The sequence below is a fragment of the Coregonus clupeaformis genome, chromosome 1 (genome assembly GCF_020615455.1).
Source record: "Coregonus clupeaformis isolate EN_2021a chromosome 1, ASM2061545v1, whole genome shotgun sequence".
Lineage (NCBI taxonomy): Eukaryota > Metazoa > Chordata > Actinopteri > Salmoniformes > Salmonidae > Coregonus > Coregonus clupeaformis.
Genome location: NC_059192.1, coordinates 79,341,960 through 79,486,138, shown reverse-complemented (window position 1 = coordinate 79,486,138; position 144,179 = coordinate 79,341,960). Strand labels below are relative to the sequence as shown.

Below are 144,179 nucleotides of genomic sequence, written 5' to 3'. Positions count from 1 at the left end.
ACATTACCATGTAGTTTACCAATAAAATGGTCTGATGGTGATGTGGATATACTCGGAATACATATCTCAAATGAGATAAAGGATCTCACTCCAATAAATGTTAATAGAAAGTTAGCATAAATAGATAAGATGTTGCAACGATGGAAACCGTAAATACCTGTCAATTTGTGGTAAAATCACCCTGATTAACTCTTTAGTATTATCCCAGTTTTGTCACGGTTCTCTAAGACCGAACCCAGAAGCAGACCAGGACAAGGTGAGTTGAACGAATGAGAGTGTTTATTTACAGATAAAAGATGCAGAATAGTCCAGGAGACGGAGCGGGTGGCGGAGATGAGTAGGTGGTGGTGAAGTGGCAGATGAACTGATGGCACGGCAGGGGTTGGGTGAAGGTTCCGGGAGAATGACTGTAGACAGAACAAACGGAGGTAAGTACAAGGCAGGTCAACAAGGTGTAAAAAAACAACAAAACTAACGCTAGTACTCTGAGGCTGATACGCTGGCAAAGCATACTGTTTATGGCTAACGATCCGGCAGGGAATGGATGTCAGGTCAGAGCTTATGAAGGGGTGATGATCAGGACCAGGTGTGCCGAAGCTGATGAGAAGCAGGTGCGGGTAATCGAGAGATCACCCGCCTAGCAACGTCGCCCGGCAACCGGACAGGGTGCGTTCAGGCACCTTCGGGAAACAGGAGATACAGAGCAGAAAAACGGCAACACAGGCAGGAACAGACTCAGGACGCAGGGTTCATGACAAGTTTACCTATTTGCTTATGGTCTTGCCTACGCCTAGCGAACAGTTTTTTTAATTATATGAGGCAAGCCAGACATAATTAAACGGGCCTATTTATATAATTATTATGAATTTGGAGGACAGAAATGATTAAATATTAAAGCATTAGACCTATCACTAAAAGCTTCAGTCATACAAAAGTTATACTTAAATCCGAACTGGTTCTCTAGCAAATTAGTAAGATTGTCTCACCCAATGTTCAAGAATGGCCTTTTTCCCTTTATTCAGATTACAACCTCTCACTTGCAGTTATTTGAAAAGGAAATCACCTCCCAAATATCACTATTTCTAAAACAAGCCATAGAAAGTTGGTTGCAATTTCAATGAAATCCTCCAGAAATGACAGAACAAATAATGCAACAAATATTGTGGTTAAACTCAAATAAGCTAATTGATAAAAAACCTTCTTTTTTTTGACAAAATGTTTTAAAAAAGGTATAATCTTCGTAAATGATCTCATCGGTAGGACTGGTGCAGTCATGTCGCACATGCAGCTAACAAAAACAAATGGAAATGTCTGCTCTACCCAAAATTACAACCAAATCATTGCAGCATTACCACAAAAATGGAAGAGGAAAGTGGAAGGGGAAAAAGTAAGGAACATGTCTGTCGGCCTTGCATTAAAGAACTTTAATTGGTTAAAGAAAACTGTGATAAATAAAAAAGTATACCAGTTTCATTTAAGGACCAAAAGATTGACAGCCGTCCCATATACAGTGGGGAAAAAAATTATTTAGTCAGCCACCAATTGTGCATGTTCTCCCACTTAAAAAGATGAGAGAGGCCTGTAATTTTCATCATAGGTACACGTCAACTATGACAGACAAATTGAGAGAAAAAAATCCAGAAAATCACATTGTAGGATTTTTAATGAATTTATTTGCAAATTATGGTGGAAAATAAGTATTTGGTCACCTACAAACAAGCAAGATTTCTGGCTCTCACAGACCTGTAACTTCTTCTTTAAGAGGCTCCTCTGTCCTCCACTCGTTACCTGTATTAATGGCACCTGTTTGAACTTGTTATCAGTATAAAAGACACCTGTCCACAACCTCAAACAGTCACACTCCAAACTCCACTATGGCCAAGACCAAAGAGCTGTCAAAGGACACCAGAAACAAAATTGTAGACCTGCAACAGGCTGGGAAGACTGAATCTGCAATAGGTAAGCAGCTTGGTTTGAAGAAATCAACTGTGGGAGCAATTATTAGGAAATGGAAGACATACAAGACCACTGATAATCTCCCTCGATCTGGGGCTCCACGCAAGATCTCACCCCGTGGGGTCAAAATGATCACAAGAACGGTGAGCAAAAATCCCAGAACCACACGGGGGGACCTAGTGAATGACCTGCAGAGAGCTGGGACCAAAGTAACAAAGCCTACCATCAGTAACACACTACGCCGCCAGGGACTCAAATCCTGCAGTGCAAGACGTGTCCCCCTGCTTAAGCCAGTACATGTCCAGGCCCGTCTGAAGTTTGCTAGAGTGCATTTGGATGATCCAGAAGAGGATTGGGAGAATGTCATATGGTCAGATGAAACCAAAATATAACTTTTTTGGTAAAAACTCAACTCGTCGTGTTTGGAAGACAAAGAATGCTGAGTTGCATCCAAAGAACACCATACCTACTGTGAAGCATGGGGGTGGAAACATCATGCTTTGGGGCTGTTTTTCAGCAAAGGGACCAGGACGACTGATCCGTGTAAAGGAAAGAATGAATGGGGCCATGTATCGTGAGATTTTGAGTGAAAACCTCCTTCCATCAGCAAGGGCATTGAAGATGAAACGTGGCTGGGTCTTTCAGCATGACAATGATCCCAAACACACCGCCCGGGCAACGAAGGAGTGGCTTCGTAAGAAGCATTTCAAGGTCCTGGAGTGGCCTAGCCAGTCTCCAGATCTCAACCCCATAGAAAATCTTTGGAGGAAGTTGAAAGTCTGTGTTGCCCAGCGACAGCCCCAAAACATCACTGCTCTAGAGGAGATCTGCATGGAGGAATGGGCCAAAATACCAGCAACAGTGTGTGAAAACCTTGTGAAGACTTACAGAAAACATTTGACCTGTGTCATTGCCAACAAAGGGTATATAACAAAGTATTGAGAAACTTTTGTTATTGACCAAATACTTATTTTCCACCATAATTTGCAAATAAATTCATTAAAAATCCTACAATGTGATTTTCTGGGTTTTTTTTCTCAATTTGTCTGTCATAGTTGATGTGTACCTATGATGAAAATTACAGGCCTCTCTCATCTTTTTAAGTGGGAGAACTTGCACAATTGGTGGCTGACTAAATACTTTTTCCCCCCACTGTAGGTTGAGAGCTTTTGTGAAAGAGCACAGTTAGAAAGATATGGTATGGCATATAGAAGCAAACCAGATGGACATCATGAAAATGATCAGAGAGGTTGAGGGTAGAGGAAGTTCAGGAGTAAAAACAAACAAAATATAATTATTGTAAAATTGACTGTGTCCATAAAATATATATTTTATGTATAAGCTGGAAGTAGAGGCCTAAGCATTGTTGTTCACTAGTTTACTCCAATTAGGGAAGGGGTGGTGGGGTTGGAAGATAATAGGGAAATATATTTCTAAAAAGGATGTGTATGTGTATGTATGTATGTGTATATGTATATATATGTGTATTTATGTATATATGTGTATATGTGTATATATATATATATATATTGTGTGATGTCACGAGAGGCTGTGTCCTGGAGGGACGTTACATCCCCCTGAGGTGGCTGCAAACCCAGACAGCTATGGCTCCATCTGCTGGTATGGTCGGGAACTCCACCCCTCTATGGCCAATCTTCCCACGCAGCTGAAACAAATGAGGAGCTGATGAGCTGAAGGTTTGGGAAGGGAAGAGACACAGTCTCCAACCTGGGCTCTCTGGAGGACAAGAGTGCTGCACGTCCACTTCCAGGAGGAATATAAGGATTTGGAGATACTTACCTTTGGGGAAATACTCACCTTTGGATATATGCACCGGTGGAAATACGTGTGGGACATTTGGAAGGACGTTTTGCTGGGTTGGCCACTAGCTGCAACGTGGAATACAGTAAGACTGGGGAAAAGTTATTTGAGCGAGTGAGAGTTATGATTTTGGATGTGGAAGAGACATCCCTGAACTGTTAACCCTTAAAGAGCCACAAGAGAACAGAATTGTGTTATACTTTCGTTAGTTTCCCAAGACCTTTAATAAAATCCTTGTTTTGATTGAACCTGGTCTCCTTGCACTACTTGAGCAATCCCGCTGAAAGCTGTGTAGCCTCTCGTGACATCACAGATGGTGGAGAATACAGGCACGCTCAAGCGTTAATAGTGCATGTCAGAGGAGGATACCGAAGGTTTGATCACCCAGTTTTCCAAGTTGGCCGTAGGCTCCCGCCCGACTGAAATGGAGGACATATTGAAAGCCCTTGTTGCTGGCCAGCAAGCCCAGATGCAAGCAAACGTGGCTCTCTTGGAGGAGCAAAAGAAAGCCAACCTTCTGAAGGCAGAGGAATTGCAGTTGCAGAGACAGAGGGTGGTCCAAAATACCCGCCCAATAAAGGCAAGTGACTTTATATCTAAGATGGGAGCTACCGATGACATTGAGGCATACCTGCATGCATTTGAGGCCACGGCCACTAGGGAAGCCTGGCCCAAGCAACAGTGGGTTGGTCTGTTAGCCCCCCTTTCTAACCGGGGAATCACTGAATGCTGTCCGGGACCTGGGCCCTGACCAGGTTACTGACTATGATGCCCTGAAGTCTGAGATCCTCAGCAGATATGGACTCACAAAGTTTGGTATGGCCCAGCGCTTTCACAGCTGGACCTTCCAACCAGACCAACCTCCTCGGGCGCAGATGCATGAACTTGTCCGAATCGCAAGGAAATGGCTGGATCCGCAGAGGAATACAGCAGCGGCGGTGGTGGAGGCCGTTGTGGTGGATCGTTACCTACGCGCCCTGCCTTATGAGGCAAAACGGTTCATCAGTCAACAGGCCTTGACCACGGCTGATCTGACCGTGGAAGCTGTGGAAAAGTACCAGGCCACAGCGGAGATGCTGAATGCTTCCCGAAAAGACCCCAGGAGTGCGGCCCCACCACAAATGGGAAGAACCCGTCCAAAGGACCCCAAGGTCTCGAACCCAGCCACGTCAGGACTTATCCCGGCTCCAGGGGGAGCCAGAAACCAGGCGGGTCCAAGAAGAGTACACCAGGAGGGGGAAACTCGACAGTGTTACCGGTGTGGGGAGATGGGACATATCTCCTGGCAGTGTGGGAAACCAGCCGATGAACCTATGCCCACTGCGGAGTCCTCCAGCTCAGCACCCACACACCGTGTTGCCTCGCTCTTGGGAGTCGTAGATGGCGGCCCAGATCGACCCCCCACCTGCCCGGTAACTGTGAATCACCAGGATGTGGAGGCCTTACTGGATTCTGGTAGCCGGGCCACCCTGGTGCGTAAGGATTTGGTGGGCCCAACGTGTCTGACCCCGGGGAAAGTCCTCCCAGTTTCCTGTGTCCATGGGGACACCAGAGAATACCCCATTACTGAACTTACAATGACCAGCACACGGGGAACCATACACACGACGGCGGGGGTGGTTGATTCCCCTCCCCGTCCCTGTCCTAATTGGACGAGACTGCCCAGCCTTTTACCCACTCTGGAGAGAGTCTCAGGAGAGGATAACCCGAGTACCTCGGAAACGGAGAGGCAAGACTCATCCTGGGAAGGCTCCGGTGCAATCCTCCGAGTTACTCACTCCCGCCCGGGCTCTGATAGGGATGGCAGGTGCCCAGACCGACACCGAGACTGGTCCGGATACGGGAGAAGAGAACGCAGCCCAGGAAAGTGCTCCGTTCTCCAGTGAAGAAGACGTCCCAGGCACCCAAGAGCTTCCCCCTCTCACAGGCCAGTATGGTACGGCTCAATTACAAGATCCTACTCTTGCAAATGCCTTAAGAAATGTGCAGGTATTAGAAGGTGTAGTGGTAGGTGATAAGACAAACCCTACTTACCCCCATTTCGCAGTAAACCGGGGGTTAGTATATCAGATAGTCAAGAAAAATGATGAAGTGCATGAACAGCTCCTCGTGCCACAGCCCTATCGGGCCACAGTACTCAACCTAGCACACACACACCCGCTAGGGGCCCACTTGGGGGTAGAGAAGACTAAGGAAAGAATCATGCAACGTTTCTTTTGGCCAGGAGTACACAAAGAGATAGAGAACTACTGCCGTAGTTGCCCTGAGTGTCAGCAGGTTGCGCCAAAGCCCACATATAGAAACCCGCTCATTCCCTTGCCCATTATCGAAACTCCTTTTGAGAGGATTGGATTAGACATAGTCGGGCCCTTACCGAAAAGTTCCAGGGGACATCAATACATTCTGGTCATTCTGGACTATGCATCCCGGTACCCGGAGGCCATTCCGCTGAGGAAGGCTACATCCAGACAAATCGCCAAGGAGCTGTTCCGTCTCTCAACTAGTCTGGGAATCCCAAAAGAGATATTGACGGACCAAGGGACTCCATTCATGTCCAGGGTGATGAAAGAACTCTGTGCTTTACTGAAAATCAAACAGCTGAGAACCTCGGTCTACCACCCCCAGACAGATGGCCTAGTCGAACGTTTTAACAAAACACTAAAATCCATGCTGCGGAAAGCGGTAGGGGGAAGATGGGCGCAACTGGGATCAGCTGTTACCCTACATATTATTTGCGGTGAGAGAGGTACCTCAGTCTTCTACTGGTTTTTCACCCTTTGAGCTCTTGCTTTCCTACAGACCCAGAGGACTGCTCGACATCGCCAAGGAGGCCTGGGAGGAGCAGCCATGCCAACAGCGGACACTGATCGACCATGTCGGGGCTATGAGGGAGAGAATGAAGGCCATCTATCCCATGATGCGGGAACACCTGGAGGCCAGTCAGCGGCAACAGCAAGCCTCCTACAACAGATCTGCTCAACCCAGGGAGTTTAAGCCGGGGGACAGAGTGCTGGTCCTGGTGCCAACCGTTGAGTGTAAATTCCTGGCAACCTGGCAAGGACCATATGAGGTCATTGAACGCATGGGAGAAGTAAACTACAAGGTGAGGCAACCAGATAAAGAAAAACTGAGCAGATTTATCATGTTAACCTTTTAAAGAAGTGGCACGCCAGAGAGGCGCTGTTCAGCTGTCTACCCCCACAGAGACCAAGGAACCGGGCGCGAGAAGAGGTTCAGCTGGGTCCAAATCTGTCCCCACATCAACGACAGATGGCCCTGGAACTCGTGGAGCAGAACCAGGATGTCTTCTCCTCCCTTCCCGGTCACACAGAGGTGGTCCAACATGAGATCCGCACCATGCCTGGCCGAACGGTAAACCAGCGCCCGTACCGCGTGCCAGAGGCTCGTAAAGTGGTTATACAGAAGGAGGTAAGGAAGATGCGGGAGTTGGGAGTAATCGAAGAGTCCCACAGTGCCTGGGCAAGTCCCATCGTACTAGTTCCCAAGCCAGACGGTTCAGTACGATTTTGTAATGACTATCGAAAGTTGAATGAAGTGTCTGAATTTGATGCATACCCAATGCCTCGTGTCGATGATTTAATAGACTCCTTGGGGCATGCTCGTTTCCTAACCACTCTTGATCTCACAAAAGGCTACTGGCAGGTGCCCCTGACCCCGGCGTCTAAGGAGAAGACAGCCTTTGCCACCCCCGGAGGGGCTCTACCAGTATACCCGACTTCCGTTTGGTCTCCACGGGGCACCTGCCACGTTCCAACGCCTGATGGATCGAGTCCTTGCGCCCCACAAGAGGTACGCAGCGGCTTATTTGGATGATGTGGTTATACAAAGTCCGGATTGGGCCAGCCACATACCCCGGGTACAAGCGGTGCTGGATTCGCTCAGGGAAGCAGGGCTCACGGCAAACCCGAAGAAGTGCAAGCTGGCCTTCAGTGAGACAAACTACCTGGGGTACACCATTGGGCGGGGGTTGGTCAAACCACAGGAAGCCAAACTGCGGGCCATACAGGACTGGCCGCAGCCCATCACCAAGAAGCAAGTAAGGTCATTTTTGGGCCTCGCTGGCTACTATAGACGCTTTATTGCAGATTTTGCTACCATAGCTGCACCGTTGACGGAGCTGACGACCAAACGCCACTCACGAATGGTGAAGTGGAACCCCGCGGCGGAGGCGGCTTTCCTCAACCTGAAGCGAGCACTCTGCTCCAGTCCGATCCTGGTGGCACCAGACTTCAAGAAGGAATTCATTGTCCAAGCGGATGCTTCGGAGGTGGGTCTGGGTGCTGTCCTCACCCAGGCACATGACGGTGAAGAACATCCCATTCTCTACCTAAGCAGAAAGTTACTTCCAAGAGAGAAGAACTATTCAACGGTGGAGAAAGAATGTCTGGCTGTAGTCTGGGCCCTGGAGTCCCTTCGGTTCTATCTCCTGGGCCGACGTTTCATGGTGGTATCTGATCACGCCCCTCTGCAGTGGATGGCCAAGAACAAGGAATCAAACAGTAGAGTAACCAGATGGTTTTTGAGCTTGCAACCGTTTAACTTTTCTGTTGTCCACAGGGCTGGCAAGCACCACGGCAATGCGGACGCCCTCTCCCGGCGTGATGCCTTCTTCGCTGCCTTTACCCGACGAGGACGTCGGTCCCGAGAGGGGGATGTGTGATGTCACGAGAGGCTGTGTCCTGGAGGGACGTTACATCCCCCTGAGGTGGCTGCAAACCCAGACAGCTATGGCTCCATCTGCTGGTATGGTCGGGGAACTCCACCCCTCTATGGCCAATCTTCCCACGCAGCTGAAACAAATGAGGAGCTGATGAGCTGAAGGTTTGGGAAGGGAAGAGACACAGTCTCCAACCTGGGCTCTCTGGAGGACAAGAGTGCTGCACGTCCACTTCCAGGAGGAATATAAGGATTTGGAGATACTTACCTTTGGGGAAATACTCACCTTTGGATATATGCACCGGTGGAAATACGTGTGGGACATTTGGAAGGACGTTTTGCTGGGTTGGCCACTAGCTGCAACGTGGAATACAGTAAGACTGGGGAAAAGTTATTTGAGCGAGTGAGAGTTATGATTTTGGATGTGGAAGAGACATCCCTGAACTGTTAACCCTTAAAGAGCCACAAGAGAACAGAATTGTGTTATACTTTCGTTAGTTTCCCAAGACCTTTAATAAAATCCTTGTTTTGATTGAACCTGGTCTCCTTGCACTACTTGAGCAATCCCGCTGAAAGCTGTGTAGCCTCTCGTGACATCACAATATATATATATATATATATATATATATATATATATATATATATACAGCTCTGGAAAAAATTAAGAGACCACTGCAAAAATATAAGTTCCTCTGGTTTTACTATTTATAGGTATGTGTTTGGGTGAAATTAACATTTTTGTTTTATTCTATAAACTACTGACAACATTCCCAAATTCCAAATAAAAATATTGTCATTTAGAGCATTTATTTGCAGAAAATGACAACTGGTCAAAATAACAAAAAAGATGCAGTGTTGTCAGACCTCGAATAATGCAAAGAAAATAAGTTAATGTTCATTTTTAAACCGTCCTCGCCGTGCACTTCACCCCAGCTGCCGTTTGCCATTCTTTTTGTAGGTCACTTGATGTCATCCTACGGTTGTTGAGTGACATTCGAATGAGTTTTTCGAATGTTCATTCATCCCGGTCAGTAGAGAGTCGTTTTCGCCCTCTGCCGGTCTGCAGCTTTGTTGACCCCAATGTCTGCTGCTTGACCTTGTTCTTATGAACCGCCGTCTTTGACATTTTAAGGAATGGATTCAACCTGACACTCACTGTATCTCTCTGCCAGTAAAGCCAGAATTGAACCCTTTTTTTCCTCACTCAAAACTTAACTTTTCAACTCTTTTGGCATGGTCAATAGTTCTTTTTTTATTAATATTACTTTTGAGGGACTATTAGCACTGTTTTTGCCATCCAGCTGGTCCTATTGCAAGAGGATAGTGATGACCACAGCAGTGGTTTTTATACTTTTCATCGTTAAATAAGATTTGGTTCAGGTGATCACCAAATCAGTACCTAATTCAGTAGAATGAGGTGTGCCTGTGTTGGAATTCAACAGACACTGGAATGGAATGGCTGGCATACATGTAGAGATGCTGATTTAAGAAAAATGTGCAGTGGTATACTTAATTTTTTCCAGAGCTGTATATATATGTATATGTACAGTGGGGGGAAAAAGTATTTAGTCAGCCACCAATTGTGCAAGTTCTCCCACTTAAAAAGATGAGAGAGGCCTGTAATTTTCATCATAGGTACACGTCAACTATGACAGACAAAATGAGATTTTTTTTCTCCAGAAAATCACATTGTAAGATTTTTAATGAATTTATTTGCAAATTATGGTGGAAAATAAGTATTTGGTCAATAACAAAAGTTTCTCAATACTTTGTTATATACCCTTTGTTGGCAATGACACAGGTCAAATGTTTTCTGTAAGTCTTCACAAGGTTTTCACACACTGTTGCTGGTATTTTGGCCCATTCCTCCATGCAGATCTCCTCTAGAGCAGTGATGTTTTGGGGGCTGTCGCTGGGCAACACGGACTTTCAACTCCCTCCAAATATTTTCTATGGGGTTGAGATCTGGAGACTGGCTAGGCCACTCCAGGACCTTGAAATGCTTCTTACGAAGCCACTCCTTCGTTGCCCGGGTGGTGTGTTTGGGATCATTGTCATGCTGAAAGACCCAGCCACGTTTCATCTTCAATGCCCTTGCTGATGGAAGGAGGTTTTCACTCAAAATCTCACGATACATGGCCCCATTCATTCTTTCCTTTACACGGATCAGTCGTCCTGGTACCTTTGCAGAAAAACAGCCCCAAAGCATGATGTTTCCACCCCCATGCTTCACAGTAGGTATGGTGTTCTTTGGATGCAACTCAGCATTCTTTGTCCTCCAAACACGACGAGTTGAGTTTTTACCAAAAAGTTATATTTTGGTTTCATCTGACCATATGACATTCTCCCAATCCTCTTCTGGATCATCCAAATGCACTCTAGCAAACTTCAGACGGGCCTGGACATGTACTGGCTTAAGCAGGGGGACACGTCTGGCACTGCAGGATTTGAGTCCCTGGCGGCGTAGTGTGTTACTGATGGTAGGCTTTGTTACTTTGGTCCCAGCTCTCTGCAGGTCATTCACTAGGTCCCCCGTGTGGTTCTGGGATTTATGCTCACCGTTCTTGTGATCAATTTGACCCCACGGGTTGAGATCTTGCGTGGAGCCCCAGATCGAGGGAGATTATCAGTGGTCTTGTATGTCTTCCATTTCCTAATAATTGCTCCCACAGTTGATTTCTTCAAACCAAGCTGCTTACCTATTGCAGATTCAGTCTTCCCAGCCTGGTGCAGGTCTACAATTTTGTTTCTGGTGTCCTTTGACAGCTCTTTGGTCTTGGCCATAGTGGAGTTTGGAGTGTGACTGTTTGAGGTTGTGGACAGGTGTCTTTTATACTGATAACAAGTTCAAACAGGTGCCATTAATACAGGTAACGAGTGGAGGACAGAGGAGCCTCTTAAAGAAGAAGTTACAGGTCTGTGAGAGCCAGAAATCTTGCTTGTTTGTAGGTGACCAAATACTTATTTTCCACCATAATTTGCAAATAAATTCATTAAAAATCCTACAATGTGATTTTCTGGATTTTTTTTTCTCAATTTGTCTGTCATAGTTGACGTGTACCTATGATGAAAATTACAGGCCTCTCTCATCTTTTTAAGTGGGAGAACTTGCACAATTGGTGGCTGACTAAATACTTTTTTCCCCCACTGTATATATACACTGCTCAAAAAAATAAAGGGAACACTTAAACAACACAATGTAACTCAAAGTCAATCACACTTCTGTGAAATCAAACTGTCCACTTAGGAAGCAACACTGATTGACAATAAATTTGACATGCTGTTGTGCAAATGGAATAGACAACAGGTGGAAATTATAGGCAATTAGCAAGACACCCCGAATAAAGGACTGGTTTTGCAGGTGGTGACCACAGACCACTTCTCAGTTCCTATGCTTCCTGGCTGATGTTTTGGTCACTTTTGAATGCTGGCGGTGCTTTCACTCTAGTGTTAGCATGAGACAGAGTCTACAACCCACATAAGTGGCTCAGGTAGTGCAGCTCATCCAGGATGGCACATCAATGCGAGCTGTGGCAAGAAGGTTTGCTGTGTCTGTCAGCGTAGTGTCCAGAGCATGGAGGCGCTACCAGGAGACAGGCCAGTGCATCAGGAGACGTGGAGGAGGCCCTAGGAGGGCAACAACCCAGCAGCAGGACTGCTACCTCCGCCTTTGTGCAAGGAGGAGCAGGAGGAGCACTGCCAGAGCCCTGCAAAATGACCTCCAGCAGGCCACAAATGTGCATGTGTCTGCTCAAACGGTCAGAAACAGACTCCATGAGGGTGGTATGAGTGCCCGACGTCCACAGGTGGGGGTTGTGCTTACAGCCCAACACCGTGCAGGACGTTTGGCATTTGCCAGAGAACACCAAGATTGGCAAATTCACCACTGGCGCCCTGTGCTCTTCACAGATGAAAGCAGGTTCACACTGAGCACATGTGACAGACGTGACAGAGTCTGGAGACGCCGTGGAGAACGTTCTGCTGCCTGCAACATCCTCCAGCATGACCGGTTTGGCGGTGGATCAGTCATGGTGTGGGGTGGCATTTCTTTGGGGGGCCGCACAGCCCTCCATGTGCTCGCCAGAGGTAGCCTGACTGCCATTAGGTACCGAGATGAAATCCTCAGACCCCTTGTGAGACCATATGCTGGTGCGGTTGGCCCTGGGTTCCTCCTAATGCAAGACAATGCTAGACCTCTTGTGGCTGGAGTGTGTCAGCAGTTCCTGCAAGAGGAAGGCATTGATGCTATGGACTGGCCCGTCCGTTCCCCAGACCTGAATCCAATTGAGCACATCTGGGACATCATGTCTCGCTCCATCCACCAACGCCACGTTGCACCACAGACTGTCCAGGAGTTGGCGGATGCTTTAGTCCAGGTCTGGGAGGAGATCCCTCAGGGAGACCATCCGCCACCTCATCAGGAGCATGCCCAGGCATTGTAGGGAGGTCATACAGGCACGTGGAGGCCACACACACTACTGAGCCTAATTTTGACTTGTTTTAAGGACATTACATCAAAGTTGGATCAGCCTGTAGTGTGGTTTTCCACTTTAATTTTGAGGGTGACTCCAAATCCAGACCTCCATGGGTTGATAAATTTGATTTCCATTGATAATTTTTGTGTGATTTTGTTGTCAGCACATTCAACTATGTAAAGAAAAAAGTATTTAATAAGATTATTTCATTCATTCAGATCTAGGATGTGTTATTTTAGTGTTCCCTTTTTTTGAGCAGTGTATATGCATATATATATTTGCGAGGGAAAAAAACATATGGTGGATTGGAAGTGATGCAGACAATTACATTGATGGTGTCACACCCTGGCTCTGGGACTCTATATGTTGAGCCAGGGTGTGTTCATTCTATGTGATGTATTTCTTTGTTGGGAGTTCTAGTTTGTTTATTTCTTTGTTGGCCTGAGTGACTCCCAATCAGAGGCAACGAGTGTCAGCTGTGGCTGGTTGTCTCTGATTGGGAGCCATATTTAAACTGTCGGTTTTCCCTTAGTGTTTGTGGGATCTTGTTCCAGTTGGTTGTGTTTAGACTTAGGACGTCACGGTATCGTTTGTTGTTTTGTTATTCGTGTGTGCACTTTAATTAAATAAAGTATGTTCGCTCAACACGCTGCGCCTTGGTCTACTCCATACGACGATCGTGACAGATGGAAGTTACAATCTATCTGCAATATTAAAGCTGATCTATCCCCTAACTAAAATTTTAAAAAAGAATACAATAAAATAATAGTGTTTAACATGATTTTTGAATGACTACCTCATCTCTGTACCCAACACACTCAAACAAGATTCAACCACAAAGACAAGGGAGGTTTTCCAATACCTCGCAAAGATGGGCACCTATTGGTAGATGGGTAAAAAAAAAAAGCAGACATTGAATATCCCTTTGAGCATTGTGAAGTTATTAATTACACTTTGGATGGTGTATCAATACACCCAGTCACTACAAAGATACAGGCGTCCTTCCTAACTCAGTTGCCGGAGAGGAAGGAAACTGCTCAGGGATTTCACCATGAGGCCAATGGTGACTTTAAAACAGTTACAGAGTTTAATGGCTGTGATAGGAGAAAACTGAGGATGGATCAACAACATTGTAGTTACTCCACAATACTAATCTAAATGACAGAGTGAAAAGAAGGAAGCCTGTACATAATAACAATATTCCAAAACATGCATCCTGTTTGCAATAAGGCACTAAAGTAAAACTGCAAAAAATGTGGCAAAGAAATTAACTTTATGTCCTGAATACAAAGTGTTATCTTTGGGGCAAATCCAACACAATACATCATGTTATGGGTATGCTTGTCATTGGCAAGGACTAGAGAGTTGTTTTGGGATAAAAATAAACAGAATAGACCTAAGCACAGGCAAAATCCTAGAGGAAAACCTGGTTCAGTCTGCTTTCCAAAAGACACTGGGAGACATTCACCTTTCAACAGGACAATAACCTAAAACACCAGACCTAATATACACTGGAGTTGCTTACGAAGACGACACTTAAATCGGCTTGAAAATCTATGGCAAGACTTGAAAATGGCTGTCTACCAATGATCAACAGCCAACTTGACAGAGCTTGAAGAATTAAAAAAATAATTATGTGCAAATATTGTACAATCCAGGTTTGCAAAGCTCTTAGAGACTTACCCAGAAAGACACACAGCTGTAATCGCTGCCAAAGGTGATTCTAACATGTATTGTTTCAGGGGTGTGAATACTTATGTAAATTAGATATTTCTGTATTTCATTTTCAATACATTTGCTAAAATTTCTAAAAACATGTTTTTACTTTGTTATTATGGGGTATTGTGTGTAGATGGGTGAGAGAAAACAATCAATTGAATACATTTTGAATTCAGGCTGTAACACAACCAAATGTGGAATAAGTTCAAGAAAAATGTCACGAGTTACAAAGCCAGAACCCAGAAGCAGACCAGGACAAGGTAAGTGAAACGAAGGTGAGTGTTTATTTACAAGTTCAAGAGTGGTGCTGAATAATCCAGGGAACAGAGCGGGCGGCGTTGATTAGTTGTTGGGGGTGCAGTGGTTGATCCGATCATGGCTCGGCAGCCGCCGACCACCAGGCAGAGGGTGGATGAAGGTTCCGGACGAGGGATGTTCATGGCTAACGATCCGGCAGGGAATGGATGTTAGGCCAGAGCCTAAGAAGGGTGATGATCAGGACCAGGTGTGCAGATTGCTGATGGGATGCAGGTGCGGAAATCAAGAGAGCTCCCCGGAGCGTTCCAGAACCCTCGGGAAACTGGAGATCACGAGCAGAAAAACTAGTCCACAGACAGGACCCGACTCAGACTGCCGGGATCGTTACAGTACCCCCTCCGACAACGCCACCGGGCGGACTCCCGGAGCGCCAGGATGGAGGCGGTAGAAGTCACGGATGAGGTCAGCATCTAGGATCTGTCGCCGCGGAATCCAACTCCTCTCTTCAGGACCATACCCCTCCCAGTCCACGAGATACTGGAAACCCCGGCCCCGCCGTCTGGAATCCATGATGCGTCGCACCGTGTAGGCAGGACCACCTCCGATCATCCGAGGAGGAGGAGGAGGAGGCGGAGGAGGCAACAGAGGACTGAGGAAAACAGGCTTGAGGCAGGAGACATGAAAGGTGGGATGGACTCTGAGCGTCCTCGGGAGTTTGAGTCGAACTGCCACCGGATTGATCACCTTCTCCACCACAAACGGACCAATGAACTTCGGTAACAACTTCCTAGACTCAGTCCGTAAAGGAAGATCCCGTGTGGCCAACCAGACCCTATCTCCGATGGTATAGGTGGGAGCGGGGATCCGGCGACGATTCGCCTGGAGCTGATACCGGTCCGAAACTCTAAGGAGTGCCTTTCTGGCCCGATGCCAGGTCCGGTGGCAACGACGAATATGGGCCTGAACAGAAGGCACTGAGAGCTCCTTCTCCTGAGAAGGGAACAAGGGAGGTTGGTAGCCATACAGGCACTGGAAGGGAGACATCCCAGTGGCAGATGTAGGGGAGAGTATTGTGGGCATACTCAACCCAAGGCAACTGAGAGACCCAGGAGGTGGGGTTGGAAGAGGCCAGGCAGCGTAGCGTGGATTCCATCTTCTGGTTGGCTCTCTCCGCCTGCCCATTAGATTGGGGGTGAAAACCAGATGTGAGACTGACTGTAGCTCCAATGGCCAAACAGAAGGACTTCCAGACAGCAGAGGTAAACTGAGGGCCACGGTCGGAAACGATATCACTGGGCAAACCGTGGACCCTGAAAACCTCCCTAACCAGGATCTCGGACGTCTCCGAGGCAGAGGGAAGCTTGGCAATTGGCACAAAGTGGGCGAACTTGCTGAATCTGTCCACGATAGTCAGAACGACCGTGTTCCCCTCAGAAGCGGGCAACCCAGTGACAAAGTCCAGGGCCAGATGCGACCATGGTCGCCGGGGAATAGGAAGGGGGTGAAGTAGTCCAGAGCTGGGCCGATTGGTACTCTTATTCTGCGCACACACTGGACAGGCAGCAACATAACCCCGAGTATCCTCGGCCATGGCAGGCCACCAAAAACGTCTGCGAAGAAGCGCCATCGTCCGAGCCACGCCAGGGTGACAAGCCATCTTGCTGGCGTGGGACCATTTGAGGACCGCAGGACGAACCGACTCAGGCACAAACAACCGACCGGGTGGACCGTTACCGGGACCGGGCTGCGTCCGAAGGGCCGCCATCACCTCCTCCTCAATCTTCCACCTAACAGCTCCCACGACGCAGTTCCGGGGGAGAATTGTCTCGGTCTTGGACCCACTCTCCTCCGTCTTGGAGAACATCCGAGACAAGGCGTCCGCCTTGCCGTTCTTAGATCCAGGTCGGAACGTCAGGGAAAAATTGAATCGTCCGAAAAACAACGACCACCTGGCCTGACGGGAGTTGAGACGTCTAGCCGATTGCACGTAAGCAAGATTCTTGTGGTCAGTCCAGACAATAAACGGTTGCTCCGCCCCCTCCAACCAGTGGCGCCACTCCTCCAAGGCAAGTTTCACCGCGAGAAGCTCCCGGTTACCCACATCGTAATTCCTCTCCGCAGGCGAAAGGCGACGAGTAGTAGGCGCAGGGATGGAGTTTACTGTCCGTGGAGCATCGCTGCGACAGGATGGCGCCAACTCCCACATCAGGACGCGTCCACTTCAACGCGAACTGACGGGCCGTGTCCGGTTGAGAAAGAATCGGTGCGTTGGTGAATCGCCTCTTCAAATCCAGAAACGCTCGATCCGCCTCCGGATTCCACTTGAAGCTCCTGATACTGGAAGTCAAGGCAGTTAACGGAGCGGCCACACGGCTGTAATCCCGGATGAATCTGCGGTAGAAATTCGCAAACCCCAAAAATCTCTGGAGCTGCAATCTCGTACCGGGCTGGGCCCATTCCAGAACCGCTCTAACCTTCTCCTGGTCCATCCTAATCTCTCCCCTGGAGATGATGTACCCGAGAAAGGATGTCGTGTGGGCGTGAAACTCGCACTTCTCGGCCTTCACGAACAGGCGATTCTCCAACAATCGCTGCAGAACCTGCCGGACATGCTGGACGTGGTCGGGAAGGTTCCTTCGAGAAGATCAGAATGTCATCCAGATAAACAAACACAAAGAGACCGATCATATCTCTCAGGACGTCGTTCACCATACTCTGGAATACCGCTGGAGCATTGGTCAGTCCAAACGGCATCACCTGATACTCGAAGTGACCCATCGGTGTATTGAAACCCGTCAACCACTCGTCTCCCTCTCTGATCCGGACCATGTGATACGCATTGCGTGAGGTCTAGCTTGGTGAACACCGTAGCACCCTGTAAGGAGTCGAAGGCAGAACTCATCAAGGGCAGGGGATACTTGTTCTTGACCGTGATGTCATTCAACCCCCGATAATCAATACACGGTCGAAGAGAGCCATCCTTCTTACCCACAAAGAAGAATCCTGCCCCCCAGGGGTGATGACGAGGGCCGAACGAGACCAGCAGCTAGGGACTCCTTGATGTAGGTCTCCAAAGCCTCACGTTCAGGGCGGGAGATACTGTATAACCTTCCCTTGGGGTAGACAGCTCCAGGGAACAGGTTGATGGCACAATCATATGGTCGGGTGGGGGAGGGAGTGACAGAGCCTTCTGCTTACTGAACACTTCCCCCAAATCGTGATATGTCTCGGGAACCAGGGACAAATCTGGGGGTTTAGCCTCAATCACCTGACTGGGAACCGAATGGGGACAGGCAGTCTTGAGACAGTTAGCATGACAATCAAGGCTCCAACTCGTTACCTTGCCCGTCACCCAATCGAACGTGGGATTGTGTTCCTTCAGCCAGGGGTATCCAAGGACCAGAGGAACATGGGAAGACGGCAGAATGAAGAATGAAATCATCTCCGAATGATTCCCCCGACAACAGCATCTTAACCGGTTCAGTCCTCATCGTGATACGTGCCAGCCTACTGCCGTTCAGAGTGGTCGCTTCAATGGCTTCCGGCAATTGCTCCTTGGAAAGCCCCAGCTGCTCCACCAACTCGGCATCAAGAAAGCTTCCATCGGCACCTGAATCGATAAAAGCGTTAATCGCTAAGCTCTGATTCCTGTTCACAAGGGTAGCCGGGAAACGGGGTCTGACAGAGGTATTGAGAGGTCGAAACTGGCTCGCTAAAAGTCCTCCCAACTTTAGCGAGCCGCGCAGTTTGACGACCGCCGGGAACAGGTGGCGAGGTAATGTCCCGAACCACCACAGTAGAGGCAACAGTTAGTCCTGCGTCTGAGTTGGCGTTCCTCCTTGGTTAACCCGTGCCGCCCTACTTGCATTGGTTCGAATCGGGAGACAGGACCTCTCCACTAATCCTGTGTGGTGGACGATGATCGGCGTATTCTGGTCCAATCCCCGACCCGACTGGAACCTGAGAAGCTGATCGATTGGACGGACCCCATTGCTTCTCCCTCCTTCGCTCTCGGACTCGATTATCCACCCGAATAGACAAGGCTACCAAGCTGTCCAGGTCACTAGGCTCCGGATAGGAGATCAACTCATCCTTGAGCTGCTCCGACAGACCCTGGTAGAAGGCCGCTTGCAGAGACTCCTCATTCCACCCACTCTCCACAGCCAACGTCTTGAACTCGATCACGAAGTCGGCCACGCTGCGAGTTCCTTGGTGAAGCGAAAACAGGCGCCTAGCTGCGTCCCTCCCTCGGACGGAATGGTCGAAAAGCTTCCTCAGCTCGGCCGTGAACCCCGGGTATGAAGCCATGCAGGGGTCTTGTCGTTCCCAAACGGCTGAAGCCCACTCCAGCGCTCGACCACGCAGCAACTCAATCACAAAGGCTATCCTAGCCTTGTCTGTGGCATAAGAGTAGGGCTGTAGATCGAACACTAACCCACACTGCATAAGGAAAGAACGGCATCTTCCCAGCTCCCCCTCATATTTATCCGGCGTCGGAACCTTGGGCTCACGGAAGGACACCGCTCCAGACGCGGCAGGCGAGATGGGTGAAACCGGTAGTGGATCCTCCACCGGAAACTTCGCTGGTTCTGGACCTCCGTCAGACCGGTAGAAAGGTTCCGAACTGCCAACGCGATCTCCTGTAGCTCCGTGCTATGATGGCCCAACATCTTCTCCTGATGGGTAATGGCATGGCGAACAGAGTCCAGGTCCGCTGGGTTCATTACTGGCCGGATCGTTCTGTCACGAGTTACAAAGCCAGAACCCAGAAGCAGACCAGGACAAGGTAAGTGAAACGAAGGTGAGTGTTTATTTACAAGTTCAAGAGTGGTGCTGAATAATCCAGGGAACAGAGCGGGCGGCGTTGATTAGTTGTTGGGGGTGCAGTGGTTGATCCGATCATGGCTCGGCAGCCGCCGACCACCAGGCAGAGGGTGGATGAAGGTTCCGGACGAGGGATGTTCATGGCTAACGATCCGGCAGGGAATGGATGTTAGGCCAGAGCCTAAGAAGGGTGATGATCAGGACCAGGTGTGCAGATTGCTGATGGGATGCAGGTGCGGAAATCAAGAGAGCTCCCCGGAGCGTTCCAGAACCCTCGGGAAACTGGAGATCACGAGCAGAAAAACTAGTCCACAGACAGGACCCGACTCAGACTGCCGGGATCGTTACAAAAAAAATCCACCCAAAACGACTCATTCCTTTAATTTACAGTGTTAAATAACACTAAGAACATTATTTTTTGTGAACAAATGTTTCATTTTGGCGTTATAATAAGGTTGATAGCAACATGGAAAATCGTTGTGGAAATCTGTTGCAGCTCAAGTCGACTACAAAATCCACAATTCATTGCTCTCTCTGTGGGCTGGCTGGCTAGCTAGGTAGATAGCTAGCAAACATAGCTACCCACAATAATACCAAAGACAATATCAGCATGTAACGTAGCTAGTTAGCTCTAAAATTGCCTAAACAAACTGCACTATCAATTTAGTAGTCTACAATCTCACCATGTTCAACCTGCAGATGGATGTGCCTCACAGAGTGGAGTCTTAACATTCTCAATCGCAGATATAGTTTTGAGGAGATGGGAAACATTGCCCATGGTACATCAATGGGCCACGCGGTACATTCTGGGCGATTTTGGGACAAGGAGCGCTCTCCTTCAAGGAGTGAATGGGAGTCTATTGGGCGCTAGCTCAAAAACCCAACATTAGCACTAATTTCGTCAACAAGAAGTACAATAAAAAGCATGAGTTGGTGCACACCCAGAGAACATTATTTAGTGTAGAGGTGCTGATAACGGTGAATAAACTGTAAGCTACAAAAACAAATAAAGAGAGTCGCACACTCTATGTATAAACTCCCAGTAATTTATTGGGTAAGAAACCACCAACGTTTCGGCATCACTGTGCCTTCTTCAGGGTCAACAAGAAGTACAACATTACAAATATTTTCCGAGATGTGAGATAATTAACATGTTATCTGTAGTATCGTATAGCTTTAGAATCATGACATTACGTACTTTCGAGGAAAATAAGCAAGTTTCTCGACATACAGTGACTTTGAGAAGGGATTGCGTGACGATTAGCTTTGCAACTGCATGACGCAGCATGACAACGTGAACACAATTGGTTGACAGTCTGCTGGGTTTGGGGGAATAGGATGGGAGTTTGGGGGTGGAGACATGTTGGCTGGGTGGGGTTGGGGGAATGGGATGGGAGTTTGGGGGTGGAGACATGTTGGCTGGGTGGGATTGGGGGAATGGGATGGGAGTTTGGGGGTGGAGGCCCACTTTTTTGTTGTTTTCTTTTCCTGTTTGTACTGAATTTATTATTACTTAAACTCTGTATCTATTTCTTACTGTTATTTTAATTTTTAGTGGCAGTCTACGGGTATAAAAAATAAAAAAACGTATAAAAAAAGAATACAGCAAAAATATATATAATTTAGGAAATCTGTTCCCAATAAATTCCCACAAGAAAAAAGAGACATATGTGATCATGTCTCAATGTAATCAAGGTATGAAATTATAGTTTTTAAAAAATACAATCAATCTCTTTTTTGGCTTAGTTTTGGGCAATATACAGTGTACATTCACATTTTAGTCATATTTTTTTATACTGGCCCCCCGTGGGAATCGAACCCACAACCCTGGCGTTGCAAACGCCATGCTCTACCAACTGAGCTACACGGTGTACAAATTATTATTATTATTTTCCGGGCCTCCCGACCATTCGATCCGAAAAAAATAGTCCCAAGGCTGAATCTACCCCTGGCCTAGAGTATACCCCTTATCCCCTATCTGTGTGTACATATATTACCACCTTTCCTCCCAGTTCTACACTCCTTAACCCCTGCATGCTCCAGATTGAGGTGAGTGTGTTTGAAGACCGCGGTTCGAGTGGCTCTAGCCCCAGCAGCAATGTGTCATCTGGAATCAGCCAGCGGTGACTGGAGGAACAGCACCAGGGATATGGGTACCAACACCACCACCACAGAGGCAGCGGATCCCTCACCAACATCCGCATGCTGAAACATGAGAGCACACGCTTCTGAATATAGATGTATATGTAATCAATATACTATCTCTAGTTATGAGTATAGTATCTACAGGAAGTAGATATTGATTGTATATACTATCTATAGTTCTGAGCCAGGAAGGGGAGAGAGAAAGGCCAGGATGTGTAGGCTACTCTCAACAGGCAACTGAAGTACCATGAGGCCAGGAGCTGACACATGCAATGATATAGTGTTCAAGCAGGCACACACACAACTTGGTGTGTTAAACACTCTAAACACACATATTTGAGTATCTGACAGTATGCTTACACTCATATTTCTATACACTTTCCCAACCATCTCACGGTAAGGTCTACACCTGTTGTATTCGGCGCATGTGACAAATACATTTGATTTGATTTGACCTACTCATTTACCCATTATCATTCTACTTTGTCACCATTCCCTGTGTTTCCATGAGTTTAATTATAACCGTTATGCCATAGCCAATACATCACTGTCATCCTCAGTTGCATTGGCTTCTATAAGCCCACATTCAATCATGAGCAGCAAAAACCAACTGTTATCACTAGAATGGACTATTTTGAAGCAGCATTATAACTACAGCAGTAGTATAACTATCACGTTGAATGCTGACAATGGCACACTTACTGGTAATGCTCTGGAAAATACACTTAATTTCAGGCAGTGCGAGAACGAGGTCAGTGCATTGTGAATGATGACATGTCCTGCCCTGTTCTATTTGTACCTATTGCTTCAGCTTTCAATGTGTGTGTGTGTGTGTACAACTGGTAGTTCTCCTGGGTCATTTGACATGTATCTGTCCGGGACTTCAAACTGAAACACTGGATTATTTATCCATGCTCATTCAGAGCATTGGGTGCTGATGATCCACATCGCAGCTGGAGGTTACATACATACACGCAGCCGCATGTGCAAACACACAGGCTCATACACACAGGCAAATGCGCAAACATATGCAGACATACACATACACACACACACACACACACACCTGTGGCGACTGGCCTTGCGTTCCTGCACACAATGTCCTGGCAGCCACATATCCAGTCGGACCAGGTGGTCTCAGGTCACATACACACACACACACACGCACACACACACACAGGCACGTACTCTCTCTCTCTCTCTCTCTCTCTCTCTCCTTCTCCCCCTCCCTTTCTCCTACACACACAGCCAAGCAGTGTTCTCTGTGGTCTCAGCTCATTGGGATCACAAACCACCATCCCTTTAATAAAGCCGTGCTAGTCCCTGCCCTGGCCTGTAGCACTGCTAAACTGCCTGGCTAATTTGCAGATTGTTCGTCGCTCCAAACGAGGCCTATATAAAGTTTACTTAGACAGATGTGGTTCACAGAGGATTGACTCAGTGTAGTTTTAACACTACAGCTGGATAACGATTACTCTCTGGTTCTCCAGTCTCTCTGTATATGGACAAATGGGTGGCAATAATGACCGCCCCTAGTGTGTGTGTGTGGGAGGATTCTCACCACGCACGCACTCTCACATTCACTCATACATGCGCACACACACTTTCTCTCTCAAAGATACACAAACACACACACACATACACACAAAGAGAGAGGGATAATTTAGCCTTTCTCACAGTGGACATAACTGACTGCCTCTCTATGGGAGAGAGAGATCAGTTGAATAGGAGTAAAGTGGAGATTGATTACATTTCTCTATGCCAGCTGGGTCTGACTGGGTTTTCCTCTATGGACCCTTGGCTATCACAGTCAACCATAGAGATGGATAAAAGAACATAAAGCAATATTGCCATGGGTGTAACTTCTGTGTTATCAAACCACACAATGGGACTTCAAAACAAGTGGCTGAGTCCATTGACCCTGCACATAATGTAGTTGCTCTCTCTCTCTCTCTCTCTCTCTCTCTCTCTCTCTCTCTCTCTCTCTCTCTCTCTCTCTCTCTCTCTCTCACTCTCTCTTTATCTCTCTCTCTCAAACACACACATACTCACACACATTGCAATTTTGAATCTCTGGAACACTGCTGTACAAGAGCTAAACACAGAGATGACAGGAATAGTATTACAAATCATAATCACATGTCTCCTAAAGAAATCTCTATGGACATGCAGGTGGTCTCAGTTTCTGTCTCACATCGTCATCCACCCATTTCACTATTGTTTTTCATTTTCCCTTTTTATTTGACGCACAGTTATATCACCCTCTAGTGTGGGGTCTGAGGGAGTGCTACCACCAAGTTACCCTAAGACACAGATCTAAGGTCAGTTTTGTGATTTACTAATGTTGGTCACGGTTAGGATCGAGGAAGAGTAATCTGATTCTAAATATGTGCCTAAGAACAACCTCTAGCCAAATCCACCCAACAATCAGACATGCTTCTTCTCAATCTGCACTTAGATCAGTTCACCCACCCAGCAACCAGCCAGCGCACACCCTCTAAATCTCCACACATATCAGTTTGGCCATGCTTGTTGTGCAGCCTCCTGTGCTTCGATACCTCCTAAATCTGCTCTCTGACCAGCCTCCTATGATTTTAATGCCTTCATGTTTCATCCCTGTGAACTGGTTACCCGACCTGGGGCTGACTGACCAATACAAAGACTAACACTGCCAACGAGCCAACCGGTGGGCTCTATGGACATGTATATGAACCAATCAGTGGACATCTAAATAACCTTTGAACTTTTGTATGTGTAGACTCTGTTGTCACTATCTGGCCATGCTAGAAAAATACAGAAATATATGGTGCTTTACCACTAATCAAAAACATTTGCCCATCAATTTGAATGATGCTGCCATTTTTGTTTCTACCATGGCCATTTAGTATCTACTCTGTAAAAGTGCCGTCATCCAGTCGAGTGACCAAGTCTTGTTTTTGTGTAAATATTTGATGATGATGAGAAGGATACTCAGGGGAGGAGGAGTGGAAGGTGCCAAATATATAAAAGAGAAGATATGCATACATACTGTATTGACTGACAGCATGTTATAGTTTTGTGTAGCATCTTTATTGAGCCAGCAATGGGAATGTAGCATACTGAGAGAGACGAAAACACTTAAAACTGTATATATTGAGAGAAGAGGATGTACTCGTGCTCTCTCTATTCAATCCATATCGCGTTCAGCGTTAAAGCGTGATTGAAATTTAAAGCCAATGTTCTCATGTTAGCAGAGACTGCATTCACGGTAAACACTGTATATGACGTCTCAATGGGAAATTACCTTGACATTTCTATCGTGCAATCTGTAACGCTTCAGCGATACAGATTGAATAGAGCCCCAACAGTTGTTATGTCGTTTGCCTTTTGTAAATGTGATGGAATGCTGAATTTGCAGATGTCAGTCCGCTCATAGGCCACTGTAAGCTTGCTAACTGGAACCCATAAAACATGTGGTGATGACCAAGTTAAGATGTATTGTATATGTTCAAATATCATATATGTATGTACTGTATGTGGACAAATGGTATGCTTGTGAATACACATGTATGTTCTGATATGTAAACCTGTGAAAGTGAGTGATAATCCAGTCTTCCTATAAAGTAGGGTCGTGTTCATTAGGCTCGAAACAGGAGAAAGCAGACAAAAAAAGGGAGGATCTACCTTGACGTGTCGAATAAGAAACACACATTTTCCATTGCAAAACATTTTCAAATGTTTTCCGTTGCTTGCCCCAATGAACACGCCCTGATGTTTTGTAATGTTGAGTAGGCTGAGTTCTGTTTCTGCTTCAGTCAACTTGTCATTGTCTTACTGTTGCTGGCAATGCAACAGTGTAGCATGGTGTTAAATAAAGAAACAGTCAGGTCCTCTGGCTTGTGTTCCTTAGGCACCAAACAGGGAGGGACTACCTTAGAAACACTTGTTTTTTTTCTTCGTTGCAAACGATTATTCTCTAATGAATACGACCCAGGTTAAGGCTGTTGAGTCTGACTGCTGAAAGAGTTTCTTCCTTGTATAAGGTATATAACAGGGATCTCCAAAGAGTTCACACGACTCACGTCTGCTGCAACGAGAAAAATAGGTTCTTGGAACTTAACTTAATACTGTTTATGTATTTAGAGAATCCTATTTATGTATTTGCATAATCCTATTTAGTATTTATCAGTCAGAGTTATGTATTTAATTTTCACCAAGATTATTATTATTGATGTGAGCCTTAAAAGTTTGAACTGTCACTGGAAGATAAATAAAATGTTATTACTTGAAAGATTGATTTATTGTGACAGGCTGTTGCTTATATATATTGTGTGTGTGTGTTTGTGTGTGTGTGTGTGTATGTGTGTGCGTGTTTACGTGTGTGCGTGTTTACGTGTGTGTGTGTGTGCTGGTGTTTGTGTGTGTGTGTGTGTGTGTGTGCATGTATGTGTGTGTCCTAGCTATGCTTGGTCCATGGGAATAGCCTCAGCCTTCAGTTGTTTAGCAACAGAGTCCATGTTGTCCCTCAGTCCCAGTAAACACTATGGACACCAGTTCATCTGAGGTAAGAGCTGAGATGTCTCTTTTTTTATTTCCCTCTATTTCTGTCCCTCTTAACCTCTCTATTTTTTCTCTTTCTCTCCCTCTCAACATCTCTCTGTTTCTCTCCCTCTCTTTCCCTTTTCTCTTTATCTCTCTCCCGCTCAAACTCTTTTTCTCCATTCCCTTTTTCTCTTTCTTTCTCTCTCAAACCTCCTTCTGTATCTTTTTCTTCACCTCACTTTTTCTCCTTATCCCCCTCTCTGTCTCTCTCTCTTTCTCTCCCTCTCCATCTCTCCCATTTCTCCCTTGTCCCATGAAAGTAAATGCTTTTCCCTTTACTACTCCCAAACTTTATTTGTATAAATAGAATGACAAAACAACGGTGGTCATTGACAGGGTCGTTGTCCGGTTGCTGTTACCTTGTACCTACAGTAACTACTTGCTTTCATTTGTCGATTTTTATCTTCTTGCTCCAGCTCCTGTGTTTGAATGTGTGTTACAACTGTCTTTCCAGAGTTCAACTAGGGTAATTGCTCAGCACTCAACTGCTCATCTTTTAGTGTTGACTTTGTAAGATGGTGCAGACAGGAAGATAGATAGTGGTGGATCAGGCTTTGGGACAGGGACAGGATATCTGGATCATTACCTTGTGTGGGAGAGCCCTGAACTACCTTGTTACACAAACACACACACACACACACACACACACACACACACACACACACACACACACACACACACACAAATACCAGCTGGCAGGTGTCTTCACTGACATTTTCAACCTCTCCCCTGACCCAGTCTGTAATACCTGCATGTTTCAACCAGACCACCATAGTTCCTGTGCCCAAGAACGTCAAGGTAACCTGTCTAAAGGACTGTCGCCCCGTAGCACTCACATTTGTATCCATGAAATGCTTTGAAAGGCTGGTCATGGCTCACATCAACACCATCATCCCAGACACCCTGGACCCTCTCCAATTCGCATACCGCCCCAACAGATCCACATATGACGCAATCTCTATTGCACTACACACTGCCCTCACCCACCTGGACAAAGGGAACACCTATGTGAGAATGCTGTTCATTGACTACAGCTCAGCGTTCAACACCATAGTGCCCTCCAAGCTCATCAGTAAGCTCAGGACCCTGTGACTGAACACCTCCCTCTGCAACTGGATCCTGGACTTCCTGACAGGTCGCCCCCAGGTAGTGAGGGTAGGCAACAACACATCCGCCATGCTGACCCTCAACACGGGGGCCCTTCCCTGTTCTCCCACGACTAAGTGGCCGTGCACGACTCCAACACCATCATTAAGTTCGCTGACGATGGTGGTAGGCCTGATCACCGACGACGATGAGACAGCCTATAGGGAGGAGGTCAGTGACCTGGCAGTGTGGTGCCAGGACAACAACCTCTCCCTCAACGTCAGCAAGACAGGAGCTGATCGTGGACTACAGGAAACGGCATGAGCATGCCCCAATCCACATCGAGGGGGCTGTAGTGGAGTGGGTCGAGAGCTTCAAGTTCATCGGTGTTAACATCACTAAGGAATTAACATGGTCCACACAAACCAACACAGTCGTGAGGAAGGCATGACAATGCCTCTTTCCCCTGAGGAGGCTGAAAAGATTTGGCATGGGCCCTCAAAGTTCTACAGCTGCACCATTGAGAGCATCTTGACTGGCTGCATCACCGTTTGGTATGCCAACTGCTTGGCATCTGACCGCAAGGCTCTGCAGAGGGTACTGCGTACGGCCCAGCACTTCATTGGGGCTGAGCTCCCTGCCATCCAGGACCTCTATACCAGACGGTGTCAGAGGAAGGCCCTAAAAATTGTCAAAGAATCCATCTGGATGGCAGGGAGCTCGGCAAGCGGTACCCATGCACCACGTCTGGAACCAACAGGGCCCTGAACAGCTTCTACTCCCAACCCATAAGACTGCTAAATAGTTAACCAAATATCTACCTGGACTATCTGCATTGACCCTTTTTGCACTAACTCTTTTGACTCATCACATAACGCTGCTGCTACTGTTTATTACCTATCCTGTTGCCTAGTCACTTTACCCCTATCTACAGTATATGTAAATAAACTCAGCAAAAAAAGAAACGTCCTCTCACTGTCAACTGCGTTTATTTTCAGCAAACTTAACATGTGTAAATATTTGTATGAACATAACAAGATTCAACAACTGAGACATAAACTGAACAAGTTCCACAGACATGTGACTAACAGAAATTGAATAATGTCTCCCTGAACAAAGGGGGGGTCAAAAGTAACAGTCAGTATCTGGTGTGGCCACCAGCTGCATTAAGTACTGCAGTGCATCTCCTCCTCATGGACTGCACCAGATTTGCCAGTTCTTGCTGTGAGATGTTACCCCACTCTTCCACCAAGGCACCTGCAAGTTCCCTGACATTTCTGGGGGGAATGGCCCTAGCCCTCACCCTCTGATCCAACAGGTCCCAGATGTGCTCAATGGGATTGAGATCCGGGCTCTTCGCTGGCCATGGAAGAACACTGACATTCCTGTCTTGCAGGAAATCACGCACAGAACGAGCAGTATGGCTGGTGGCATTATCATGCTGGAGGGTCATGTCAGGATGAGCCTGCAGGAAGGGTACCACATGACAGAGGAGGATGTCTTCCCTGTAACGCACACCGTTGAGATTACCTGCAATGACAACAAGCTCAGTCCGATGATGCTGTGACACACCGCCCCAGACCATGACGGACCCTCCACCCCCAAATCGATCCCGCTCCAGAGTACAGGTCTCGGTGTAACGCTCATTCCTTCGACGATAAACGCAAATCCGACCATCACCCCTAGTGAGACAAAACCGCGACTCGTCAGTGAAGAGCACTTTTTGCCACTCCTGTCTGGTCCAGCGACGGTGGGTTTGTGCCCATAGGCGACGTTGTTGCCGGTGATGTCTGGTGAGGACCTGCCTTACAACAGGCCTACAAGCCCTCAGTCGAGCCTCTCTAGCCTACGCTGTGCGTTCCTGGTGTAACTCGGGCAGTTGTTGTTGCCATCCTGTACCTGTCCCGCAGGTGTGATGTTCGGATGTACTGATCCTGTGCAGGTGTTGTTACACGTGGTCTGCCACTGCGAGGATGATCAGCTGTCCGTCCTGTCTCCCTGTAGCGCTGTCTTAGGCGTCTCACAGTACAGACATTGCAATTTATTGCCCTGGCCACATCTGCAGTCCTCATGCCTCCTTGCAGCATGCCTAAGGCACGTTCACGCAGATGAGCAGGGACCCTGGGCATCTTTCTTTTGGTGTTTTTCAGAGTCAGTTGAAAGGCCTCTTTAATGTCCTAAGTTTTCATAACTGTGACCTTAATTGCCTACCGTCTGTAAGCTGTTAGTGTCTTAACGTCCGTTCCACAGGTGCATGTTCATTAATTGTTTATGGTTCATTGAACAAGCATGGGAAACAGTGTTTAAACCCTTTACAATGAAGATCTGTGAAGTTATTTGGATTTTTACTAATTATCTTTGAAAGACAGGGTTTTTGCTGAGTTTATCTACCTCAATTACCTTGTACCCCTGCACAACGACTTGATACTGGTATCCCGTGTATATAGCCAAGTTATCGTTACGCATTGTGTATTTATTCCTCCCGTTATTATTTTTCTTTAATTTTTTTAATTTTTCTCTCTGCATTGTTGGGAAGGGCTCGTATAAGTAAGCATTTCACTGAAAGTCTACACCTGTGGTTTACGATGCATGTGACAAATAACATTTCATTTGATTTGACACACACACATGCCATTACTAGGAAGGTCACGGTCAAAGCAGCTCCAATCTGAGGCCAAATCACGACAGTAGTCATCCCACAGACGTGACGAGATGTGACATGTCCCCTGCTTCAAAACTATTGGGACAGTGACACATTTTATTTTGTTTTAGCTATGTACTCCAGCACTTTGGATTTTAAATGATACAACTGACTATGAGGTTAAAGTAAAGACTGTCAGCTTTAAATTTGGGGTATTTATTATCCATATATGGTGAACCATTTAGAAATTACAGCACTTTTTGTACATAGTCCCCCTAGGGCAGTGTTTCCCAAACTAGGTCCTCTGGACCCCAAGGGGTGCACGTTTTGGGTTTTTGCCCTAGCACTACACAGCTGATTCAAATAATGAGCTTTGATTATTTGAATCAGCTGTGTAATACTAGGGCAAAACCCAAAACGCACACCCCTTGGAGTCCCCAGGACCGAGTTTGGGAAACGCTGTCCTAGGGGACCAACAGTATTGGGACAAATTCACTTATACTTTATGTGTATTAAAGTAGTCAAAAGTTAAGTATTTGGTCCCATATTCATAGCAAAAATGACTACATCAAGATTGTGACTCTACACATTTGTTGGATGTATTTGCTGTGAATAGAAATGTATGTGCCCAATAGAAATGAATGGTTTGGTTTGTTGTTTTGTCGTGTGTTTATTCGTTGTAAATAAACATGTATGCATATCACGCTGCGCCTTGGTCTGACCCGTCCTTAAACGATCATGGTAGCATCCACATTAATGTAGAAGTGTTTGGAAACATATTCTATTCTGACTCCAAAATGACACAATACATTATTTACCATTCATTTATATTGGGCACAAAATAATCTGAAACATAACCAAAACAAACAGCAAATGCATCCCAAAATTTGTTTGAGTCATAATCTTCATGTAGTCATTGTGTGCTATGAATATGGGACCAAATACTACACTTTTTACTACTTTAATACACATACAGTATAAGTGAATTTGTCCCAATACTTTAGGTCCCCTAAAATGGGGGGACTATGTACAAAAAGTGCTTTAATTTCTAAACGGTTCACTGTATATGAATGAAAATACACCCAAATTAAAGCTGACAGTCTGCACTTTAACCTCATAGTCATTGCACCATTTCAAACCAAAGTGCTGGAGCACAGAGCCAAATCAAACAAAAAATGTGTCACTGTCCCAATACTTTAGATCACTGTATTGTCCTTGTTTAGGACATGGCATGTTTCTGAGCCAGGGATGGAAGGTGAGTGCTTTGGCTGTACACACACATATGTACTCTCTCTCTCTCTCTCTCTCTCTCTCTCTCTCTCTCCCTCTCACACACACACACACACACACACACTTCAAACTTAATTTTGACTCACTTTCATCTTATTGTGTAATAACAGCATCACTCAGGTGATAGTCTAAGCCGTCAGAGGGGTGTCGATGTGTATGTGCAGCTCAGATCTGTCAAGGCCAGCTAATATTGAGAGATAACGATATGAAAGATACATTGGCTTAAAGAAACATTGAATGAGTTCAAAGAAGATAGAAGAGTAAGCTAACAGCACTACACCTGTGAAAAAAGGTCAGCTTTTATGTTCACAGGCCACTATCTTTCTTTCTCCTTCTCTTTCTTGGCCCCCTCTCAAACCCTTCTATTGCTCCCTCCCTCTCTCTCTCTTCCTCCTGTTCTCTCCATCCCTCTTTAAAAGGTCAGTTTTGCTGTTGTGCTTATAGTATCCTAAGCCCATGCTCCTTCACAGAGGGGGTTTGTTCCCTGACTAAAAGGTCTCTCTCCATCTTCCTCTCTTCCTCTTTCTCTCTGTCTTACTCTGTCTTCCTCTCTTTCTAATTAACTGCTTGGCTCTAGTCACCTAGTTTTTTAAATAACTGACCACAACCAATTTTTTCATACAGTTCTTAACTAATGGAAATTTTTACATTTGTATATATACACTGCTCAAAAAAATAAAGGGAACACTTAAACAACACAATGTAACTCCAAGTCAATCACACTTCTGTGAAATCAAACTGTCCACTTAGGAAGCAACACTGATTGACAATACATTTCACATGCTGTTGTGCAAATGGAATAGACAACAGGTGGAAATTATAGGCAATTAGCAAGACACCCCCAATAAAGGACTGGTTTTGCAGGTGGTGACCACAGACCACTTCTCAGTTCCTATGCTTCCTGGCTGATGTTTTGGTCACTTTTGAATGCTGGTGGTGCTTTCACTCTAGTGGTAGCATGAGACGGAGTCTACAACCCACACAAGTGGCTCAGGTAGTGCAGCTCATCCAGGATGGCACATCAATGCGAGCTGTGGCAAGAAGGTTTGCTGTGTCTGTCAGCGTAGTGTCCAGAGCATGGAGGCGTTACCAGGAGACAGGTCAGTACATCAGGAGACGTGGAGGAGGCCGTAGGAGGGCAACAACCCAACAGCAGGACTGCTACCTCCGCCTTTGTGCAAGGAGGAGCAGGAGGAGCACTGCCAGAGCCCTGCAAAATGACCTCCAGCAGGCCACAAATGTGCATGTGTCTGCTCAAATGGTCAGAAACAGACTCCATGAGGGTGGTATGAGGACCCGACGTCCACAGGTGGGGGTTGTGCTTACAGCCCAACACCGTGCAGGATGTTTGGCATTTGCCAGAGAACACCAAGATTGGCAAATTCGCCACTGGCGCCCTGTGCTCTTCACAGATGAAAGCAGGTTCACACTGAGCATGTGACAGACGTGACAGAGTCTGGAGACGCCGTGGAGAACGTTCTGCTGCCTGCAACATCCTCCAGCATGACCGGTTTGGCGGTGGGTCAGTCATGGTGTGGGGTGGCATTTCTTTGGGGGGCCGCACAGCCCTCCATGTGCTCGCCAGAGGTAGCCTGACTGCCATTAGGTACCGAGATGAGATCCTCAGACCCCTTGTGAGACCATATGCTGGTGCGGTTGGCCCTGGGTTCCTCCTAATGCAAGACAATGCTAGACCTCATGTGGCTGGAGTGTGTCAGCAGTTCCTGCAAGAGGAAGGCATTGATGCTATGGACTGGCCCGCCCGTTCCCCAGACCTGAATCCAATTGAGCACATCTGGGACATCATGTCTCGCTCCATCCACCAACGCCACGTTGCACCACAGACTGTCCAGGAGTTGGTGGATGCTTTAGTCCAGGTCTGGGAGGAGATCCCTCAGGAGACCATCCGCCACCTCATCAGGAGCATGCCCAGGCGTTGTAGGGAGGTCATACAGGCACATGGAGGCCACACACACTACTGAGCCTCATTTTGACTTGTTTTAAGGACATTACATCAAAGTTGGATCAGCCTGTAGTGTGGTTTTCCACTTTAATTTTGAGGGTGACTCCAAATCCAGACCTCCATGGGTTGATACATTTGATTTCCATTGATAATTTTTGTGTTATTTTGTTGTCAGCACATTCAACTATGTAAAGAAACAAGTATTTAATAAGATTATTTCATTCATTCAGATCTAGGATGTGTTATTTTAGTGTTCCCTTTATTTTTTTGAGCAGTGTATATTTTTTGTATCCCTGAACAGTGTACTTTATTAGTATTTGGCCAAGCTCACCTAAACTTCTGTCTAAAGTAATACTGAGACACACACCACATCACTTCAGTGTGTGTTTATGTGTGTTTGTGTGTGTGTGTGTGCGTGTGTGTGTGTGTACGAGTGTGTACGTGTGTGTATGTATGTGTATGTGTGTGTGTGTACGTGTGTGTACGTGTGTGTTTGTGCTCTCTGACATGCTGTTTTCTGCTTTACTGACTCATAAACCTGTGTGTTGTTATTCCAGCTAAGGAGGGATATCTCCTCCCTGTGAGCAGCTTGACTCCTGAGCTCAGTATCAGTGCAACAGTCTCCTATCTGCCATCATGTACTACTATCTTTAGTATAGCCTGGTCCCACTGGTCCCAGACCTGTTTGTGCGGTCTTCTCAACTCAAAAGCCAAAAAAATTACCATATTATAGGAGTTGACAAGACAGCACGAACAGGTATGGGAACAGGCTATCTATGTAATACTGTACTCATAACAAAATGTACAGTGGGGAAAAAAAGTATTTAGTCAACCACCAATTGTGCAAGTTCTCCCACTTAAAAAGATGAGAGAGGCCTGTAATTTTCATCATAGGTACACGTCAACTATGACAGACAAATTGAGATTTTTTTTCTCCAGAAAATCACATTGTAGGATTTTTAATGAATTTATTTGCAAATTATGGTGGAAAATAAGTATTTGGTCAATAACAAAAGTTTCTCAATACTTTGTTATATACCCTTTGTTGGCAATGACACAGGTCAAACGTTTTCTGTAAGTCTTCACAAGGTTTTCACACACTGTTGCTGGTATTTTGGCCCATTCCTCCATGCAGATCTCCTCTAGAGCAGTGATGTTTTGGGGCTGTCGCTGGGCAACACGGACTTTCAACTCCCCTCCAAATATTTTCTATGGGGTTGAGATCTGGAGACTGGCTAGGCCACTCCAGGACCTTGAAATGCTTCTTACGAAGCCACTCCTTCGTTGCCCGGGTGGTGTGTTTGGGATCATTGTCATGCTGAAAGACCCAGCCACCTTTCATCTTCAATGCCCTTGCTGATGGAAGGAGGTTTTCACTCAAAATCTCACGATACATGGCCCCATTCATTCTTTCCTTTACACGGATCAGTCGTCCTGGTACCTTTGCAGAAAAACAGCCCCAAAGCATGATGTTTCCACCCCCATGCTTCACAGTAGGTATGGTGTTCTTTGGATGCAACTCAGCATTCTTTGTCCTCCAAACACGACTGAGTTGAGTTTTTACCAAAAAGTTCTATTTTGGTTTCATCTGACCATATGACATTCTCCCAATCCTCTTCTGGATCATCCAAATGCACTCTAGCAAACTTCAGACGGGCCTGGACATGTACTGGCTTAAGCAGGGGGACACGTCTGGCACTGCAGGATTTGAGTCCCTGGCGGCGTAGTGTGTTACTGATGGTAGGCTTTGTTACTTTGGTCCCAGCTCTCTGCAGGTCATTCACTAGGTCCCCCCGTGTGGTTCTGGGATTTATGCTCACCGTTCTTGTGATCAATTTGACCCCACGGGTTGAGATCTTGCGTGGAGCCCCAGATCGAGGGAGATTATCAGTGGTCTTGTATGTCTTCCATTTCCTAATAATTGCTCCCACAGTTGATTTCTTCAAACCAAGCTGCTTACCTATTGCAGATTCAGTCTTCCCAGCCTGGTGCAGGTCTACAATTTTGTTTCTGGTGTCCTTTGACAGCTCTTTGGTCTTGGCCATAGTGGAGTTTGGAGTGTGACTGTTTGAGGTTGTGGACAGGTGTCTTTTATACTGATAACAAGTTCAAACAGGTGCCATTAATACAGGTAACGAGTGGAGGACAGAGGAGCCTCTTAAAGAAGAAGTTACAGGTCTGTGAGAGCCAGAAATCTTGCTTGTTTGTAGGTGACCAAATACTTATTTTCCACCATAATTTGCAAATAAATTCATAAAAAATCCTACAATGTGATTTTCTGGAAAGAAAATGCTCAATTTGTCTCATCTTCTCTCATCTTTTTAAGTGGGAGAACTTGCACAATTGTTGGCTGACTAAATACTTTTTTCCCCCACTGTATAGGCTAAGACAGAGGTGTTTTAAGGCACACTTAGACGTGATAACTCAGAAGATGTCACAATTATAAGAATATAGAACATAAGTAACTGTGCAAAAGGTATTTCTAGCAGCTCAGAGGCTGTACAAGGCTGCCGTTCTTCCTCCGAGCAAGAAAAGGTAACTAAGTAACAAACACACATGCACACGCGCACACACACACACACACTCCAATCCTAACCATGTCACGGTACAGTAGTGTTCCATCATGCCAGCTGGCATCTGCTCTATACAAACCCAGAGAACCTGCCATTGACAGGACAATACCCTATAGTAACAACCACTGAACCATCATGACACACTCACGCACGCATACACACACACCCTCTCACACAACACACGCAGAGAGAGCGAGTTTGGCCCCCATGCAGACCTCACAGAACAGGTCTGATCTGTTGGGAGGTCAGAACATTAGGGATATTCTTTCTGATTCTCAACATTTGTTTTGAATATTTATCACTCATAACATTCCATGTGCAGGAGCAGGCAACCACATTGCTGAGAGGGACTTTGAAGAAGGGAGAGAGAGAGGAAGGGAGGAGAGAGAAAGAGGTTGAGTGAAAAAGGTGTTATTTGTGAGAGAGAGAAGCAGAGAAAAAAGGGAGAGAACGATGGAAACTACCAGACTTCTCAGTCAGTGAATGTTTTGACCACATTTTATTTATTGTCCTTGAGCCTGGTCTTGGAACGTTTCTCCTAAATCCCTTTTCCCCTTCCACAGCCTTATGTGCTGCCCAATGTCTGTTGTCTTTGGCTGTAGTTTGTCTAACCTTACTGAGATTGACAGGACTGTTGTTGTGTCTGGGTTAGAAGCTAACGCTAACCCAGTGGACTTAGGAATGCTGAATAACAACAAAATGTATTGGCATCGGAGCATGGGAATTAGCAGATTCTCTAACTCTAACCAAGTAGAGCTAGTTTAAACACTTGGAATAAGAATATGACAGAGATATACTGTGCATCTCAAATGACACCATATAGTCATGTTTTTATAAATATATGTAGGGGGTAAGGTGCTATTTGGTACACACACTGTATGGATCCTGTGATGAATGGGCATATTTAGTAGTATAAACAACAGTTGACATCAAAATAAGTCAGTTTGTCTCAGGGGTTGGAACTGGTTCAGGGAACAGAACCAAAAATGGGAAAATAACGCATTTTTTCGAGGAACAGAACCAGAAGTGAGAACGAAAGTGATCTATACTGTTCCGGAACACAACCGTTATTTTTAAAACCATGGAAAGCGGTTAATAATGTTATTTTACATTCCTGGCATTTTTTCCCAGTCCCACAAAAAAAATCAACAAAGTGCCTATGCAAAGCCCTCACTGTCACTCAGAAACGTATTTCAGTGTCTGCCTGCCTGCCAGCTGAAAATCTTTGCCGTTATGTGTGTAGGCTATGTGCCCATCCCCCTCCCTCCGAAGCATGCATAGTCTACTGTAGCTACTGATGTTGCAGGCGTGATTCAGAAATTAGAGAGAGAGATTTTTAATTTGAGAACAATGGATTCACTTTTTCAACATTAGTTAAGGATACTATAGTTATCACGTTTCATATTGTATTTAATAAGTACAAAAAGGTAAGACGTGTTTTTATTTTAAATATTGTGTCGCTCTGCACACACAAGCTTGTTAGCTAGCTAGCTTGATAGTTAGCTCTGGTCTAACTTTTGAAAACTCTAGACGCCATTATGTGTAATGGAATGGAACTGAGAGTCATGATCAAGAGCTAGCTCTGGTCCAACGTTAGTTAAGCCAACTCTCTGAAGTTCAAAGACATTCAAAGTTCCTTCATAGAAGCCAGTCCTCCATAGGTATAATTCTGTGGGCCTAATTCAGATAATGCATGTCATAACAACAAGATGCCCAGCACTTTATGCCCAGCGCTCTCCTCAGCCGCATAATTTCAGTCGCTACACTTGTAATTTAATGTCGAGCTAAATGTAAATTTCAGAGGTTTAAAAAGGAACAGAAAGGGAAGATATAACCTGTAACTTTTTGGGGTTCGAACCGGTTCAGAACTTTATTTTGCTGGTCAGAACAGTGGAATGAAAAAGGTTCTGGTTCTGGTTCTGTTCAGAACGAAACAATTGAAAAATAATATTGGTTCCAACCCCTTTTTTGTCTTTCAAATGTACAAGTTGTGGTAAGTAACCCACTGTGCCAAATCAGATAGTGATCTGTCAGTGGGTCTAGTGAACATCAGAGGAGCTGGTTTGTTAATGCAAGCTGGGACACACACTGCTGCAGACAGGTAATGGGCTTACGGGAAGGCCAACTCTCTGTGCGTGTGTTTCTCTCTCTCTCTCGTTCTCTCTCTCTCTCTCTCTCTCTCTCTCTCTCTCTCTCTCTCTCTCTCTCTCTCTCTCACTCTCTCTCTGTGTCTCTCTCTGTCTCTCTCTCTCCCACTCTCAGTATCTCTCTCACCCTCTCTGTGTGTGGCCCTATGTGTTTGTTATTGGATGTAGAATAGAGACAAGTCTTCAAAGCTCTCCTCCACATCAACCCATCCTCCCAGCTCAGTCAAGGATATCATGGATATACAGTGGGGTCCGAAATTATTGGCACCCTTGATCAAGATGAGCCCAAATTATTTTTTTAAATAAATAATTGAAATACTGAGCTAAATTGTATGCAAAAAAAATTTGGGAAATTATATTATTTTATACTACAAAAAAATAAAATACCCATTTTTTTTGTTGCATACAATAAAGCTACGTTTTTGAGTGATTTATTTAATACAGTCATTATGTGCTCATCTTTATCAAGTGTGTCAATAATTTCGGACCCAACTGTGCATCAGTTTACATACAGTATACTGTTCATACTAGTTATTTAGTTTACATAGGAGAGAGGCGTTGTGCCATGTGGAAAATAGGATTTTTGGGAAAGTTGCCCTAGTTCTTATTGAGAGACCATTTAAGGCTCGAAAGATATACCACTGGAAAGATCTACCACTATTTATTTAGATTGTTTTCAACACAAAGCTTTGAGTACCAAAAAACTAAGAAAAATCAATCTTAGGCTACAGTTAGACATTGATTTAGAATTTGTTAACACTGAAAATAAGTACTGTACTGTATACCAGGGCCTATATTCATAAACTTCTCAGAGTAGGAGTGCTGATCTAGGATTCCTTAATAGTCTCAACTATGACCCCAACAACCACACTGCCTTAACCCCCTTGTAGCTGGGCAACAAATAACTAAATACATAACAAGAAGATTTAACTGGTCATGTCCAGTTATTTCCATTACAACACCTACTGTTGATGATGACATGTTGAGCTGTGTGGTTGAGTGGCAGAGACGGTCATTCTATACCAAGTTCATGGCTGCGTCCCAAACGGCACCCTTCCCTTTACAGTGCACTACTTTTGACCAGAACCCATAGGCCCCGGCCCATAGGGCTCAGGTTAAAAGTAGTGCATTATATTAATATTTGGGATGCATCCCATAAGTTTCCAACTTGTGTCAGTCTGTTGTCAGAGTTGCCCAGATGGCCTGCAAGTTGAATGAACCTTATTCATTCATATTCGTGAGAGAGCGGAGGGTCGGCAAAGTTAAGTAATGTCTTCACGGTCAATGGATCAGATCATAGAGTAACACCTACAGTAACCATAATATAACCTTTTACTGGTCACACACACATGAAAAGAAACACACACACACACACAAGTGAAACACACAGGCATACACACACATATACTGAAATCTGACATACAGTGCCTTCAGAAAGTATTCACACACGTTTAACTTTTTCCACATTTTGTTGGGTTACAGCCTGAATTTAAAATTGATTACATTTAGATTTTGTGTCTCTGACCTACACAGAATATCCCATAATATCAAAGTTGAATTATGTTTTTAGAAATGTTTACAATTAATAAAAAATGAAAAGCTGGAATGTCTTGAGTCAAGTAGTATTCAACACCTTTCTTATGGCAAGCCTAAATAAGTTCAGGAGTATACATTTGCTTAACATGTCACATAATAAGTTGCATGGACTCTGTGTGCAGTAATAGTGTTTACCATTATTTTTTAATGACTACCTCATCTCTGTACCACACACATACAATTATCTGTAAGGTCCCTCAGTTGAGCAGTGGATTTCAAACACAGATTCATCCACAAAGACCAGGGAGAAGGAGGGCACCTATTGGTAGATGGGTTAAAGAAAAAGCAGACATTGAATATCCCTTTGAGCATGGTGAAGTTATTAATTACACTTTGGATGGTGTATCAATACACCTAGTCACTACAAAGATACAGGCGTCCTTCCTAACTCAGTTGCCGGAGAGGAAGGAAACTGCTCGGGGATTTCACCATGAGGCCAATGGTGACTTTAAAATCATTAACATTTCAATAAAATGTATTTATAAAGACACATTTACATCAGCAGATGTCAAAAAGTGCTTGTACAGAAACCCAGCCTAAAACCTCAAAGAGAAAGCAATGCAGCTGTAGAAGCACGATGGCTAGGAAAAACTCCCTAGAAAGACAGGACCCTAGGAAGAAACCTAAAAAGGAAGTAGGAGGGGTGGCCAGTCCTCTTCAGGCTCTGCATGATGGACATTATAAGAGTACATGGCCATTAAGGCCAGATCGTTCTTCAAGATGTTAAAACTTTCATAGATGACCAGCAGGATCAAATAATAATCACAGTGGTTATAGAGGGTGCAACAGGTCAGCACCTCAGGAGTAAATGTCAGTTGGCTTCCGAGCATTCAGAGGTCGAGACAGCAGGTGCAAGAGAGAGAGAGAGAGAGAGAGAGACAGAAATAAAGAGAGAGAGGGAGAGGGAGAGAGAGGGTCGAAACAGCAGGTCCGGGACAAGGTAGCACGTCCAGTGAATAGGTCAGGGTTCCATAGCCGCAGGCAGACCAGCAGAAACTGGATCAGCAGCATGATGAGGTGGACTGGGGACAAGGACAGCCAGGAGTTATCAGGCCAGGTATTCCTGAAGCATGGTCCTAGGGCTCAGGTCCTCCGGGAGGGGAGAGAGAGAGTGTGAGAGATGGGAAAATTAGAGGGAGCAAACTTAAGATCACACAGGACACCAGATAATACAGGAGAATTACACCAGATAGGACAGACTGACCCTAGCTACCCGGCACATAGACTATTGCAGCATAGATACTGGAAACTGAGACAGGGAGTTCGGAGGACACTGTGGCCCCGACCGATGATACCCCCGGACATGGCCAACCAGGCAGGATATAACCCCACCCACTTTGCCAAAGTACAGCCCCCACACCACCAGAGGGATATCAATAGACCCCAAACTTACTACCCTGAGACAAGGCGGAGTATAGCCCACGAAGATCTCCCTCACCGCATGAGCACACGGGGGCGCAAAACCAGACAGGAAGATCCCATCAGTGACTCAACCCACTCAAGTCGATACGTAATATGGTCAGAGGCAGAGAATCTCAGTGGAGAGAAGGGAGCCGGCCAGGCAGAGACAAAAAAGGTGGTTTGTCATTCCAGAGCCTCGCCATTCCCCTTCGCACCCGTGGGCTAGACTACACTCAATCAGAGGACCTACTGAATAGATGAGTCTTCAGTAAAGACTTAAAGGTCGAGATCGAGTCGGCGCCTCTCACATGGATCGGCAGACCATTCCATAAAAATTGAGCCCTATAGGAGAAAGCCCTGCCTCCAGCTGTTTGCTTAGAAATTCTAGTAACAATAAGCAGGATTGCGTCTTATGACCGTAGCGTACGTGTAGGTATGTAAGGCAGGACCAAATCATAGAGATAGGTAGGATCAAGTCCATGTAATGGTTTGTAGGTTAGCAGTAAAACCTTGATACTAGCCCTAGCCTAAACAGGAAGCCAGAGGCTAGCACTGGAGTAATATGATCGAATTTTCGGGTTCTAGTCAAGATTCTAGCAGCCGTATTTAGCACTAGCTGAAGTTTATTTAGTGCTTCATCCGGGTAGCCGGATTATCATGGATGAGCTTTTCTGCATCATTTTTGCAATGTTCCAAAGATGGAAAAAATATGGTTTAAAAATATTTTTGATATGTTCATTAAAAGAGAGATTAGGGTCCACAATAACGCCAAGGTCCTTCACAGTTTTACTTGCTGTCATCCATTTCCTTATGTCTGAAACACAGGCTTCCAGGGTCGGCAATTTGGGGGATTCACCATGTTTCATCAAAATGTACAGCTGTGTGATGTCTGCATAGCAGTGAAAGTTGACATTGTGTTTCTGAATGACATCCCCAACAGGTAGAATATATAGTGAAAACAATAGTGGTCCTAAAAAGGAACCTTGAGGACTCTGAAACGTCCCATTGATTTTTCAGAGGACAAAACATCCACAAAGACGAAATGATATCTTTCCGACAGATAAGATATAAACCAGTCAAAAACCAATTCATATTTCCAATGGCTGTCTAGCAATGATCAACAACCAACTTGACAGAGTTTAAAGAATTTTTAAAATAATAATGTGCAAATATTGTACAATCCAGGAGTGCAAAGCACAGCTGTAATCGCTGCCAAACGTGCTTATACAAAGTATTGACTCAGCGGTTTGAATACTTATGTAAATGAGATATTTACGCATTTCATTTTCAATACATTTGCAAAAATTAGAAAATAAATAAATGTAGTCAATTTTGAATTCAGGCTGTAACACAGCAAAATGTGGAATAAGTCAAGGGGTATGAATACTATCTGAATAATAATTATGGGGTCAATGGACAAGTGGGCAACCTGTACAGGTGTAAAAATTATTACTTTTTTGCATACCCCACTCCCTCTGAGACACCCTTGGAGAGTGGGGTCACAGCCAGGGGATCAACCATTATCGACGGTGACCCTGGAGCAATTAGGGTTAATTGCCTTGCTCAAGGGCATAATAATAGATTTTTACCTTGTCGGCTTGGGGATTTGTTCCAGCAACCTTTCGGTTACTGGCCCGACACTCCCAAGCCCAGCTCAGCTAATCCCCACCATTGTGACGCAAAGTTGTCATAATGCTTCAGTAAATGTACATTACATCAGGGGTGTCGGTAGTCACAATATAAGTAACCTAATTTATGTCCCTCTAACTGCCCTGAATGCCACCGCTGATCCTACAGCTATTGTGTGCAGTAATCATGTGCCTAAGAATGGTGGAGGTGTTGCTGTTTATATTCAGAACCACATTCCTGTGAAGATTAGAGAGGATCTCATGTTAAATACTGTTGAAGTAATATGGCTACAGGTTCATCTGCCTTACCTAAAGCCAATTCTGGTGGGAAGCTGCTATAGACCACCAAGTGCTAACAGTCAGTATCTGGATAACATGAAATGCTTGATAATGTATGTGATATCAATAGAGAGGTATACTTTCTGGGTGATTTAAATATTGACTGGCTTTCATCAGGCTGCCCACTCAAGAGAAAGCTTCAAACTGTAACCAGTGCCTGCAACCTGGTTCAGGTTATCAGTCAACCTACCAGGGTGGTTGCAAACAGTACAGGAATTAAATCATCAACACGTGTTGATCATATCTTTACTAATGCTGTAGAGATTTGTTTGAAAGCAATATCCAAATCCATTGGATGTAGTGATCACAATATAGTAGCCATATCTAGGAAAACCAAAGTTCCAAAGGCTGGGCCTAATATTGTGTATAAGCGGTCATACAAGACGTTTTGTAGTGATTCCTATGTTGTTGATGTAAAGAATACAGTGGGGAGAACAAGTATTTGATACACTGCCGATTTTGCAGGTTTTCCTACTTACAAAGCATGTAGAGGTCTGTAATTTTTATCATAGGTACACTTCAACTGTGAGAGACGGAATCTAAAACAAAAATCCAGAAAATCACATTGTATGATTTTTAAGTAATTCATTTGCATTTTATTGCATGACATAAGTATTTGATCACCTACCAACCAGTAAGAATTCCGGCTCTCACAGTCATGTTAGTTTTTCTTTAAGAAGCCCTCCTGTTCTCCACTCATTACCTGTATTAACTGCACCTGTTTGAACTTGTTACCTGTATAAAAGACACCTGTCCACACACAACATCAAACAGACTCCAACCTCTCCACAATGGCCAAGACCAGAGAGCTGTGTAAGGACATCAGGGATAAAATTGTAGACCTGCACAAGGCTGGGATGGGCTACAGGACAATAGGTAAGCAGCTTGGTGAGAAGGCAACAACTGTTGGCGCAATTATTAGAAAATGGAAGAAGTTCAAGATGATGGTCAATCACCCTCGGTCTGGGGCTCCATGCAAGATCTCACCTCGTGGGGCATCAATGATCATGAGGAAGGTGAGGGATCAGCCCAGAACTACACGGCAGGACCTGGTCAATGACCTGAAGATAGCTGGGACCACAGTCTCAAAGAAAACCATTAGTAACACACTACGCCGTCATGGATTAAAATCCTGCAGCGCACGCAAGGTCCCCCTGCTCAAGCCAGCGCATGTCCAGGCCCGTCTGAAGTTTGCCAATGACCATCTGGATGATCCAGAGGAGGAATGGGAGAAGGTCATGTGGTCTGATGAGACAAAAATAGAGCTTTTTGGTCTAAACTCCACTCGCCATGTTTGGAGGAAGAAGAAGGATGAGTAAAACCCCAAGAACACCATCCCAACCATGAAGCATGGAGGTGGAAACATCATTCTTTGGGGATGCTTTTCTGCAAAGGGGACAGGAAGACTGCACCGTATTGAGGGGAGGATGGATGGGGCCATGTATCGCGAGATCTTGGCCAACAACCTCCTTCCCTCAGTAAGAGCATTGAAGATGGGTCGTGGCTGGGTCTTCCAGCATGACAACGACCCGAAACACACAGCCAGGGAAACTAAGGAGTGGCTCCGTAAGAAGCATCTCAAGGTCCTGGAGTGGCCTAGCCAGTCTCCAGACCTGAACCCAATAGAAAATATTTGGAGGGAGCTGAAAGTCCGTATTGCCCAGCGACAGCCCCGAAACCTGAAGGATCTGTAGAAGGTCTGTATGGAGGAGTGGGCCAAAATTCCTGCTGCAGTGTGTGCAAACCTGGTCAAGACCTACAGGAAACGTATGATCTCTGTAATTGCAAACAAAGGATTCTGTACCAAATATTAATGTTAATAATTAATTAATTAATACATTAATACTTATGTCATGCAATAAAATGCAAATTAATTACTTAAAAATCATACAATATGATTGTCTGGATTTTTGTTTTAGATTCTGTCTCTCACAGTTGAAGTGTACCTATGATAAAAATTACAGACCTCTACATGCTTTGTAAGTAGGAAAACCTGCAAAATTGGCAGTGTATCAAATACTTGTTCTCCCCACTGTATATGTTGGTCCGTGGTGTGTAATGAGGAGCAAACAGACACTGCACTTGATACATTTATGAAATTGCTTATTCCAGTTACCAATAAGCATGCACCAATTAAGAAAATGACTGTAAAAACAGTTAAATCCCCGTAGATTGATGAGGAATTTAAAAATTGTATGGTTGAGAGGGATGAGGCAAAAGGAATAGCAAATAAGTCTGGCTGCACAACCGATTGGCAAACGTATTGCAAATTGAGAAATCATGTGACTAAACTGAATAAAAAGAAGAAACAACACTATGAAACAAGGATAAATGACATAAAGAATGATAGTAAAAAGCTTTGGAGCACCTTAAATGAAATTTTGGGAGAAAGCGCAAACGCAGCTCCATCATTCATTGAATCAGATGGCTCATTCATCACAAAACCAACTGATATTGCCAACTAATTTAATAATTTTTTCATTGGCAAGATTAGCAAACTTAGGCATGACATGCCAGCAACAATTGCTGACACTACACATCCAAGTACATCTTGACCAAATTATGAAAGACAAGCATTGTAATTTTGAATTCCATAAAGTGAGTGTGGAAGAGGTGAACAAATTATTGTTGTCTATTAACAATGACAAGCCACCGGGGTCTGACAACTTGGATGGAAAATAGCTGAGGATAATAGCGGACGATATTGCCACTCCTATTTGCCATATTTTAAATTTAAGCCTACTAGAATGTGTGTGTGTCACGATCGTTGACGAACGAGAAGGACCAAAGCGCAGCGTGATATGCATTCATGTTTATTTATATTGAATAAACACCACAACAAAACAACAAACGAAACGAAATGTGAAGTCCAAGGTAGACAAACAACATACCTCACACGGAACAAGATCCCACAACCCACTAGTGCCAATAGGCTGCCTAAGTATGGTCCCCAATCAGAGACAACGAGCTACAGCTGCCTCTGATTGGGAACCACTCCGGCCAACATAGATCTACACATACTAGATCTAAACATAGAAAATCAACATAGCAAAACACAACACAGAAAATACACACCCTGACTCAACAAATACGAGCCCCCTGAGTCATGGCGTGACAGTGTGCCCCCAGGCTTGGAGGGAAGCAAAAGCCATTCCACTACCTAAGAATAGTAAAGCCCATTTTACTGGCTCAAACAGCCGACCAATTAGCCTTTTACCAACCCTTAGTAAACTATTGGAAAAAATTGTTTTTGACCAGATACAATGCTATTTTACTGTAAACAAATTGACAACAAACTTTCAGCATGCTTATAGAAAAGGACATTCAACAAGCACAGCACTTACACAAATGACTGATGATTGGCTGAGAGGAATTGATGATAAAAAGATTGTGGGGGCTGTTTTGTTAGACTTCAGTGCGGCTTTTGACATTATCGGTCATAGTCTGCTGCTGGAAAAACGTATGTGTTATGGCTTTACATCCCCTGCTATAATGTGGATAAAGAGTTACTTGTCTAACAGAACACAGAGGGTGTTATTTAATGGAAGCCTCTCAAACATAATCCAGGTAGAATCAGGAATTCCCCAGGGCAGCTGTCTAGGCCCCTTGCTTTTTTCCATCTTTACTAACGACATGCCACTGGCTTTGAGTAAAGCCAGTGTGTCTATGTATGCGGATGACTCAACACTATACACGTCAGCTACTACAGCAACAGAAATAACTACAACACTTAACAAAGAGTTGCAGTTAGTTTCGGAATGGGTGGCAAGGAATAAGTTAGTCCTGAATATTTCCAAAACTAAAAGCATTGTATTTGGGTCAAATCATTCACTAAACCCTAAACCTCAACTACATCTCGTAATGAATAATGTGGAAATTGAGCAAGTTGAGGTGACTAAACTGCTTGGAGTAACCCTGGATTGTAGACTGTCATGGTCAAAGCATATTGATACAACAGTAGCTAAGATGGGGAGAAGTATGTCCATAATTAAGCGCTGCTCTGCCTTCTTAACAACACTATCAACAAGGCACTAGTTTTGTCGCACCTAGACTACTGTTCAGTAGTGTGGTCAGGTGCCACAAAGAGGGACTTGGGAAAATTGCAGTTGGCTCAGAGCAGGGCAGCACGGCTGGCCCTTAAAAGTACACGGAGAGCTAACATTGATGACATGCATGCCAGTCTCTCCTGGCACAGAGTGGAAGAGAGATTGACGAGCTGAATGCACCGGACACCCATGCATACTTCACAGTCCCCAAGTCCAGAACGGACTATGGGAGGCGCACAGTACTACATAGAGCCATGACTACATGGAACTCTATTCCACATCAGGTAACTGATGCAAGCAGTAGAATCAGATTTTAAAAAAAGGTACAATTACACCTTGTGGAAAAGCAGGGACTGTGAAGACACACACACACAGGCTCATACACACATACATATAGACACTCACTCTACACACATGTACACATGGATGTTGTATTGTAAATATGTGATAGTGGAGTAGTGGCCTGAGGGAACACACTAAATGTATTGGGTAAAGTGTTATGAAATATAATGTCATGTAATATTTTAAATTGTATATACAGTGGGGGAAAAAAGTATTTAGTCAGCCACCAATTGTGCAGGTTCTCCCACTTAAAAAGATGAGAGAGGCCTGTAATTTTCATCATAGGTACACGTCAACTATGACAGACAAATTGAGATTCTTTTTTACAGAAAATCACATTGTAGGATTTTTAATGAATTTATTTGCAATTTATGGTGGAAAATAAGTATTTGGTCACCTACAAACAAGCAAGATTTCTGGCTCTCACAGACCTGTAACTTCTTCTTTAAGAGGCTCCTCTGTTCTCCACTCGTTACCCGTATTAATGGCACCTGTTTGAACTTGTTATCAGTATAAAAGACACCTGTCCACAACCTCAAACAGTCACACTCCAAACTCCACTATGGCCAAGACCAAAGAGCTGTCAAAGGACACCAGAAACAAAATTGTAGACCTGCACCAGGTTGGGAAGACTGAATCTGCAATAGGTAAGCAGCTTGGTTTGAAGAAATCAACTGTGGGAGCAATTATTAGGAAATGGAAGACATACAAGACCACTGATAATCTCCCTCGATCTGGGGCTCCACGCAAGATCTCAACCCGTGGGGTCAAATTGATCACAAGAACGGTGAGCATTAATCCCAGAACCACACGGGGGACCTAGTGAATGACCTGCAGAGAGCTGGGACCAAAGTAACAAAGCCTACCGTCAGTAACACACTACGCCGCCAGGGACTCAAATCCTGCAGTGCCAGACGTGTCCCCCTGCTTAAGCCAGTACATGTCCAGGCCCGTCTGAAGTTTGCTAGAGTGCATTTGGATGATCCAGAAGAGGATTGGGAGAATGTCATATGGTCAGATGAAACCAAAATAGAACTTTTTGGTAAAAACTCAACTCGTCGTGTTTGGAGGACAAAGAATGCTGAGTTGCATCCAAAGAACACCATACCTACTGTGAAGCATGGGGGTGGAAACATCATGCTTTGGGGCTGTTTTTCTGCAAAGGGACCAGGATGACTGATCCGTGTAAAGGAAAGAATGAATGGGGCCATGTATCGTGAGATTTTGAGTGAAAACCTCCTTCCATCAGCAAGGGCATTGAAGATGAAACGTGGCTGGGTCTTTCAGCATGACAATGATCCCAAACACACCGCCCGGGCAACGAAGGAGTGGCTTCGTAAGAAGCATTTCAAGGTCCTGGAGTAGCCTAGCCAGTCTCCAGATCTCAACCCCATAGAAAATCTTTGGAGGGAGTTGAAAGTCCGTGTTGCCCAGCGACAGCCCCAAAACATCACTGCTCTAGAGGAGATCTGCATGGAGGAATGGGCCAAAATACCAGCAACAGTGTGTGAAAACCTTGTGAAGACTTACAGAAAACGTATGACCTGTGTCATTGCCAACAAAGGGTATATAACAAAGTATTGAGAAACTTTTGTTATTGACCAAATACTTATTTTCCACCATAATTTGCAAATAAATTCATTAAAAATCCTACAATGTGATTTTCTGGATTTTTTTTCTCATTTTGTCTGTCATAGTTGACGTGTACCTATGATGAAAATTACAGGCCTCTCTCATCTTTTTAAGTGGGAGAACTTGCACAATTGGTGGCTGACTAAATACTTTTTTTCCCCACTGTAACTGCCTTAATGTTGCTGGACCCCAGGAAGAGTAGCTGCTGCCTTGGCAATTAAAAAATACTCCTAACCGCCAGGCTACCTGCTGCCCTGTACGCACAAACTGTACACACACACAAGCACTCGTGCACACACATATACACACATATACTATACACACACACACACCTAATAACCAGAGATGACATTTTATTGTCCACACACACACACACACACACACACACACACACACACACACACACACACACACACATGCACACACACAAACACCTACAGTAACCATAGCATATTTTTTAACACGTCCGCAGTGAGCAGGACAGAGAGAGGGTCAGTGACTCCATTACACCTCTGTTAGGGGAAGGAGTGAGGGAAAGGGGGAAAAGGGCGGAGAGAGACAAGAGGAGGAAATGGTGGCAGTGATGGTAATAGTGACCTGAGGAGAAGGGTGGAGAGAGGGAGCGAGAGAGAGAGAGTGGCACCTGGATAAACAGGGGAGTCAATAGCGTGAGCCCTGTGTTCCAGTTCATTTGGCCCGAGCGGAGAGGAGAGTAAACACGCTTGCGCTCTTACCCGTCTCTCTCCTCTCTAATCCCCTTCATTCCTCCCCTTCTCTCCCCCGAAGCTCTTCAAAAGTCTAGCGCAGCCTTAGGAATCTAATGTTGCTTTCAAACATAAACACACACGCTCAAGAGTGACTTCAAAATTGGACGTCTATCCATGTCTTGAGGACTTCGGGAAATGCCTTCAAAACCAGCCATTATAGGCAACAGTGAGCAGTATTACCATCAAGTTTGCTCAAGTATTGCGGAAGGGGGATGTGGATGGGTGTAATCCCAGGACCCTGGATCAGCAAGTTGCGTGTTCGATCCCAGTGGTGGACATTCGTTTTTATTTTATTTATGTTTTAACGCCATCCAAAACCTTAACCCTTAACCTTCTAAATTTGACATTTGGAGCAACTTTGAAATTTGACGTTTGGAGAAACGGATTGATACTGAGCAGGAGTCGTCAAACACAAATACATTCTGCAGTTAGACTGTGAGAGCTTGTTGCACAACCATCACACACACATATGCACGAACGACTGCAAACACACACACACACACACACACACACTGATCTGTAGCATCAGTCCAACAACACAGACCACTGGTCTGTTTGGATCTCTTCGCCACAGATCTAATCTCACTCTGTTTTTACATTGCTTACTCATTCTCGTTCTCTCCCTCTCTTTCTTCAACTACCTGTTTTCTGTTGCCCCTTTCTTTCTGCCTCTTACTTTCTTTTTCTCTCCCTCTACATTTCTCAGTCCCCAAAGCATGGATGCGCACACACACGCATACACACACACACACACACACACACACACACACACACACACACACACACACACACACACACACACACACACACACACACACTGTCAGTAGAAACACAGCTGTTGGTTCAGTTGAACAGAGGGACATGGACGTGACATCACCATGGACGTGACATCACCTCGGCGACTGTGCCAAATGCTCACTGGCTCTGTCTACAGGTCACAGTGAGGTAGCAGCAGTGTTCCTCTTCGCTTTATTTCAGCATTTCCCATCCATCTCTCCTTGTTACTGAGAGGCTGAACCAAGGTTGACCAGAAGGTAAAGGTAAAGGTGAAAGTACTCCAAAGGTATGTAGACTGTGATGCTTACTCTCACTGGCGCTGTCTGCAGGTCAGCATTTGCCATCCTTCTCTCTAGGTCCCTCCATACCGAGATGCGGAATAAAGCTTGACCAAAAGATAAAGGTAAAGAAGAGGTACAGTGTCCAAAGGGCCGCTGCTTCTAGTCTAGGAAGTTCCCCCTAGCAGCCACGTGGACAGATGACTTCACCTAGAATGAACCATATTAAGTGAATTTGTGACCCCTAATCTGTGTTGACAATGGCAAGTTTCCATTCTATCACATCATCTCTGTTTCATGACAAGGTATGTGTGAATCACCCTATTTTTTTCCACTGAACTGTTTATTGGTTCATGCACTAACCAAGTTGGTTTTTTATTTTATTTTTTATTTCACCTTTATTTAACCAGGTAAGCCAGTTGAGAACAGGTTCTCATTTACAACTGCGACCTGGCCAAGACAAAGCAAAGTAGTGCAACAAAAACAACACAGAGTTACATATGGGGAAAAAAAAAACATAAAGTCAGAAATACAACAGAAAATATATATACAGTGTGTGCAAATGTAGCAAGTTATGGAGGTAAGGCAATAAATAGGCTATAGTGCAGAATAATTACAATAGTATTAACACTGGAATGCTAGATGTGCAAGAGATTATGTGCAAATAGAGATACTGGGGTGCAAAAGAGCAAATTAAATAACAATATAGGGATGAGGTAGTTGGGTGGGCTAATTTCAGATGGGCTGTGTACAGGTGCAGTGATCGGTAAGGTGCTCTGACAACTGATGCTTAAAGTTATTGAGGGAGATAAGAGTCTCCAGCTTCAGAGATTTTGCAATTCGTTCCAGTCATTGGCAGCAGAGAACTGGAAGGAATGGCGGCCAAAGGAGGTGTTGGCTTTGGGAATGACCAGTGAGATATACCTGCTGGAGCGCAGACTACGGGTGGGTGCTGCTATGGTGACCAATGAGCTAAGATAAGGCGGGGATTTGCCTAGCAGTGATTTATAGATGGCCTGGAGCCAGTGGGTTTGACGACGAACATGTAGTGAGGACCAGCCAACAAGAGCGTACAGGTCACAGTGGTGGGTAGTGTATGGGGCTTTGGAGACAAAACGGATGGCACTGTGATAGACTACATCCAATTTGCTGAGTAGAGTGTTGGAGGCTATTTTATAAATGACATCGCCGAAGTCAAGGATCGGTAGGATAGTCAGTTTTACTAGGGCATGTTTGGCAGCATGAGTGAAGGAGGCTTTGTTGCGAAATAGGAAGCCGATTCTAGATTTAACTTTGGATTGGAGATTCTTTATGTGAGTCTGGAAGTTGAGTTTACAGTCTAATTGAGTCAGATAGTACCTTCTTGCATCATAGACCAGGTATAGGCCACTCAGGTCTAGGGGCTTCCTGGTTTTCTCCTCTCCCTAGCACTTCATTGGTACATTGTCACTGATTAGTCAGGGAGGCCGTACACCTGGTTTCCCAGATAGGTGCCCATCCCTGATCTAGCCGAAATGGTGATTGGATATTTTATGATGGTCATTGTCTAACTGTGTATGCTACTGCTTTGGCTAAGTTTCTTATGTAAAAGATAAAATAATCCTCTCATTCCATAGATTATGATCTGTTTATACCATCATTCCATAGAACTGGCACCACCTCAGGGTTCTCAGATGGAATATTCCCTAACAGAACATTCCCATCGGAACACAGAACGTGGGAATTGTGACAGGATCATTATGGGTCCAGCAGATATCCAGGCAGATTCCGGCCTTGAACATCTTTACATATCCCTCACCGATTCCCTTTGTTTATTGGAATTCCAGACCTCTGTCTTATCCCATTACATTGTCTCACTAAGAAGAAATATACAATTAACGTTTAGGCTATTGTTGATTTACCGGTGGCATTTCTTGTTATGATAATTTCATTACCATGGAGATGTTACTATAATGAGGTTACCATGGCTTTAGCTTGGTGTGTTTTATCAATATCAGAATGTGTGAGATGCTAGACATTGGGATTCCGGAATTTGGAACAACAGAAACACTTGCCTCAGTCTGGCAATAGGGAGAGACCACCATTAGCGCTCACACGCATGAACCCACGCACACACGCACGCACGCACGCACGCACGCACACACACACACACACACACACACACACACACACACACACACACACACACACACACACTCACACACACACACACACACACACACACACACACACACACACATTTCTCTGGAGAGCACTTCTGCTAAATCTATGTGAAGAATTCCTTCCTAGTTGTGATATTAACCTCGAACTACATAAACATAATATGAAAGAATATGAGATCAGTGTTGAGTTTTTTGTTTGTCGCTACATTTCTTGACAGTTAATTGATTTGAGGGAGATTCAAGGACATTTTCTTTCTCCATAGTGAATATTGATCAACCACAGCTAAGGGGACTACTCTCACCTCGTGGCTCAGCTCTGTGTTCCCTGTTTGGTAATGTAGCTGTCATTTAGGCCGAGATTCAATCCTATTGCAGGTTATTATAGGATTTGTTGCTTCTAAAGGCAGTGGTGCGAAGTACTTAAGTAAAAATACTTTAAAGCACTACTTAAGTAGTTTTTTGGGGTATCTGCACTTTTCTATTTATGTTTTTGACAACTTTTACTCCACTACATTCCTAAAGAAAATAATGTACTTTTTACTCCATACATTGTCACTAACACCCAAAAGTACTCATTTTGAATGCTTAGCAGGACAGGAAAATGGTCCAATTCACGCACTTATCAAGAGAACATCCCTGGTCATCTCTACTGCCTCTGATCTGGCAGAATCACTAAACACAAATGCTTTGTATGCAAATTATGTCTGAGTGTTGGAGTGTGCACATGGCTATCCATAAATAAAAAAAATATTTAAAAAATTGTGCCACCTGGTTTGCTTAATATATGGAATTTGAAATGATTTATACTTGTACTTTTGATACTTAAGTATATTTTTGAAATGACATGTACTTTTGATGCTTAAGTATATTCAAAACCAAATACTTTTAGACTTTTAGTATTTTACTGCGTGACTTTCACTTTTACTTGAGTCATTTTCTATTAAGGCATCTTTACTTTTACTCAAGTATGACTACGGTTGTGGCGGTCAAGAAATTTCATCAGCCGGTGATTGTCAAGCAAATAACTTCTGGTCTCACTGTAATTAACCATTAATTAACATAAACACATTTAGCATCTCCTGTCTTCCACACATAGCCTACAAGCCACTGATGCAGACCTTTGGAACATCTACATTTAAAAAAGTCTAATAAATCCATGAAATATAGCCTACACCTTCACAATAAATCCATTATATATTTTAGACAGGTCTAAAGAAACATGGTATGAAGAAAATTTAGTCTATTTCAGAAGAACAGAATAGCATACTCGGAGTTGTCCTTATGTTGTCCTTAGTCCCGTGTAGCTCAGTTGGTAGAGCATGGCGCTTGCAACGCCAGGGTTGTGGGTTCGATTCCCACGGGGGACCAGTATGAAAGAATGTATGCATTCACTAACTGTAAGTCGCTCTGGATAAGAACGTCTGCTAAATGACAAAAAAATGTAGGTCCTCATCTGGCAATGGCTGTGGGCTACACTAGTTCATTTAGCAGACAAGATTTGCTTAGAATTCCATGGCATTATTTTATAGTATGAAGAATACAATTGAACAAAGCTGAATAAAATAGAAAGGATATTTTCTCCAAACTATTTGAGGGAGTGCGCACATGCGGCATTCTGTAGTGAGCGGTTAACAAAGAAATAAGTACTCCTATATGCTTAATTTACAGTTATTAATGCAACTTTAGTTGTTCTACAAACGTTGGCCTATATGTTTAGATGTTTAATACATTGTAAGGCTGCATGATGCAACTCTAATGATGATTTGAAAAAAGTTGCATGAAAGGCATGAGCTCTGCTTTGTTTTTTGTGCAGGCGGTACACACTTCATCAGTCTCTCACTCACAATTTGACAAGCACTTGATAATGCCTCGAATTTCCCGGCGGCATCCCCTTTGTGTGGCCGTAATGCCCCCTAAATAAATCCATGCCTTTTGCGGCCAGTGGCCGTTGTGCCGTTAGGCTGAATATAATAATAAAAATTCCATTCTCCCTGAGTGCTGTGAGCTCCGAAGCACCTCTCACTCACATGGCTCTCCATCACATGATCGTGTCTTTCTCACAGGCTACAAGTGAAGACAGACACATCGGGGACGCAACTGCGCGCGTCATTATCCAATTCTGTGGTGCATATTGAAAATATTGGAAGAGCTGTCTACATTTACTTTTCGTCAGCCAACAAGATGAGTAGGCCTACAAAACAGCAAAAGCACTAGCCTATGTCTTGAAGTGTTTGATTAGATTTTTGATTACATTTGCATTGATGTCAGAGTGATAGAGGGACAATAGAGTGCTTAGTAACAGGCAGTTAGCAAGTTTGGTAGGCTACTAATGACAATCAGCAGCATCAGAGCTTGGAGAAGCCTAATTACCGTGACTAAACAGTTACGTGGAATTTGACTGCCTTCATGACTTGTGACCTCCAGTTTGGCAGTATGACAATTGGGTTATTTTTCAACCACTGTCTAAAGGCAATGTTCCCGCGTTCGCAGAGATCCCATTCACGGTGAACGCTGCAAATGTCAGCTCTGTTGGAAATTGCCTTTAAAAGCCGCAATGTCTATAACCCGCGATCAGATTGAGTCCCGGCCTTAGTCACACAATGTGGGTGTTTCCTTGTTGTACAGCTTGTGTATCGTCTCTCATGGCTATACATTACATCTAACATCGGGAACAGAGGGTTGGAACCTAACTTGAGTTTCATCAGTACTAAATATACAAATGTCTGATTGACATCTGTGATTCATTTGAAAGTGTGAGTTACAGTATGTGCAGGAATCTCAAGTTAGGATTCATCCTATAGTGAGATGGATTTCACATTTCTTTATCACATTGCACATGACTCTTTTATATAATAATGACACTTTTATTTTATATTGGAGCCACGATAAGCAATGCAATTAACTTGAAAACAGGTTGAACATCATCATTTATACATCATCATCATCATTTATTTATTTACAGTAAGGAGGCAATGCAACATTTGGTGGTAAGCCTGGATTGAGGTACCGTGAGCATCATTTTACATCAGTGTTCTTCAATGCTGGTCCTGGGGATCTATGTGTTGCGCATGATTTTGTTCCAGCGCAACGTTAACATTCCAGATTCATCTGATCAACTGAGTTTGAATCAGGTGTGTAAGTGCTGGGATGGAAGAAAAGCTGTGCGGAACCCCAGAAGTAGGATTGAAGAACACTGTTTGGCTTTGAAGGCTTGGGTATGACTGTGTGATATGGGTTGAGATATGTATTGGTTATGCAATATGTTTTCCTGATAAGCGTCTATCAAGAATCATCCAATTCTAATGGCAAAAACATGATGAAGATCATGTCCTTTGTGTATCAAATAAAGCAGACATTACCTTTCTTCCATCAGGGGAAACCCAAAGCAGGGTCCTCTGTAGCTCAGTTGGTATAGCATGGTGCTTGTAACGCCAGGATAGTGGGTTTGATTCCTGGGACCACCCATATGTAAAATGTATGCATGAATGCAAGTCGCTTTGGATAAAAGCGTCTGCTAAATGGCATATATTATGTTGAGTAGGCACAAAATAAATGTTTTGGAACAGAGTGAAATGGGGAGGTATTAATACAGTGGGGAAAAAAAGTATTTAGTCAGCCACCAATTGTGCAAGTTCTCCCACTTAAAAAGATGAGAGAGGCCTGTAATTTTCATCATAGGTACACGTCAACTATGACAGACAAATTGAGAAAAAAAAATCCAGAAAATCACATTGTAGGATTTTTAATGAATTTATTTGCAAATGATGGTGGAAAATAAGTATTTGGTCAATAACAAAAGTTTCTCAATACTTTGTTATATACCCTTTGTTGGCAATGACACAGGTCAAACATTTTCTGTAAGTCTTCACAAGGTTTTCACACACGGTTGCTGGTATTTTGGCCCATTCCTCCATGCAGATCTCCTTTAGAGCAGTGATGTTTTGGGGCTGTCGCTGGGCAACACGGACTTTCAACTCCCTCCAAAGATTTTCTATGGGGTTGAGATCTGGAGACTGGCTAGGCCACTCCAGGACCTTGAAATGCTTCTTACGAAGCCACTCCTTCGTTGCCCGGGCGGTGTGTTTGGGATCATTGTCATGCTGAAAGACCCAGCCACGTTTCATCTTCAATGCCCTTGCTGATGGAAGGAGGTTTTCACTCAAAATCTCACGATACATGGCCCCATTCATTCTTTCCTTTACACGGATCAGTCGTCCTGGTCCCTTTGCAGAAAAACAGCCCCAAAGCATGATGTTTCCACCCCCATGCTTCACAGTAGGTATGGTGTTCTTTGGATGCAACTCAGCATTCTTTGTCCTCCAAACACAACGAGTTGAGTTTTTACCAAAAAGTTCTATTTTGGTTTCATCTGACCATATGACATTCTTCCAATCCTCTTCTGGATGCACTCTAGCAAACTTCAGACGGGCCTGGTCATGTACTGGCTTAAGCAGGGGGACACGTCTAGCACTGCAGGATTTGAGTCCCTGGCGGCGTAGTGTGTTACTGATGGTAGGCTTTGTTACTTTGGTCCCAGCTCTCTGCAGGTCATTCACTAGGTCCCCCCGTGTGGTTCTGGGATTTTTGCTCACCGTTCTTGTGATCATTTTGACCCCACGGGGTGAGATCTTGCGTGGAGCCCCAGATCGAGGGAGATTATCAGTGGTCTTGTATGTCTTCCATTTCCTAATAATTGCTCCCACAGTTGATTTCTTCAAACCAAGCTGCTTACCTATTGCAGATTCAGTCTTCCCAGCCTGGTGCAGGTCTACAATTTTGTTTCTGGTGTCCTTTGACAGCTCTTTGGTCTTGGCCATAGTGGAGTTTGGAGTGTGACTGTTTGAGGTTGTGGACAGGTGTCTTTTATACTGATAACAAGTTCAAACAGGTGCCATTAATAAAGGTAACGAGTGGAGGACAGAGGAGCCTCTTAAAGAAGAAGTTACAGGTCTGTGAGAGCCAGAAATCTTGCTTGTTTGTAGGTGACCAAATACTTATTTTCCACCATAATTTGCAAATAAATTCATTAAAAATCCTACAATGTGATTTTCTGGATTTTTTTTTCTCAATTTGTCTGTCATAGTTGACGTGTACCTATGATGAAAATTACAGGCCTCTCTCATATTTTTAAGTGGGAGAACTTGCACAATTGGTGGCTGACTAAATACTTTTTTTCCCCACTGTATATGGAAACGTTTTGCTATGGTGTGCCCTTTTGAACATGACCCAGATATGTACCAGTGCATTCTAGAGGGAATAGTGTGTAATATATAGACGCAGCCACACTGAAGTCCAGGTCTAGTCCAGCTGATGAGGAGGTGTGAATGACACTGCAGTTCATTGTTAACACCTTAACTCCCAGCAGCATGCTCCCTGTGTGTGTGTGTGTTATTCTACAGTTCAGAGGGGGCTGGGAGCTACAGTGAGGGAAAAAAGTATTTGATCCCCTGCTGATTTTGTACGTTTTCCCACTGACAAAGACATGATCAGTCTATAATTTTAATGGTAGGTTTATTTGAACAGTGAGAGACAGAATAACAACAAAAATGTTATAAATTGATTTGCATTTTAATGAGTGAAATAAGTATTTGACCCCTCTGCAAAACATGACTTAGTACTTGGTGGCAAAACCCTTGTTGGCAATCAGAGAGGTCAGACGTTTCTTGTAGTTTGCCACCAGGTTTGCACACATCTCAGGAGGGATTTTGTCCCACTCCTCTTTGCAGATCTTCTCTGTCATTAAGGTTTTGAGGCTGACGTTTGGCAACTCGAACCTTCAGCTCCCTCCACAGATTTTCTATGGGATTAAGGTCTGGAGACTGGCTAGGCCACTCCAGGACCTTAATGTGCTTCTTCTTGAGTGACTCCTTTGTTGCCTTGGCCGTGTGTTTTGGGTCATTGTCATGCTGGAATACCCATCCACACGACCCATTTTCAATGCCCTGGCTGAGGGAAGGAGGTTTCCTTAGCAGAAAAACACCCCCAAAGCATAATGTTTCCACCTCCATGTTTGACGGTGGAGATGGTGTTCTTGGGGTCATAGGCAGCATTCCCCCTCCTCCAAACACGGCGAGTTGAGTTGATGCCAAAGAGCTCGATTTTGGTCTCATCTGACCACAACACTTTCACCCAGTTCTCCTCTGAATCATTCAGATGTTCATTGGCAAACTTCTGACGGCCCTGTATATGTGCTTTCTTGAGCAGGGGGACCTTGCGGGCGCTGCAGGATTTCAGTCCTTCATGGCGTAATGTGTTACCAATTGTTTTCTTGGTGACTATGGTCCCAGCTGCCTTGAGATCATTGACAAGATCCTCCTGTGTAGTTCTGGGCTGATTCCTCACCGTTCTCATGATCATTGCAACTCCACGAGGTGAGATCTTGCATGGAGCCCCAGGCCAAGGGAGATTGACAGTTTCTTCCATTTGCGAATAATCGCACCAACTGTTGTCACCTTCTCATCAAGCTGCTTGGCGATGGTCTTGTAGCCCATTCCAGCCTTGTGTAGGTCTACAATCTTGTCCCTGACATCCTTGGAGAGCTCTTTGGTCTTGGCCATGGTGGAGAGTTTGGAATCTGATTGATTGATTGCTTCTGTAGACAGGTGTCTTTTATACGGGTAACAAGCTGAGATTAGGAGCACTCCCTTTAAAAGTGTGCTCCTAATCTCAGCTCGTTACCTGTATAAAAGACACCTGGGAGCCAGAAATCTTTCTGACTGAGAGGGGGTCAAATACTTATTTCCCTCATTAAAATGCAAATCAATTAATAACATTTTTGACATGCGTTTTTCTGGATTTCTTTGTTGTTATTCTGTCTCTCACTGTTTAAATAAACCTACCATTAAAATGATAGACTGATCATTTCTTTGTCAGTGGGCAAACGTACAAAATCAGCAGGGGATCAAATACTTTTTTCCCTCACTGTAAGTGTTGAGAAACAGAAGCCCATGAAAAGTCCATGAACGAGTGAAGAAAGGAGAAAGAGAAGGTCCATGATTTGTTATGTATGAGAGGAGTGAAGAGAAGAAGAAATGTTCATGGAGAGCTCGTTTTGAGAGTGAAGAGAGGGAGTGAGTTCTATGATCAGTTTGTTTCAGGACGAGTGAAGAGAGGGAGTGAGTTCTATGATCAGTTTGTTTCAGGACGAGTGAAGAGAGGGAGTGAGTTCTGTGATCAGTTTGTTTCAGGACGAGTGAAGAGATGGTAGATGCTTCTATGATCAGTTCATTTTCCAGATGAATAAAGATAGAGAAGAGACTTCCATGATCAGTTTGTTTTCGAGAGTCACTGTACACTCCCCCTTCCTTATCTCTAGGAGTGAGTGATAGACAGAGAGAGGGAGAGAGGGAGAGAGGGAGGAGAGCGAAGGAGGGAAGGTTCCAGAGTGAAGTGGAGAGGAAGTGTGTAGTAGCTACAGTGGTCCGGTTTGCAGGCGGGAGGAGAGGAGAGGCAGCAGAGAGACAGAAAGAGGCCAGAGAGAGAAGCCGGCCCATCTTCGGACCCCCGAGGAGCGCGTCCCCCCAAAGTAAGCTACCTGAGCTGCAGAGAGGCACAGAGAAGACAGAGGGAGAAAATATTAATAACAGCCATAGATTAACTCACAGAGCAAAGCTAGAGCAAACAGTAAGTCATTCAGGTACAGGGATGCAGAGAGGAGAAAAGTAGTTTGGAGAATGTTACGATTACTCGTTGGAAGGACTGTAGCCTTGAAAAACCTATTTCGCTTGAGCAGCTACATCTACTGTATATCGTAGCCCATTCTAGCCTGGTCCCAGATCTGTTAGTGCTGTTTAGCCACTTTCTATGGTCAAACATGGCATGACGATTACAAGAGATGGCAAGACAGCACAAACATATCTAGGACCAGGGTAAGCCCACTCACCCACGCAAGCCGATCCATCATCGTTGGGTTCAAAGCCCTGGTTGCACCTCTTATTGGCACGACACTTGTGGCTGCCATAGGTGTTAGTGCACACAGGACGGTCAGTGGGGCACACAGAGGGGAACTGGGTACACTCATCCTTATCTGGAGTGAGGGAGGGAGGGAGGAAAGAATGGAATGGGTAAAGGGGGAAGGGAGAAGAGTGGGAGGAGAGGGATGGAGAAGGAATGTAGCGGGAGAAGACGTTTATCGCAGGGAGAGAGAGGCAGGATAGCGCAATGGCAAACAGGAGAGGGATTGTTAAAGACGTATAGTGGGGATCAACCTACCTGTGCAGCGACCATTCTCATTCATAGCAAACCCTTGGCCACACTGTAAGAAAGGAATACATCTTCAATACTGTCTTGCTGAAAAAGAGAAGCTATAGCATCTTATAACACAAGATCTTATGATCAGGCTTTGCTCGTCCTAATATTTATATATTTCTTAATTCAATTATTTTACTTTTAGATGTGTGTGTATTGTGTGTATTGTTGTGAATTGTTAGATATTACTGCACTGTTGGAGCTAGAAACACAAGCATTTTGCTCACCCGCAATAACATCTGCTAAATATGTGTATGTGACAATAACATTTGATTTGATTTGATTTTAAGTACAGAATACAGTCACTGGCCAACAATTATTAAAAACCAGAGAGAGAGACAGAGAGAGCAGAAGGATTTGTGACCTGTTGCCACATGAAAAGGGCAACCAGTGATGAATAAACAACATTGTAAATACAACCCATATTTATGTTTATTTATTTTCCTTTTTGTGCTTTAACTATTTGCACATTGTTACAACACTGTATATAGACATAATATGACATTTGAAATGTCTCTATTCCTTTGGAACTTTTGTGAGTGTAATGTTTACTGTTCATTTTTATTGTTTATTAGAGAGAGAGAGAGAGAGAGAGAGAGAGAGAGAGAGAGAGAGAGAGAGAGAGAGAGAGAGAGAGAGAGAGCTGATAGTCCCATCCACCAAACTACCAGGTGTGAAACAGGGAAGAGACTCAGGGGGTATGCTAATTTGGTATAGAGCAGAACCCACTCTATTAAATTAGTAAAAACAGGAACATTTTACATCTGGCTAGAAATTAATGAGGAAATTATCTCAACGGAGAAAGATGTCCTCATGTGTGCTACCTATATCCCCCCAATAGAATCCCCATACTTTAACGATGACAGCTTCTCCATCCTAGAGGGGGAGATCAAACATTTCCAGGCCCAGGGACATGTACTAGTCCGTGGCGACCTAAATGCCAGAACTGGACAAGAACATGACACCCTCAGCACACAGAGGGACAAACACCTACCTGGAGGTGACAGCATTCCCTCCCCCATATGCCCCCCTAGACACAACTACGACAACATAACCAACAAAAACGGGTCACAATTCCTGCAGCTCTGTCACACGCTGGGTATGTACATAGTCAATGGTGGGCTTCGAGGGGACTCCTACGGTAGGTACACATATAGCTCATGTCTTGGCAGTAGTACTGTAGACTACTTTATCACTGACCTCAACCCAGAGTCTCTTAGAGCGTTCACAGTCAGTCCACTGACACCCCAATCAGATCACAGCAAAATCACACTCTACTTGAACAGAGCTATGCTGAATCATGACGCATCAAAGCCAAAGGAACTGAATAATATTAAGAAATAATCTAGATGGAAGGAAAGTAATGTGGAAATCTACCAAAAAACTATTAGGCAACAACAAATTCAATTCCTTCTAGTCAATTTCCTGGACAGAATGTTTCACTGTAATAGTGGGCTCCCGAGTGGTGCAGCGGTCTAAGGAACTGCAGCTCAGTGCTTGAGGCGTCACTACAGACCCCCTGGTTCGATTCCAGGCTGTATCACAACCGGCCGTGATTGGGAGTCCCATAGGGCGGCACACAATTGGCCCAGCGTCGTCTGGGTTTGGCCGGTGTAGGCCGTCAATGTAAATAAGAATTTGTTCTTAACTGACTTGCCTAGTTAAATAAAGTTCAAATAAATAGTGAAGGTGTAAACTTGGCAGTAGAAAACCTAAACAGTATATCTGACCCTTCCCTATCAAATCAAAAACATTCAAGCAGACAACCTAAGAAAATTAACAACAATTACAAATGGTTTGATGAAGAATGCAAAAACCTAAGAAAGAAATTGAGAAACCTATCCAACCAAAAACATAGAGACCCAGAAAACCTGAGCCTACGCCTTCACTATGATGAATCACTAAAACAATAAAGAAATACACTACGGAAAAAGAAGGAACAGCACGTCAGAAATCAGATCAATGTAATTATTGAATCTAACTACTTCTGGGAGAATTGGAAAACAAACAACAACATGAAGAGTTATCTATCCAAAACGGAGATGTATGGATAAACTACTACTCCAATCTTTTTGGCCTATAACAAAGAACAAACAGCAAAAATATATACATGATCAAATAAAAATCTTAGAATCAACTATTAAAGACTACCAGAACCCACTGGATTCTACAATTACATTGAATGAACTACAGGACAAAATACAAACCCTCCAACCCAAAAATGCATGTGGGGTTGATGGTATCTTACATGAAATGATAAAATATACAGACCACAAATTCCAATTGGCTATCCTTAAACTCTTTAACATCATCCTCAGCTCTGGCATATTCCCCAATATTTTGAACCAATTACTAATAACCCCAATCCACAAAGGTGGAGACAAATTTGACCCCAATAACTACCGTGGGATATGCGTCAACAGCAACCTTGGGAAAATCCTCTGTATTATCATTAACAGCAGACTCGTACATTTCCTCAGCGAAAACAATGTACTTAGCAAATGTCAAATTGACTTTTTACCAAATGACCGTACGACAGACCACAAATTCACGTTGCACACCCTAATTGACAAACAAACAAACCAAAACAAAGGCAAAGTATTCTCATGCTATGTTGATTTCAAAAAAGCTTTCGACTCTATTTGGCATGAGGGCCTGCTATACAAGTTGATGGAAAGTGGTGTTGAGGGGAAAACATACGACATTATAAAATCCATGTACACAAACAACAAGTGTGCGGTTAAAACACACACATTTCTTTCCACAGGGCCGGGGTGTGAGACAGGGATGCAGCTTAAGCCCCACCCTCTTCAACATATATATCAATGCATTGGCGAGGGCACTATAACAGTCTGCAGCACCCGACCTCACCATACTAGAATCTGAAGTAAAATGTGTACTGTTTGCTGATGATCTGGTGCTTCTGTCCCCAACCAAGGAGGGCCTACAGCAGCACCTAGATCTTCTGCACAGATTCTGTCAGACCTGGGCCCTGACAGTAAATCTCAGTAAAACAAGAATAATAGTGTTCCAAAAAAGGTCCAGTTGCCAGTACCACGAATACAAATTCCATCTAGACACCGTTGCCCTAGAGCACACAAAAAACTATACATACATTAGCCTAAACATCAGCGCCACAGGTAACTTCCACAAAGCTGTGAACGATATGAGAGACAAAAACTGCCTTCTATGCCATCAAAAGGAACATAAAATTCGACATACCAATTAGGATCTGGCTAAAAATACTTGAATCAGTTATAGAACCAATTGTCCTTTATGGTTGTGAGGTCTGGGGTCCGCTCACCAACCAAAATTCACAAAATGAGACAAACACCAAATTGAGACTCTGCATGCAGAATTCTGCAAAAATATCCTCAGTGTACAACGTAAAACACAGAATAATGCATGCAGAGCATAATTAGGCTGATACACGCTAATGATCAAAATCCAGAAAAGAGCAGTTAAAATCTACAATCACCTAAAAGGAAGCGATTCCCAAACCTCCCATAACAAAGCCATCACCTACAGAGAAATTAACCTGGAGAAGAGCCCCCTAAGCAAGCTGGTCCTGGGGCTCTGTTCACAAACACAAACAGACCCCACAGAGCCCCAGGACAACAACACAATTAGACCCAACCAAATCATGAGAAAACAAAAAGATAATTACTTGACACATTGGAAAGAATTTACAAAAAATAAACTGAGCAAACTAGAATGCTATTTGGCCCTAAACAGAGAGTACACAGTGGCAGAATACCTGACCACTGTGACTGACCCAAAATTAAGGAAATCTTTGACGTACAGACTCAGTGAGCATAGCCTTGCTATTGAGAAAGGCCGCCGAAGGCAGACCTGGCTCTCAAGAGAAAACAGGCAATGTGCACACTGCCCACAAAATGAGGTGGAAACTGAGCTGCACTTCCTAACTTCCTGCCAAATGTATGACCATATTAGAGACACATATTTCCCTCAGATTACACAGACCCACAAAGAATTCAAAAACAAATCCAATTTTGATAAACTCCCATATCTATTGGGTGAAATACCAGTGTGCCATCATAGCAGCAAGATTTGTGACCTGTTGCCACAAGAAAAGGGCAACCAGTGAAGAACAAACACCATTGTAAATACAACCCATATTTATATTTATTTATTTTCCCTTTTGTACTTTAACTATTTGCACATCGTTACAACACTGTATATAGACATAATATGACATTTGAAATGACTTTATTCTTTTGGAACTTTTGTGAGTGTAATGTTTACTGTTAATTTTTTATTGTATATTTCACTTCTGTTTATTATCGATTTTCACTTGCTTTGGCAATGTAAACATATGTTTCCCATGCCAATAAAGCCCCTGGAATTGAAACTGAAATTGAATTGAGAGAGAGAGAGAGAGAGAGAGAGAGAGAGAGAGAGAGAGAGAGAGAGAGAGAGAGAGAGAGAGAGAGAGAGAGACAGAGAGAAAGAGAGAGAGAAGAAGAAAGAGAGAGAGAGAGAGAGAGAGAGAGAGAGAGAGAGAGAGAGAGAGAGAGAGAGAGAGAGAGAGAGAGAGCGCAAGAAGGACAGGAAGAGGGAGATAAAAAGCCAGTCATTACCTCTATCTCTATTTCAGGTGTGCCCTCCTCCTCCTCTCTGGGATAGTGGATCTCCAGGACAGAGTTTATCTCACTTGGTTCCAGAGGCCTGGCTACTGACTTCCCATCTGGCCAGTACACCTCAACATTAGTAGCTATGTCTTTACCTGGAGAGACAGGTAAGAGAGACAGGTAACATCACCAAAACATCCCCATAATGTTCCATAACATTGTCAGAATGTTTCCATAATATGACCATAATGTTCCCGTAAAATCCCCATAATGTTCCTTTAATGTTTCCATATCATGTCAATACACACACTCACACACACTACACTAGTGCTAGTCTGAACTGGCAGAAGTTAACTGTCTTGGCTGGACTTTGGGGATTTGGGGCTGGAGAGGGATTTCTATCCAGACCTTCCAGCTGCTGCACTTGCCTCTCCCTCTCCCTTCCACCTCCTCTCTTTTCCCTCACCTCCTCCCCTATCTCTCCATCTCTCCACCTCTCCCCCGGGCCTCCAATCAGAAGGGGTATTAAGGCAATGATTTCCACATGGATCTGAGTGAGTGTGTGTCTGTGCGTTTGTGCGTCTGTGTGTCCGTGTGCGTGTGCACCCTGTGTGTGTTTGTTTCCTGCGTGCATGTGTGTGTGCATGAGCGTACATCTGTATGTACATGCATGTGTGTTTGTGTCAGACCTACCGAGCCCAAAGTGTGCTACAGGCTCCATCTCACAGAGGTAGCCGGAGCCCCCGTCGATGATGCGTGTGTGTGGACCACTTCTCTTGGTGTAGACCACTACCTTAGCCCCCCTGGCGTACGCCCCATACTGGGTACGGGGGATAACACGCAGCCACGAGTTAGTGGAGCCCTGAGAGAAAGAGGGGGGTTCAGATTAAAGGAGACACTAATACAACATCTTGAATTAGACAATATGGCGAGAGAACACACGACGAGAACACGCGGTCAGAACACACACACAGCGGTACCTGGTTGACTTTGTAGATAGAGAGAGGCTGTGCAGCACTCTCTCCATGTGACACCAGCAGGTCCAGACGACCGTCTCCATCAAAGTCTGTTACTGCCGCCCCTGACAGACGACAACACATACACACATACAAACACTTAGAACACACACATCGGACGAACAACACACACAGGTCACTGAGAGGACACGAACACACAACACAATTAGAGCAATAAGACAGCACACACTGAGAAAAGAGGCTGATAAGTTTAAAATCTCAAACCACAGACATCTATCGCCATCCTATGGAAGAAGTAGGAATTACACTATATGTAATAGATGTATGCTCCACATTTACAGCGTAGAATAGGTTGATGTTAAACAGTTCAGCACAGCGTAGGCCTAATAGGTATTTCTACCCCCCATACACACACACCTGTATCCTCCCCTGACCCCCGACCCCTCACCTGTTCCTCGTCCTTCTGGCTCGGCTGCCTCCCCCACATTCAGCTCCTCAATCTGGGGGTCCCCATGTTCTCTCCTAGTTACCCTGCCATAGCAACCAGATATCTGTTACACACCCCATAATAACCCAGACCCGGCTATCATGACTCAGGATGCATTCTGTTGTTCCCCAATTGGGGCTCGAACTCACAACCTTCTGCAGAGTAACACACGCCCCTCAAAGCCAACCATCTTACCCAACAAAGCAAGAGACTAGACCAGGGATCATCAACTTGATCCAGCCGCGGGCCAATTTTTTTCATGAGTGGATGGTCGGGGGGCCGGAACATAATGACAAATAATTTGTAGATTGCAAAGTGACCAAACAGATAGAATATTTCAAACCTTGCTACATTTGTATACTTTCACGTGTCTATTATGCATGGGAATACTTGGGAACAGATTTCTAAAATTAAAATCACTTGGAGCTGATTTCCTGGTGTTTTTACAGTCTTTTATGTCCAACAATAAAACAAATCATACTAATTTGTAGACTGCAAATTGACCGCAAGAAGCCCAAACAGATAATATTTGACCATATCAATCATTTCAAACTTTGCTTGCATTTGTATACGATCACGTATCTCTCTGTTATGCGTGGGAATACTTAGGAACAGATTTCCAAAATTAAAATCACTTGGAGCTGATTTCCTGGTGTTTTTACAGTCTTTTATGTCCAACAATGACATAAAAAAATATATACAGTGCAGTCAAAAGTTTGGATACACCCATTCAAGGGTTTTTCTTTATTTTGACTATTTTTTACATTGTAGAATAATAGTGAAGACATCAAAACTATGAAATAACACATATGGAATCATGTAGGAACCAAAATGAAAATATATTATATATTTGAGATTCTTCAAAGTAGACATCCTTTACCTTGATGACAGCTTTGCACACTCTTGGCATTCTCTCAACCAGCTTCATGAGGTAGTCACCTGGAATGCATTTCAATTAACAGCTGTGCCTTGTTAAAAGTTAATTTGAGGAACTTAATGCGTTTGAGCCAATCAGTTGTGTTGTGACAAGGTAGGGTTGGTATACAGAAGATAGCTTTATTTGGTATTTGGTCGAATTGCTGCAAAGAAATCACTACTAAAGGACACCAATAAGAAGAAGAGACTTGCTTGGGCCAAGAAACACGATCAATGGACGTTAGACCAGTGGAAATCTGTCCTTTGGTCTGATGAGTTTAACACTTTTTGCTTACTACATGATTCCATATGTGTTATTTCATAGTTTTGATGTCTTCACTATTATTCTACAATGTAGGAAAATAGTAAAAATAAAGAAAAACCCTTGAATGAGTAGGTGTGTCCAAACTTTTGACTGGTACTGTATCTTCAAAGACTTCCGGAATCGGAAGGGAATATGCAAAAAATTCAGAATTATCCAACCAGGATTTCCAGAAAACTTTGGAATTAAGGTTGTGATTCTGTCTACAGGTGATGATGTTCCTCTGGGTGTTCATATTCCTCCCTGTCCTCTCTGCGGCCCAACGGTCAGAGCCCATGTTCTCAGCGGTCACAGAGACCATGCTTGTAGTAACCAAAAAAGTGTTAAACAAATCAAACTATATTTTAGATTCTTCAAAGTAGCCACCCTTTGCCTTGATGACAGCTTTGCACACTCTTGGGTCAAATAGCCCTTACACAGCCTGGAGGTGTGTTTTGGGTCATTGTCCTGTTGAAAAACAAATGATAGTCCCACTAAGCGCAAACCAGATGGGATGGCGTATCGCTGCAGAATGCTGTGGTAGCCATGCTGGTTAAGTGTGCCTTGAATTCTAAATAAATCACTGACAGTGTCACAAGCAAAGCACCCCCACACCATCACACTTCCTCATCCATGCTTCATGGTGGGAGCCACACATGCAGAGATCATCCGTTCACCTACTCTGCGTCTCACAAAGACATGGCGGTTGGAAACAAAAATCTCAAATTTGGACTCATCAGACCAAAGGACAGATTTCCACCGGTCTAATGTCCATTGCTCGTGTTTCTTGGCTTAAGCAAGTCTCTTTTTCTTAGTAGTGGTTTCTTTGCAGAAATTCGACCATGAAGGCCTGATTCACGCAGTCTCCTCTGAACAGTTGATGTTGAGATGTGTCTGTTACTTGAACTCCGTGAAGCATTTATTTGGGCTGCAATCTGAGGTGCAATTAACTCTAATGAACTTATCCTCTGCAGCAGAGGTAACTCTGGGTCTTCCTTTCCTGTGGCGGTCCTCATGAGAGCCAGTTTCATCATAGCGCTTGATGGTTTTTGCGACTGCACTTGAAGAAACTTTCAAAGTTCTTGACATTTTCTGGATTGACTGACCTTCATGTCTTAAAGTAATGATGAACTGTCGTTTCTCTTTGCTTATTTGAGCTGTTCTTGCCAAAGTATGGACTTGGTCTTTTACCCAATAAGGCTATCTTCTGTATACCACCCCTACCTTGTCACAACACAACTGATTGGCTCAAACGCATAAAGAAGGAAATAAATTCCACACATTAACTTTTAAGAAGGCACACCTGTTAATTGTAATGCATACCAGGTGATTATCTCATGAAGCTGGTTGAGAGAATGCCAAGAGTGTGCAAAGCTGTCATCAAGGCAAAGGGTGAATATATATATATATTTTGATTTGTTTAACACTTCTTTGGTTACTGCATGATTTCATATGTGTTATTTCATAGTTTTGATGTCTTCACTATTATTCAACAATATAGAAAATAGTAAAAATAAAGAAAAACCCTGGAATGAGTAGGTGTGTCTAAACTTTTGACTGGTACTGTATAACTTATTAATTTTGCTCAAAGAACTTGGGGGGGCCAAATAAAACCACACGCGGGCCAAATTTGGTGCGCGGGGCGCCAGTTGGGGAACCCTGGACTAGCCTGTCACTCTCAGTGAACGGCAGTTGCCTTTTAGATCTCAGTGATGTCACTGATGTACTCCAGCCAACCTACTTTGGACGAGTTTCATATCCACTACACATTTGTAATGTTGGATGTTATGAGGCACAACAGCTATTTTGTCCTGATTATCCTGGCATGGACAAGTTCAATCATTTACACATCCGGTAGTAATCACTGTCATTTCCCTCGTAACATCTCATAGTTTGGACAGCGCCTCACCTATCAAAATGTTCCATATTGAGATTGGGTCACATATTGAGATTGTCAACTTAGAACATAATGGAGAGCTTTTCAGCGCGCTCAAACCCAGCACAACTTTGATTGATTCAATCAATTCGCTTCAATGAGGACAATAGTTCAAGCTGGGTGTTTCATTACCAGACAATACTTAACCGTTAATTTGGTGGATTCTGTTTCATGACTGAAACTTCAACTCAGGTTTTAATATGGTACAAGTAGAGCCTCTGGCTTTTGGATGTTGGTTCGATCACCATATCAAAGCTCAGATATCCTGCATAACTACAAAGGGGACACACACATGAGCACACAAACATACACGAACACACAAACACACTCCACCAATAGTCACACGTCTGGGAATATTCACTAATTATGACTACTTCCTGTCTACAGAAATGCTTTAGTCCAGGATAACTGAGAGGAATTAGAGATCTGACATGAACTAATGTTAGCTCAGATTTGAGGCTCAAATTTTAATCGAAATTAAATTAGTTTAATTGCTTTTTGGAACTGCTGATTCAACTGATATAATGCATGTGTGTGAGTGTGTATGTGTGTGTGTGTCTCCGTGCATGTGTATGTGTGTGTGCGTGTGTGTACCTGAACAGTCTGTTGGATGACGACCCTCTGTAAGCAATGTTATTGAAGAACACCTCTAGTTCGCTGTCGTTGTCAAAGTCTGCAGCGATGACCGTACGCACCGGAGACGGCATGGAGAACTTCTGAGATGCTATGTCCTGGGGGAGGGAGACAATATGTTAACACACAGACACTGAGAGACACACACAGGAACACACACACGAACACACATATGCATGCACGGCACGCGTATGAATGCAAGCACACACACCTCCACACACACACACACACACACACAACAGTAACACCAGGAGACCAATGTAACATTATGGGGATACTCACTATGTACACTCACACCAGGTAGCTAACATTACACTACGGCGACCTCATGGGGTTTAGGCAATGGTTCGTGTTGATATTACATACACACTGGGGGATATTCCTGTTCATAAAATGTTATTTCTGTAAATGTACCATCTGTCGAATGGGAAAACTCTCAACCAAATAGTGGGTCACTCCGTCTTGTCTGTAAGCATTTTTCATTAGTTTTCTTAAAAGGGTAATAAATGTGCAATTGTGGTCAAATGTAATGAAATGTGACTGTTGCAGTTACTGTGAGGATGGATAGGCTAAGTGAGTTATGTGTAGTTGGTCTGCTGAGTAAGCTGTTGTAATGCTGGGCTGTAACAAAAACCTGCACATCCTCTCCAGGACCAGGCATAGTGTCAACTGCTGTAGTATTTGGGAGGCTCAAGCCCAAACTATTGTACTGTTCTACTACATTGGGGTAGGGGGAGTCTTGATTCGTTGGTTAGCTGAGTCAGGTGATTTAGTGCTGGGCTCGAACAAAATCCTGCAAAAACAGTAGCTCTCCAGGTTTGGCTGTAGTACAGTATTTGGGAGGCTCTAAGGAGGCTACAGCTCAAACTACTCCAGGCAGGGGGAGTCTTGCATGGGAAAGTAACAGATTTCTCCTCGCTTCAGTGAGCCGGTGATAAGCTTAAGAAGAGTTATGGCGCTCACCTTCTCTTGTCTACACAATATATACAAAAGTATGTGGACACCCCTTCAAATTAATGGATTCTGCTATTTCAGCCACACCCGTTGCTGACAGGTGTATAAAATCATGCACACAGCCATGCAATCTCCATAGATAACCATGAAGAGCTCAGTGACTTTCAACGTGGCACCGTCATAGGATGCCACCTTTCCAACATGTCAGTTCATCAAATTTCTGCCCTGCTAGAGCTGCCCTGGTCAACTGTAAGTGCTGTTATTGTGAAGTGCAAACGTCTACGACGCAACAGCGGCTCAGCCGCAAACTGGTAGGCCACACAAGCTCACAGAATGGGACCGCCGAGTGCTGAAGCACGTAGCGCGTAAAAATCGTCTGTCCTCGGTTGCAACACTCACTACCAAGTTCCAAACTGCCTCTGGAACCAACGTCAGCACAATAACTGTTCGTCGGCAGCTTCATGAAATGGGTTTCCATGGCCGAGCAGCCGCACACAAGCCTAAGATCACCATGGTCAATGTCAAGGTCGGCTGGAGTGGTGTAAAGCTTGCTGCCATTGGACTCTGGAGCAGTGGAAAAGCATTCTCTGGAGTGATGAATCACGCATCACCATCTGTCAGTCCGACGGACTAATCTGTCTTTGGCGGATGCCAGGAGAACGCTACCTGCCCGAATGCATAGTGCCAACTGTAAAGTTTGGTGGAGGTGGAACAATGGGCCTGTTTTTCATGGTTCAGGAGAGGCCCCTTAGTTCCATTGAAGGGAAATCTTTACGCTAGAGCATACAATGACATTCTAGACGATTCTGTGCTTCCAACTTTGTGGCAACAGGTTGGGGAAGGCCCTTTCCTGTTTCAGCATGACAATGCCCCAGTGCACAAAGCAAGGTCCATACAGAAATGGTTTGTTGAGATCGATGTGGAAGAGCTTGACTGGCCTACACAAATCCCTGACCTCAACCCCATTGAATTGGAACGCCGACTGCGAGCCAGGCCTAATCGTCCAACATCAGTGCCCGACCTCACTAATGCTCTTGTGGCTGAAAGGAAATTCCCGCAGCAATGTTCCAACATTTAGTGGAAAGCCTTCCCAGAAGAGTGGAGGCTGTTATAGCAGCAAAGGGGACACCAACTCCATATTAATGCCCATGATTTTGGAATGAGATGTTCGACGAGCAGGTGTCCACATACTTTTGGTCATGTAGTGTATATGTCACTCTCTTCCTCCTCTCTTTCTCTCCCCTCTATCTCCTCCCTCTCTCCTCTCCTTACAGTATTTACTCCCTGTGTTAATTATATGGATCATAAAGCCTAAGGGGAGGGAGGAGAGGAGAGGGGGAGGAAGGAAGGGGGCAGGGAGGGGAGTGACCTTCTACTGTTTAGGTGAAGGAGAGGGGATGTCCAAGTGAAGGAGGGAGGTGAGGAGAGGAAAAGCGAGGAGAGAGAAAGAGGAGAGAGAAGGAGAGTGTCACGGATTCTGCCGAGACTGCTCCTCCTCCTGGTTCGGGCAGGCTTCGGCGTTCGCCGTCCCCGGAGTACTAGCTGCCACCGCTCTATGTTTCGTAGTGTGATTGCTTTTGTCTGTCTTTTACACCTGTGTCCATTTGTGTGTTGATTACTTGTCTTATAAGTTCCTTGTTTTGCCTTAGTCTGATTGTGTGTTGTTATTTTCTGCCTGTCGTGCAGAGCTGCGTGTCTGCACTCTGTCTATGTTTGGGATTATTGTTTACGCGTGTTTGCGTAATTGCCTCGCCTCCGTCTGTTTTCGAGGTCGTGTTTTGTTTGTTGCTCTTTGGACTATTAAAGTCTTTTTGGACGTATCCTCTGTGTCCTGCGCCTGACTCCTCCACCACATCCACAAACTATGGAGTCAGCAGGAACAGCGGCGGCACCCGAATCTCTGGAAGACCGGATCAGCTACCAAGACACCATGATCCGGCAACTTGGGGCCGCCATGGACGAGGTGTCCAACACTCTGCGCCGGTTGGTGACTCGAGAGGTGCCCACGCACTCTTACACCATCCCATCACCAACGGCCAGTCCTCCTCTCTCAGCACCGGAACCCAGTGGCATTCGGCTCTCGCTCCCGAGGGCATATGACGGTTCTGCAGCCGGGTGTCAGGGATTCCTCCTGCAGGTGGAACTCTACCTGGCCACCATCCACCCGGCGCCCTCGGGATACGAGAGCGTCTCCGCCCTCATCTCCTGTCTATCTGGCAAGGCGTTGGAGTGGGCCAACGCCGAATGGAGGGGAATAGACGCCGCTACCATCACCTACGCGGAGTTCTCCCGCCGCTTCAGGGCTGTCTTCAATCATCCACCTGAGGGGAAAGCGGCGGGAGAACGTCTGTTCCACCTCCGACAGGGGAAGAGGAGCGCACAGGAGTTCGCACTGGAGTTCCGGACGCTAGCGGCAGATGCGGGGTGGAATGAGAGGGCCCTCATCGACCACTACCGGTGTAGCCTACGAGAGGACGTTCGGCGTGAGCTGGCCTGCAGGGACACCAACCTGTCGTTCGACCAGTTGGTGGACATTTCCATCCGTCTAGACACCCTGCTGGCTACCCGCGGGCGTCCAGTGGGGGTCGTCCATTCCACCCTCCAGCACCTCGAGCCGATTCCCATGGAGCTCGGGGGTGCTGGCGCTAGAGAGAGGAGGAGAGAGAACCCGAGGGGGGCCATCCCCTGCACCAACTGTGGTCGTGGAGGACACACCGCGGCCAGGTGCTGGGGAGGGTCTCCTGGGAGAGGGGAGAACAGGTCACGCACTGGGGGAGTCATTTCAGGTGAGTAGGCGCCCCACTTACCCAGAGCTTTCTGTTGGTCACATGAGTATTCCTGTGAGATTTCCACAGGTGGCACCTCATTCCCAGCATAAGGCGCTAGTAGATTCAGGCGCAGCTGGGAACTTTATTGATCGGGCATTTTGTTGTAGGTTAGGAATTCCCCTTCGGCCGGTAGAAGCTCCATTTCCTGTCCACGCCTTAGACAGCCGGCCGTTGGGGTCAGGCCTGATCAGGGAGGTCACAGCACCACTGACGATGACGACGCAGGGGGGTCATGAGGAGATCATTCAGTTTTATCTGATTGACTCTCCTGCGTACCACGTGGTGTTGGGGCTTCCCTGGTTAAGCACCCATGATCCTACCATTGCGTGGCAACAGAGGGCTCTTATGGAGTGGTCTGCCCAGTGTGTAGGGAGATGTCTAGGTGTTTCCGTAGGGGCGACCTCGGTAGAGAGTCCGAACCAAGTGCCCGCACTGCGCATTCCCCCTGAGTATGAGGACTTAGCACTTGTGTTCAGCAAATCGAGGGCAACACAGCTACCTCCTCATAGACAGGGGGACTGTGCGATAAATCTCCAAACAGGAGCGGCTCTTCCACGGAGTCGTGTGTATCCCCTGTCTCAAGAGGAGACAGCGGCTATGGAGACTTACATAGCCGAGTCCTTGGCACAGGGATACATACGGTCCTCCACTTCCCCGGTTTCCTCAAGTTTCTTCTTTGTGAAGAAGAAGGGACGGGGGGATTGCGCCCGATGTATTGATTACCGTAGTCTCAATCAGATCACAGTTAAGTACAGTTACCCACTTCCACTGATTGCGACTATGACGGAATCGTTACGCGGAGCGCAGTTCTTCACAAAGTTGGATCTCAGGAGCGCGTATAATCTGGTGCGCATTAGGGAGGGGGATGAATGGAAAACAGCATTTAGCACCACCTCGGGTCATTACGAGTATCTCGTCATGCCATACGGGTTAATGAATGCTCCTTCAGTCTTCCAATCCTTTGTTGACGAGATTTTCCGGGACATGCAGGGGCAGGGTGTAGTAGTGTACATCGACGACATCCTAGTGTACTCTTCTACGAGCCGAGCATGTAGCCCTGGTGCGCCGAGTGTTGAGAAGACTGTTGGAGCATGACTTGTATGTCAAGGCAGAGAAATGCCTGTTCTTCCAGGAGTCCGTCTCCTTTTTGGGTTATCGGTTGTCCGCGTCTGGTGTGGAGATAGAGGTAGACCGTGTATCGGCCGTGCGTAATTGGCAAACTCCAACCACTGTAAAAGAGGTGCAGCAGTTCTTGGGTTTTGCTAATTACTACCGGAGGTTTATTCGGGGTTTTGGACAAGTTGCAGCTCCCATTACGTCCCTGCTAAAGGGGGGTCCGGTTCGTTTGCAGTGGTCGGCTGAGGCGGACAGGGCATTTGTCAAACTGAAGAACCTGTTCACCTCGGCCCCGGTGCTGGCGCATCCGGATCCCTCTTTACCATTCCAAGTAGAGGTAGACACGTCCGAGACCGGTATTGGGGCAGTCCTGTCACAACGGTCCGGCACGCCACCTAAACTCCGCCCCTGTGCGTTCTACTCCAAGAAGCTCAGCTCGGCGGAGCGCAACTATGACGTTGGGGACAGGGAGCTGTTAGCCGTAGTCCAGGCCCTAAAGGTGTGGAGGCATTGGCTTGAGGGGGTTCAACACCATTTCCTCATTCTGACTGATCACCGTAACCTGGAGTACATCCGGGCAGCTAGGAGATTGAACCCTCGTCAGGCTAGGTGGAACATGTTCGTAACCCGGTTTGTTTTTAAGATCACATACATCCCAGGGTCCCAGAATGGTAAGGCAGACGCCCTGTCCCGGCGGTATGACACAGAGGAGAGGTCCAACGAGCCTACTTCCATACTGCCGGAGTCTTGTTTGGTGGCTCCGGTGGTATGGGAGGTCGATGCGGAAATCGAAGCGGGCACTGCGTACCGACCCAACTCCCCCGAGTGTCCTGTGGGGGCGGACGTACGTTCCGCTCGAGGTTCGTGATCGTCTTATTTATTGGGCTCATACATCACCCTCCTCTGGACATCCAGGTATTGGCCGGACCGTGCACTGTCTTAGCATGAAATACTGGTGGCCAACGTTAGCTAAGGATGTGAGGGTTTATGTCTCCTCTTGCTCGGTGTGTGCCCAGTGTAAGGCGCCTAGACATTTGCCCAGGGGTAAGTTACATCCCCTGCCCGTTCCACAACGACCATGGTCCCACCTATCGGTGGATTTTGTAACTGACCTACCCCCCTCCCAGGGGAATACCACCATTTTGGTCGTTGTGGATCGGTTTTCCAAGGCCTGTCGTCTCCTTCCAATGCCGGGTCTCCCTACTGCCCTACAAACCGCTGAGGCCCTATTTACCCATGTGTTCCGGCACTATGGGGTCCCCGAGGATATTGTGTCTGACCGAGGTCCCCAGTTCACCTCCAGAGTTTGGGGGCGTTCATGGAACGATTGGGGGTCTCGGTAAGCCTTACCTCGGGGTACCACCCAGAGAGCAATGGGCAGGTGGAACGTGTCAACCAGGATGTGGGTAGGTTTTTGAGGTCCTATTGCCGGGACCGGCCGGAGGAGTGGTCTAGGTTCATCCCCTGGGCAGAGATGGCCCAGAACTCTCTCCGCCACTCCTCCACCAATTTAACACCTTTCCAGTGTGTTTTAGGTTATCAGCCGGTCCTGGCACCATGGCACGAGAGCCAGATCGAGGCCCCTGCGGTGGACAAGTGGATTCGGGCGCTCGGAGGAGACGTGGGACGCTGCCCATGTCCATCTGCAGCGTGCCATCCGTCAACAAAAGGCGAGCGCCGATCGCCACCGCAGTGAGGGACCGGTGTACGCACCGGGAGATTGAGTCTGGCTCTCGACTCGAAACCTGCCCCTCCGCCTGCCCTGCCGGAAGCTGGGTCGGCGGTTTGTGGGGCCCTTCAAAGTCCTGAGAAGATTGAACAAGGTGTGTTACAGGTTACAACTGCCTATAGAGTACAAAAATATTAACCCCTCGTTCCATGTGTCTCTTCTCAGGCCGGTGGTAGCTGGCCCACTCCAAGAAGATGAGATAGGAGAGACCCCTCCGCCCCCTTTGGACATCGAGGGGGCCCCGGCGTACAGGGTCCGGACCATCTTGGACTCGAGGCGCCGGATGAGTGGTCTCCAGTATCTCGTGGAGTGGGAGGGGTACGGTCCGGAGGAACGGTGCTGGGTGCCCAGGAGGGACATCCTCGATCCATCCCTCCTGACTGAGTTCCACCGTGGGCATCCCACGCGCCCGGGTCCGCGTCCTCCTGGCCGTCCCCGAGGCCGGGGTCGGCGCACGGCTGGAGCCGCGCGTCAAGGGGGGGGTACTGTCACGGATTCTACCGAGACTGCTCCTCCTCCTGGTTAGTACTAGCTGCCACCGCTCTATGTTTCGTAGTGTGATTGCTTTTGTCTGTCTTTTACACCTGTGTCCATTTGTGTGTTGATTACTTGTCTTATAAGTTCCTTGTTTTGCCTTAGTCTGATTGTGTGTTGTTATTTTCTGCCTGTCGTGCAGAGCTGCGTGTCTGCACTCTGTCTATGTTTGGGATTATTGTTTACGCGTGTTTGCGTAATTGCCTCGCCTCCGTCTGTTTTCGAGGTCGTGTTTTGTTTGTTGCTCTTTGGACTATTAAAGTCTTTTTGGACGTATCCTCTGTGTCCTGCGCCTGACTCCTCCACCACATCCACATCGGAACTACTGACAGAGAGGGAGCGAGGGAAGAGAAGAAAGGGGCAGAAAGTGATCTTCTGTTGTTAAGGTGAAGGAGAGGATGGAAAGGCCAAAGAAAAAAGGGAGGGGAGAGGAGAAAAGAAGTTGACGACAGAAGAGAGGGAAGGGAAATTCAGAAAGGGTGAGATAGGGAAGGGGAGATAAATAAAGAGAGGGGCAAAGGAGAGGATGTGAGGTGCTCCATACTGGGAAGAGGTAGCCTGGCTGATGCGACCCACGTGACTCACAGCGCAGGGACAGCTGTGACACACTGGTCTGGAAAGGAGGCCTTTTGTTAATGATAATTATATTCGCTTAGAAATGTTGCAATTGGTTTGATTGGTCCTCTCAAATGTAAATTTTTTTCCCTCTGGGTTTGAGACCTCTCGTTGTTTGGATTTGAAAATCCAACCGTTGTAATGGAAGGGGGCAGCGCTCAGGGATGTGTGTGCCTGTGTACGTGGGTATTTGAGTGAAATAGGCACAGAGGAGAGCCAACCAGTAAAAAGCACAGCCCCCTTTATTACCGACGCATCGTGCCGACAACATCAAAGAGCCATTCCAGACTCTGAAGCCAGCAGGACTTGGAGAGTTAGGTGTTAGCCAGACTAGGGAAAAGGTCCAATTACTTAGTCAAATCTCAGATGTGTTCAATTCAAATCAACATGATAGTGATTTTCACTGAATCCCTGCTGAAATATTTCATATCAAGATGCCCCATTAGCTCATCATGTCTTCTGAGATTTATGCTTAGTTACGGTTGGTGGGGCTGGGAGACATACTGCTAAGATGAGTGTGCGTGCCTGTGTGTATGCATGCCTGTGTATATGCGTGCATGTGCGAGTGTGTGTGTGTGTGTGTGTGTGTGTGGGTGTGTGTGGTTGCTGCAGCCATAGATTTGAATTAAAACACAAACAGTCCTAATCGGCACTTTCCCCTCTTCCCCATGTCCATCCACTGTCCAGCCAAGCTGCTGCTTCAGCTCCTTTTAATCAGTAGCTCACTGGAGTGGCAAAACAGCTTAATTACCAATGCCAAAGGTCAACCCAGATACTGGGAGTGTGTGTGTGCATCTTTGTGTGCGTGTGTTTTGTGTGTTTGTGTGTGTTTGTGTGTGGTGAGGTTTTAGTGTGTGTGGCATTCCAGTGATCGATCTGTCAGTGTGTGCAGGTGGATCCCTTAAGCTTATCAGTCGAGACCCCAGCAAAAATCGTCTTTTCATATATCTGACTTTCATTTATCTGCATGTCCAGCCCTTATATTTAGACATTTGACATAAACAGAGTTTTACTGACAAATGTCAATAACAAAACAAGGTCCGCCAAAGCATAAACCTGATAAAAATAAATGTATGTGAATGCTGTAAGTACATAAATTGTTTGCTCAATGGGAAATTAATATCCAACAAGTCAGTGACAACTGTGTGGAGTTTGGAGGTTGTGACAGCAACTATGTATTATAGTCATTATGTCCTGGGATTTCCTATAGTCTTCGTTCGTGGGAGTCTCAGCTTTTCATAGATACAGTCGGAAGTTTACATATACCTTAGCCAAATACATTTAAACTCAGTTTTTCACAATTCCTGACATTTAATCATAGTAAAAATTCCCTGTTTTAGGTCAGTTAGGATCACCACTTTATTTTAAGAATGTGAAATGTCAGAATAATAGTAGAGAGAATTATTTATTTCAGCTTTTATTTATTTAATCACATTCCCAGTGGGTCAGAAGTTTACATACACTCAATTAGTATTTGGTAGCACTGCCTTTAAATTGTTTAACTTGGGTCAAACGTTTCGGGGAGCCTTCCACAAGCTTCCCACAATAAGTTGGGTGAATTTTGGCCCATTCCTCCTGACAGAGCTGGTGTAACTGAGTCAGGTTTGTAGGCATCCTTGCTTGCACACGCTTTTTCAGTTCTGCCCACAAATGTTCTATAGGATTGAGGTCAGGGCTTTGTGATGGCCACTCCAATACCTTGACTTTGTTGTCCTTAAGCCATTTTGCCACAACTTTGGAAGTATGCTTGGGGTCATTGTCCATTTGGAAAACCCATTTGCGACCAAGCTTTAACTTCCTGACTGATGTCACTGATGTCTTGAGATGTTGCTTCAATATATCCACATATTTTTCCTTCCTCGTGATGCTATCTATTTTGTGAAGTGCACCAGTCCCTCCTGCAGCAAAGCACCCCCACAGCATGATGCTGCCACCCCCGTGCTTCACGGTTGGGATGGTGTTCTTAGGCTTGCAAGACTCCCCTTTTTCCTCCAAACATAACGATGGTCACTATTTTTGTTTCATCAGCCCAGAGGACATTTCTCCAAAAAGTACGATCTTTGTCCCCATGTGCAGTTGCAAACCGTAGTCTGGCTTTTTTATGGCCGTTTTAGAGCAGTGGCTTCTTCCTTGCTGAGCGGCCTTTCAAGTTATGTCGATATAGGACTTGTTTTACTGTGGATATAGATACTTTTGTACCTGTTTCCTCCAGCATATTCACAAGGTCCTTTGCTGTTGTTCTGAGATTGATTTGCACTTTTCACACCAAAGTACGTTCATCTCTAGGAGACAGAACGCGTCTACTTCCTGAGCGGTATGACGGCTGCGTGGTCCCATGGTGTTTATACTTGCATAATATTGTTTGTACAGATGAACGTGGTACCTTCAGGCGTTTGGAAATTGCTCCCAAGGATGAACCAGACTTGTGGAGGTCTACAATTTCTTTTCTGAGGTCTTGGCTGATTTCTTTTGATTTTCCCATGATGTCAAGCAAAGAGGCACTGAGTCTGAAGGTAGGCCTTGAAATACATCCACAGGTACACCTCCAATTGACTCAAATTATGTCAATTAGCCTATCAGAAGCTTCTAAAGCCATGACATCATTTTCTGGAATTTTCCAAGCTGTTTAAGGGCATACTCAACTTAGTATGTAAACTTCTGACGCACTGGAATTGTAATACAGTGATTTATAAGTGAAATAATCTGTCTGTAAACAATTGTTGGAAAAATTACTTGTGTCATGCACAAAATAGATGTCCTAACCCGGACTTGCCAAAACTATATTTTGTTAACAAGAAATTTGTGGAGTGGTTGAAAAACAAGTTTGAATGACTCCAACCTAAGTGTATGTAAACTTCCGACTTCAACTGTAGCTTTGTATAGTTTGTAGCTCAAACCATTCTGACTCTACAGACATCCTTGTAAAAAAAGACCTGGGATCCGCCCTTGTCTCACAAACCCCGCTCTAGTTCAGCCCCCGTGAACCACACAGACTAATGGTTGGTATCTACAGATGAAATAGACAAATCCAATGGTTCAACCCAGAAGGCTGTAGCTCAAACACACAATGTTTAAAAAGGGGTTCGAAGTCCTACTGAACAAAAATATGAACGCAACATATAAAGTGTTGGTCCCATGTTTCATGAGCTAAAATTAAAAATCCCTGAATTTTACATATGCACAAAAAGCTTATTTCTCTTAAATTTGGCGCACAAATTTGTTTAAATCCTTGTTAGGGAACATTTCTCCTTTGTCAAGATAGTCCATCCACCTGACAGGTGTGGCATATCAAGAAGATGATTAAACAGCATGATCATTACACAGGTGGTGCACCTTGTGCTGGGGACAATAACAGGCCACTCTAAAATGTGCAGTTTTGAGAGAGCGTGCAATTGGCATGCTGACTGCAGGAATGTCCACCAGAGCTGTTGCCAGGGGATTGAATGTTCATTTATCTACCATAAGCCGCCTCCAACGTAGTTTTAGAGAATTTGCCAGTACGTCCAACCGGCCTCACAACCGCAGACCATGTGTAACCACGCCAGGCCAGGAACTCCACATCCAGCTCATTCACCTGTGGGATTGTCTGAGACCAGCCACCCGGACAACTGATGAAACTGTGGAGTATTTCTGTCTGTAATAACGCCCTTTTGTGGGGAAAAACTCTGATTGGCTGCGCCCCTGCCCAGTCATGTGAAATCCATAGATTAGGGCCTTATTTATTTATTTCAATTGACTGATTACCTTATATGAACTGTAACTCAGTACAATTGTTGCTTGTTGCGTTTACATTTTTGTTCAGTATAAATCACGCCAGTGCGACGGTGGGACTCATTGGATTAACAGAAACATCAGCCCAGCCAATGTTTATGGGGTTTGTGGTGTAAGGCCTCACTGCGAGAGCTTAATCACTGACAACGCACACACACAAAACACACACACGCAAACACTGGAAACAAATTTAATTAGCTATTTTACTTCTAACTACAGTTAGAAGTAATTGGTAAATCATCACCCGAAAGTATTTAAGACCATAAAAATACATTGATAATAATGGATCTAAATAGATGGGCTTTGTTCGAGCCTAGCAGGAAAGTAGCCATTGATTCTCTTCAGAGGAGACAGAGCAGCAGCAGTGTGTGTGTGTGTGTGTGTGTCGGAGGAAGAATATGCTGTACCCTCTAGAATCATTAAGCACAGTAGCTGAAGGTTAGCTAAGATCAATGTACTGCTCAATAGAAGAAACGGTGGGATGCTAGTTGATTACTGTGCTTGAACCTCTGTTACCCTACCTTGAAGCTGTGTGTGAGCCTATTTTCTGTAACTTGAACCTGTGCTGAAGTTGTGTTTGTACCTGTCTACCAAACCTTGAACCTGTACTTGAACCACATTACCGTACGTTGAATCTGTGTTTAATCCTGTGTTCCGTACCTTGAACCTGTGCTTGCGGTTGTTGCCCAGCTGTAGGTAGAGTCGATGTGGCCCATTCCAGTTTCCGTAGACAATGTCCATCTTTCCATCTCTGTTGAAGTCAGCCAAAGTCACCCCTCTACCGTGCTGCATGGGGTCTTCCACACCTGGTACACAGAGGAGGGAACTCCCATTTTAACTTTTAAATGAAAGACACCACAGTAATATGGTGTGGCAATCAAAATAGATAGATAGACCTGTTCAATAGCTGAATAATGTTTGTTTTTTAGCTTTCTCTCCATCTCTCTCTCACCTGCCTGCTGAGCCACATCAGTGAAGGTTCCATCTCCGTTGTTTACAAACAGGAAGTTAGGTCCGTACTCGTTATCACAAAACACGTCAGACAGGTACTGGCTAACAATGGGACCTACAACTACACCACGACCACCTGGAGAGAGAGAGAGAGAGAGAGAGAGAGAGAGAGAGAGAGAGAGAGAGAGAGAGAGAGAGAGAGAGAGAGAGAGAGAGAGAGAGAGAGAGAGAGAGAGAGAGCCAGGACAGCAACACAATTAGACCCAACCAAATCATGTGAAAACAAAAAGATAATTACTTGACACATTGGAAAGAATTTACAAAAAAACTGAGCAAACTAGAATGCTATTTGAGAGTACACAGTGTCATAATGCCTGACCACTGTGACTGACCCAAACTTAAGGAAAGCTTTGACTATGTACAGACTCAGTGAGCATAGCCTTACTATTGAGAAAGGCCGCCGTAGGCAGACCTGGCTCTCAAGAGAAGACAGGCTATGTGCACACTGCCCACAAAATGAAGTGGAAACTGAGCTGCACTTCCTAATATCCTGTCAAATGTATGACCATATTAGAGACACATATTTCCCTCAGATTACACAGACCCACAAAGAATTCGAAAACAAACCCAATTTTGATAAACTCCCATATCTATTGGGTGAAATACCACAGTGTGACATCACAGCAGCAAGATTTGTGACCTGTTGCCACAAGAAAATGGCAACCAGTGAAGAACAAACACCATTGTAAATACGACCCATATTTATGTTTATTTATTTTCCCTTTTGTACTTTAACTATTTGCACATAATGACATTTGAAATGTCTTTATTCTTTTGGAACTTTTATGAATGTAATGTTTACTATCTATTTTACTTGCTTTGGCAATGTAAACATATGTTTCCCATGCCAATAAATGCCTTTAAAATGAAATTGAAAATAGAGAGAGAGAGAGAGAGAGAGAGAGAGAGAGAGAGAGAGATGAGGAGACAGAGAGAGAGAGAGAGAGAGAGAGAGAGAGAGAGAGAGGGATGAGAAAAGAGAAAAGAGAAAAGAGAAAAGAGAAAAGAGAAAAGAGAAAAGAGAGATGAGAAAATAGAGGGGGTGCATGACTCACTACCACTATATGTCCTACTATCACACCATGACCTCCTGGAAAGAGGTGGAGAGAGACGGTAAGAGAGAAGTAGAGAGGATGCAGAGGGAGGGTGAAAAAGATAGAGAGAGGGGAAGAGAGATAGAGGGGGAGAGCAAGGGTTGGAACTGGTTCAGGAAACATAACCAAAAACCAGAAAATAGCTATTTTATTTGAGGAACAGAACCTGAACTGGAAACGAAAGTGATCTATACTGATCCGGAACATAACTGTTATTTTAAAAGCAATGGGAACCAGTTAATAACGTTATTTTACGTTCCGGGCATTTTTTTCCAGTCCCACAAAAATCTTAATAAAGCTCCCATGCAAAGCCCTCACTCTGTCACTCAGAAACGTATTCCAGCGTCTGCCTGCCAGCTGGAAATCTTTGCCAGTGGGTGTGCGTGTGTGTAGGCTACCTGCCCCTCCCCTCTGAAGCATAGGTTACTGTAGCCTACTGTTAAAAGCATGATTCAGAAATTAGGGAGAGATGTTTAAACGAATGGATTATCTTTTTCAATGCTAGTTAAGTGATCACATTTCACATAGGATTTATTAACTACAAAAAGGCACAACATGTTTTTAATTCTAGTGCTGCTCTGCACACACACGCTTGTTAGTTAGCTAGCTAGCTAACATTTGCTCTGGTCCAACGTTAAACCAACTCGGATGTTCAAAGACATGCAAAGTTCCTCCATAGAAGCCTCTCCTCCGAAGGTATAGTTCTGTGGACCTAATTCAGATAATGCATGTCATAACAAGATGCCCAGCGCTTCAAGGCAAGCTTACTCCATCCTCTCTCGCAGAATTCCTGTTGCATCTCACACCCTACACTATGACTGGCAGCACAGTGTGTGTTTGTCTTTCATCATGATAAAACCAACCTGTTAAAATAGAAAGACAAAAAAAACATAATTGTGACGTGAAACAATTAAAAGTAGTGCACCTAAGCTGAGATCTGGTGTTTGCAGGTGTTTGAATGTAAACCCAATGTAAGCGTTATATAATACACTGAATGCATTTCAAAACAGAATGGAAGTACTCTGAAACACCCAAAAGTGGTTCTTCAATCTGAATATTGGTGTTTTTAAGAGAACCTTGTGAAAACCATTGTTGGTGTTTCACTGCATGTAAAAGGCAGCATCAAAACACAAAAAGCATGTTTTGACAGACTGTGTCTCTCATACAATCAAATGGTTTTGAAATGCCAATGGTTTATAGCGTAAATATTGATTGATCATGATTTTCAGACAATATTTTAATTAACATTTTAAAAGAACACACTAGGATGTAACACTTTTACTAGGCTAGACAATGGCAGTAATTATCAGTGGCATGTATCAGTGGCAAGGGAAGCCAGGCCAAGGGAAGCCAGGCCAAGGGAAGCCAGGCCAAGGGAAGCCAGGCCAAGGGAAGACAGGCTTCCAACAAAAATGGAATAAAATAAAATAAAAATGTGTCTTTCGTCTCTCTTTGTTTCATAATTTTCATTCAATTCGCATGAGGCTGAATGTATCTCACCGGAGAAAGCAAGTTACTGCATCCACATTTTTACATTCATTTTGTTATCTTGTTTCTATATATGCATAGCTTCATTCATGTAAATGCATTTAGCATATTGCTATTGATATGTTTAATAATTGTATATTCATGTTGCAATGTATTAATATTAAAGCAGTTAATAACTGAATTATACATTCATGTACTATCATTATTGCTTGTTATTATTTTCTATTTCTCAGTTTCCATGCAGAAAAACATACATACTACGTTTACCACAGGCTGGCCAATCCTAACCAAAGCCAATTTAGACAAGGATCACAGACTAATGCCAACTGAACTGTCAACTGTCAATCATATCATCTAACGTAACTGTACTGTGACTCAAGCCATCTGAACAACCTCCCATGTACCATCATCTGAATATAAAGACTCAGGTCAGAGACATTAGCATAATGGATGACAGGTGGATCGCAATGAGCCCTGGGCTGAAGTTTTGTATGAGTGCTACTGCTAACATTAGCAGTCATTGGCTGTATTTTTTTCTATTAATATCAAATATAATGCCATATTTCCCTTGATTTTAAAGAATATGAATATGATAAATAACTTACAGATCTTTGAACTGTCTTACTTTATCAATAGAAACATATTAAAGACCTGTTCATGTTTTGTTGTCATTTGATAATTTGCAAAGAAAAGATAAAGCATTTGAAGCTTCAATATCATGTTTTGAAAAAGCAATTTTGTACACGTTACTTATTATCCTGGACAAACATATTCATTTGTATTTTCACAAAACTATATTTTCTCGTATCCTTTGTTTGAGCATAATACAGTACATTTGACCTTTTGGAATTACCTATGAGGAGTTTATCAGCACACCATATAAGAGCAGGGAATATACAAAAAGAAGAGGGACTCCCATTTATATTATTTGGAAACTCCAGAAGAAAGGATCTAATTCTGCATGAAACAGGACTCGAAACACCATAATAGTGTTTTCAATCTTTTCCGGGTTAGTGCTCCCAGTCTCTGGCAAGGTGTTTCACAACTCTTGGCTATGTGATGTTACAACACACCATGTCATGTTTCAGAACACCTTAGGATGAATGTTTCAGTCAGTGGCGACCCGTCATTCAGGGCAGGTGGGGCAGAGACCCACCTGTTTTGAGCCCCACCTGTTTAGCTAATAAAATACAATAATAATAATAATAATAATAATAATAATAATAATAATAAAATGTTGTTGCCTGTTTTGCATTTTATTTTGGCATTAATACATGTCACATATAAGTTTGCAAACAATGTAAAAAAAATAATAATATTGAGTTAATGAAGCCACACACAAACATGGTCTCTTTTTTTCTTTCTTGAGGAAGGCAGCTCCAAAATGCAGGTGTTTCAGCCTAGCTCAGTGCTTTCTGTGGTGGAGGGGCAGCCAGTGGAAAATACAGAGTGTAGGGGTTGGTAATCTTCTCTAGTTGCGCCGTGATTGGCTCAGTGTTCTGTCACTCATGGGGACACTACGTCACCGCAATATCTACAGGGAGAGCTAGAAAGTTAAAGCCCCCTTGGGTGCTGCCATAGATTTACATTAGAAGTGCCCATCCGTAGCTTTGATTGGACTGATCATGTCAACATCATACTTTCAAAATTGTATCTAGCAAGCTAGACAAGCAGACAATCTACTGGTAAATCCTTTTCAATCCTTGTCATATGAAGAGAAATTATAGATAAAACGTATCGGTGCTCATCGGCCATTGGACATAAAAATTACACAAGTTGGAAATCGCAAATTCAACAATGAGTAGTTTGGAAGGAATCAGTGGCTAACTGCAAGCGTTGTAAAGCAATCACTGTTTTGCTTCCCCTGCTATTCGGTGGGGGTTTGTGGTCCAAGTCTGGGTTTAAGGGTCTATTTTCCAAGCTTAAAAGGATAAAAATTCACACGCAACACCATGGGCCAGAAAAAGTTGAATACATTGGCCATGCTGTCATTTCAGCATGACTTCTGCCGCGTTCAAAACAACTGGAAACACGGAACTGGACAATTTCTACTCGGAATTTGGAATTCCAAGTCGGGAACTCTGGCCTCTTTCTAGAGCTCCGACCTGAAGATCACTGACATCGTGATTCAACCTTGTTTTTTTTCCTGAGTTCACTGTTGTCTTGAAAGCACCATAAATCCAGAGAATGCAAGACTTTGATGACAAAGTTACATGAAGGACCTTGCGCCACCTTCCTGTTCAAGTGAGCACAGCACAACGGTGAGTCCAAAAATTACTTGTAAGCTGCTGCATTAATTATGTAATATGCCAGGGAGATATGTATACTGTAGCTAAGAAAGTAATACTAAGTGTATGTTGTGTAGTAAGCTGTTCGTAGCCCATGTGCCTCACCCTAATAACTTGGTCCCTTTACCCCTCATAACTTAGCCTACTGTTCTGACTTGGTGGTGCACATGTAGCCTATAGCCTGTGTTAGAGAAACGTCATCATCGAATATTGTAAGAACTTTCATTGTCTGCTTATATGCCCCCTTTATTTATCCTATGGTTCTGACTTGGTGTACAGGGAGAATACTGTAAGAATGGCCCATGTTCTGAATTCTGTCGCTGTACATTTTAAAAGTGCTGAACAAATAGTTTTGACTACGTCTGTCTTATTGACTATATCCGTCTTAGCTCGCTCATTAATGTCTTCATCGAAATTACGGATTGCCTCTTATCCACTCATCGTTCCTTTATGCCATAGTTTGTACATTTCAATTGTCAGTAGAAACCACATTTGTTTACGCAAGTCAGCCATATCAGATGTTTTTTTAAAAGGTAGTAAATGAGGCTGAATTAACTGTTTCGCTGCCAGACAAGGCTCCGCTGATAGCCATGTGTAGCGATGGTAAGGATTCACTCCATGGTGCTGAAAAGAAAGCTCTGCTGTTGGGACAGCTTTATGAAGGCCCTAACAGTTTGTGGGCACTGTTTGTCGCTGTTATAGTGGAAATAATGTATTGTTTAGTGTTGTGGTTTTGCTGGCATGCATCCGCCCCCCAAAAAATTGAGTTTGCCCCACCAAGTTTTACATGCTAAAATCGCCACTGGTTTCAGTATACCTTAAATCTTTCTCATAACCCCTTACACCCATGTGTTTCAGAATTCCAGCAAAGTTAAGGTTTCGTCTCCTTAACGTTGGTGGCAGCTCAGTTGCCACTAGTTTCAGTGTTACGAAACACTTTATTTTAACAGTGCATGCTTTTACGGCAAAATACAATTTGCTCTTAACGACTTTACTATAAAGATTAAAGCGCTTACCCGCTCCATAGCAAGCTGCTCTAGCTGCACTGATTGGGGAAGTTATTTCATGTTTAAAAAATGCACTAAAGAAATACTGGAAAAAAATGTGGTAAAGCAAGTAACCTTTTTGTCTTGAATACAAAGTGTTATGTTTAGGGCAAATCCAATACAACATATTACTGAGTAACATTTTCCATATTTTCAAGCATAGTGGTGACTGCATCATGTTATGGGTATGCTTTTAATCGTTAAGGACTGGGGAGGTTTTCAGGATAAAAAATAAACGGAATGGAGCTAAGCACATGCAAAATCCTCTAGGAAAATGTGGATCAGTCTGCCTTCCAGCAGACACTGGGAAATTAATTCACCTTTCAGCAGGACAATAACCTAAAACACAAGGCCAAATCTACACTGGAGTTGCTTACCAAGAAGACAGTGAATGTTCCTGAGTGGCCAAGTTACAGTTTTGACTTAAATTTGCTTGAAAATCTATGGCTTTTTTACAAATGTTTGAATTTTTCTTCCACTTTGATATTACAGAGTATTTTGTGTAGATCGTTAACAAAAAATGACAATTAAATAAATGTTAATCCCACTTTGTAACACAACTAAATGTGGAAAAAGTAAAGGGGTGTGAATATTTTCTGAAGGCACTGAAATTTCGGTTCCAACCACTGGGGAGGAAAGAGGGGGATAGTGCGGGATAGGGAGACATCGAGAGAGAGAGAACAGAAAGGAGAGACACACACAGAGAGAGAGAGAGAGAGCGAGAGAGAGAGAGAGAGAGAGAGAGAGAGAGAGAGAGAGAGAGAGAGAGAGAGAGAGAGAGAGAGACAGAGAGAGAGAGAGAGAGAAGAGAGAGAGAGAGAGAGAGAGAGAGAGAGAGAGAGAGAGAGAGAGAGAGAGAGAACAGAAAGGAGAGACACACAGAGAGAGAGAGAGAGAGAGAGAGAGAGAGAGAGAGAGAGAGAGAGAGAGAGAGAGAGAGAGAGAGAGACGAGCACAGAGAGAGAGAGTAAGAGACAGAGAGAGAGAGAGAGAGGGAGAGAGAGAGAGAGAGAGAGAGAGAGAGAGAGAGAGAGAGAGAGAGAGAGAGAGAGAGAGAGAGAGAGAGGGAGAGAGAGAGAGAGAGAGAGAGAGAGAGAGACAGAAAGGAGAGACAGAGAGAGAGAGACACAGAGAGAGAACAGAAAGGAGAGACACAGAGAGAGAGAGAACAGAAAGGAGAGACACAGAGAGAGAGAGAACAGAAAGGAGAGACACAGAGAGAGAGAGAGAGAGAGAGAGAGAGGGAACAGAAAGGAGAGACACACAGAGAGAGAGAGAGAGAACAGAAAGGAAAGACACAGAGAGAGAGAGAGAGAGAGAGAGAGAGAGAGAACAGAAAAGAGAGACACACAGAGAGAGAGAGAGAGAGAGAGAGAGAGAGAGAGAGAGAGAGAGAGAGAGAGAGAGAGAGAGAGAGAGAGAGAGAGAACAGAAAGGAGAGACAGAGAGAGAGAACAGAAAGGAGAGACACAGAGAGAGAGAGAACAGAAAGGAGAGACACACAGAGAGAGAGAGAGATAGAGAGAACCGAAAGGAAAGACACAGAGAGAGAGAACAGAAAGGAGAGCGAGAGAGAGAGAGAGAGAGAGAGAGAGAGAGAGAGAGAGAGAGAGAGAGAGAGACAGAGAACAGAAAGGAGAGACAGAGAGAGAGAGAACAGAAAGGAGAGACACAGAGAGAGAGAGAACAGAAAGGAGAGACACAGAGAGAGAGAGAACAGAAAGGAGAGACACACAGAGAGAGAGAGAGAGAGAGAGAGAGAGAGAGAGAGAGAGCCGAAAGGAAAGACACAGAGAGAGAGAGAGAGAGAACAGAAAGGAGAGAGAGAGCGAGAGAGAGAGAGAGAGAGAGAGAGAGAGAGAGAGAACAGAGAACAGAGAACAGAGAACAGAAAGGAGAGACAGAGAGAGAGAGAACAGAAAGGAGAGACACAGAGAGAGAGAGAACAGAAAGGAGAGACACAGAGAGAGAGAGAACAGAAAGGAGAGACACACAGAGAGAGAGAGAGAGAGAGAGAACAGAAAGGAGAGACACACAGAGAGAGAGAGAGAGAGAGAGAGAGAGAGAGAGAGAGAGAGAGAGAGAGAGAGAGAGAGAGAGAGAGAGAGAGAGAGAGAGAGAGAGGAAAGAAGGAGAGAGCAGGCTCCATCAGAAAAGCGATCAGAGAGATCATTCGTCTTTCCAGGCCATTTCCCCTGAATGGGACATAGGGCTTTCTGCTGACACATACCTCACAGAGAGAAAGCATGCCAATTGCCAACACATCACAGGGAGCATGACCACATACACACACACACACACACATACACACACACACGAAGATACATGCATGCAAAAATGCACACTCACACACACATGCACAGATATGCCAGATCGCTGAAGATTGACTTAGAAATGTAACGCCTGTCCATGTCCAGAGGACATCGGGAATGACTTCAAAACCGGCCACTAGGGGCAACAGTGAGCACTATTACCATTAAGTATGCTTGGGTTTTGCTCAGGCACTGTGGACAGGTGTGGCATATAGGCGTAATCTCCTGATCCGAAGGTAGTATGTTCAATCCCAGTGGTAGACACTCATTTTATTTTATTTTGTTTTAACCTTATCTCAAAATGTAACCCTTAACCATTCAGAACCAAATGTTTTAACCCTTTCCAAAACCTTAACCATTAGATTTGAAATGTGACGTTTTGATTAAAAGAATGATGCTGAGTAGGAGGAGCAACCCATTGTCTCAAAAACACTTTGAAATTTGACATTTGGAGCAACTTCTAAATTTTACGTTTGGAGAAATGTGGATAAACGTTAGAATCTGAAGTCAAATTGGTAAAACCGTGAGATCTTGTTAGCACAGATACACACATGCACACACCCTGTACCATACAGTTCATTTATTGAAGCCAAAAGCCCTATTAATTGCTCAAACCACTTTGCTCTTAATCTTGCACCGATGCTGCCTTGGATGAAGTGGGTCGAACCACCCCCCCATAATGGTCCCTGTATAATATCTGTCCCCTCTATATTGGGACAACACATATTGAAGGGAGAAGAGCAAGGGGCCAGGGGGAGTAGGAGTGGGGAGGGATGTGGGGGGTGAGTCGGGACTCAGTCTTACAATCTGCAGAGTCACCCTGGTGTCACGGTGTTATCTGTTGATTGACTATCTCTCTCTATCAGTTCAGACAAACACCACTGTCTCCTTTAGGTCATAAAATATGAACTACCCCCCTCAGGACGATGTTACGATTAAAAATACAAGCTCACTGTCTGTTCCTCCTCCAGTGTGATTAATGAGCATTAGATGAAGGCCTCTAGATCAAGATGAAACCGTGATGGCAGACAGTTAATCTACCCCACTCTGAACACTCTGCCCCCTAGTGTTTGGATGCCTTCCTACAGCAGTGGTCACCATATCTGTGTGCAATCCCAGGACAACAAAACCTGGTTTAGCAATTTAACTGCTTACCTAGACCAAATCAACCCCTAGCCCTGATCTCCTAGGCAATTGTGTAGATCTGAGAGGATTGGATAGGTACAGTTGAAGTCGGAAGTTTACATACACCTTAGCCAAATACATTAAAACTCAGTTTTTCACAATTCCTGACATTTAATCCTAGTAAAAATTCCCTGTCTTAGGTCAGTTAGGATCACCACTTTATTTTAAGAATGTGAAATGTCAGAATAATAGTAGAGAGAATGATTTATTTCAGCTTTTATTTCTTTCATCACATTCCCAGTGGGTCAGAAGTTTACATACACTCAATTAGTATTTGGTAGCATTGCCTTTAACTTGTTTCGGGTAGCCTTCCACAAGCTTCCCACAATAAGCTGGGTGAATTCTGGCCCATTTCTCCTGACAGAGCTGGTGTAACTGAGTCAGGTTTGTAGGCCTCCTTGCTCGCACACGCTTTTTCAGTTCTGCCCACACATTTTCTATAGGATTGAGGGCTTTGTGATGGCTACTCCAATACCTTGACTTTGTTGTCCTTAAGCCATTTTGCCACAACTTTGGAAGTATGCTTGGGGTCATTGTCCATTTCCATTTGGAAGACCCATTTGCAACCAAGCTTTAACTTCCTGAATGATGTCTTTAAATGTTGCTTCAATATATCCACATAATTTTCCTTCCTCATGATGCCATCTATTTTGTGAAGTGCACCAGTCCCTCCTGCAGTAAAGCATCCCTACAGCATGATGCTGCCACCCCCGTGCTTCACGGTTGGGATGGTGTTCTTCGGCTTGCAAGTCTCCCCTTTTTCCTCCAAACATAACGATGGTCATTATGGCCAAACAGTTATATTTGTGTTTCATCAGACCAGAGGACATTTCTCCAAAAAGTACGATCTTTGTCCCCATGTGCAGTTGCAAACCGTAGACTGGCTTTTTTATGGCGGTTTTGGAGCAGTGGCTTCTTCATTGCTGAGCGGCCTTTCAGGTTATGTCGATATAGGACTCGTTTTACTGTGGATATAGATACTTTTGTACCTGTTTCCTCCAGCATCTTCACAAGGTCCTTTGATGTTGTTCTGGGATTGATTTGCACTTTTCGCACCAAAGTATGTTCATCTCTAGGAGACAGAACGCGTCTCCATCCTGAGCGGTATGACGTCTGCGTGGTCCCATGGTGTTTATACTTGCGTACTATTGTTTGTACAGATGAACGTGGTACCTTCAGGGGTTTGGAAATTCCTCCCAAGGATGAACCAGATTTGTGGAGGTCTACAATTTTATTTCTGAGGTCTTGGTTGATTTCTTTTGATTTTCCCATGATGTCAAGCAAAAAGGCACTGAGTTTGAAGGTAGGCCTTGAAATACATCTACAGGTATACCTCCAATTGACTCAAATTATGTCAATTAGCCTATCAGAAGCTTCTAAAGCCATGACATCATTTTCTGGAATTGTCCAAGCTGTTTGAAGGCACAGTCAACTTAGTGTATGTAAACTTCTGACCCATTGGAATTGTGATATAGTGAATTATCAGTGAAATAATCTGTCTGTAAACAATTGTTGGAAAAATTACATGCATAAAGTAGATGTCCTAACCGACTTGCCAAAACTATTGTTTGTTAACAAGAAATTTGTGGAGTGGTTTAAAAACAAGTTTTAATGACTCCAACCTAAGTGTATGTAAACTTCCGACTTCAACTGTATATGCAAATTAGGAATATTTCTACCTTGCCTATCAGAGGAATATATGGAGCTACCAATGATATTGCTTACACTTATCCAATCTTCTTAGATCTAGACCTAAGTGGGGCTAGGAGTACATTTGGGATTCAGGGTTTGTCCGTTCTACTCACTGTCACACAAACGCACGAACACAGACTGATCAAAGGAGTCAGGGACACAGGGCTGCTGTAGGTCTATAGGGAGCTCTACTAAGCTGTGAGTAATGTCATCTGTGGCCCATTGAGCCAGTCCAGGGTGATGTATGTGCGTGTCGTCCTTCTCTTCTCCTCTCCTACTGTACACTCCCTTACTTCATGACTTTGAATGGAGTAAACAGCTGACAGGGCCAAAAAATCACAATCTCTCTCTCTCTCTCTCTCTCTCTCTCTCTCTCTCTCTCTCTCTCTCTCTCTCTCTCTCTCTCTCTCTCTCTCTCTCTCTCTCTCTCTCTCTCTCTCTCTCTCTCTCTCTCTCTCTCTCTCTCTCTCTCTCTCTCTCTCTCTCTCTCTCTCTCTCTCTCTCTCTCTCTCTCTCTCTCTCTCTCTCTCTCTCTCCTAGAGGTGTGTCTGTAGTAAAGAGGTCTATATTTCAGTGGGACATGGTCGCTCTGTAAATCATGCTCGGGACAAAGAACATGGCTAGTCACACACACACCAGCCAGGTCACACCAGATCCACTGCAGTATTAGAAGTTTGTCCATGTCCCAAGGATGTCGGGAGATGCCTTCAATACCGTCCACTAGGGGCAATGTGAGCGCCTATTACATATAGTAGGCTCGCGGCTAGCTAGGGTGTTGTGGATGGGTATATAGGAAGGCCTTCAACCACGAGCTACTGCTCTGAGAATCGCGGGTTCAATCCCACACACTAAAATCAAATGGTTCTATATAGTGCCAAATAAGAGTTATTTGGCACCAAAAAGGGTTGCAGCCATAGCAGATCCCTTGTTGGTGCTATATAGAACCTTTTTTGAAGGTTCTATAAAGAACCATGCTAATAAGGTTCTAAATGGAACCTGTATGGTGCTATAAAGAACCCTTTCCTAAGGTCTCTTAAGAACCATTAAAAAAAGGATCTATAATAGCACCAGAAAATGGCTTTTGGCGAACACCAAACGTGTTGACTTAATTATTTCTTTAAGCAATGGCTTTTTTCTGGCCACTCTTCCATAAAGGCCAGCTCTGTGGAGTGTACGGCTTAAAGTGGTCCTATGGACAGATACTCCAATCTCCGCTGTGGAGCTTTGCAGCTCCTTCAAGGTTAGCTTTGGTCTCTTTGTTGCCTCTCTGATTAATGCCCTCCTTGCCTGGTCTGTGAGTTTTGGTGGGTGGCCCTCTCTTGGCAGGTTTGTTGTGGTGCCATATTCTTTCCATTTTTTATAATGGATTTAATGGTGCTCCTTGGGCTGTTCAAAGTTTCAGATATTTTTTTATAACCCAACCCTGATCTGTACTCCACAACTTTGTCCCTGACCTGTTTGGAGAGCTCCTTGGTCTTCATGGTGTGCCACTTGCTTGGTGGTGCCCCTTGCTTAGGGTTCCGGTATTTATTTTTGATAATTTTTTTAAACAAGTTATTTTTTTCATTTCACTTCACCAATTTGGACTATTTTGTGTATGTCTATTAGATGAAATTCAAATAAAACAAATGCAACAAAATAGGAAAAACTCCAAGGGGGATAAATACTTTTGCAAGGCACTGTACCTCGCTAAGTAACTGCTCTGTCTTTCTCGATAGCGCATTCTTCTGTATTTTACGTAGCAGATGTAAAAGAAACACAGACCGGACAAGTAGGCACACAATGGATTATGGTCATTGTAGTTAATTACAACATTTTCTGCATGAAACTATGTTGAATATTGGCCTGTTGCAAACTATAACTGCCTACTGCATCGCAGAGTTCGGGCTTGATCTGCTTTATCTCTACAGAAACTGCGCAATGTGCGCATTGAGTTCACCAAAAAATTTAATATGAAATGGAATTCAAATAATTGAACTGACATCGGTCAACTAGTTCTTTAAAAAACAAAAAATAACTGACATTTCGGTTAATCGCTCACCACTATTCCAAACCTTAACCCTTACCTGAACCAGTCGGAATGAATGCCTAAACTTAAACCTTGAGTTTTTATGTTTATCCCCCCCTGGACAAACGTTGAATACTGAAGTGAGACTGTGACAATTTGTTGCACACTCACAGACACACACATGCACACGCGCACACACACACTGATAATACACACACACACACACAGAACATGCGCACACATGCACACACACACACACACACACAGCTCTACCTGTGAACTTGTTGACTCCAGCCTGCTCTGCGACGTTGGACAGGGCGATGATGCCTCGGGAGAGGTCACTGGCAGCTTCATCCATTTCTATCAGGGCATGGGGAGCCACGTTACCACTGGCATAGTTAGCTATGTAGATGGCATAACGACCTGTACCCTAGAGACAAGAAGACATGGACTTTGAGTTAGAGTTAAGTTACCACTGGTAAAGTTGGTTATCAAAACCACCAAGTCTGAAGAGAAGAACATAGGTGAAGTTTGTAACAGTATTTAGAAGATGGCATAACGATATGCAACATATAACACCTCCCAAGTGGCGCAGTGGTCTAAGGCACTGCATCGCAGTGCTAGCTGTTCCACTAGAGATCCTGGTTCGAATCCAGGCTCTATTGTAGCCGGCCGCGCCCGGGAGACCCATGGGGCAGCACACAATTGGTCCAGGGTAGGGGAGGGAATGGCCGGTAGCTCAGTTAGTAGAGCATGGCGTTTGCAACGCCAGGGTTGTGGGTTTGATTCCCACAGGGGGCCAGTATTAAAAATACTGTAAGTTGCTCTGGATAAGAGCGTCTGCTAAATGACTAAAATGTAAAATAAAAGGAGAATACATTATTTGGACAAGAGATTTAAGTAAGCGATGTGAACAAACATTGTCCATGGCATCACACCCAGTTCCATAAGGAAGGAGAGACATGAAAAGTTGGAACCATAGACTGCACAAAAAGGTTGGAACTCTAGACCCCTATCTTTCACTCATCTAACTCAACCCTTATCCTTGTTCCCTCATTCCCCACACATATTCCATCTCATTCCTCCCTCCTTCTCTCTCTCCTCCCTCCTTCTCTCTCTCCCTCATTCTCTCTCTCCTCCCTCCTCTCTCTCCCTCATTCTCTCTCTCCTCCCTCCATCCTTCTCTTCATCCCTTTGGAGGTTAATTTCACACTCCATTATCAGTGAGGGTCCCTGCAGACACAAAGGCACAGACGGAACCACCCTAATAGATTACACACTACCATTCCAATGAGCTAATTTACCCACTGGCCCTTACAGTCACACACACACACACATCAAATCAAAGTTTATTGGTCGCGTACACAGATTTCCATATAAAATACTTGTATGTATATGTTTCTAGTTCCAACAGCGCAGTAATAATACCTAGAAAACAAAACAAAACAATACGCACATAATCCAAAGTAAAAATTAAGAAATTAAGAATAAATATAATGGTGTGTACAGTATGGACAGTATATGAATAGAAAAGGTGTGTACAGCAGTACTTACATAGGATGAGCAATGACTAGAATACAGTATATACATATATATACACGCGAATAAAGAGGCCCGGATGCACGCATGCAAGCATGCGCACACACACACACACATACAAACAGGTGCATGGGCACACACGCAAGCACGCAGACACACACACACACATACACACAGCTTTTGTATAAACAATTCTATGGTAAAACAGTACAAATATGACCTATGCAGATCGATCAAGATGGCGAGACACAAGTATAGGGACAAAGTGGAGGAGGAATTCAGCGGATCAGATACGAGATGTACAGTGCATTCGGAAAGTATTCAGACCACTTACATCTTTACACATTTTGTTACGTTACAGCCTTATTGTAAAATGGATTAAATTAATCTAAACACAATACCCCATAATGACAAAGCGAAAACAGGTTTTTATACATTGTTGCAAATGTATACAAAAATATACAAATAATAATACTTTATTTACATAAGTATTCAGACCCTTTGCTATGAGACTCGAAATTGAGCTCCGGTGCATCCTGTTTACATTGATTATCCTTGAGATGTTTCTACAACTTGATTGGAGTCCACCTGTGGTAAATTCAATTGATTGGACATGATTTGGAAAGGCACACACCTGTCTATATAAGGTCCCACAGTTGACAGTGCATGTCAGAGCAAAAACCAAGCCATGAGGTCGAAGGAATTGTCCGTAGACAGGATTGTGTCAAGGCACAGATCTGGGGAAGGGTACCAAAACATTTCTGAAGCATTGAAGCATTCTTAAATGGAAGACTGAGCAATCAGGGGAGAAGGGCCTTGGTCAGGGAGTTGACCAAGAACCTGATGGTCACTATGACAGAGCTCCAGAGTTCCACTTTGGAGATGGGAGAACCTTCCAGAAGGACAACCATCTCTGCAGCACTCCACCAATCAGGCCTTTATGGTAGAGTGGCCAGACGAAAGCCACTCCTCAGTAAAAGGCACATGACAGCCCACTTGGAGTTTGCCAAAAGGCACCTAAAGGACTCTCAGACCATGAGAAACAAGATTCTCTGGTCTGATGAAACCAAGATTGAACTCTTTGGCCTGAATGCCAAGCGTCACGTCTGGAGGAAACCAGGCACTGCTCATCACCTGGCCAATACCATCCCTACGGTGAAGTAAGGTGGTGGCAGCATCATGCTGTGGGGATGTTTTTCAGCGGCAGGGACTGGGAGACTAGTCAGGATCGAGGGAAAGATGAACAGAGCAAAGTACAGAGAGATTCTTGATGAAAACCTGCTCCAGAGCGCTCAGGACCTCAGACTGGGGCGAAAGTTCACCCTCCAATAGGACAACAACCCTAAGCACACAGCCAAGAAAACGCAGGAATGGCTTCGGGACAAGTCTCTGAATGTTCTTGAGAGGCCCAGCCAGAGCTTGAAAGGATCTGCAGAGAAGAATGGGAGAAACTCCCCAAATACAGGTGTGCCAAGCTTGTAGCGTCATACCCAAGAAGACTCAAAGCTGTATCACTGCCAAAGGTGCTTCAACAAAGTACTGAGTAAAGGGTCTAAATACTTATGTAAATGTGATATTTCAGTTTTTATTTTCAATACATTTGCTTTAAAAAATACATTTTGCTTTGTCATTATGCGGTATTGTGAGTACATTGATGAGAGGGAAAAAAACGATTTAATCAATTTTAGAATAAGACTGTAACGTAACAAAGTGTGGAAAAAGTGAAGGGGTCTGAATAATTTCCCAATGCACTATATGTGGCAGGGGCTTTAACGATGACGGATTACAAAAAGAAAGCCAGTCATGTTGCGGACACCAACGCCGCCCTACCGGATGAGCTAAACACCCTTTTCTCACGCTTCGAGCATAACGGCTCTGAGCTGCCAAGGAGAGCCCCTGAGGACAACGAGGGCTACATGCTTACGGTCTCCACAGAGGACGTATGTAAGTCATTCAAGCGTGTTAACCCTCACAAGGCTGCCGGCCCAGACGGCATCCCTAGCCGCACCCTCAGAGCATGTGCAGACCAGCTAGCTGTTGTGTTTTCTGACATTTTCAATCTCTCTCTAGCTCAGGCCGTTATCCCCACCTGCTTCAACATGTCCACTATCATCCCGTGCCGAAGAAAGGGAAAGTAACTGACCTGAATGACTACCGACCTGTAGCATCATGAGGTGCTTCGAGTGGCTAGTCAAAGACCATATCACCTCCTCCCTCCCCGACACACTCGACCCTCTCCAATTCACCTACCGCCCAACAGATCCACGGACGACACAATCGCCATTGCCCTGCACACTGCCCTCACCCACCTGGACAAGAGGAATGCATATGTGAAGATGCTGTTCATCGACTACAGCTCGCCCTACAAGGGTGCATCCTCATTCCCCTCCTGTACTCCCTGTATACCCACGATTGCATGGCCTCACACAGTACCAACTCCATCATCAAGTTCGCTGAAGAAATTCAGCCTGTTCCCGAGGGCCCGCACAGTGTTCTACAGGAGCACCATTGAGAGAATACTGTCGGACTGCATCATAGCCTGGTATGGCAACTCCAATGCCGCAGACCACAAGCCACTACAGAGGGTCGTACGCTCAGCCAAACGCACCATTGGGTGCACACTGCCTGCCCTCCAGGACACCTACAACACCAGGTGTCGCAGGAAGGCCAAGAAGATCATCAGGGACATCAGCCACCTGAGCCACGGCCTGTTCTCCCCACATCCATCACTCAGACACGGGCAGTACAGGAGCATCATGGCTAAAACTAAGAGACTGGCCAATAGCTTCTACCCCCAGACCATCAGGCTGCTGAATAGCCACCATTAGTCCCCCGTCCCCCTCCTGCCCCCGGACATCCTGGAGCTCGGAGCTTAAGAATTTCACTGTAACTACATCTGTGACCCTGTGCATGTGACTAAATATATAGCTAATATAATTTCCACTGCAGGACTAAAAGGAAAATGACTGTTAAGGAATGTCACCACCAGCATCAGATCGTCACAGCTTACTCTCTCAGCACATCCATCTCAGGTAATAGAAACAAACACACACACACACACTGCACCCAAGTACGATTTTGTGCTGCAGGCTCCAAGGCCATTGAAAATTAGTTACTGGTGTTAAAAGTCAGTGGTTTTCAGTAATGATGCTTCACTCACGCTCTTTTCTGTAAACAGTCATTACGGATCAGGAGACTATACATAATGTGTGTGGTTGTGTGTGTGTGTGCATGCATGCATGTATGGCTGAGTGGACATGTGCGTGTTTTGAAGACATTTCGCATTGTGACGTTGTTTGACTTAGGGAGGCTATTACAGTCAACAAATCAACTTTGACATTCGGGTAGGACCAAATATTCACATTTGGAGCTAAAAGTGTCAATCGTTTCCAGATAGCTCTTTACCCCAAAGCTCATTTTCGGTCACTAGTCATTTTCTGAAAGTGTTACTGTTTCAGTGTCATCTATCACTTTCACATATCTTAAATCAATAGCTTCCCTTCATCAGTTTGGAAAAGACAAATGATGGCACTTCCCTCCCAAGGAGACTAAAACACACATACGGAGGCATGCACACACACACACACACACACACACACATATACGGAGGCACGTATGCGAAATACACACACACACACACACACACACACATACAGAGGCACGTATGCGAAATACACACACACACACACCCTGAAGGAGACTAAGAAAGATGAAGTGGTCTAGATGAGTAACTATATCTCTGAGTGAGTGATAGAGGTCTATTTAGAAGTAAATAACACAAAACACATTCATCTTTCTACCTTTTTTTTTCTCTTTTCCCCCACTCTTTCAGTGGCCTTTGTCTGATATGATCTTGAAGTTTGATTGATTGATAACTTGATTGACTGATCGATTTTGCTTGAGCAAATACATTACAACACCACAAGTAGCCTTGGAATTTTGATCCTTTCTCCCCACTCTTTCACTATAAAATGTGTCAAAGCCTTTGCATGATTGATTGATTGATTGATTGATCGATATTCCCAAACAGCAAATATATTACACCAGTCATTCTCAAACTTTTTGGGTTAACTGTAACCCCAATCACTTTTCGCTATGGCCGGAGTACCCCAAAAGTAATCCCTTAATGTGCATTTTATCCGTAGGCCTATGATCTTATGAGTGTTTCCAAGTACCCCCTGTGGATGGACGAGGTACCCCCAGGAGTACAGATAGAGTGGCTTGCAAAAGTATTCACCCCCCTTGGCATTTTTCCTATTTTGTTGCCTTACAACCTGGAATTAAAATGGATTTTGGGGGGGGGTTGTATCATTTGATTTACACAACATGCCTACCACTTCGAAGATGCAAAACATTTTTGGGTGTGAAACAAACAAGAAATAAGATTTAAAAAACAGAAAACTTGAGCATGCATAACTATTCAAACCCCCAAAGTCAATACTTTGTAGAGCCACCTTTTGCAGCAATTACAGCTGCAAGTCTCTTGGGGTAAGCTTGGCACATCTAGCCACTGGGATTTATGCCCATTCTTCAAGGCAAAACTGCTCCAGCTCCTTCAAGTTGGATGGGTTCCGCTGGTGTACAGTCTCAAATCTCTGGAAGACTGAAACAGGCTTCCCTCAAGAATTTCCCCGTATTTAGCGCCATCCATCATTCCTTCAATTCTGACCAGTTTCCCAGTCCCTGCCGATGAAAAACATCCCCACAGCATGATGCTGCCACCACATTGCTTCACATGGTCATTAGAGGTGTTGGGTTTGTGCCAGACATAGCGTTTTCCTTGATGGCCAAAAAGCCATCAATTTTAGTCTCATCAGAGTACCTTCTTCCATATGTTTGGGGAGTCTCCCACATGACTTTTGGCAAACACCAAACGTGTTTGCTTATTTTTTTCTTTAAGCAATGGCTTTTTTCTGGACACTCTTCTGTAAAGCCCAGCTCTGTGGAGTGTATGGCTTAAAGTGTTCCTATGGACAGATATTCCAATCTCTGCTGTGGAGCTCTGCAGCTCCTTCAGGGTTATCTTTGGTCTCTTTGTTGCCTCTCTGATTAATGCCCTCCTTGACTGGTCCGTGAGTTTTGGTGGGCGGCCCTCTCTTGGCAGGTTTGTTGTGGTGCCATATTCTTTCATTTTTTAATAATGGATTTAATGGTACTCCGTGGGATTTCTGATATTTTTTTATAACCCAACACTGATCTGTACTTCTCCACAACTTTGTCCCTGACCTGTTTGGAGAGCGCCTTGGTCTTCATGGTGCCGCTTGCTTGGTGGTGTTGCAGACTCTGGGTCGTACATATACAGTACCAGTCAAAAGTTTGAACACACCTACTCATTCAAGGGTTTTTCTTTATTTTTACTATTTTCTACATTGTAGAATAATAGTGAAGACATAAAAACTATGAAATAACACATATGGAATCATGTAGGAACCAAAAAAGTGTTAAACAAATAAAAACAAATGTTATCTTCGAGATTATTCAAATAGCCACCCTTTGCCTTGATTACAGCTTTGCACACTCTTGGCATTCTCTAAACCAGCTTCATGAGATAATCACCTGGCATGCATTTCAATTAACAGGTGTGCCTTCTTAAAAGTTCATGTGTGGAATTTATTTCCTTCTTAATGCGTTTGAGCCAATCAGTTGTGTTGTGACAAGGTAGGGGTATACAGAAGACGGCCCTATTTGGTAAAAGACCAAGTCCATATTATGTCAAGAACAGCTCAAATAAGCAAAGAGAAACAACAGTCCATCATTACTTTAAGACATGAAGTTCAGTCAATACTGAACATTTCAAGAACTTTGAGAGTTTCTACAAGTGCAGTCGCAAAAACCATCAAGCGCTATGATGAAACTGGCTCTCATGAGGACCGCCACAGGAATGGAAGACCCAGAGTTACCTCTGCTGCAGAGGATAAGTTCAATAGAGTTAACCGCCTCACAAATTGCAGCCCAAATAAATGCTTCACAGAGTTCAAGTAACAGACACATCTCAACATCAACTGTTCAGAGGACACTGTATGAATCAGGCCTTCATGGTCTAATTGCTGCAAAGAAACCACTACTAAAGGACACCAATAAGAAGAAGAGACTTACTTGGGCCAAGAAACACGAGCAATGGACATTAGACCGGTGGAAATGTGTCCTTTGGTCTGGTCTCCAAATTGGAGATTTCTGGTTCCAACCGCCGTGGCTTTGTGAGACGCAGTGTGGGTGAACGGATGATCTCCGCATGTGTAGTTCCCACCGTAAAGCATGGGTAGGAGGTGTTATGGTGTTGGGGTGCTTTGCTGGTGACACCGTCTGTGATTTATTTAGAATTCAAGGCACACTTAACCAGCATGGCTACCACAGCATTCTGCAGTGATAGGCCATCCCATCTGGTTTGGGCTTAGTGGGACCATCATTTGTTTTTCAACAGGACAATGACCCAACACACCTCCAGGCTATTTCACCAAGAAGGAGAGTGATGGAGTGCTGCATCAGATGACCTGGCCTCCACAATCCCCCGACCTCAACCCAATTGAGATGGTTTGGGATGAGTCGGACCGCAGAGTGAAGGAAAAGCAGCCAACAAGTGCTCAGCATATGTGGGAACTTCTTCAAGACTGTTGGAAAAAGATTCCAGGTGAAGCCGGTTGAGAGAATGCCAAGGCAAAGGGAGGCTATTTGAAGAATCTCAAATATAAAATATATTTTGATTTGTTTAACACTTTTTTGGTTACTACATCATTCCATATGTGTTATTTCATAGTTTCTATGTCTTCACTATTATTCTACAATGTAGAAAATAGTAAAAATAAAGAAAAACCCTGGAATGAGTATGTGTGTCCAAACTTTTGACTGGTACTGAATATATATATATATATATATATATATATATATATAAATATATATACACACACAGTGCCGTGAAAATGTATTTGACCCCTTTCTGATTTTCTCTAGTTTTGCATATTTGTGACACTGAATGTTATCAGATCTTCAACCCAAACCTAATATTAGATCAAGGGAACCTGAGTTTACAAATAACAAAACAAATGTCTACTTATTGTTTTTACATTAATTAACAAAGTTATTTAACACCCAATTCCACTCTTTGAAAAAGTAATTGCCCCTTACACTCAATAACTGGTTGTGCCGCCTTTAGCTGCAATAACTGCAACCAAATGCTTCCTGTAGTTGTTGATCAGTCTCTCACATTGCTGTGGAGGAATTTTGGCACACTCTTGCATGCAGAACATGACAGCCTGCTAGGAGTTTGCCAAAAGGCACCTAAAGACCCTCAGATCATGAGAAACAAGATTCTCTGTTCTAATGAAACCAAGATTAAACTCTTTGGCCTGAATGCCAAGCGTCACGTCTGGAGGAAACATAATAATAATAATAATAATATGCCATTTAGCAGACGCTTTTATCCAAAGCGACTTACAGTCATGCGTGCATACATTTTTGTGTATGGGTGGTCCCGGGGATCGAACCCACTACCTTGGCGTTTCAAGCGCCGTGCTCTACCAGCTGAGCTACAGAAACCTGGCACCATCCCTATGGTGAAGCATTGTGGTGGCAGCATCATGCTGTGGGGTTGTTTTTCAGTGGCAGTGACTGGGAGACTAGTCAGGATCGAGGGAAAGATGAACGGAGCAAAGTACAGAGAGATCCTTGATGAAAACCTACTCCCGAGCGCTCAGGACCTCAGACTGGGGCGAAAGTACACCTTCCAACAGGACAATGACCCTAAGCACACAGCCAAGACAACGCAGAAGTGGCTTCAGGTCGAGTCTCTGAATGTCCTTGAGTGGCCCAGCCAGAGCCTGGACTTGAACCCGATCAAACATCTCTGAGAGACCTGAAAATAGCTATGCAGCAACGCTCCCCATCCAACCTGACAGAGCTTGAGAGGATCTGCAGAGAAGAGTGGGAGAAACTCCCCAAATACAGGTGTGCCAAGCTTGTAGCGTCATACCTAAGAATACTCAAGGCTGTAATCGCTGCCAAAGGTGCTTCAACAAAGTACTGAGTAAAGGGTCTGAATACTTATGTAAATGTGATATTTCCAGTTTTTGCTTTATCATTAGTGTATTGTGTGTAGATTGATGTTGGGGAAAAAACTATTTAATCAATTTTAGAATAAGGCTGTAACCTAACAAAATGTGGAAAAAGGCAAGTGGTCTGAATACTTTCCGAAGGCATATTCATTTATTTATAAATATACACATGCATACATTTGACCGGCAAGATATTTTATGTTAAAAACTTGTATCAACCCCTACAAAAATGGCCATTAATTATATTCCACATAATAATTCAAGTTTCCTGTTGCTGCAGGATTATTTTCCTGCTGTGAGAAACTGGTCAAATTTAGATAGCAATTTTGTATATAACACCAGCACCAGTGGTCTTTCTAACCTTGTGATGCTGGTCCAATGGGGCTATAATTGATATATTAAATATCATATTACAGTGTAATGATGAGAAATCTCCATTACATGAGGTGGGCTCACACCCTGCTCATCAATGACTGCCGTTAACTTAACTCCAACTGTGGATGGGAGAATAAGAAGGTAATCTCAGAAAGTATAGGAGAGGTGGATTTTTACAGCTAAAGGAAAATGCTTTATTCTCTCATCCATCTCATGAAATAAACACACACACACACACGCCCGTGCGCAAACACACACATACACACAGTACGCACACACAATACAAACACTCAAGGAGACTAAGAGTTTGGACCATTCTAAAGGTACTGTCATATTAAAAGGAGATCTCTTTCCTATGGGTTTGGCTCCTCTCCCATGCCCAGTCAGATGAGACTGCAGTCAGAAAATCGATTCTAATACTGTCCGTACTGTACCTCACTGGGTAACAGCTTTATCCCTCAACCTGACACAGAGAGAGCGAGAGAGCGAGGGGGGAAGGGGGGTGTAGAGAGGACTGCAGTCATGATTACAGAAATATGCTGGTCTGCCGATCTCCATTTGGCCCATACACTGGACATCCATTGCCACTTTATCTTACTGTGTGTGTGTGTGTGTGTGTGTGTGTCATGCGTGCATGCATGTGTGTTCGTTTAAATGTGTGTGTTTGTCTGTGTGTTTGTATTTTGTGTGTATGCATGTCTGTGCGTATAAATGTGTGTAGACATCATTTCTCCCCTTGTATGTCTGTCTGTAGAATGAACGAGCACATTGTTTTGTAATTACAGCGGTGCACTGAGCAAAAGAGGAGACGGAACACCACATCTCTCTTCTAATGAACTGTCATAACACACACTGAGGAGGGCGGGACACACAGCAAGCATGAATTATGACTACGCACATACAGTCACACAAACACACACACACACAGAAACACACACAAACATAAAACCCACACCATAATATGGGCTTGGAGAAGAGACAAACAGAGAGCCTGAGTTATTGTTGATATGCTCAAATGAGATACAGTGGGGAAAAAAAGTATTTAGTCAGCCACCAATTGTGCAAGTTCTCCCACTTAAAAAGATGAGAGAGGCCCGTAATTTTCATCATAGGTACACGTCAACTATGACAGACAAATTGAGAAAAGAAAATCCAGAAAATCACATTGTAGGATTTTTTATTTGCAAATTATGGTGGAAAATAAGTATTTGGTCACCTACAAACAAGCAAGATTTCTGGCTCTCACAGACCTGTAACTTCTTCTTTAAGAGGCTCCTCTGTCCTCCACTCGTTACCTGTACTAATGGCACCCGTTTGAACTTGTTATCAGTATAAAAGACACCTGTCCACAACCTCAAACAGTCACACTCCAAACTCCACTATGGCCAAGACCAAAGAGCTGTCAAAGGACACCAGAAACAAAATTGTAGACCTGCACCAGGCTGGGAAGACTGAATTTGCAATAGGTAAGCAGCTTGGTTTGAAGAAATCAACTGTGGGAGCAATTATTAGGAAATGTAAGACATACAAGACCACTGATAATCTCCCTCGATCTGGGGCTCCACGCAAGATCTCAACCCGTGGGGTCAAAATGATCACAAGAACGGTGAGCAAAAATCCCAGAACCACACGGGGGGACCTAGTGAATGACCTGCAGAGAGCTGGGACCAAAGTGACAAAGTCTACCATCAGTAACACACTACGCCGCCAGGGACTCAAATCCTGCAGTGCCAGACGTGTCCCCCTGTTTAAGCCAGTACATGTCCAGGCCCGTCTGAAGTTTGCTAGAGTACATTTGGATGATCCAGAAGAGGATTGGGAGAATGTCATATGGTCAGATGAAACCAAAATAGAACTTTTTGGTAAAAACTCAACTCGTCGTGTTTGGAGGACAAAGAATGCTGAGTTGCATCCAAAGAACACCATACCTACTGTGAAGCATGGGGGTGGAAACACCATGCTTTGGGGCTGTTTTTCTGCAAAGGGACCAGGACGACTGATCCGTGTAAAGGAAAGAATGAATGGGGCCATGTATCATGAGATTTTGAGTGAAAACCTCCTTCCATCAGCAAGGGCATTGAAGATGAAACGTGGCTGGGTCTTTCAGCATGACAATGATCCCAAACACACCGCCCGGGCAACGAAGGAGTGGCTTCATAAGAAGCATTTCAAGGTCCTGGAGTGGCCTAGCCAGTCTCCAGATCTCAACCCCATAGAAAATATTTGGAGGGAGTTGAAAATCCGTGTTGCCCAGTGACAGCCCCAAAACATCACTGCTCTAGAGGAGATCTGCATGGAGGAATGGGCCAAAATACCAGCAACAGTGTGTGAAAACCTTGTGAAGACTTACAGAAAACGTTTGACGTGTGTCATTGCCAACAAAGGGTATATAACAAAGTATTGAGAAACTTTTGTTATTGACCAAATGCTTATTTTCCACCATAATTTGCAATTCATTAAAAATCCTACAATGTGATTTTCTGGATTTTCTTTCCTCATTTTGTCTGTCATAGTTGACGTGTACCTATGATGAAAATTACAGGCCTCTCTCATCTTTTTAAGTGGGAGGACTTGCACAATTGGTGGCTGACTAAATACTTTTTTTCCCCACTGTAAGAGGTTAGTAATGGGGTGTAAAAGACAGAAACTGACATAGAAAGACAATCTGTTTAGAGAGAGCTGTGTATAGTGAGTTCTGCAGTGTGAATGTGTTTCTCAGTCTGTGCGTGCATGTGTGTGTGTGTGTGTGTGTGTGTGTGTGTGTGTGTGTGTGTGTGTGTGTGTGTGTGTGTGTGTGTGTGTGTGTGTGTGTGTGTGTGCAGGTGCTATGCGTGTGTAGCTCCTGTACCTTTCGGTCTATGCAGGCTACAGATCGTCCAGCCAAGCGGTTGGCTACATCACGGTGTTCGTTAATGTCGTCGTTTAACAGATCTTCAAACCGGCCATTACGGAACTTAAAGAGCTTATCAGAGTAGGTGGCGCGACCTTCAGGAGAGGAGAGGAGAGAAAGAAGAGAGGAGAGGAGAGGAGAGGAGAGGAGAGGAGAGGAGAGGAGAGGAGAGGAGAGGAGAGGAGAGGAGAGGAGAGGGAGAGGAGAGGAGAGGAGAGGAGAGGAGAGGAGAGGAAATATTTTAGATTTAAATTAAGATAAAACATCTAAAATCCTATACAACCATTTTGGGGGTAAAAAAGTAAAGAGAAAATGATAAAGCTGTGATATTGTACTTTTGGCAGTCAGTCCTATAAACTCTCAGAAGATTTATAGCGACACAAAGTCCTTATCTGTTACCTGATGAAGTCTGTGATTAGAAATGTTTATCTCTGCTATATTGATCCTCCCTTCTGTGTTAGTGTCTGCAGAGAGATGAGAGGACGTGATCCGTGTGTATGTGTGTGTATACTTGTGTGTGTGCGTGTTAGTGCGTGTGCGGGTGTATGTGTATGAATGTATGCTTAAACATGTGCATGCATCTCTCTGTGTGTGTGTGTACCTGAGAAGGCGTTGTTGGTATTGAGCACATAGATCTCCTCTCTTCCGTCTCCATCAATGTCGCAGGCTGTCACTCCGATGGCGTTGCCTTGGCGATCTCTCAGAGCGTAGAAAGGGGAGCTACGGTTGTCAACAGCGATGTTGACCAGTCTCTTCCTCTGCTTGTCGTACTTCAGAACCAGGTTGGGACCGTTGTATCTGTGAGAGACCAACAACAGAGTTAAAGGCTGCACATCATGTAAACCCTTTGAGCAATAGCAACAACTGAGTTACAGGGCTCAGAGTTGCAATATTTGCATAAATAATAATTACCTTCTCATGGACACTATTCTAACGGAAGTTTTGAGAGATCCCACTTGAAGATTTGTGAGGTATTGTTAGGGCAAATAGTACCTGTTTTAAGAAGAGTTAAATGTCGCCCATAGGGCTGCACCTAAAACCATCAATCAATCATGGGGGAACAACAGGGAGTAATTGCCTTCTTGTATTAAATCGCCTCAAGATCGTGTTAACCCTCTGAGCTAAAGTTGAGGTATTAGCAAACACCAGTTTATGTCTCTTACCTTCAGGTATTTATAATGAAATGAAAATGTTCAAGTCCCATCTAAGGTTCATGAGAGTTCCCTTAGAAAAGTCAATTTCTAAAACCGTCTGTAGTTACTACAGTAGTTATAGGCTGGATGTTATATGCCGCAGATGTTAAAGGCTGGATGTTATATGCCGTAGACGTTATAGGCTGGGGGGGGGGGATTTATAAGCTGACATATGGAATTGTTTTAAGAAGTTCATACCATGGATAATGTAGCTATTTGATTTTGAATTTTAGGACCCCTTTAGGTATCCCCCAAAAATATAACAAAAATTATTTATAATAATACGTTTTTGATGTGTCTGTCTTATATCTAGGAAATATAAGAAAGTTTAGGAAATATTTTTGTAGGCACTAAACTACCTCCATACTTCCATTCATTTCTATAGGTTACCTTTAGACGAGTCCTGTGACACCATCGTGTTCGTGAAAGTCTCCCCTTTCTACAGTGGGGTCATATTAGTTTGTAGCCCAAATGGTTCGGACACTACAGACAAAAGTTGACACATCAGCGTTACTGATTTCAGATGAGTCCCGTGGGGCTTGTGGGGGTCGTAGAGCAAAATGGAGAACACCATCGTGTTCTCCATCTATATAGAATGGTATTAGTTTATAGGCCAAACCGTTCAGTAGCTACAGGTGTTTTTGTGAGAAGACGGATTTTCCGGATGTCTCTTGGTCTGAAACAGTGCTGTAGCTCTGCCACTTTCCATCACAGATGTGGAAGGGCGACATAGGCAGATGTGGTGGATTGAGATGCAGACCATGCAAAAAAACGGATATCTCTAGCTTTTTTAATGTTACTTAAATTGACGCACCGGATGTTATAGGCCGTAGATGTTATAGGCTGTTTGTTATAGGCTGTAGATGTTAACGGCTGGATGTTATAGGCCATAGATGTTATAGGCTGTTTGTTATAGGCTGTAGATGTTAAAGGCTGGATGTTATAGGCAATAGATGGAGCAGAGAGATGATGGGAGGTCAAACAAAGAGTAAACCTGTCATTTATGGAGACTTATCTGACGGTCAGTGCTATCCATCATCCTTGGGACATCCCAACCCTAAACCTTTAACCCCTCCCCTTACCCTTACTTTAACCCCTCCCCTAACTTTAACCCCTCCCCTTACCTTGATGGGTTCTGACTTTTAAACTAGAAATATCCTTAACCATGTCACAGAGGGAAAGAGAGGAATGCAGGACGTGTAAATACTGTCAGAACATATTATAGTTAATCATCAGCTTTCCTATGGAAATGAGGAGTGCCATAGTCTCGTTTCTACACCAGAAGTTAATGGTTATCTGTAGGAGGAATGTATTCTATACTATCGTAATAATGTTTACATATCTTGCATTACCCATCTCATATGTACACTGCTCAAAAAAATTAAGGGAACACTAAAATAACACATCCTAGATCTGAATGAATGAAATAATCTTATTAAATACTTTTTTCTTTACATAGTTGAATGTGCTGACAACAAAATCACACTAAAATTATCAATGGAAATCAAATGTATCAACCCATGGATGTCTGGATTTGGAGTCACCCTCAAAATTAAAGTGGAAAACCACACTACAGGCTGATCCAACTTTGATGTAATGTCCTTAAAACAAGTCAAAATGAGGCTCAGTAGTGTGTGTGGCCTCCACGTGCCTGTATGACCTCCCTACAACGCCTGGGCATGCTCCTGATGAGGTGGCGGATGGTCTCCTGAGGGATCTCCTCCCAGACCTGGACTAAAGCATCCGCCAACTCCTGGACAGTCTGTGGTGCAACGTGGCATTGGTGGATGGAGCGAGACATGATGTCCCAGATGTGCTCAATTGGATTCAGGTCTGGGGAACGGGCGGGGCCAGTCCATAGCATCAATGCCTTCCTCTTGCAGGAACTGCTGACACACTCAGCCAGCATGAGGTCTAGCATTGTCTTGCATTAGGAGGAACCCAGGGCCAACCGCACCAGCATATGGTCTCACAAGGGGTCTGAGGATCTCATCTCGGTACCTAATGGCAGTCAGGCTACCTCTGGCGAGCACATGGAGGGCTGTGCGGCCCCCCAAAGAAATGCCACCCACACCATGACTGACCCACCGCCAATCCGGTCATGCTGGAGGATGTTGCAGGCAGCAGAACGTTCTCCACGGCGTCTCCAGACTCTGTCACGTCTCTCACATGTGCTCAGTGTGAACCTGCTTTCATCTGTGAAGAGCACAGGGCGCCAGTGGCGAATTTGCCAATCTTGGTGTTCTCTGGCAAATGCCAAACGTCCTGCACGGTGTTGGGCTGTAAGCACAACCCCCACCTGTGGACGTCGGGCCCTCATACCACCCTCATGGAGTCTGTTTCTGACCGTTTGAGCAGACACATGCACATTTGTGGCCTGCTGGAGGTCATTTTGCAGGGCTCTGGCAGTGCTCCTCCTGCTCCTCCTTGCACAAAGGCGGAGGTAGCAGCCCTGCTGCTGGGTTGTTGCCCTCCTACGGCCTCCTCCACGTCTCCTGATGTACTGGCATGTCTCCTGGTAGCGCCTCCATTCTCTGGACACTACGCTGACAGACACAGCAAACCTTCTTGCCACAGCTCGCATTGATGTGCCATCCTGGATGAGCTGCACTACCTGAGGCACTTGTGTGGGTTGTAGACTCCGTCTCATGCTACCACTAGAGTGAAAGCACCGCCAGCATTCAAAAGTGACCAAAACATCAGCCAGGAAGCATAGGAACTGAGAAGTGGTCTGTGGTCACCACCTGCAAAACTAGTCCTTAATTGGGAGTGTCTTGCTAATTGCCTATAATTTCCACCTGTTGTCTATTCCATTTGCACAACAGCATGTTGTCACGGTTTCGGCCGAGGCTGCTCCTCCTCCTTGTTCGGGCAGGCTTCGGCGGTCGTCAACTCCGGAGTACTAGCTGCCACCGTTCTTTGTTTTCGATGTTTGTTGGGTTTGGTCTGTTTGGTACACCTGTTCATGTTTAGTGTTGATTATGTGTCCTATAAGTTCTTGTTGTTTCTGTCATGTGTTGTGTGTAATTGGTTTCACCTGTCTGTTGGTGCTGTTCACTTTTTGCCAGTCGCTAGTGTGTACCGTCGCACTGTTGTTTTCGTGCGCAGTCGGTTTTGTGTTTTACGCACTGTTGCGTATTGTTCGCCTCCGGGTTGGTTAGACCCGTTTGTTATTTTGTCTTTTCAAGTAAAGACTGGTTTGACTTAGCTCCTGTGTCCTGCACTTGATTCCGCACCACATCCGCATCAGATACCCTGACAGAATTACACACCTTCCCATGGAGTCAGCAGGAGCAACAGCAGCGCCTGAGTCGTTGGAGGAGCGCGTCCGCAGCCAGGATGATCAGATCCATCGACTTGGGACCGCTCTGCAGGACGTCATCAACACCTTACACAGATGGGAGTCCAGAGGGGTACCCACACCCCCACCTATCACACCATCACCATCGGTCGGTCCGCCCGTCCAAGGTCCGGAACCCAGTGGGATTCGGCTCTCGCTCCCGAGGGCGTATGACGGCACGGCTGCCGGGTGTCAGGGGTTCCTCCTGCAGGTGGAGCTCTACCTGGCCACTGTACACCCGGTGCCCTCGGGACACGAGAGCGTTTCCGCCCTCATCTCCTGTCTCACAGGCAAGGCGTTGGAATGGGCCAACGCCGAATGGAGGAGGATAGACGCCACCACCATCTCCTATGCGGAGTTCTCCCGTCGCTTCAGGGCCGTGTTCGACCATCCACCTGAGGGGAAAGCGGCGGGGGAGCGTCTATTCTACCTCCGACAGGGGAGGAGGAGCGCACAGGAGTTCGCACTGGAGTTCCGGACTCTAGCGGCAGATGCAGGGTGGAATGAACGGGCCCTCATCGATCACTTTCGATGTAGTCTACGGGAGGACGTCCAACGTGAGTTGGCTTGCAGGGACACCAACCTCACGTTCGACCAGTTGGTCGACATGTCCATCCGTCTTGACACCCTGCTGGCCACCCGTGGACGTCCCGAGTGGGGTCCGTCCATTCCATCCTCCAGCACCTCCGAGCCGAGCCCTATGGAGCTCGGGGGTGCTGGCGCTAGAGAGAGGAGGAGAAGGAGCCCGAGGGAGGCTGTCCCCTGCACCAATTGTGGCCGTGGAGGGCACACTGCGGCCAGGTGCTGGGGAGGGTCTCCAGGAGGAGGGGACAACAGGCCACGCACTGGGGAGCCATCCCAGGTGAGTAGACGCCCCATTACCCAGAGCTCTCTGTTGTGCATGTTTGTATACCTGTAAGTTTTCCACAGGTTGCACCTCATTCCCGGCATAAGGCGCTAGTAGATTCAGGCGCAGCTGGGAATTTTGTTGATCGGAAATTTTGTTTAGATTTAGGGATTCCCCTCCTTCCTGTTGACGCTCCATTTCCCGTTCATGCATTAGATAGCCGCCCGTTGGGTTCGGGGTTGATTAGGGAGGTCACAGCACCACTTAAGATGTGTACGCAGGGGGGTCATGAGGAGACTATTCAGCTATATCTGATCGACTCTCCTGCGTACTCTCCTGGTTAAGTACCCATAACCCTTCCATTTCGTGGCAACAGAGGGCTCTCAAGGAGTGGTCTGCTCAGTGTGAGGGGCGATGTCTGGGTGTTTCCGTGGGGGCGACCTCGGTGGAAAGTCCAAACCAAGTGCCCGCATTGCACATTCCCCCTGAATATGGGGATTTGGCACTTGTGTTCAGTAAATCGAGGGCGACGCAGTTGCCTCCTCACAGACAGGAGGATTGTGCGATAGACCTCCAGGCAGGAGCAGCGCTCCCGCGGAGCCACGTGTATCCTTTGTCTCAAGAGGATAAAAGGGCTATGGAGACTTACATAGCCGAATCTTTGAGACAGGGATACATACGGCCCTCCACTTCCCCTGCGTCCTCAAGCTTCTTTTTTGTGAAGAAAAAGGATGGAGGGTTGCGCCCGTGCATTGATTACCGTGGTCTCAATCAGATTACTGTGAAATACAGTTATCCACTCCCTCTGATTGCGACTATGACGGAATCATTGCACGGAGCGCGTTTCTTCACAAAACTGGATCTCAGGAGTGCATATAACTTGTTGCGCATTAGGGAGGGCGATGAATGGAAAACAGCCTTTAGTACCACCTCGGGTCATTACGAGTATCTCGTCATGCCATACGGGTTGATGAATGCTCCTTCAGTCTTCCAATCCTTCATGGATGAGATCTTCCGGGACATGCAGGGGCAAGGTGTGGTCGTGTACATTGATGACATTCTGGTGTACTCTTCTACCCGAGCCGAGCATGTAGCCCTGGTGCGTCGAGTGTTGAGGAGGCTGTTGGAGCACGACCTGTATGTCAAGGCAGAGAAATGTCTGTTTTTCCAGGAGTCTGTCTCCTTTTTGGGTTATCGGTTGTCCGCGTCAGGGGTGAAGATGGAGGTGGACCGTGTGTCAGCCGTGCGTAATTGGCAAACCCCAACCACTGTTAAAGAGGTGCAGCAGTTCTTGGGCTTTGCGAATTACTACCGGAGGTTTATCCGGGGTTTTGGACAGGTGGCAGCTCCCATCACGTATATTCTGAAGGGGTGTCCGGTGCGCTTGCAGTGGTCAGCTTAGGCGGACAGGGCTTTTGGGAAAATGAAGGGCCTGTTTACTTCGGCTCCGGTGCTGGCGCATCCGGATCCCGCCTTACCATTTCAGGTAGAGGTGGACGCGTCTGAGGCCGGTATAGGGGCCGTTCTATCTCAACGGTCCGGCACGCCACCTAAACTCCGCCCCTGTGCTTTTTACTCAAAAAAGCTCAGCCCGGCGGAGCGGAATTATGACGTAGGGGACAGGGAGCTGTTAGCCGTGGTACAGGCCCTAAAGGTGTGGAGGCATTGGCTTGAGGGGGCTCAACACCCTTTCCTCATTTTGACTGACCATCGGAACCTGGAGTACATCCGGGCAGCTAGGAGACTGAACCCTCGCCAGGCTCGGTGGAACATGTTTCTAGCCAGGTTCGTATTTAAAATCACGTACATCCCTGGGTCCCAGAACGGTAAGGCAGACGCCCTGTCCCGGCGGTATGACACAGAGGAGAGGTCCGTTGAGCCCACTTCCATACTACCGGAGTCTTGTCTAGTGGCACCGGTTGTGTGGGAGGTCGATGCTGAAATCGAGCGGGCGTTGCGTACCGACCCTAGCCCTCCACAGTGTCCTGTGGGTCGGACGTACGTTCCGCTCGAGGTTCGGGATCGACTCATTTATTGGGCTCACACGTCACCCTCCTCTGGACATCCTGGTATTGGCCGGACAGTGCACTGTCTTAGTGCTAAGTACTGGTGGCCCACGTTAGCCAGGGATGTGAGGGTTTATGTCTCCTCCTGCTCGGTGTGCGCCCAGTGTAAGGCGCCTAGACATCTGCCTAGGGGTAAGTTACAACCCCTGCCCGTTCCACAATGACCATGGTCTCACCTCTCGGTGGACTTCATCACTGACCTTCCCCCCTCGCAGGGGAATACCACTATACTGGTCGTTGTGGACCGGTTCTCTAAGGCCTGTCGTTTGCGCCCTATGCCGGGCCTTCCTACTGCCCTACAGACCGCCGAAGCTCTATTCACCCACGTTTTCCGGCACTACGGGGTACCCGAGGATATTGTGTCTGATCGAGGTCCCCAGTTCACCTCCAGAGTCTGGAGAGCATTTATGGAGCGTTTGGGGGTCTCGGTGAGCCTTACCTCGGGTTACCATCCAGAGAGTAATGGGCAGGTGGAACGCGTGAACCAGGATGTGGGTAGGTTTCTTAGATCATACTGCCAGGGCCGGCCGGAGGAGTGGGCACGGTATGTTCCTTGGGCAGAAATGGCCCAGAATTCCCTACGCCACTCCTCAACTAACCTAACCCCTTTCCAATGTGTGTTAGGTTACCAGCCGGTTCTGGCACCATGGCAGCAGAGCCAGATCGAGGCTCCTGCGGTGGATGAGTGGGTGCGGCGCTCGGTGGAGACGTGGAACGCTGCACACGTCCATCTGCAGCGGGCCATCCGTCGTCAGAAGGCGAGCGCCGATCTCCACCGCAGTGAGGGGCCGGTGTACGCACCTGGTGATCGAGTCTGGCTCTCTACCAGAAACCTGCCCTTCTGCCTGCCCTGCCGGAAACTGGGTCGGCGGTTTGTGGGGCCGTTTAAAGTCCTGAGAAGATTGAACGAGGTGTGTTACAGATTACAACTGCCTAGTGACTATCGTATTAACCCCTCGTTCCATGTGTCTCTTCTCAGGCCGGTGGTAGCTGGTCCACTCCAGGAAGATGAGATCAGAGAGACTCCTCCGCCCCATTGGACATCGAGGGGGCACCGGCGTACACCGTGCGGTCCATCTTGGATTCGAGACGTCGGATGGGGGGTCTCCAATATCTCGTGGAGTGGGAGGGGTACGGCCCGGAGGAGCGGTGCTGGGTGCCGAGGAGGGACATCTTAGACCCGTCTCTTCTGACTGAGTTCCATCGTGGTCATCCCACGCGCCCTGCTCCGCGTCCTCCTGGTTGTCCTTGAGGCCGGGGTCGGCGCACGGCTGGAGCCGCGCATCAAGGGGGGGGTACTGTCACGGTTTCGGCCGAGGCTGCTCCTCCTCCTTGTTCGGGCAGGCTTCGGCGGTCGTCGTCTCCGGAGTACTAGCTGCCACAGTTCTTTGTTTTCGATGTTTGTTGGGTTTGGTCTGTTTGGTACACCTGTTCATGTTTAGTGTTGATTATGTGTCCTATAAGTTCTCGTTGTTTCTGTCATGTGTTGTGTGTAATTGGTTTCACCTGTCTGTTGGTGCTGTTCACTTTTTGCCAGTCGCTAGTGTGTACCGTCGCACTGTTGTTTTCGTGCGCAGTCGGTTTTGTGTTTTACGCACTGTTGCGTATTGTTCGCCTCCGGGTTGGTTAGACCCGTTTGTTATTTTGTCTTTTCAAGTAAAGACTGGTTTGACTTAGCTCCTGTGTCCTGCACTTGATTCCGCACCACATCCGCATCAGATACCCTGACACATGTGACATTTATTGTCAATCAGTTTTGCTTCCTAAGTGGACAGTTTGATTTCACAGAAGTGTGATTGACTTGGAATTACAATGTGTTGTTTAAGTGTTCCCTTTATTTTTTTGAGCAGTGTATATACTGTACTCTATACTATCTATTGCATCTTAGCCTATGCCGCTCTGACCATTGCATTGCTCATCCAAATATTTATATATTCTTATTCCATTCCTTTACTTAGATTTGTGTGTATTAGATATTAGTTGTGGAACTGTTAGTTATTACTTGCTAGATATTACTGCACTGTCGGAACTAGACCACAAGCATTTCACTACACTCGCAATAACATCTGCTAACCATTTGTATGTGACCAATACATTTGATTTGATTTTATATGGTGGAGGCAATTAAGCTTGGAATGTACTGAGCAAAGGAAAGGCAATCACATGGTTGCAGTCACTGATAAAGGTGGAGAGATGTGGTTTAGTGAGGAATGGGGGGCGAGGTCAGGTCAGGTCAGATTAAGGGAGAAGGAACAGTTTACTACCTGCATCACTTAACTTCCTGCCTAGCAATAACCATGTAATGTTTAGAGGGAAGGAGGAGTTCACCTAAATTGGAGTATATACAGTGGGGAGAACAAGTATTTGATACACTGCCGATTTTGCAGATTTTCCTACTTACAAAGCATGTAGAGGTCTGTACTTTTTATCATAGGTACACTTCAACTGTGAGAGATGGAATCTAAAACAAAAATCCAGAAAATCACATTGTATGATTTTTAAGTTATTCATTTGCATTTTATTGCATGACATAAGTATTTGATACATCAGAAAAGCGGAACTTAATATTTGGTACAGAAACCTTTGTTTGCAATTACAGAGATCATACGTTTCCTGTAGGTCTTGACCAGGTTTGCACACACTGCAACAGGGATTTTGGCCCACTCCTCCATACAGACCTTCTCCAGATCCTTCAGGTTTCGGGGCTGTTGCTGGGCAATACGGACTTTTAGCTCCCTCCAAAGATTTTCTATTGGGTTCAGGTCTGGAGACTGGCTAGGCCACTCCAGGACCTTGAGATGCTTCTTACGGAGCCACTCCTTAGTTGCCCTGGCTGTGTGTTTCGGGATGTTGTCATGCTGGAAGACCCAGCCACGACCCATCTTCAATGCTCTTACTGAGGGAAGGAGGTTGTTGGCCAAGATCTCGCGATACATGGCCCCATCCATCCTCCCCTCAATACGGTGCAGTCGTCCTGTCCCCTATGCAGAAAAGCATCCCCAAAGAATGATGTTTCCACCTCCATGCTTCACGGTTGGGATGGTGTTCTTGGGGTTGTACTCATCCTTCTTCTTCCTCCAAACACGGCGAGTGCAGTTTAGACCAAAAAGCTCTATTTTTGTCTCATCAGACCACATGACCTTCTCCCATTCCTCCTCTGGATCATCCAGATGGTCATTGGCAAACTTCAGACGGGCCTGGCCATGCGCTGGCTTGAGCAGGGGGACCTCGCGTGTGCTGCAGGATTTTTATCCATGACGGCGTAGTGTGTTACTAATGGTTTTCTTTGAGACTGTGGTCCCAGCTCTCTTCAGGTCATTGACCAGGTCCTGCCGTGTAGTTCTGGGCTGATCCCTTACCTTCCTCATGATCATTGATGCCCCACGAGGTGAGATCTTGCATGGAGCCCCAGACCGAGGTTGATTGACCGTCATCTTGAACTTCTTCCATTTTCTAATAATTGCGCCAACAGTTGTTGCCTTCTCACCAAGCTCCTTGCCTATTGTCCTGTAGCCCATCCCAGCCTTGTGCAGGTCTACAATTTTATCCCTGATGTCCTTACACAGCTCTCTGGTCTTGGCCATTGTGGAGAGGTTGGAGTCTGTTTGATTGAGTGTGTGGACAGGTGTCTTTTATACAGGTAACGAGTTCAAACAGGTGCAGTTAATACAGGTAATGAGTGGAGAACAGGAGGGCTTCTTAAAGGTCTGTGAGAGCCGGAATTCTTACTGGTTGGTAGGTGATCAAATACTTATTATATGCAATAAAATGCAAATTAATTACTTAAAAATCATACAATATGATTTTCTGGATTTTTGTTTTAGATTCCGTCTCTCACAGTTGAAGTGTACCTATGATAAAAATGACAGACCTCTACATACTTTGTAAGTAGGAAAACCTGCAAAATCGGCAGTGTATCAAATACTTGTTCTCCCCACGGTATATTTGTGCTGGTGGAAACATGTTTTTATCTGTTCAGCTGCTCACCCTTTGGGTGAATAAACTTGGTTTGAGCTTTACTAATCGTCCGCAAGTTTTTTACTCGGTTCATTTAGAACCTAACACCCTTAACCATAACCATGACCCTTACTTTAAACATTTTAAAATGTCAACTTCAATTGGGTAGGGACATCCCAAGAGTCCCAGATAGCACATTCCCTTATCTGACCTCAGGACTTCACTGAAGACTTGTCTCATACCTTAACTACAGATGTGTTCTACGGATCACAGACATACACTTAACTGTGTCTCATCTCGGCAACACAGAACCAAACATTGCGTGAGATTTGGTTCTGGGGAGAGAGGTTGAGATGATTTGTCTTTCACAAGAGACTGAACTATGTAAAAATATGTGTCTATGGAATAATAATGCTGCTCAAATACAGTGAGGGAAAAAAGTTTTCGATCCCCTGCTGATTTTGTACGTTTGCCCACTGACAAAGACATGATCAGTCTATAATTTTAATGGTAGGTTTATATGAACAGTGAGAGACAGAATAACAACAACAAAATCCAGAAAAACTAATGTAGAAAATTTTGTAAATTGATTTGCATTTTAATTAGGGAAATAAGTATTTGACCCCTCTGCAAAACATGACTTGGTGGCAAAACTCTTGTTGGCAATCACAGAGGTCAGACGTTTCTTGTAGTTTGCCACCAGGTTTGCACACATCTCAGGAGGGATTTTGTCCCACTCCTCTTTGCAGATCTTCTCCAAGTCATTAAGGTTTCGAGGCTGACGTTTGGCAACTCGAACCTTCAGCTCCCTCCACAGATTTTCTATGGGATTAAGGTCTGGAGACTGGCTAGGCCACTCCAGGACCTTAATGTGCTTCTTCTTGAGTCACTCCTTTGTTGCCTTGGCTGTGTGTTTTGGGTCATTGTCATGCTGAAATACCCATCCACGACCCATTTTCAATGCCCTGGCTGAGGGAAGGAGGTTCTCACCTAAGATTTGACGGTACATGGCCCCGTCCATCGTCCCTTTGATGCAGTGAAGTTGTCCTGTCCCCTTAGCAGAAAAACACCCCCAAAGCATAATGTTTCCACCTCCATGTTTGACGGTGGGGATGGTGTTCTTGGGGTCATAGGCAGCATTCCTCCTCCTCCAAACACAGCGAGTTGAGTTGATGCCAAAGAGCTCCATTGTGGTCTCATCTGACCACAACACTTTCACCCAGTTCTCCTCTGAATCATTCAGATGTTCATTGGCAAACTTCAGACGGCCCTGTATATGTGCTTTCTTGAGCAGGGGGACCTTGTGGGCACTGCAGGATTTCAGTTCTTCACGGCGTAGTGTGTTACCAATTGTATTCTTGGTGACTATGGTCCCAGCTGCCTTGAGATCATTGACAAGATCCTCCCGCGTAGTTCTGGGCTGATTCCTCACCGTTCTCATGATCATTGCAACTCCACAAGGTGAGATCTTGCATGGAGCCCCAGGCCGAGGGAGATTTACAGTTCTTTTGTGTTTCTTCCATTTGCGAATAATCGCACCACCTGTTGTCACCTTCTCACCAAGCTGCTTGGCGATGGTCTTGTAGCCCATTCCAGCCTTGTGTAGGTCTACAATATTGTCCCTGACATCCTTGGAGAGCTCTTTGGTCTTGGCCATGGTGGAGAGTTTGGAATCTGATTGATTGATTGCTTCTGTGGACAGGTGTCTTTTATACAGGTAACAAGCTGAGATTAGGAGCACTCCCTTTAAGAGTGTGCTCCTAATCTCAGCTCGTTACCTGTATAAGACACCTGGGAGCCAGAAATCGTTCTGATTGAGAGGGGGTCAAATACTTATTTCCCTCATTAAAATGCAAATCAATTTATAACATTTTTGACATGCGTTTTTCTTGATTTATTTTATTTTATTCTGTCTCTCACTGTTCAAATAAACCTACCATTAAAATTATAGACTGATCATTTCTTTGTCAGTGGGCAAACATACAAAATCAACAGGGGATCAAATACTTTTTTCCCTCACTGTATATACATGTATACAGTAGGCTATGCCCCATTGTTTTATGTCTGAGGGGCAGGTTTACTACTAAAGGGTCAGGTTTTTTCAGCGAGGTTAAAACACCAAAAAATAAAAGCTAAAACATGAAACTATGTTAATTTACAATTTACTTTTATTTTTAAAAAAATTCTCACCATTATTTTATATTTTGTCCTCAATGTTCCCTTTAGAAAAGATTAGCACCTGGTGCCAAATTAGAACTGTTAAAGCTAGAAAAAAGACATAGATAATGAATAAAGGAGAAGAGAAGGAGATCTTCAGACAATGTGAAGGTCATCAGCCTGCCCTGATGAAGGGTTTGATGCCAAATCATCTTGTTTTTAAGAATAAAGGGCTACTTCTTATTGAACTTCCAATCACTTAACTTCAGCTAGATGCCACACGGGATGACAGTGCTTAATTTCACCATCCCTGTCTCTGCCTCTCCCTCCACTCTCTTGTCTGCTGCAGTCTCACCAAACCCCTTCTATCAGTGTAGCTCTGTCCAACATTTTCTGTTCTCATGAGCACCACTCGTCGAAGCCTCTGGACACCCTTATACACTCTCATCCTTAAAACACTTTCTTTTTCATCTTTGTTCTTCTCTCTCTTCCATTAGCTCAGAAAATGACAGATCTCTTCCCCCCTTTTCTTGTACATTTAGCTCAGTGAGCGACAGAACACTTTCTACCCTCAATCTTGTCCTCTTGGTCAGAAATGACAGATCCCTTTCCCCCTTTCATCTACGTTTAGTTCAGTGAAGTAAAGATAGCTCTTGCTCTTACATTAAGGTAAGGACCTATTTTAACTTTTCGCTCATCCTTAAGTTCAGCGAACGACAGATCACTTTCCATTTTTCCCTCCTTGTTTGGGTTATTGGAGAGATCACTATCTTGTCTTGGAATCACTGTAATTGTCTCTTAGGTCCATAAATGGAAGAAAGCGATTTTCTGCTTTAAACTCCCTGATTCTGCTGTTACTGTGAGAACGAGTCAATTTTCCTCTTGAAACAGAATGGGATTTCACATTGTTTAACAGAGGAGGCATTTTGTTACGTAATTATCTGTAATAGACATAATTTGTGATAGTACCACCTTGTGTTTCATTTACTGTTAAAACATGTCATGGTGGATTTTCTTGAGGCAGGAGTGAATTTAAACAGAAATAGAGGTTGTTTTAGGTTTGTTTCTGTAATGTTACATAAAGGTTGATGTCATTTTGGCCACCCTGTGAATTTTCTATAAAACATGCCCTTGTGGATTTTCTTGAAGCAGTAATAAATGTAACAAGGTTTAACATAATTGAGAGCATATTGAATAGGCTGTTTTCGAACAGTTTTGACCAGAGTCATATATGTAGAGAGTTGGGCCAATGCGGATTCTGTCTGAACGTTTCGAGATTGCCACTTTCTCAATAATTGACGCTTCCATGTTGTTGTTTATTTATTTCGAATCGTTTTCAAAACCTATGAAGATGTCCAGTGAAAGCATATATGCAATTTGTTTACACAACAACAGTACAGACTTGGATACACGTTATCCCAAATGCTAATCAATAGAAGTGTCTGTTTTGCTTGTTTACAGCGGGTTATTTCATAGGGAATTGTCGGAGGAGCTCTCGTATTGTTACATCACAAACATTTTGAGAATAAAGGCGCTATCATGGCAGTCGTTCTAAACACCTGGCCGAACTCTCTATATACTGTATATGGCTCTGGTTATGACTAATATGATCTTTGTCAGTTTATCTCAGTAAAGATCCTCAGATCCTCAAAAAATTCTACAGCTGCACCATCGAGAGCATCCTGACTGGTTGCATCACCGCCTGGTATGGCAACTGCTTGGCCTCCGACCGCAAGGCACTACAGAGGGTAGTGCGTACGGCCCAGTACATCACTGGGGCCAAGCTTCCTGCCATCCAGGACCTCTATACCAGGCGGTGTCAGAGGAAGGCCCTCAAAATTGTCAAAGACTCCAGCCACCCTAGTCATAGACTGTTCTCTCTGCTACCGCACGGCAAGCGGTACCGGAGTGCCAAGTCTAGGTCCAAAAGACTTCTCAACACAGCTTCTACCCCCAAGCCATAAGACTCCTGAACAGCTAATCATGGCTACCCGGACTATTTGCACTGCCCCCCCACCCCATCCTTTTTACGCTGCTGCTACTCTGTTAATTATTTATGCATAGTCACTTTAACTCTACCCACATGTACATATTACCTCAACTACCTCAACTAGCCGGTGCCCACGCACATTGACTCTGCAACGGTACCCCCCTGTATATATAGCCTCCCTACTGTCACTTTATTTTACTTCTGCTCTTTTTTTTCTCAACACTTTTTTTGTTGTTGTTTTATTTTTACTTTTTTTGTTAAAAATAAATGCACTGTTGGTTAAGGGCTGTAAGTAAGCATTTCACTGTAATGTCTGCACCTGTTGTATTCGGCGCATGTGACCAATACAATTTGATTTGATTTGATTTGATTTTAAAGATCACATTTGGATACTAGTGACTAGTTCTGCCTGGTTCTAACTACTTCTGACTAGTTCTGACTGATTTTGAGGGCCTCGTCGTCTGACTCACTCACTTAACCGGCTATGGACATCTCCAGATCATCCTATGTTATTTCCTCACTAACATTTCTAGATCACTCACTCAAAACCACTGACTGGTTTTGACAGGTTCTTCTAAGGTCTTTTAACTGTTCTGAGATCTTCTAACTTACTCACCCGGCTATGAACATCTCCAGACTGGTTCTTCTAAGTTATTTTGACTGGTTCTGAGGCCTTCTAACTTACTCACCCGGCTCTGAACATATCCAGATCATCCACTGTTTCCTATGTCACAGGTTCTGACACATTCTGACTGGTTCTGACCAATTTGGACTAGTTCTGATTAGTTCTGACGACCATGTCACTCACTCACCCGGCTACAAACATCTCCAGGTCTCCATCGTTGTCTACGTCGGTGACAGCCACTCCGTAGTTGAGCTGGGTGGGGTTGTTGTCATAGTCCGGAGGAAGCATGGTCTCTGTGACCGCTGAGAACATGGGCTCTGACCGTTGGGCCGCAGAGAGGACAGGGAGGAATATGAACACCCAGAGGAACATCATCACCTGTAGACAGAATCACAACCTTAATTCCAAAGTTTTCTGGAAATCCTGGTTGGATAATTCTGAATTTTTTGCATATTCCCTTCCGATTCCGGAAGTCTTTGAAGATACAGTACCAGTCAAAAGTTTGGACACACCTACTCATTCAAGGGTTTTTCTTTATTTTTACTATTTTCCTACATTGTAGAATAATAGTGAAGACATCAAAACTATGAAATAACACATATGGAATCATGTAGTAAGCAAAAAGTGTTAAACTCATCAGACCAAAGGACAGATTTCCACTGGTCTAACGTCCATTGATCGTGTTTCTTGGCCCAAGCAAGTCTCTTCTTCTTATTGGTGTCCTTTAGTAGTGATTTCTTTGCAGCAATTCGACCAAATACCAAATAAAGCTATCTTCTGTATACCAACCCTACCTTGTCACAACACAACTGATTGGCTCAAACGCATTAAGTTCCTCAAATTAACTTTTAACAAGGCACAGCTGTTAATTGAAATGCATTCAGGTGACTACCTCATGAAGCTGGTTGAGAGAATGCCAAGAGTGTGCAAAGCTGTCATCAAGGTAAAGGATGTCTACTTTGAAGAATCTCAAATATATAATATATTTTCATTTTGGTTCCTACATGATTCCATATGTGTTATTTCATAGTTTTGATGTCTTCACTATTATTCTACAATGTAGAAAATAGTAAAAATAAAGAAAAACCCTTGAATGAGTAGGTGTGTCCAAACTTTTGACTGGTATTGTATATTCGCCCTCTGGTGGGTATTATCATTGGAACAACTTAGTCCTACTTTTTGACCAGACTATATGACAATCATTCTGTACAACTGAAATAAAGTATTTCGTTGTTTACCACAGCAACTCTACTGTGGCAATTTATGTATGAATGGAAAACTTATGTTGGTGTACTGTACTCTTATTATTTGATTTGTTTCCAATTCATGCAGTCGATTAAATACAACTGTCTTTAAAATAAAATTGTCTGGTATGGCCATTTCTTATCAAGATCTGTCCATATTTGAAATGTGTAACTAAGTTAAGTCAATCGTGATTCAGTTATATTTGTTTAATCTAATTAACATTTAGGCTAATTAAGTTATTTCAAATGGCATATATTATATATTTTTTTGCCATTTAAGGTGAAACTTTTGAATGAAATATATGGCCTCCTACTTTTATATTCTTATACTCTATTATTTTCTTTACATTCTTCAGCCATGGTTTCCGATGCTCCTGATTGGTCGATATTTCATTGTGGGTGGGAGTAGAGAACCTAGAAGCAGCTGTCTGGTATCATAATGACTTCATACGGTAACAACGAGAGATCAGCTGATCTGCTAGTTTATTATTGTGGGCTGTAATTCGTAGCACAGCACTACATTCTGCTCGTTGGTTGCAATGTTCTCGTCATGTCTTTATAAAAAAAGAATTCTGACCACTAAAAAGACGATAACAAAACAGTCTTCTACAACCAGTATATAACCTGATCATGATGTCATAATGACGAAATGGCAACCAGTTTTTACCGCTGGGGAAGGTCATTCCCACTGTAAGGTCATTCCCACACACTGAACCTGATTGCCTTTTAAAAGCTGACAACTTGATTTACCAACTGACTGTATAAAAACCATAAGCCATCATCACAGTCCCTCAGTTCTAATGTAATACAACAGAACCATTCTCATCTCAGCTCCCTAGTGCTGTGGATTCACTCACTGCTTAGTGCTTACACACACACACTGTTTTGCTTTGCCTCTGTCTGGGTGATATATGGCTCTTTAACATCCTCCTCAACAATTCAATTTGAGATAAAACGGCATCACACACACACTCAAGCATCAGGGTAGGGTAATAGCAAGCTGTGTGTGTGTGTGTGTGTGTGTGTGTGTGTGTGTGTGTGTGTGTGTGTGTGTGTGTGTGTGTGTGTGTGCGGCATGCATGTGTGCGTTTGTGCTTGCATCCATGTGTATGTCTGTGTGTATGTGTGTGTGTGCACGTCCATATGTACATCCGTGTGTCAGAGGAGGCTGGTGGGAGGAGCTATAAGAGGACAGGCTCATTGAAATGGCTGGAATTAAATGAATGGAACGGAGTCAAAAATGTGGTTTCCATATGTTTGATACAGTTCCATTCATTCCATTCCAGCCATTACAATGAGCCCGTCCTCCTATAGTTCCTCCCACCAGCCTCCTCGGCCGTGTGTGTGTGTGTGGGCAGCACAGTGATAAGAGGGTAGCGTTCAGCAGAGACAGTCTTGCGTTCACCGCCTCTGGGTTAATGAATGGTGGAGAAGGGAAGAGATGTGGCCGTTTCTACCCATTAGACGCAAGCATAATGACTGATGAGTCTGAGAAATACAGGCAGTTTTACAGGCCTGCTAATGCTCTGTATTAGATAAGAGGGCAGGAGATACATTATAAAAGGGGAGGACAGGAAGGGATAGATGAGTAATGGAACTTTGACTGAATAACTATAACTTCACGAAATATGAAGGAAAATGTGTTATATTTTATAGGTGCACTGTTGGCCAATTAAATACAAACAAACAATAACAAAATACATGAATTGATCAATTAATAATTGCCCGATGCTGCATACTCCTACACTACTACAATTATTGTTATATCCTTTGTCAAGCTAGCTTGGTGCCAAACCAAGACAGAGGTCTTACACAAGCTCTACTGCTGCAATGAGACAGCAGCTGCATCTCAATGGTCTAACGTGGCATCCTCTCTATCCCCTCCTTTCTTAATTTGCACTTATCCAAGAGTTGGGACTGCATTCATCTCAATAGTCTAAAAAGGTATCTTTCTCCTCATCTCTCCTTCCTCTGCACTGATCGGACAACAAAACGTCTACCAAGTATTTGCTTTCACCAGTCCAGCTCTTTCACAACAGGAGAAAAGAGGAGAGGACAGGACGGGACCCTGCTAGTACATTAGGCTTCTAAGGTACTACTGTACCTCAAGGACAGATCTGAGCGGCTCCTGCCTGTGTCTCAACTACCTCTCACTGCAGTAAAACACATTACACTCTCTGGGATGTCCCTTATCACATTGTCCTCTACACCCCTCCCTACAAGAGTTTAGGAAGTTCTAAAGTATGTAGCTATGACTCATATGAAATATGTTTGTCATATATGATATATCATGGTTGTATTTGAGCTGTGAGTAACCTCAGTTACTGATATGACAACTAAATCAAAACCCACTCTCACACAGCCATCAACTCAGACATCAGTGAAAAATATAGAAATATAGTCCTAAACCTGCTTTCTTTATGGAAAATAACCAAATTCTCTCCTTCAATGGGTTGTAATACAATAGAATGTCACTCTCAATTACGAAATAAGATGATGTTGTTTGAAGTGGTGAGATGTTTTGGACTTTATTTATACGGCCATAAAGAGGCTATTACAGTACAGTATGCAAATATCAGCAAGTGTTCAAGCTGTGCTCCAATCTTGATAAGACTGCGACAAAGAGCCCCATGCAGCACCAGCATCTTCACTTACACAACATGCTGTATGGAGGCTCCTCTCTGTGAAGGACACCATCACTGCACCCCTCAAACACACACACACACACTTACAGGGAACGCACACACATACACACACACAGGTGCATGAACGCACGCGCACGCACACACACACACACACACACACACGCACACACACACACACGGACACACACACAGACCACACAGAGAGCTACCATCAGTGAATTAAAACTATAAAACTAGTGTTCCAGACACACTGAGTTGAGCTTTGTCATAATCATTCTGACCAATCAACAGTTTAGATGAATGCTACTTCATCAGGAGATTTTCCGTAACAGTGAACAGCAGCAAGAGCCCTCATCTCACTCACTCACACACACACACACACACACCATCTTCAAATCAGAGCCAAGGCACTTATACAATCATACTGATGGCCAATTACAACTCTTACTGCTCTCAAATAGAATAGGTCCAACTTGACACAGCACAAACTATTAATGTATTTAAATAATTCACTGCAATTCAATCACATCTGATTAGCTCTGAACAGTTATTAATAACTGATTAGCTCTGAAAAATAATAATGAGTCACACTTTATTTGGATAGTCCATTTGTAGATGCTCTACCGATGGTCATACTATCAACAAACTATCTGTTGATATGCAACTGTTTGCTAAGGTTAAGTTTAAGGATAGGGTTAGGTTAAGAATAAGGGTAAAGGTTAGGGCTAGGGTAAGGGTTAACTTGAGGGTTAGGATAGGGGTTATAAGATGTTATCTTTCATCAACCATTAATTAATTAATTAATTAATTAATTAATGTAATTATTGCAATAAATAAATCCATTCTAGCCTAGATACAAATGACTTAGCCTGCACAGACACTACTTTAAAATACATAATAGATTATCTTCCAAATAGCTTTGGAACAACTATTATCCTATATCAAATATATAAAAAAGACAAATTACAAATTTTTGCAGCAACTATTGAGCATCAGTGAACATTACAGCATATTGTATGTAGGCTACCCAGTCCTGCAAACCTTTAACTTGGGTATCCACTTTATACTGTAGTCTAGTAGCCTACCTAACTACCACAAACGTATTGTACAAGCTTAGAATAGAACCCATATAAACACATCACTGGCCATGCGCTCATATTATAGAATATAACAGAATATCACTGTGTTGAATGATGACAAGCTAAACTTTCTACGGGCGCGCTCAGAGCATCCTGTCTGCGCGCCGGCCCATTATGACACTAGCCTACCGCCGCAGAACTATCAAAAGACCAAGGGTACTCACTCGCATTCACAGGGACACACTGACGCAATTAGCAGCTATTCCTCCAGCGCCAGAAAGAGAAAGAGGGGACGAGTCAGCGAATTTTGTAGAGACTAGCCACTTCACTTGTCTCTTGGGTAGCAGATTTCTTCATCCCTTTACCTGAGTTAGAAAATAAAAGCTTTATGAAATCACTTGTGTCAGATTTAAGCCAATCGGCGGACACTTGCGTGAAGTTTTAGGAGGCAGCCAATGGATAGTGCGGGAAGGGAGACGTGGGCGGGTGGAGTGTACATTTTCTCAGGTGCTCATTACAATATTAGATGAGTTTCAGCGGGGACCGGGTACTGGGAGATGCGATGGTTATTCGGTTCAGAGGCTAAGAGGATACTTCAATGCCTTTACATTTCATCATCATCATGATTCACGCGTGTGAACAGAATCTGTGAGACTTTTTTACTCTTTACATCTGATATACCCAAATATAGGCTATAGGTTAACCGTTTGCACTAATCAAAGCATGTTGTCTGCCCCTCATATGTAATGGCAATAATCCAAATGCAGGAAAAAACACATCCATGTGAAAATTATTTCCACTCAAATATAGGCTACAAAACTTTGTGCAGCTCAGGTGCTATTGGTCTGTCTAGATTGCCACTAAATTATGGTAGCATTTTTGTATATGTTACCTGCAGTAGCAATTCCACCTCAGGATCGGTTTTATGGATGAGAGAATCTCTCAGCTCTCAATTTGCAAGGAAAATATCACTGACTGTGGTAGAATAATAGAAACACAACATTGGCACAGGGCATAGGCTTGTACTTCAGAGTGGCAGTACCCTCCACTGAACTAAATAATGTTACATCAAATGGTGTTATAACACTCAGCAATCCTAGTCTCTCTGCAGTCACAACTTATCTACGGAGAGTTAAGTGAGGAGATTGGAATAGAGTTGGTGCTGCTCAGACACTGATCAGACTAACACGCACACACACACACACGTGTGTGTGTGTGTGTGTGTGTGTGTGTGTATTTGCAGGTTTATTGCTGCTGGTCTGCAGTTGTATAATTCCCTGGTCATGCTCTGATGACCTAGCCTCCCTGAGACCCCCAGCGAAATGAGATGTGTGGTGTGTGTGTCTCTCTCTGTGTGTGTGTGTGTGTGTGTGTGTCTGTGTTTGCTCATGCATTTGTGTGTGTTTTATTGTGTGTGTGTGTGTGTGTGTATGTATGTTCGCGCGCGTGTGTGTGTTTGTATGCACTCCCCAGTGAAATGAGATGTTCACTTCTCCAAGGACGTCTCCCACCATAATTTAAAGCCAGTGAGGTTGGGACGCTTAAACACACAAACTTCTGAGGTCATAAACCTAGTAAACCTATATACACTATATATACAAAAGTATGTGGACACCCCTTCAAATTAGTGGATTCGGCTATTTCAGCCAAACTCATTGCTGACAGGTGTATAAAATCGAGCACACCGCCATTGCAATCTCCATAGACAAACATTGACAGTAGAATGGCCTTACTGAAGAGCTCAGTGACTTTCCACGTGGCACCGTCACAGGATGCCACCTTCCAACAAGTAATTTCGTAAAATTTCTGCCCTCCTAGAGCTGCCCGGTCAACTGTAAGTGCTGTTATTGTGAAGTGGAAACGTCTAGGAGCGACAACGGCTCAGCCGCAAAGTGATAGGCCACACAAGCTCACAGAACGAGACCGGCGAGTGTAAAAATGATCTGTCCTCGGTTGCAACACTCACTACCGAGTTCCAAACTGCCTCTGGAAGCAACGTCAGCACAATAACTGTTAGTCAGGAGCTTCATTAAATGGGTTTCCATGGCCGAGCAGTCGCACACATGTGTAAGAGCACCATGTGCAATGCCAAGCGTTGGCTGGAGTGGTGTAAAGCTCGCCGCCATTGGAATCACGCTTCACCATCTGGCAGTCCGACGGACAAATCTGGATTTGGCGGATGCCAGGAGAACGCTACCTGCCCGAATGCATAGTGCCAACTGTAAAGTTTGGTGGCGAGGAATAATGTTCTAGGGCTGTTTTTCATGGTTCGGGCTAGGCCTTTTAGTTCCAGTGAAGGGAAGTCTTAACACTACAGCATACAATGACATTCTAGACAATTCTGTGCTTCCAAATTTGTGGCAACAGATTGGGAAGGCTCTTTCCTGTTTCAGCATGACAATGCCCCCGTGCACAAAGCGAGGACCATACAGAAATGGTTTGTCAAGATTGTTGTGGAAGAACTTGACTGGCCTGCACAGAGCCCTGACCCCAACCCCATCGAACACCTTGGGGATGAATTGGAACACCAACTGCGGGCCTAATCGCCCAAAATCAGTGCCGACCTCACTAATGCTCTTGTGGCTGAATGGAAGCAAGTCCCTGCAGCAATGCTCCAACATCTAGTGGAAAGCCTTCCCAGAAGAGTGGAGGCTGTTATAGCAACAAGTGGGGGAGCAACTCCATATTAAATCCCATGATTTTGGAATGAGATGTTTGACGAGCAGGTGTCCACATACTTTTGGTAATGTAGTGTACCTCTGTCTGTACTGTTATACACTGTGTGTGTGTTTGTATATATGTGTGTGTGTACTGTTATTGTCTTTAACATACAGTGTAAATCCCTATGCCTTGTCAATTAACCATCAAATAAAGAAAATGTTTCGGAACATAAATAATACACTGCTCAAAAAAATAAAGGGAACACTAAAATAACACATCCTAGATCTGAATGAATGAAATAATCTTATTAAATACTTTTTTCTTTACATAGTTGAATGTGCTGACAACAAAATCACACAAAAATTATCAATGGAAATCAAATTTATCAACCCATGGAGGTCTAGATTTGGAGTCACCCTCAAAATTAAAGTGGAAAACCACACTACAGGCTGATCCAACTTTGATGTAATGTCCTTAAAATAAGTCAAAATGAGGCTCAGTAGTGTGTGTGGCCTCCACGTGCCTGTATGACCACTCTACAATGCCTGGGCATGCTCCTGATGAGGTGGAGGATGGTCTCCTGAGGGATCTCCTCCCAGACCTGGACTAAAGCATCCGTCAACTCCTGGACAGTCTGTGGTACAACGTGGCGTTGGTGGATGGAGCGAGACATGATGTCCCAGATGTGCTCAATTGGATTCAGATCTGGGGAACGGGCGGGCCAGTCCATAGTATCAATGCCTTCCTCTTGCAGGAACTGCTGACACACTCCAGCCACATGAGGTCTAGCATTGTCTTGCATTAGAAGGAACCCAGGGCTAACCGCACCAGCATATGGTCTCACAAGGGATCTGAGGATCTCATCTCGGTACCTAATGGCAGTCAGGCTACCTCTGGCGAGCACATGGAGGGCTTTTCGGCCCCCCAAAGAAATGCCACCCCACACCATGACTGACCCACCGCCAAACCGGTCATGCTGGAGGATGTTGCAGGCAGCAGAACGTTCTCCACGGCGTCTCCAGACTCTGTCACGTCTGTCACATGTGCTCAGTGTGAACCTGCTTTCATCTGTGAAGAGCACAGGGCGCCAGTGGCGAATTTGCCAATCTTGGTGTTCTCTGGCAAATGCCAAACGCTGTAAGCACAACCCCCACCTGTGGACGTCGGGCCCTCATACCACCCTCATGGAGTCTGTTTCTGACCGTTTGAGCAGACACATGCACATTTGTGGCCTGCTGGAGGTCATTTTGCAGGGCTCTGGCAGTGCTCCTCCTGCTCCTCCTTGCACAAAGGCGGAGGTAGCAGTCCTTCTGCTGATTTGTTGCCCTCCTACGGCCTCCTCCACGTCTCCTGATGTACTGGCTTGTCTCCTGGTAGCGCCTCCATGCTCTGGACACTACGCTGACAGACACAGCAAACCTTCTTGCCACAGCTCGCATTGATGTGCCATCCTGGATGAGCTGCACTACCTGAGCCACTTGTGTGGGTTGTAGACTCCGTCTCATGCTACCACTAGAGTGAAAGCACCGCCAGCATTCAAAAGTGACCAAAACATCAGCCAGGAAGCATAGGAACTGAGAAGTGGTCTGTGGTCACCACCTGCAAAACCAGTCCTTTATTGGGGGTGTCTTGCTAATTGCCTATAATTTCCACCTGTTGTCTATTCCATTTGCACAACAGCATGTGACATTTATTGTCAATCAGTGTTGCTTCCTAAGTGGACAGTTTGATTTCACAGAAGTGTGATTGACTTGGAGTTACATTGTGTTGTTTAAGTGTTCCCTTTATTTTTTTGAGCAGTGTATATAGAGACTTTTGAACTTTCCACACTATTCTTACAGACTTTTATAAGTAGTTTAATTGATCATTTGACAACAGGAGATTCCTATAAAACCATGTAAGCAAAAAAATATAACATCTCCAGATGGGAGTTCATTCGTATTGTTTTTATCTGCACAGCAAAGTACAAAATACCTTGTAGGGTAGAAGTACAAGCCGACATTAAAGAATGTAAACAAAATGTGTTGGAACTTAACTGCAGTTCAGGTTTACTCTGTGTGCTATTCCCATGTGGCTGGTTACAATGTTATTTATGAGGGACACTGGGATACAGTGCCTTCAGAAAGTACTCATACACCTTTACTTATTCCACATTTTGTTAGAGGGGGAGCGGCAGTGAACAGCAATCTTCATGTCTTTCCACAGATTTTCAATGGGATTCAAGTCTGGGCTTTGGCTGGGCCACTCAATGACTTTCACATTCTTGTTCTGAAGCCATTCCAGTGTTGCTTTAGGTGTATGCTTGGGGTCATTGCCCTGTTGGAACATAAATCTTCGCCCCAGTCTAACATTGTTTGTATTTTGAAGCAGGTTCTCATCAAGGATTTGCCTGTATTTGACTCCATTCATTGTTCCTTCTATCCTTACCAGTCACCCAGTCCCTGCTGCTGAAAAGCTTCCCCATAGCATGATGCTGCCACCACCATGCTTCACAATAGGGATGGTGTTAGACGGGTGATGAGCTGTGCCTGGTTTTCTCCAGACATAGCGCTTTGCATTCAAGCCAAAGATTAAATTTGTCTCATCAGACCACAGTATCTTTTGCCTTATGATCTCATAATCTTTCACGTGCCTTTTTGCAAACTCCAGGCGTGCTGTCAAGTGCCTTTTTCTCAGGAGTGGCTTCTCTCTGGACACCCTCCCATAAAGCCCAGATTGGTGAAGCGCTGTAGAGACTGTTGTCCTTCTGGCAGGTTCTCCTATCTCAGCCAAGGAACTACAGAGTGGTCATTGGGTTCATGGTCACCTCCCTGACCAAGGTCCTTCTTGCCCGGTTGGTCAGTTTGGTCGGACGGCCAGCTCTAGGCAGAGTCTGGGTAGTTCCATATTTTTCCCATTTCCCAATGATGGAAAACACTGTGCTCTTGGAAACTTTCAACACTCTAGAAAAAGTTTTTACCCTTCCCCAGATATGACTCATCACAATTCTATCTCGATAATCTACGGATAGTTCCTTGGACTTCATGGTATAGTTTAGGCTCTGACATGCACTGTCAACCATGGGACCTTATAAAGACAGGTGGGATTCCTCTCAATTAATGTCCAAACAATTGAATTGGCCACACGTGGACTCCAATCAAGTTGTAGTGACATCTCAAGGATGATCAAAGGAAATTAGATACACCTGAGCTCAATTTGGAGTGTCATAGCAAAGGGGTGTGAATACTTATGTAAATATATATTTCAGTATTTCATTTTCAATAAATTTCAAAATAAATCTAAAACAATGTTTTCCTTTTGTCATTATGGGGTATTGTGTGTATATGTGTGATAATTATTGTTATTATTATTATTATTATTTATTTTTATTCAGGCTGTAACATAACAAAAGGTGGAATAAGTCAAGGGGTATGAATACTTTCTGAAGGCACTGTATATGTATGGTTGAGTGATTGAGGCGACTTTCAGTTGGAGAGTGACTGTGTTTTCCTTAGGGAGACATAGTGACAAACATCAGACTGGAAAAACCCTGGAAACAACGTACTACGCACACACACCATTCTGAATCCATCGCGCAATAATGATAGGACTTCCTGACTCTGTCGCAGGATCAGGGTCCTGCATGAGTTGAGTCATGGGAAAGGTATGTGTGTCATAAATTCCACTTCCCCTCCATCAATTCCAGATCATCCCCTTATTTCAGCTAATAAACCCCTCTATCACCCAAACTCATAGACACCGTTCTTAGACCTCACATGCCCCTTCCCCTGTGGGAATTATCCTGATCTTAAAATAGCGGATGTCCCTTTTTAAGAGTTTTACTACGGTGAGAAGAAATGTCCCTCTCATAGTGGTGGGCTGTCTAGTGCTACAGCGTTTTGATGAATCTCTTCTGTGCTCCTTATCAACGACTGTATGACCACAAACACACACACACACACACACACACACAACCCCCACCTCGACACACACACTGTGCTCATGCTGTGATGAATCCCCTCTGTGCAGGGCGGTGAAAGGGAGAACACTTCTGATATCATTAAGCTTTAGTAATGGTCCCCATGCAGTGAACCCTCTGGCACGGCGACTCTCACTCTGCTGGCTAACTGGCCTGCGATGGGCTGGGGAGGGATGGAGAGGGCAGGCACTAGATGGCCAGGTTGGAAGGGACATAAATGGCCATAAGATTGACTATTAACTGCACACTCTATTTACTGTAAGCACAGTGCAGTTCACCAGGCTGAATTCTAATACATGCTTGCCCTGGAAACAGCTCTGGATGAGTGCATACATTAATATATAATGCACCACAAGACAACTAAATTGTCACCTAGTGTGAATGTATTTATACATCAGTATGTGCATACGTGAGTGTGTGTGTTTGTGTGGAATGCATGCGTGCGTGTGTGTGCTTACATGCTCGCGCGTGTGTGAACCAGGGTTCATGAGCCCTGTGTTGAGTGCTGAGATCACACTTCATTTGGGCTGCCTCCCAAATAGCACCATGCATATTCCCTATATCGTTTATTACTTTTGTCCAGGACCCATACGGTTATGTAGGGAATAGGCTGCCATTTGGGACAGAGACATGCTGCTTGCTTGGTCGTAGGTTTAACCACCGACAGGGAGCTCAGTAGATCACCTTCCTCAGACAGCTCCCTTAAACGTCCTTGGCAGACCCCCCATCCTCTCTCCCTCCATTCACCTCTTTCCCTCCCTCCTTCCTAGGCTGGATGCTGCAATATTTCTCTCTTTCTCTCTCCCTCTCTTTCCGCACTCTCTCTTCACCCCTCTCTCTCTCTCTCTCTCTCTCTCTCTCTCTCTCGCTCTCTTCCCTGAAATGCTCCCATCACCAACAGCCCTTGAAAATGCATGACAACGTCTGTATATATGTAAGTCATGGCACCGTGTCCTGTGTGACACTAACTGTATATACAGTGGGGGAAAAAAGTATTTAGTCAGCCACCAATTGTGCAAGTTCTCCCACTTAGATGAGAGAGGCCTGTAATTTTCCTCATAGGTACACGTCAACTATGACAGACAAATTGAGATTTTTTTCCCCAGAAAATCACATTGTAGGATTTTTTATGAATTTATTTGCAAATTATGGTGGAAAATAAGTATTTGGTCACCTACAAACAAGCAAGATTTCTGGCTCTCACAGACCTGTAACTTCTTCTTTAAGAGGCTCCTCTGTCCTCCACTCGTTACCTGTATTAATGGCACCTGTTTGAACTTGTTATCAGTATAAAAGACACCTGTCCACAACCTCAAACAGTCACACTCCAAACTCCACTATGGCCAAGACCAAAGAGCTGTCAAAGGACACCAGAAACAAAATTGTAGACCTGCACCAGGCTGGGAAGACTGAATCTGCAATAGGTAAGCAGCTTGGTTTGAAGAAATCAACTGTGGGAGCAATTATTAGGAAATGGAAGACATACAAGACCACTGATAATCTCCCTCGATCTGGGGCTCCACGCAAGATCTCACCCCGTGGGGTCAAAATGATCACAAGAACGGTGAGCAAAAATCCCAAAACCACACGGGGGACCTAGTGAATGACCTGCAGAGAGCTGGGACCAAAGTAACAAAGCCTACCATCAGTAACACACACTACGCCGCCAGGGACTCAAATCCTGCAGTGCCAGACGTGTCCCCCTGCTTAAGCCAGTACATGTCCAGGCCCGTCTGAAGTTTGCTAGAGTGCATTTGGATGATCCAGAAGAGGATTGAGAGAATGTCATATGGTCAGATGAAACCAAAATATAACTTTTTGGTAAAAACTCAACTCGTCGTGTTTGGAGGACAAAGAATGCTTAGTTGCATCCAAAGAACACCATACCTACTGTGAAGCATGGGGGTGGAAACATCATGCTTTGGGGCTGTTTTTCTGCAAAGGGACCAGGACGACTGATCCGTGTAAAGGAAAGAATGAATGGGGCCATGTATCGTGAGATTTTGAGTGAAAACCTCCTTCCATCAGCAAGGGCATTGAATATGAAACGTGACTGGGTCTTTCAGCATGACAATGATCCCAAACACACTGCCCAGGCAACGAAGGAGTGGCTTCGTAAGAAGCATTTCAAGGTCCTGGAGTGGCCTAGCCAGTCTCCAGATCTCAACCCCATAGAAAATATTTGGAGGGAGTTGAAAGTCTGTGTTGCCCAGTGACAGCCCCAAAACATCACTGCTCTAGAGGAGATCTGCATGGAGGAATGGGCCAAAATACCAGCAACAGTGTGTGAAAACCTTGTGAAGACTTACAGAAAACGTTTGACCTGTGTCATTGCCAACAAAGGGTATATAACAAAGTATTGAGAAACTTTTGTTATTGACCAAATACTTATTTTCCACCATAATTTGCAAATAAATTCATTAAAAATCCTACAATATGATTTTCTGGAAAAAAAATTCCTCATTTTGTCTGTCATAGTTGACGTGTACCTATGATGAAAATTACAGGCCTCTCTCATCTTTTTAAGTGGGAGAACTTGCACAATTGGTGGCTGACTAAATACTTTTTTCCCCCACTGTATACTATTAAGTGTCATCTTGTGAATGGACCTGTTTCACTGTCCACACTGGTGCCTGTCGCAGAATGATGATATACGGAGAGGTGAGGGTTGGAAGCTCACCAGAACGTTTGAGGTTGAACTTAAAATGATATTTATTCTCTAAGTCCATTCTTACTGTACAGGAAAAGCCCTTGCAGTCACACTGAGTTCAAACGTATTTGTTATCCTTGCAATTCCTCCTGTGCAATGCCTATATTCTTATCAGTAAAGTAATACAAAAAAGTGGAATACTGTAGGTGTAGATACACCTTCCTAATATTAAGTTGCACCCCCTTTTGCCCTCAGAGCAGCCTCAATTCGTTGGGGCATGGACTCTACAAGGTGTCAAAAGCGGTCCACAGGGATGCTGGCCCATGTTGACGTCAATGCTTCTCACAGTTGTGTCATGTTGGCTGGATGTCCTTTGGGTGGTGGACAATTCTTGATACACATGGGAAACTGTTTTTGGCACACTCAAACCGGTGCGCCTGACACCTTCTACCATGCCCCGTTCAAAGGCACTTTGTCTTGCCCATTCACCCTCTAAATGGTACACATACACAATTCACGTCTCCATTGTCTTAAGCCTTAAAAATCCTTCTTTAATCTGTTTCCTCCCCTTCATTTATACTGATCGAAGTGGATTTAACAAGTGACATCAATATGGGATCATACCTTTCACTTGGATTCACCTGGCAAGTCTATATCATGGAAAGAGCAGGTGTTCCTTATGTTTTGTATACTCAGTGTATATAGACAACAACTTCTTAACATCCGACCAACAAGGGAAAATACAAGAACCAGGTCATCTATACTATTGAAGAAAAAATATATTTGTTTGCCATTCTCTCTCTCTCTCTCTCTCTCTCTCTCTCTCTCTCTCTCTCTCTCTCTAAAATGTCCCCTCAAAATAATATTTAATATTTTTTACATCATGAGGTTTTGTACACACTCTCTCTTGCACCGCTATCAATCAGGTTTTTAATTTAATGTATGAATATGTGATTTATGTAGCTGGGGCAGATCGTATACATCTATTGTGTGGAGAGCGCTGATGTTCCTGTATTGATTGACCGGCTTAATAGTGTTTGTTGTTTATCGCTGATCCCAGCAAATAAAGCAAATAAATAGTTCAGATTGAGCTCACTCACAATGATGATCAGAAGTATGGAGGGAGGGAGACAGGGAGACAGGGAGGGAGGGAGAGAGAGGGAGAGGGAGAGGGAGAGGGAGGACTGATATGCAACAAGGCAGGGAGAGGGAGGGAGGGTCTTCTATGGAGGATGTAGTCTGTTCAGTGAGTGAGTGCTTTGCTGATGCACACTGCTATAGGACGAGACATGAGCAACAGCTCAATGGGTGCGAAGGCAGGGTGAGCCATGGTGCAGCACCCCAGAGCAGTTTGTATATGTTAAGTGCCTTGCTCAAGGGCACAATTGCAGGAGATGGCATCTAGAATTTTCCGGCCAGTGCTATGAGGACTGGACTGATCTACATTTTTGGCCTGATCTGCTCCTAGATATTTTTGCATTTGAAGAACATTTGATTTTAACTTTTGATTGACAGCTCAATTCATGCTTAAGAACACACTGTGTCCACCATGGACCCATAGGCGTGCGCGCACACACACACAAACACACACAAATGAAAAAACACACATACACAGCCTCCAACCCAAGGCCTAAATCACACCTCAAGTACAAATCAGATCGCTCAGATTCTTATTCTCAGAGTTATTTCTATTCCCAGTGGATTTGTCAAATCGATGAGAAAATCAAACAATTGTTATTGCTCAGTGTCTGTGCTTTTCAGAAGAATTGTGACAAATGAAAGTTGTCTTGACATGCCATGTCAGTTAGTTAGAGAAGAGAAAAGTTAAGAGAGCTTTCTTTGAGACTTACAGTGGTGTGTCATGTTAAATAAATGAAATAAGGAAACCCTGAGTACTACAAGTGATAGTCTTTAGTGAGTGCGTTGACCTGAAATCATCCATAATAGATACAGTGGGGAAAAAAAGTATTTAGTCAGCCACCAATTGTGCAAGTTCTCCCACTTAAAAAGATGAGAGAGGCCTGTAATTTTCATCATAGGTACACGTCAACTATGACAGACAAAATGAGAAACAAAAATCCAGAAAATCACATTGTAGGATTTTTAATGAATTTATTTGCAAATTATGGTGGAAAATAAGTATTTGGTCAATAACAAAAGTTTCTCAATACTTTGTTATATACCCTTTGTTGGCAATGACAGGTCAAACGTTTTCTGTAAGTCTTCACAAGGTTTTCACACACTGTTGCTGGTATTTTGGCCCATTCCTCCATGCAGATCTCCTCTAGAGCAGTGATGTTTTGGGGCTGTCGCTGGGCAACACGGACTTTCAACTCCCTCCAAAGATTTTCTATGGGGTTGAGATCTGGAGACTGGCTAGGCCACTCCAGAACCTTGAAATGCTTCTTACGAAGCCACTCCTTCGTTGCCCGGGCGGTGTGTTTGGTATCATTGTCATGCTGAAAGACCCAGCCACATTTCATCTTCAATGCCCTTGCTGATGGAAGGAGGTTTTCACTCAAAATCTCATGATACATGGCCCCATTCATTATTTCCTTTACACGGATCAGTCGTCCTGGTCCCTTTGCAGAAAAACAGCCCCAAAGTATGATGTTTCCACCCCCATGCTTCACAGTAGGTATGGTGTTCGTTGGATGCAACTCAGCATTCTTTGTCCTCCAAACACGACGAGTTGAGTTTTTACCAAAAAGTTATATTTTGGTTTCATCTGACCATATGACATTCTCCCAATCCTCTTCTGGATCATCCAAATGCACTCTAGCAAACTTCAGACGGGCCTGGACATGTACTGGCTTAAGCAGGGGGACACGTCTGGCACTGCAGGATTTGAGTCCCTGGCGGCGTAGTGTGTGTTACTGATGGTAGGCTTTGTTACTTTGGTCCCAGCTCTCTGCAGGTCATTCACTAGGTCCCCCCGTGTGGTTCTGGGATTTTTGCTCACCGTTCTTGTGATCATTTTGACCCCACGGGGTGAGATCTTGCGTGGAGCCCCAGATCGAGGGAGATTATCAGTGGTCTTGTATGTCTTCCATTTCCTAATAATTGCTCACACAGTTGATTTCTTCAAACCAAGCTGCTTACCTATTGCAGATTCAGTCTTCCCAGCCTGGTGCAGGTCTACAATTTTGTTTCTGGTGTCCTTTGACAGCTCTTTGGTCTTGGCCTTCAACTATGACAGACAAAATGAGAAACAAAAATCCAGAAAATCACATTGTAGGATTTTTAATGAATTTATTTGCAAATTATGGTGGAAAATAAGTATTTGGTCAATAACAAAAGTTTTTCAATACTTTGTTATATACCCTTTGTTGGCAATGACAGGTCAAACGTTTTCTGTAAGTCTTCACAAGGTTTTCACACACTGTTGCTGGTATTTTGGCCCATTCCTCCATGCAGATCTCCTCTAGAGCAGTGATGTTTTGGGGCTGTCGCTGGGCAACACGGACTTTCAACTCCTCCAAAGATTTTCTATGGGGTTGAGATCTGGAGACTGGCTAGGCCACTCCAGAACCTTGAAATGCTTCTTACGAAGCCACTCCTTCGTTGCCCGGGCGGTGTGTTTGGTATCATTGTCATGCTGAAAGACCCAGCCACATTTCATCTTCAATGCCCTTGCTGATGGAAGGAGGTTTTCACTCAAAATCTCATGATACATGGCCCCATTCATTATTTCCTTTACACGGATCAGTCGTCCTGGTCCCTTTGCAGAAAAACAGCCCCAAAGCATGATGTTTCCACCCCCATGCTTCACAGTAGGTATGGTGTTCTTTGGATGCAACTCAGCATTCTTTGTCCTCCAAACACGACGAGTTGAGTTTTTACCAAAAAGTTATATTTTGGTTTCATCTGACCATATGACATTCTCCCAATCCTCTTCTGGATCATCCAAATGCACTCTAGCAAACTTCAGACGGGCCTGGACATGTACTGGCTTAAGCAGGGGGACACGTCTGGCACTGCAGGATTTGAGTCCCTGGCGGCGTAGTGTGTGTTACTGATGGTAGGCTTTGT

At 44.6% G+C, this 144,179-nt stretch overlaps 2 protein-coding genes across 2 annotated transcripts in view; one reads left to right on the top strand and one right to left on the bottom strand.

The window, feature by feature from the left end:
- The window catches only part of LOC121574839 (golgin subfamily A member 7B), a 67,822-nt gene extending 43,937 nt beyond the window's left edge, over positions 1–23,885 (top strand). Inside the window, exon 5 of the mRNA XM_041887466.2 lies at positions 21,774–23,885. Coding sequence (XP_041743400.2) covers positions 21,774–21,857 — 84 coding nt within the window. The 3' untranslated portion in view covers positions 21,858–23,885. The remainder of the gene's footprint in view (positions 1–21,773) is intronic.
- Positions 23,886–60,069: 36,184 nt separating this feature from the next.
- On the bottom strand, positions 60,070–131,166 carry LOC121584038 (cartilage acidic protein 1-like). Its single transcript, XM_045224970.1, has 15 exons — positions 131,103–131,166; positions 126,098–126,288; positions 110,337–110,533; positions 109,694–109,830; positions 97,157–97,313; positions 83,712–83,846; positions 83,420–83,565; positions 71,174–71,310; positions 67,389–67,471; positions 66,944–67,044; positions 66,657–66,825; positions 65,973–66,118; positions 61,336–61,378; positions 61,007–61,150; positions 60,070–60,663 (listed from the first exon to the last, which is right to left on the bottom strand). The coding sequence occupies exons 1-15, from the start codon at positions 131,106–131,108 to the stop codon at positions 60,536–60,538; spliced, it is 1,920 nt and encodes a 639-aa protein (XP_045080905.1). The 5' UTR covers positions 131,109–131,166; the 3' UTR covers positions 60,070–60,535.
- Between the last annotated feature and the right edge of the window lie 13,013 nt (positions 131,167–144,179).

What these genes read in the sequence shown, in the direction of transcription:
- LOC121584038 (XM_045224970.1), bottom strand. An exon ending in GCCAGAAGGACGAGGAACAG is followed by an intron (nt 67,045 to 67,388) that starts GTGAGGGGTCGG and finishes GTCGTCTGTCAG; the next exon opens with GGGCGGCAGTAACAGACTTT. An exon ending in TGTAGCACACTTTGGGCTCG is followed by an intron (nt 66,119 to 66,656) that starts GTAGGTCTGACA and finishes CTGTCTCTCCAG; the next exon opens with GTAAAGACATAGCTACTAAT.